This window comes from Cydia pomonella, chromosome 22 (genome assembly GCF_033807575.1).
Source record: "Cydia pomonella isolate Wapato2018A chromosome 22, ilCydPomo1, whole genome shotgun sequence".
NCBI lineage: Eukaryota > Metazoa > Arthropoda > Insecta > Lepidoptera > Tortricidae > Cydia > Cydia pomonella.
The window spans coordinates 12,074,174-12,196,069 of record NC_084724.1 but is presented as its reverse complement, the minus strand read 5'-3'; the positions used below and the strand labels follow the sequence as shown (position 1 = coordinate 12,196,069).

Here is a 121,896-nt window from a genome sequence, read left to right as displayed (position 1 = left end):
ATAGGCAGATTGCTGCAAACCAGCGGTTATTGTTACCTGATTACCACTTGTAATCCGCGCCTTATTAAATTATTGAGTTTAGCTTACGTTGTAAGCGGTTAATGTGGGAGAATTAGAAAATGTTGATAGAAATGATGAGCTTAGTTAACTTCTCGTCGTACGTAATATAATATACGCATTTAGGTAATATCCGCAGAATTAAAAAGCAGTAAAATTTCAATCATGCTCTACTTTTTTTACAGTCCTTAAGTTGTGCTAAACAGCGTAACGTAACGGAATCTTTTAAGTCGATTTAAGTTCACTTCCGGCTGTGAGATTGACTTGAATGTCAGTGAGCTTAAGTGGATACGATAAAGAAAGTACCGTTAGCCAAGCTTGTATCTTGTATTGAAACAATGTTCGTGCCTTATTAACATCTTTTACATGGAGCAATGAGCCACATCAGCACATCGCTCAGGGATTCTAAAAGAATAGTTTAGTTTAGCGCCATCTGTTGGCCAATAGAAACAATATTTTTGTGAACATTCCGCTACACGATTTTTTCAACGTATTTGAATTACTGCTCTGCGTGTTTATTTAGTAGTAGTATACGTATTTATTTAATCCTGTAGTAAGTCTTTAAGTCCTTTCAATAATAAAAATAACACTGTGCGCATTTCAAAGCTATGATTATAAGGATATTTGATTAATAATGTGGTTGCTTTTGTATGTAATTTATGTAACGAAACGCGTTTGACATTGACAGTTGACAGTTTGGTTAATTTGTAGTTATATGTAGTTGCATTTATTTATTTACTTCTGAATTCTGATGCTTCTGAATTAGTTCTGCAACGATACAACATATAATATGTCCGAAAAAGACACTAAAAGTGAAAATGATGACTCTAAAAATACACAGACGGTCGAGAAACCTTTGGACGAAGCGCAAATCAAAGTTAACAACATGCTAAAAGATCGCTTACGGAAGTACATTAAAAAGTTGGACGGTGAGAGCTTATGGTTTATTAGTCCGTACCGTAGAAATGTTACTTAATAGTACACGTTTTATTAAATCAAACTGAAACCCTGCATCACTATATCTATGTAACTGCTTCAATGGCAACTTCAGTCCTAAAATAACCAGAATAAACTAAAAGTAAAGCTAAACACAGGCCTTTCATTTCAGTGTTTTTACTATAAACAATAATGATTAAATTTTATGAGTTTTATAGTCTTTTATACATACTTTCCTAGCATAAGTTTTTATGCACCCTAAACCGACGAGCGTGTATGAGGAATGTCATGAAAGTGAAGGAAGCAAAAGAGGTATGTCAGGATCGTACCAAGTGGAAATCCATGGTCTCTGCCTAGCCCTTCGGGAAATAAGCGTGATTATATGTATGTATGTAAGTTTATTATGCTGATGACCATTTTCCATAACTTTCCCTTACTGTATGTCCTACTGCTTATTTCATTGACTGCTATAATTAGTTCACAGTCAAATTACTTACAATCATAAAGCTTGAAAGTTGCTCATTTTATTGATAAAAGGTATCTGTGCCTCTCGTTTCACAAATATTTGCAAGATGCAAATATTTGTGTGTGTGGGCATGAACTCTATATTTGTAAATGTAAGTCGCACAGACACAGTCAGAAAGGAAGAGCTCCACACACTCTGCTCTACCAACCTTCTGTCAGAGGATGTCTAAAAATGCAAAAGAGTTAAAAGTGAGGAAAGAGCTTGTAGATGGTCTTCCCTTTATTACCTATATACAGTTCCCCCCCCCCCCCTGACCTTATAATAACATATGACAACTCATAAGTATGGTGTTTTGTTTTTGATTGAAGATATAAGAAATCATTTAGGTGTTTTAACATGGGTGTAGTACTACTATTACAGACACAAACACTAGCATCACTAAGGAGGAAAGTAGAAAAATAGAAATAGAAACTTTCAAACAGCTATACAAGCCGAAAATAGAAGGAGATGAAGAATCTTACAAGAAAATACCTAAGTTTTACTACAAACTCCCTCGTCCTGATGAGGTGTTGGCTCAAAAGCTAAGAGAGGAGACTCGGGCGCAGTTCCTACAGAAGAAAAGTAAGGAGTTGTTGGACAACAGTGAGCTGAAGCACCTCTGGAGTCTGTTGGAGAAGTCTAATGGAAGCTACAGCACTTCTAACAATGACGAGCTGATGATAGACTACTTCCAGTTTAAAAAGATCAGGGATGAGGCTGGGCCGAAGTACAGGTATGACAACAAAAGTGCCTATCTTAACCTCTAGTGTCCAACGACTAATACTAGTACAAATTACTCCAGTAAAATTTAAATAATTATTAAACAGAACTAGAGTTGCTTTTGTTCTGTATTGTTCGATTTTAAAAGAAACAAATTCTCAATTATTCTTGCGTCATCTGCATTTAGCTAGCTAAATGAAAACCAGAGAGAATAATATATCGGGAACTTGATGGTATGTAACAGAGGTCTTTGTTGGGGATTAATTACTAGTGTAAGTTCTTCTTCTACATTTATAATAAAGAAATACTTGATTTTGCAGGCCATACTTCACAGCAGAAGTATTCGGTCGGCTGCAGGCGGCGGAGGGCGGCGCGGGGCGGGTGCGGGGCGTGTCGCTCTTCAACTACGTGATGCGGCGCGTGTGGCTGCAGCAGACACGTATTGGTCTCTCGCTCTACGACGTCACCGGCCAGGGCTACCTTACCGAGCATGTTCGTAATATATACTTTACTTCACTGTGGAACACTTCAAGCTGCCACATCTCTTCTCAGCATATATGCGTCCACTGCTGAACATATGCCTCTTTCATGGATTTCTTTCTCTTCGTTGTTCTGTATGCGGCGGTTCTATGCCAGGTCGGCCCTGCCGTCTTCCTGATATTGTCCGACCATCTGGCTCTTGGTTTTCCGTCACCTCGGCTTCCCAGTCGAGTCCAGAACAGTACTCAGACATATATGGCCGGCCCATTCCCACTTCAGCTGCGCAATTCTTTTGGCGATGTCGGTAACTTTTGTGTGTTGGCGAATGTGCACATTCCGAATTCTGTCTCGCAGGGATATCCCGAGCATCGCGCGCTCGATAACTCTCTGTGGCTGCCACATAGGAACCCAAAGTCTTTCAAACGAACCTCATTGAATAATTCAAACTTATTTCCTCCTCCTCCTTACCTCCGTTTTGTAGTCCAAAGTGCTGTTAAGCCCAATTTTTATGACATTTAATTCTGTCGTAGGATCTGGAGAGCTACATTGCCGAGCTAGTGCCGTCCCTGGCAGCACTAGATGGTCTAGACTCCTCATTCAGCTCGTTCTACGTGTGCACGGCGGCGCGCAAGTTCCTGTTCTTCCTGGACCCGCTACGTGTCGGCCGCGTGAGGATACGGGACGTGCTGTCCTGCTCCTTTTTAGATGATTTGCTCGAGGTAAGACAAGGACAATTCACGTTTTATTTCTGATTTATTATTTATAGTTGGTATTTTAAAAATAGTTCTCCTCCTTTTTGCACAATATTCGCCCGTTTTTACTCTATAGAAAGGTATTTTTTCCTAACAATAGCAGAAGTTTTAGTCCACAATGACTTGACAGATTTTAATGACAAATCATTTTTTGATTCCATTCAATAGTAGGAGTGCAATAGATTTTACCGAAAGTATTACTGTTGAACAGGTTTTACTATTTCCTTTTGAGTATGTTAGATTGTGTTTTTCTCCGCCATACCTATGAACAAACTTATCTCTCACATTTTCGCCCCAACGCGTCCATCACAATTCAAGTAGTTACCGATTCACCATAATAACATTGCAGCTGCGCGAGGAAGACCTGCCGATGGAGCTGCAAGAGCAGAACTGGTTCAGCGCGGCGTCGGCCCTGCGCGTGTACGGCCAGTACCTCAACCTGGACCGCGACCACAACGGCATGCTGTCCATCTCCGAGCTGGCCGGGTAAGGCACTTAATATTAATTATCAATTATCATACACTGAAATAAATATCACATACGACAGATAAAGTTAGGTACCGCGGCATCCAGTGCCCAGGGCTTCGAAGTCTTACGATCTTTAAGATTCTTCGGACATTCTTACAGAAATTGACTAAGCCCCAGAGTAAAGTCAAGAAGACTTGTGCTGTGGGTACTCAGACAACGATAAAATATATAAATACTGAAATACATAGAAAATGTCCATGACTCAGGAACAAATGTCTGTACTCATCACACTTCATTATAGATAGGGTCACATATCAACCTAACTTTTTTGTCTCCTCTAGCTACGGCTCCGGCACGCTGACGCGCGCGTTCCTCCAGCGCGTGTTCCAGCAGTGCCTCACGTACGACGGCGAGATGGACTACAAGACCTACCTCGAGCTAGTGCTGGCCCTGGAGAACAGGAGGCAGCCCGCCGCGCTCGCCTACCTGTTCCGCCTGCTCGACATCAACTCGCAGGGCTACCTGGACAAGTTCACGCTCAACTACTTCTTCAAGGTGAGACAGATGACTTTATGAGCGAGGAAAGTATAAATTATAAAAAGATCCAACTATTCACATTTGACAATTCAGTCAGTAATGTCATTTATCTGCCTTAATTGAGAAACGGGGTAAAATAAGAGAATAATTGTTTGCACAGGCCATCCAGGAGCAGATGGTGGCGCACGGCGCGGAGCCGGTCAACTTCGAGGACGTGAAGGACGAGATCTTCGACATGATCCGCCCCGAGCACCCCTCGCGCATCACCCTGCAGGACCTCATCCGCAGGTAACCCTCACTCCTAATGCGGGAGACGTGTCCAGGAGCCGCTTACTTCGAGGACGTGAATTTTAGGCAACTAGTGGGTCATAATTCATAAATAATATCTTAAAACAACAATAATACATTGTGGCTGCCATGGACTGCCCCCCCCCCTTGGTCGCTAAAATAAAAATAAAGGACAATGGGCACTTTTGTATGGGGAGTGTCCCATGGATGTATACTGTTGAGACATATGTTGTTTTAAAGCTCTTAATCGTAGTATTATTTTATTGTATGGCACCAACCTTGGACAACTTGCAGGGACCGAGCTATATAAAAAAAGAAGTTGCGCATATAAGCAGTTATATTTCCTTATACGCGAGATATAAAAAGTTTTAGCGTATTTTATTCGAAAGAATATAAAAAATGCTTTATGTTTTTTGTATCAACACCAATGATAAAGTATTTAAAGGGACACAATGTACAGTTTTAAAAAATCGCCATTCTAAAAATTACTTGATACACAGCGAAATAAGAGTGTATACAAATGCCATGTATATCATGTGAAAAGTATTTTTATAAGCTATTTTTTGTATAATATAGCTGGGGTCAAATCGTTGCAGGGATCAAAATAAAACCATTTAATGAGTTAATTAATTGTAGTTAATTACGCCGTAACTTTTCTACTCAACGCCAGATGTCGCTCTAAAGCAAAATTCTACTTGACGTAAAGCATTTATACATAGCGGTAATCTCGTCAGTCTTACTCCATCATTTTAAAAAGTATAGACTAGTTTATGGATTTCTAAAGTTATGTCAAGATGACTCTGAATATAATAATGTCAACAATAATTGTCAAAACACGCAATTTAAAATATTCAACATTGTAATTACAAAATAGTATATTTTAATGCGCTATAATTTTCTCCAATCGAAAGACACTCCATTCCATTGATCTCGGAGAGTATGCTCCTTGATGATCTTCACTATTCATGGGGTAGGTAAGATAAAAGTATTATTTTTTCTCGTATAGCTACTATATAGCGTTCGACTCCATGGAAAATAAAGGCTCCAAATTATATAAAAAATGTAGCATATATATAAAGTGCAATTTAGATAGTATTCCAGAAAAAAATGCGCCAATGTAAATGCTGAAAAGTTTCCTATCGTATTGTTGAACATTCATATCTACTTCTGATCTACGCGACCTTAGAAGTTTGGATTGTCCTACCTAATCATTTTACATTTTAATGTTTTCAGAACAAGAATTATTTTACTTCCCACTGTCTATGTAAGGAGACTTAGAGCGGATTCATACTTTACTATACGTGTCGTGTCGAATGATAGTCCCTATGTCAGTTTCTCCAATTCTATTTTGCATAGGATAAGTTAAAAAAAATTATTAACAATATGTGTTACCGTATTTTTATTCGTGAAATGTTACCTATATTTCTAAGTTAATGATTGTACTATACTTCCAAAAATATGTCTGACAAACATTTTACATGAAAGCCATTTTTCCACGTAAAAATGAACTGTTATAGGGACCACCTTTTGAATTTATGATAATTTATTCATATTTTAATGTAGGTACTCTGGTAATATTGCAGGCATTATATCAGCACCAAATAAATGCTGTGAACCAGATATCTAAAGTCTTTTAAGCGGCGAATAACGTTTCCAAATCGCATTTTCTTTTGACATATCTTATTTTTTTCTTTTTTTTTTGCTCTTTTTTTCACGACCGGTTTGGCCAAGTAAGTCGATGATCCTGGGTTTGAATGCCGGTAAGGGCATTTATTTGTGTGATGAGCACAGATATTTGTTCCTGAGTCATGGATGTTTTCTATGTATTTAAGTATTTGTATATTATATATTATTATGTCGTTGTATGAGTACCCACAAAACAAGCCTTCTCGGCTTGCCGTGGGACTCAGTCAATTTGTGTAAGAATGTCCCTATAATATTTATTTATTGTTATTATTATCGTATGTCCTATCATGGAACAATAAGGTTACGGACCGTGCGCGGAGCCGAAGCAACACGTAGAGCCCTTTGGCCACCTTAATGAAATGTAAGGGGTACTCCGATCGGATGCTGCCCTTGCCCGTATTATGGGTCGCACGCAGAGGCAGCACCCGCCAGGGTGTAAAGATTATTTGAGAGTTTATAGAATCTAAAATGAACCGGGCTATTGGGTAAAAGCGATGGAATAAATACTGGGCTATGAAATAAAAAAACCGGACGCCTACCTAATAAAACGGTATTCAATTTTATTTCCGGCAGACGGCGACTCGCCCCCACAAAAAGCGACATCTAGGATGGCTCTTGAGCCGGTAACACCGGTGTGAGCGGCTCAGGGGTGTTGAGAGGTGTACGCCGCTTTCTACCCAAGCAGCTACTGTGCCAAATCGCGTCTTATGCATGGTTCACTTCCACCCCTGGAGCTTATAGCTCTAACGAATCCACTGTGGCCGGCCGTCTAAGGCAAGCCAGAGGCAGAGAATCCTGTCCCACCCACCCTCCTTGCAGGTAACAGAACTCCCCAGGAGCACTCGGGTGTGTAAGGTCGCTACTCCCCAACTTATTATAATTGTTATTACTTTCAGCATTTTTAAGTTGTTCATCGGACACTGAGGCCATTGAAGTTTCAAGCTGGCGGCATCAAAAATGGAGTACCTAGGTACTGTTTCAAATAAATGGGTGGTAAGTAAGTACATTTGGTGAAGTGGAACTGCTGATGTTGATCAGAAACAGAACTCTTCCACGCGCGTGATTTGTCTTCTTTGCTGTTTGTAGCGAGTAAGTTTCAAGTACCAAGGTTTTTAGGAACCTTTGTGTCAAGGTAAAGGTCTGACCATGGGTTCCATGACGAAGCGAGGGAACACCTCAAATCTTATAGGCATATAGTCATTTTGGATTTTCATCAATACCTTAAGCTTTTTCATTCCCACTAGTGGCATTTAATGAAGTGGAACTACTGATGTTGACCAAAACGGAACTCTTGAACGCGCGAGAGTTTTCTTCTTTGTTTTTTTTATGATATAAGAGGCAAACGAGCAGACGTCACACCTGATGGTAAGCGATTACCGCCGCCCATGGACACCTGCTTAACCATAGGGGTTGTAAGTTCGGTGCTGGCCTTTAAGATTGGAATACGCTGTTTTCTTAAAGTTTTAAATGTCGTATTGGTCCGGAAATACCGCAGGCGACAGATCATTTCATAGTTTAGCTGTATGAGGCAGGAAGTTTCTAGAGAAATGCACAGTTGAGGACTGCCAACCATCTAAGTGGTGATAATAAAAATGTTGTAGCGTAGAGCGCTGACGAAAAGAAGCGGCAAGGATTAATCCGAGCAATTCGATGGAACACTCGCCGTAATAGATTTGTCCTGATAAGTTTGTAGAAAGTAAGGTTGTTAAGAAACATCTGTGTCTAGATCCAGGTCTGATAGATACCTCAAACCTTATAGAAATACATAAAATTTTTTTTTGGATTTACATCAATATCTTTAGGCGTTTTATTAAAAAAAAAGCTACATTTGATCAAGTGGAACTGCTGATGTGTTCCAGAACGGAACTTTTTAACGCACACGTTTTGTATTCTTTATTAAGCTTGTAGTGAGTAAGGTTCTTAAGGTGTACTTAATACATCAATGTCCAGTTCTGATGATGGGTTTCATGAAGAATCGAGGGAATTCCTAAAATCTTTTAGGCATACATGTAATAATTTCTGGGATTTTATTTACATATCAAGCATTATTATTAAAAAAGTGTAATTTGACTAAAAGTAACAGCTGATGTTGACCAGAATGGAACTCGCCAACTTGCGCGCGATTTGTTTTATTAGTTAAGTTTGTAGCAAGTAAGTTTTAAGTATTAAGGTTTTTAGGAACATATGTGTCAAGGTAAAGGTCTGATGATAAGTCCCATGAAGAATCGAGGGAATTTCTTAAATGCTATAGGCATATATGTAGTACTTATTGGATTTTCATCAACATATTATCAACTTTTATTCACAAAAGTGACATTTGATGATGTGGAACTACTGATGTTGACCAGAACGGAACTCCAACGCGTGCAATTTTTCTTCGTTAAGTTTGTAGCAAGTAAGGTTCTTAAAAAACATTTTTGTCAAAGTACAGTTCTGATGATGGGTTTCATGAAGAATCGAGGGAATTCCTAAAATCTTATAGGCATACATGTAATAATTTCTGGGATTTTATTTACATATCAAGCATTTTTATTAGTAAATTGTCATTTGACTAAGTGTAACAGCTGATGTTGACCAGAATGGAACTCGCCAACTCGCGCGCGATTTGTTTTATTAGTTAAGTTTGTACCAAGTAAGTTTTAAGTACTAAGGTTTTTAGGAACATTTGTGCCAAGGTAAAGGTCTGATGATGGGTCCCATGAAGAATCGAGGGAATTTCTTAAATGTTATAGGTATATATATAGTACTTATTGGATTTTCATCAACATATTATCAAGTTTTATTCACAAAAGTGACATTTGATGATGTGGAACTACTGATGTTAACCAAAACGGAACTCCAACGTGCGCAATTTTTCTTCGTTGTTAAGTTTGTAGCGAGTAAGGTTCTCAAGAAACATTTTTGTCGAAGTACAGTTCTGATGATGTGTTTCATGAGAAAGCGAGGGAACTCCTCATTCTCCTCAATTCTTATAGGCATATAGTCATTTTGGATTTTCATCAATATCTTTAGCTTTTTTTATTCACATTAGTGGCATTTGATGAAGTGGAACTAGTGATGTTGACTAAAACGGAACTCTTCAACGCGCGAGATTTCTTTCTTCTTTTGTTTGTTGTGATATAAGAGGCAAACTAGCAGACGAATCAACTGATGGTAAGCGATTACCGCTGGCCATGGACACCTGTTACACCATAGGGATTGTAAGTGCGGTGCCGGTATTTAAGATAGGAATACGCTCTTTCCTTAAAGTTTTAAAGATCGTATTAGGCCGGAAATACCGCATGCGACAGATCATTTCATAGTTTAGCTGTATGAGGCAGGAAGTTTCTAGAGAAATGCACAGTTGAGAATCGCCAACCATCTAAGTGGTGAAGATATAAATGATGTAGCGTAAAGCGGTGACGGAAAGAGGCGGCAGAGATTAATCCGAACAATTCCTCGGAACTTTTAAATTTGTAGAAAGTAAGGTTCTTAAGAAATATCTGTGCTAGACACCAGTGTCTAGTGTCTAGGTCTGATGATGGACACCTCAAACCTTATAGAAATACATATAGTTTTTTTTTTTCATCAATATCTCTAGGTGTTTTATTTAAAAAAAGTTATATTTGATCAATTTGGTCTGATGATGGACACCTCAAACCTTATAGAAATACATATAGTTTTTTTTTTCATCAATATCTCTAGGTATTTTATTTAAAAAAAAGTTATATTTGATCAAGTGGAACTGCTGATGTTGTCCAGAACGGAACTCTTCAACGCGCGCGATTCTTATTCTTTGTTAAGTTTGTAGCAAGCTAGGTTTTTAGGAAAAATTTGTGTCAAGGTCCAGTTATGATGATGGATTCAACGAGGAATTGAGGATTTTAAATCGATTTGAATTCTCAATTGGGAGGAATTGAGGATTTTCGTCAACATATCAAGTTTTTTTTATTTGAACAAGTGACATTTGATGAAGTGAAAACTGCTGATATTGAGCAAAATGGAACTCTTCAACGACAAGTATTTTACCTTAGGCGTTTTTTTATTTTATTTCGTTTATAGGATGTAAGGCTTTTAAGGAACATTTGTGTCAAGCTCCAGTTCTGACGACAGGTTCTACGAGAAACCGAAGGAGCTTCTCATATTGTATATGCATACATATAGTCAATTTAGGATTTTCATCAATATTACAAGCATTTTTACTCAATAAAGTGACATTTGATGAAGTAGAATTGCTGATGAAGAACGGAACACCTCAACGACTTCCAGATTCTTTATTTTTATTACTCTTCTTTCTTTTTCATTATTCTTAGAACAGGTATTTCTACTAAGTGAACCGAACTGCTACTATTAAAAGTAGGTAGGTAGGTTAAATAGGTTAGAACGGTAAGGATTATTATGTATAGGTAAGTAGTCTTTCTTTTAATTAAACATAGGTAAGTAATTCTATTTAAGTATAAGTATCTTTAAAAAAAAACATCAATCGACTCTTATCTGTTACTAGTTCCAGTTTCAGAGTATAAAAGCCGGGTACACAGCTAGCCAGGTTACGTTAGGTAATAAATAAATAAATATGTAGGGACAATCTTACACAGATTGGCCCCAAACTAATCAAAGCTTGTACTATGGGTACTAGGCGACGTTAAACATACTTATTTAGATAAATATATATTTACGTATATACAAAGAAAACACGCATGCCTTAGGAACAAATATCTGTGTTCATCACACAAAGAAATGCCCTTACGCGATTCAAACTCGGGACCATCGGCTTCATAGGCAGGGTCACTACCCACTAGGCCAAACCGGTCGGCAAAAGGTAAAGATAATTAGGTAAAGACAATGAATAATTAAACGTATTATAAATTGACACCAATATCCATCAAATAAGTAGTATAACTAGGTATGCTAAGAGCGGGCTTCAGGCCATTACGTCGCACCTTTAGAATGAAACTAATTTGACTCAAAAAGTACGACTACTTTATATATGTAGTTTGGTAGAACAGTAAGAACTCACTATATGTGTCTCTTTTTCATGCGGTGAAATCCCCCCACCCGGAAAGGGTAGCGACGCCCATTTTATCGACTCTCGAGTCGACTCCAATCTGATACTAATAGTAAGTAAGCCCTTATTTAGTAAGCAAATTGTAGTAGTCATCCCTCTTAGTAAAAGAACGGAAGTATTGTAAAGATACTACTTTTTAACCGACTTCAAAAACTTTTTTTTGTATATATGTTAAGTAAGATCTTCGTCATTTCTGAACCAATGTTGAAAATTAGTTATCGTTTGAAAGTGGGTATATAGTTCCAAGATGGTCCTATTTTTGACAAAACCACGAGGAATTGAAGGAACTCCCCAAATCTTATAGGCGTTTTTTAGTTTCATCAACAGACCAAGCATTGCCATTCAAAAAAGTGCTATTTGAAGAAGTGGAACTTCTGATCAGGACCAGAAAAGAACTCTTTAACGATGCGTATTTCACGCTAGACGATTTGTCTTCTTTGTTATGTTTGTAAAGAAGCTACTTGCTTAACGAGGTTTAAGGAATATTTGTGTAAAGGTCTAGCTTACATCATGGGTTCCATGAGGAAATTGAGGCAACCTCTCAATTCTTGATGGAACTTAAAACTGTTTATTGACATAATTGTCGATAGGTATCCCATCTGCTCTAATTTACCCCACTTGACGGTACTTACATGAAAAAAAAACTTCTCTTAAAAATAGGAAACCGACTTCAAACATAGGTATTAGAAAACAATACAAAAACTGTTATTGTATTTTCAGAAACCATACGGCAATAATGAGGATGCATCGACATAAGAAGAATCGATCATGGGCAAGATAAAGTTCAAGAAAAAAGCAAATATAATGTGTACTTGTGTGTAGTCAAAGAAAGTTGAAAAATAAAGCATAATTAATGGCCATAGAATACAGAACCGATACACGAACATTAAGACTATTAAAAATAGACATATAGGTTGATCGTACTACTCGTACTAATGTATTTCTTTTGTTCAATTATATTGCATTAAAGTTAGATTCTCTAGGTATATATTATTCATAGGTTCTGTATTCTATATGAATTGTTTTAGTGTAATTATTGTACTAAATACCGTTGACCGCCTGTCAACAGTATTTATTTCTACATTACTATCACAGATTTTAGGCCCTACAGTAGTTTTTGAATTAGTATTTACTATGGACAAATATAGCGAAATGTGAGTTTTTACCTAAAATATCAATCCAGGAGAACATATTGGAGAGACTAGAGATAATACACCGCTTTAAGGGCGGTCGCACACGGGATTGACATCTGGCGTCTAGATGGTGGGTGGACCTCAGCGAATTTCAAAGAAATATTTATAAACATCCAATGACGTTCGGCTCGGATACCAGATCTTCAATCTCCTGATTCCTGTGGAGTCTCCAGGTTCCATCCTCTCCACGTGTGGGTCCTAGGATTTTTTGCGCTGCCAGACTCCGATGACTCGGACACGTAGTCCAGATGGGTGAGGATCGTGCAGCCTGGAGGGCGTACTCTGAAGTTCCAAATGGCCAAAGACCGTCTAGACATCCTAGGTAGGTCCCGCTGGAGAGACGAAATGCAAAAAGACCTTAGCGAACTCGGCGCCGTCGACTAGATGGAAACGGTTTTGGACAGAGAAGCATGGCGGTCTTTGGTGTCGGAGGCCAAGATCCACTTCGGGTCGCTGCGCCACAGCAGTAAATAAGTATTTATAAACATATTGTACCTTCTGTGTACCTAACCCAAAACGAGATATTTAAGAAAAAGTCCACCCGCCATTCTGACGTCAGGATTGCGGTTGGACATATGAAATCTTGCATTATACCGCACTAAAAGTATGCAGTTATATGGTACAGTCGCCATCAGATATATCGGAGTGGCCGAGGTGCTCAAACATATCTAAACACGCACTCTAACCCCTTGACAGTAGAGGCATGTTCAGATATTCGTGGGTACCTTGGCCGCTCCGATATATATGATGGTGACTGTACCTTCAGTGTACCTCTGTAAATAGAAATAGAAACCGGTGTACCTCTCCCCAAAACAAGCTAGGCTAAGCTCATGCACAATATAACTGCATACTTTTAGTGCGGTATAATGCAAGATTTCATAGGTCCACCCGCCATGCTGACGTCAGGTTGGCGGGTTGACCGTTTTGTAAAATATCTCGTTTTGGGGAAAGGTACACTGGTTTCTATTAAAGGTACACTGAGGTACACAGGAAGGTACAATATGTTTATAAATATTTCTTTGAAATTCGCTGAGGTCCACCGCCATCCTGACGCTTACCATATATCTAAGGACCGACCTTAGGGGCAATAACGATAGTGCTAGTTCAGTTGTTTCATTCACAAATTCGAGCCAATCGTGCTGTCTAACGCAACTAGATGCGATCAATCGCGTGCGTAATGCGAACTCATCAACCAATCACGTTGTGGTACTTGTGGCGTTAGACTGCACGATTGGCTCAATCAAACTCGTGTGCGTAACACCGCTGTACTGGTCTCATTCTTATTGCCCGTAAGGCCCGTCCTCAGATATATTATGTCAATGACACAGTCGCGATTTTAAAAAATCCACATCGCTTCTGCTACCAAATTGTTGAGCATAACGTTTTCCTATCCATAGGTTCCATCTGTCCAGTAGGATCCACCATCTCGATCCACCAGATTGAAGAGATTGTTACTTAACTGATGGATCGAGATGATGAAACCTACTGAATAGGGCGGGTCGATTGGCTGAATTGGATATAACAAAGTACGCTTATATGAAACACTGCTCCGGTGTGCGAGTGAGACAGTCAGGCCAATTTGAACTTGCATTTGACAGAAAACTGATTGTCTCCATCGAACGCTACCAGTTCCATTGCCGGCCTCTTCGCTGCCTTCTATAGTGGTTCAATCCTACCTTGCTTGTGAATAAAAAAGGGGCGTGCACACCGATATTAGAGTAATATTGGAATCATATCAGTTAGTTGCGGGCGTCTCGCTCGCACAAATACATGCATATAAGTGCGAAATGAACGCACGAATGACAGCTAACTGGTATCATTCCAATATTATTCTAAAATTGGTTTAACCCTTTACCAGGCCAAGGGATATATTCCACCCACATCTTATATCGTTTACCGTAGTCAGGTTTTAACTCCAAACCACCTACAAAATATTTTGTCAATCCCTGAAAATATTATTTTATGATCTTCATTCAGAACACGCTTCTAAATTGCGTAATATATCTTCGGCAGCCGTTTAAATTAACTTGAACGCTAATTTCAGTAAACTACGGAGAAATTCGAACACTTTCCATAATTTCTATGAAACAGAAGTACATAGGTCGAACAATTTTTTGATATTTTGTAGATTTTGAGTGTTGAAAGCTAATGTAATCGTAAACATTGCTAAATATTCATGCATTATTGTGTATGACCAGAATTAGGATGTGGGTTGACATTATCCCATGGCCTTATTAGAGTTTAACTGTGTGGGAGCTATTTTTCCCATGGCCCGGTAAATTGTCTTGTCATGTCATAAAAACTCACGTAAGTAAGTAGTGATTGATATAATGTTTCGTAGGAGATTTGGAGTTAAACCTTGACTATTATAACCGATATAAGATGTGGGTGGAATATATCCCTTGGCCTGATCAAGAATATAATAAGACAAAATCTAGTATGACAGTTCATTACTTAGACAGGCGATGGGATAACCGTAACCCACATTTTTATTTCTGGTTTAAAGGAAGATCTCCGACTTTCATAAATACATTTTTTACAAGGCGTTCAATACGGTTGCAACAGCATATAAAGTACGTATTAAGACACGCTGGTTCTTCGGGGCCTGGTAAAGGGTTAATGTCAGTTGCACTTTCGAATTGGCCTACATAGCGATTTCCTTAGCCTGCACACCGGATCGGCGTGTGGGCCAGCATCTACCTAATGTAAAGCTACCTCATTAGGTGCTTTTAGCCTTTTGAACGGCAAGAACACCTAAAGATGTGGTGAGAGAAAGCCGCGCGTCCCTCATGCACTAGCTTTACAGCTTGCATTGCGACCAATGTATGCCGCTCACCGCCCCGCCGGTCGCGTGGGTCCAACCCGCGGCCGGCCCTAGAATACGTACTTTACATATAAACAAGAGCACGCGAGCATTTTGCGAGTTGTGTATGTGTACTTGTGTTATCTAGGCGCACAAACGGTTACAATAACAAGAAGTGTACACCGCGTGTGCAGTCCAACACGGGAGCACGGGTGCGATTCGAAAATAACGCGCTAGCGACGCATTACGACATTGATACTTTACCCGTAGAACGCCATAAACAAAAACGTTACTCACACGCCAAGGTCACGGGCGCAAGTGAGCTTGAAAATGCATGAGTATTACATTAGGGACTTTAACAGCGATTATAACAGCTAGAATCATTAATGTGTTCCTGGCCCTTAAATCATGTCTAGTGACGGCGCCTTTAGGTGTTCTTGACGTTCAAAAGGTTAAGGGCAAACGCTAGCAAACGCTAGCTGGCGCTAGTGCACGGAGCGGGCAAACACGCGCAGGTGCCTTTGTAAGTAAAATCAGTCGCACGCGTCCGCGCCAGTTAGCGTTGCTCATACTGTAAGCCCGGACGGACGCCCTATGCCCTAAACCTTACTTGAAAGTGTGAAGGTTACTCTGACAGCGGCTATATCAGCTATAATGTATTTATGACGCTTTGAGCATAGCTAGTTACGACGCCTTAAGGTATTCTTGGCGTTCAAAAGGTTAAGGGCGTTTGCTAGCTGGCGCGAGTGCACGGAGCGGGTGCTCGGGTTGTAGGTAAAATTCGTCGCACGCGTCCGCGCCAGTTAGCGTCGCCAGTTACTGTTTTTCGTTAACCCGCTCCAGCTAGCAAACTAATCGCAAATGGTCCGAGATTGGCGCAATAACCATGCATTCCCTTATCTGGATCTGGATGCACCTATTCACCAATGCTTGCTTTAAAGTAACTTGTCGACTCGTCCTGATAATATTTGTGCGACCGTGAAGAAAATGTATGCCGTCAGTTATTTTTCAATTTATATGAAATAAAGGTGTTAAATGTATTCAAAAGTTTTTATTTCATATGTATATATAATGGAACGAAATACAGCTACTATCTTAGCTTGGCAAGCAGTTAAGAGTCGCTGATGCTTGTAATGTATTCACTGCGTTAATTTAAGCATTAAGATTCTTTATTTTCACTAAGCATTTGACAATTCACTTACATGAGAACTTAAAACTACACAATTTAATCCTGCTTCATATGGCAAATGAAGGGAACGTTGCTTTGAACCGCGACGCAATCTCAAATGTTTCACTTTTACACAATTTTCCTGCAGAGAGACAAAACAAGTATGTACATAGTACCTTTTTACGATTTATTTTATCGTAACATATAAACTTAGATTTATTTTCTTGCTGCTAATTATGGTACTCCATAAATACATTTACTTACCTACTTATTGCTTAGGAATCTTATTTCATGTTTAATAATAAGTTTATATAACGTTTCTAGCGGGACATAACGCGAACTTTAAAAAATGTAATGCTTTTTCTACCTTTATCACTCGAATATGTAAGAGCAAGAGAGATAAATAGACGAAACTTACTAGTTCAAGGTAACCACTCGTTTTATTGTCAAAGTTCCGAATTAAACAAACTTATTCTTCGGTGACATTTTTTAGCGTTTATAAGCGACTATACGGATCCAGCATTTGCCGCTCAATCGGTTCTCCTATTGCACGCAAGATGTCAGTACTAGAGAGGATTTGAAAAATCATAATTAAGTAGTTTAGTGCCATTTATTGAGCGGTAATAATTTTAAAAAATATATAAATTACTTTTTCATTATATTTCAGGCACGCAAAGTGATGTAAATGGTTACAAAAGTAACTCTATATGAATGACATTTTTTAGTTCCAGTTTACGCCGCAGCGCATGATCAAAATTATTAATATCATCTTCCCTGGACACTTTCGGTCTTTGGTGTCATATAAGTAATTAATGCTTAATTGAAGACCTTCCAAATAGGATATGACTCAATTGTATATACCAATAGTAAAAATTACCCAAACTGCTACCGAGGCTCCATCTAGTGCCAGGTAGAACAAACAAAGCGGCATTTACCACAATTAATTAACGAAAAAACTAGTTTTATTACCGCCCCTGCAAGCATTTGAGTGCAAGTATATATATATTAAAATACCTTATAAAAATGTCTTTTAAATGATATATATGGCTTGAGTATACACGCAAGTTTCAGTGTTTAATAGCAGTATTTTTAATTCAAGCATATGTTATATCAACTAATTCCAGCCCTGTACGTACTTAAACGTAAGTAGTGGTAAACAGAAATCTAGAATTTCTCATATTCTTTCATACAAAACACCTAACAACCGGCTACATAACAAGTACTTTGTAAAACAACAGTTTATATTCGCCACTCTTTTTTTTAAATTGCTCAGTCCCTGCACGTTATCCAAAGTTGGTGTCATACAATAAAATAATGCTAAGAGTAAACCCTTTCAAACGAGATATGTCTCAACAGTATACATCCATGGGACAAATTGCCCATTCTCCTTTTAGATTATCAAATCGATAATTATCAGGCAGTAAAATCACGATAATTATCAAGATAACTATCATTGGTGATCATCCTTTCGAATCGAACCCAGTCTTGGCTTACCGTGGAACTTAGTAAATTTGTGTAAGAATGTCCGTATAACATAAATAAATGAGATGTAATGTTTGCAGCGGGCACGGGCACACGGCGGTGTCGATCCTGCTGGAGCTGCACGGGTTCTGGGCCTACGAGAACCGCGAGGCGCTGGCCGCCGCGCCCGAGCCCTCCTGACGGCCCGTCGTCGACGAGAAGAGGTTCTACGTCATCTAGGGTGGTTCTACACCTCAAAGTCTCGACACTGGCTCTTCTAAAGAAGTTCTACATATTTGAGGGATCTAAATCATTTAGAAAGTTTTATATCAGAAAGTTTCTACATCGTCTAATAAGTTGTATACAACATCTAAAGCGTTTCTATTTTGACATAGTCAGAAAAGATTTATGTGTAATTTAAGGTACTACGTAATCCAAACTATGGAGTTTTAAACCATGAGCTAGATGCTATACAAGTTGAAAAACCCCGAACCCCTATTCGACAAAAGAGGGTCTATTTCATCATATCATACGGCCCGCCTGATGGTAAGCAGTCACCGTAGCCTATGGACGCCTGCAATTCCAGAGGTGTTACATGCGCGTTGCCGACCCTTTAAAAATCTGTACACTCCTTTTTTGAAGAACCTCATACTGTATCTGTAACCTCAATCTCATATTGGATCTGTAAACAACAACTGGTTTTAAGACTTTTAAGAAACTTATTAAAATAACACCAAAACTCTACTTTAATATAATTTGTTTATTGACTGTAAACATATAACATTAACAAGACTTGTATAAAATTGAATAACAACATAGAAATAAAACTTTATTCAAACTGATAACATGTAAATAAAAACTTGGATTACTCCTAAATATATTTTTTAAATATTTATATTAAATGCATATTTAGATTATATTGTACTTTCTTCTTTATTATTGTAAAATATCCCACGATTAGTATTACATAAGCATTATACCTATTTCTAAAGTAACAAATACAAACTCGTAGGAAATAACACGGATTTGATTTCCATACATAACTAGTTAAAAAAGCCAATTAAGTTATATAAAAATATTTGCGTAATGTTTGAATTCCGTAATTACAAACCCTACGGACGGACCTTTCCTTCCGTCAGTGTGTCCGTATGTCAACGTTACCTTTGTTTTAATTAATATAATATATCTGTGTGGTATTGAACCAAAACTGCTAATTTTCAACACGTAAGGCATCTTCAATTCATTCAAATTAACACATAAAGAAAGGGAGTGGAAGCTAACCATTGACTAAAAGATCGACGTTTAACTCCTTGTGTGGCTTGTTTTTTTTTTTTAATTGAGTCCTCGTACGCGAAAAATTCCAAAAGATTGAAAATATTCTCGAAACTTCATGAGAAATAAGATAAATTAACATTTTGGAAAGGGGAATTTCTTTCCCAATAGGATATTGAAAGAACTTTTTCAGATCTTAACAATATCAGCGAAAATTTCCCAATTCGGAAACTTTAAACAGATTCCTGTGCGCTCCTGTACTCGTAGACGCTGCCGCGCTCGAGAAAGTCGCTGCGTTGTTCGGCGCGGGAGTCGGCGGGAGGCGATTCCGAAGGCGGCCCGTAGCCGCCCCCGGCAGGGGAGTTCATTATGTACTTATCCTGAAATGTGGGTAAAGATCAGAAATGTGCGGAACTTTTAGTCTGCGATCACCAATGTCTAGGCTATACCGAACAACTAAAAAAAACGGGTTTTGATTTTGTGAAGAGGGAGAAAGAAAACTCTGTTTTTGTCACATTAGTTTGAGGCTTTATCGGGTAGACTTATGTGGATGAACTACTGATGAAGTGGTACTTCCTGCTTGAAAATGGCTCATATAACAAAGCTAAGTGAACATTTACCCCCGGGAACGCTTCGACGGAGGCTTTCCCTCCGAGGTTGATGACCCGTCCGTCCACTCGCTGCAGCAAATTCAAGCCTCTCTCACCCGGCTCGCCGCCTGCAATTATATACAAAACAGAATACAGTATGTATGTGTTTCATATAGAAAGTACGCCCGTTACAGGGCCTGCAATATTGTAGCCTAATAACTGGAATTAATATCTTAACGCTTCACGGTAATAAACAGGGCATTACGGCGTTGCCCCCTACAGGTCACGCAATCTCACATATTCCCTATCAACGTAGAAAAAATAAAGAGTTATTTGGGAATGCTGAATACAATATTATTATTATTTTATTTATTCCTTAAATTAACACTTACAGTCAAGCTACACATGTTAAAAGGAGTGTCATTATATAAGCATTGAGACTAACAATATACTTTACAGTACATATGGGGCTACTTTATAGCACTAGTGCGAGAAGTAGCATATTACGTTACTGTGTCGAACATTTAAAGGGCCATATGTACTGTAAAACGTTGTACGATACATGTGCGAATAGGTAATTCGCAACTCGTGTCGATTTAAAACACTCCCTTCGGTCGTGTTTTAATTTATCGCCACTCGTTTCGAATTTCCTATTTTTCGCACTTGTATCGTAATGTACTATAGTGCTAACTATACATTGATTGAGCTTGGCGTCGTTATTGACTCTAGGTATCGACTACTAACTGCCAAAAAACTAGCTTCAGTGCATAGAGTTACATATATGTGTGTAGATGGATGGAAAGTATGAGGTGTATGAAATGTAGTTATAAGAGATGTACCGTTCATGCCGTAGGGCTGGAAGGCGCGGCGCTCGGTGAGCACGGACAGGCGCACCGGCCGCCGGAACACAAGCGCGCGCCGAGTGCCGTCGCCGCCGCGCCAGCGTCCTGCACATACACACTTATCAAACATGCACACGATATAAGACAGATCCGAGAAGAAGCGTTGCATGTAACAGTACAGTTTGTTTCTTTGATAACTAAAAACATACACTTATTTCTATATTTATGGTGCCTGCTATCAATGCACCAGTCCCTCATTAGTGAAAATAAAACAGCCGAAACTACGGATTGTCGTGACCGATAGAAGCCGCCCTCTGCAGTAAGGAATTTGTAGATTTCTAACTTTAAGTTTAGAAATAAATTAAAAGTGAAAAATGAACCCACTAACACTGGATCGCTAGCCCCGTGCTCTGCCATCTGAGCTACCAAGACCTTACCCAATACAGTGAATATTTCCACCATATATGAGCCTTAGGCCCTAGCGACATCTACCGTAAGACTGTTATACTTCTTAAACGGCAACTGGAGTTCCAAGTCATATTGGAAATTCACCATAACGATGCGCTATTTCATACTAAATTAATTAGGTATCAAGTAGAAACTCTATAGCATCGTATACGTTTCTGGTGATGCCAAATTAATTTATAACTTTATTCGATATTTTGTTCAGAATTTAAATATGGGTCTTAGAACATATCATCCTCACAATCATATTTGTGATCCCAACTTTAACGCCAAGTGTGGAGTCGTACCTCGGCCGCCCGACCGGGCCCGCAGCGAGAACTCGGCCACGAGCACGGGGTAGCGGCGCTCCACGATCTCCACGTCCGTGATGCGCGTGTTGGTCATGTGCGTGTGCACGCCGCCCGACCCGTGCCAGCCTGGGCCCTGGGAAGTGACACCTCAACTCAATTGTAATATCCTCAAGTATATTAGGCAAGAAATTTAAAAGAATACTAAAGAAAATGCATACCTAGTCGACAACTACGACAGAGCGCACACACATCTTATAGAATTTTCACGAACACATCTGTAGTATAGGTCAAAAACTTAAGTAAGTCGAATAGACAATACATGTTTAAAAGACACACACAAACAAAACAAATGTCTATTTGAACACGTCACAACTACATACAACAGGTGACTTACTTAAGTTTTTTACCTATAATTAGTAGCATGTTCGCAAATACGAGCTGCATATCCTGGTATCGGGCACCAAATTGTAAAGTACTGACGTCGTCACAAACCATACTTTGCGCACTACCATTGCGTACTGTTATCCTCCCTGTACCCTAAACGGCTGACTAAGCCTAACATCAGCACATCACCTCCCTTCCCTCGCATTTATATAACATCCTTAAGACCTGAACTCGGTCAGTTCCCTACCGACTTCCAACCACACCACGCCTTACCATTTCCATGCCGTAGCCCTGGTTTCAAAGGCCTTTCAAGGCCAATATGTTAACTTAATTGAGTCTTAGAGAAATACGTAAACGAAGAGTGCTCATTGCATACATTAGTTTTCTTACCAAAATGCTTATTATTTTCGTAGTCGACATCTAGCGTCAAGTAGCGGATTTACCAGTACCGCTACTTGACTTGCGAAGAAAAAACTAAATTTTAAGCGAAATAATTCTTAAATACGGTGACATATCAAACATTCGTCCGCCATTTTGTAATTTCTTGGCAGGTGAGGCATGCAAGGCACAGACCTATTCAGCATTCAGCCACGATTGAAAATTATGTAAAAATATTTTAATCGGCTGTTAAATTAATCAAATAAAATAATTTTAAACATAAACAAAAATATTAAATTATAAACGTTAAAAGTAAAACTCATTTATGCTACTTGGTTTATATGAATAAGCGATATAATTTAAAAAAAAAGCTATAACTCCCTAGGGAGTAGCTTTTTTTTCACAATCCATAACTCCCGCGGGAACAAAATAGGTATTTGTCCTTCAGCACACCTGCATGAAATAAGATATTTTTCGAGCAAGTGTGATGAAAATAAATTAATGAATGTCTACCGCATCAGAGTAATGAGATGCAGGCATGTAACTTACGGCGCCGCTGCCGCCCGCCACGGTCTCGTAGTAGCCCCAGTCGTCCTCCCCCAGCGTCAGGTTGTTCATGCAGCCCTGAGACGCGGCGCACACCTGAAACATGCAAGTTGGTTACTACTAATAACTGTTGCGTTTACTTGGGATTCTTCTTCCTGTCTTCACTCACTATAAATACGCATATTGGGACCGTGCGAAGTGCGTGGTGGCGGTAAGTAAAGCGATCCCAGCGCACAAGGTGGCAAAAATTAGAACTAACTGCGGATAGCGTCTTTAACATTTCGTACAAGTTATATGACTCGAAATGAAACTTTGATTTACGATTTCTCCTGAAGTATTCATTTAAATTGTATGGTGTAAGGGACCATTGTAATCTGTATGAAATGCTTAATATAACTAACGTATTTAATTTGATAATTGTTAATAATGTATCCATGTAAACACCTTTGCAAATGCCACATATTACGTGATCTTTTTCTAAAAGTTAATATAACGGGTATAGTAAATTATCCTTAAAAGATAGACATTTAACATCGCAGACTTTTTTGTAGACCTATGAATGAGAAACAACCCCACCATACATTGTGTTGTTATAGCTCAAACGGATTAGGCAACGTTTTCGATTAAAGCTCCTAGCCAGCGTGATTTTTTCCGACAACATCGTTGTATTTCAACCAATTTACGCAAAACCTTAACAAGTTATATACCTAAGCCTTCCTCAAGAATCACTCTATTGATAGATGAAAGTCGTATGAAAATCCGTTCAGTAGTTTTTGAGTAGTTTTATAAGATGTAGTGAATTGACGTTTTCCCCTAGACTCGCGGACGCTAGGTTGCGTGACAGTCGTGCACATAGCGAATATAAGACAAAAAACTGTCAGTGTCATTTTTCATTTCGAATCCATATCACCTCTCTCCAAATTTCGAAACATATACATAAAGTATGATTCCATTCCCTTCGGGTATGAAACTCTATAGAAGTTGTTTGTCGTCAGTTTACCTGGAAAGCCTTAAGCACGACGTCGACGATGCGCTGCGAGGTGAGCACGTTGCCGCCCACCACCGCCGCGCCCTCCGACGGGTCCAGGACGGAGCCCGGGGGGATTATCACCCGCACCGGGTTCAGGCAACCCTGGGAACAACGTTAGGCTTCATTTCACTGTTCCATGATAGTTTAAAATCGACAAGAAATAGTTACACGATAGTTCTCAGTACTGACATAAGCGGTCCGTAATACTTTTAAGACCCCTCAAGGCAATACACGCAGTGGAAAACCACTCACGCTGGGACGAGGACATCATAAAAATAGCTGGACCAAACCGCACTAGACCGATCAAAATGGCAAACTTTGGAAAAGGCCTTCACCTGAGAGGGGTTCCTGTTACATATCTATAAATTATTTAGAAAATAACTAAGAATTCCAAAACTAGTATGTAAGCAAAAAACAAAAAAATATTTACTAACCATCATAAAGTAACAAACAAATAATTGTACTAATTTAGCGGGAAATAAAAGGCTTTTAATTTTTTTTATTTATAATACTTTTATACCTCTTAGCAAAATGGAATATTTCAGTATACTAATCAGGGTTTTTGTACCTGGTTGAGCGGCACGTCGTGTCCCACCATACAGCGCAGACAGTAAATGAGCGCTGACAACGTGATGGCGCGCGGCGAGTTCAGGTTGCCCCACACTTCCACGCCCGTGCCCCTGCAAAATGCAACCAGATCACACTACACGGACACTTATGGGGCATATCAGGATATAGTGTGTTACTATTTTATTTACAGCACATATGGCGCTACTATACCGCACTAGTGCGATAATTAGCACATAACGTAACTATGTCGAAAATTTAAAAGGCCATATGGTCTGTAAAATGTTGTACGATACATATGCGAATAGGTAATCCGCAACTCGTGTCGATTTAAAACACTCCCTTCTGTCGTGTTTTAATTTATCGCCACTCGTTTCGAATTTCCTATTTTTCTATACTATACTACGCTATACTATTATCGTATGGCATATCTTTACATGTCACTGCATTATAAAATTTAAATTTAAAACTAGAATTCTTAAAATAATCCACGGCTTTCCCAGTGAAGGTCTTAAGCTCTTCAGTGTTGCCACTGAATTTGGTGTTGGGGCATTCTAGCACCATGTGACGGATTGTTTGTTCCGGTTTTCCTCATCCGCATGCCGGCGATTCACACCATCCCCATTTATTCCAGTGGTATGCGGAGTTGCCCAAGTCAGTTCTGAAGCGGTTCAGTAGACACCAGACACGTTGGGTAGTGAAGCCTTTAGGTCTTGTACGGGCGCTTAGTTCGAAGAAGTCGGTTGGCGCCTTATTGGATTGCCACTCGTTAAGCCAAGCATTCTCTACCTTCCTCAGGAATCCATGGCGCTTAACCATAGCTAGGGTGTTACTAACGATTCACGTCATTCTGTCATCGATTTAATTTTATTTCCTTTCCGTTAGTTTGTACTCACGTGAAATCGCAGAGTGCCGTGCCCGAGTCCTTGTCAATAGTGACACTGAGGGCTATAGGTGTCCCGTTGTCCAGATACTCGACCGCCTTTAACACGGTTGATCCCGTGCTCGCGTACGTCTTGTGCGCTATTTCCTGAAACAACATTTAAGGTGGTTCGATTAGGTTACCCAAAGCTTAAACCTCACTAGATGGCGCCACAATTGCAAATTTTGAGTTTTAATTTTTTTGTGGAGTAGTCTTGGTATTTCTATACTGTAAATTATGTATAGCGCACTCTTTAAATAAATATTGAACTATTACAACAAACATTGACCACTTCATTGTACAAAAACTACCCCTTAATGTCGACAGAATGTTTCTTGACTCTATTTCTAAGTATCACTCACACATTCAAACAGTCTTACTGGGATCCTTGTAGTAGACAATTTGGCACAGCGTGAGTAGGCTTCAATAGCGTTGCGGTATGTACGTGGAAATACATGCAAGAGGATGTGGGTTCGAGACTCATTATTTTATTTTTTTTTGTTATCAGTATTATCAAGTACCTATTATTAATAAATTATTTTATGAGAAATATGAGCGTTTTCCATAAAAATATAAAAAAATCTGATTCTCACACATCATGATATTTTTGGGTTCTTCCAACTCAGAATCACTAGCATAATCAATCCTCGTGCTAAAAAAACCCGAAAATTTGTAATGAAATTTTAGTTTTACATTGAAATTTCTTTCACACTAAAATGTGACGTAATGGTATGGATATTTTAGGATATCTTTTTTTAATGCTAGGGTGGAGAAGATTCTAAGTAGAATGAACCTAAGAAAGTCCAAATTTGTAAGCCAGATTTTCCGGTATTTTTTAAAAAAAAAACGCTGTTTTGTTCTAAAATTAAAGCAATCCCTTACTGCCCAGCCTTTTAAAAAAGCGGCCAAGTGCGAGTCGGACTCGCCCATGAAGGGTCCCGTACCATTTATGACGTATTAAAAAAAACTACTTACTAGATCTCGTTCAAACTAATTTTCGGTGGAAGTTTGCATGGTAATGTATATCATATATTTTTTTTTAGATTTTTCATTCTGTTATTTTAGAAGTTACAGGGGGGGGGGGGGGGGGCCCACACATTTTTTCACTTTGGAAGTGTCTCTCGCGCAAACTATTCAGTTAAGAAAAAAATGATATTAGAAACCTAAATATCATTTTTGAAGACCTATCCCTAGATACCCCACACGTATGGGTTTGATGAAAAAAGATTTTTTGAGTTTCAGTTCTAAGTATGGGGAACCCCCAAAATTTATTGTTTTTTTTTCTATTTTTGTGTAAACATCCTAATGCGGTTCATAGAATACATCTACTTACCAAGTTTGAACAGTATAGCTCTTATAGTTTCGGAAAAAAGTGGCGGTGACATAATCGGACAGACAGACGGACATGACGAATCTATAAGGGTTCCGTTTTTTGCCATTTGGCTACGGATCCCTAAAAAGTAGGTACTATTTTACAGTAGAATTAAAACATTTTTTTTACGATACATTTAATTAAATTACAGTGAGTTACAAAATTGCATGGCCTTCTATTTATAACCATTATAAAAAGAAATGAGATATTTACCATATTTGTTTATATTATTGATTTCCCGATATTTTGACACAACTAGAAGTTTCACACAATGCCTAGAGATAGAAAATTATTTATTTATTTTATTTATTGTCAATTTCACTCAACGGATCACATCATATCCAATTTATGTGTTTATGTATTTCATTGTTTTCTACCTAGTTGGTTATTAAATTCTGTTACTGCAATAATCTTTATCTACATAAAATATACCAACGAAAGTTTAATAAAGTATATATTAAAATGAAGTACACAAAATCAGGAATTACATATGACAATATCATTCAAAATCGCCTCCTCTGGCTTTACCACAGGCCCTCAAACGACGAGGCCAGTCATCAATAGCGGCACGCACGATTGTCATGTCTAATTCCGTCACTGTCTTAACTATGGCCCGCTTGAGGGAGTTAAGAGTTGTGTGGGGTTTAGCACAGGCTTTCTCCTCAATAACCTGCTATATGGCATAATCCAACATGAAAGGAGGTCCGGGTTGGAGGACGGCCAGTCTTCGTGGGCAATAAAGTCAATTTTGTTCCTTCGAAACCAGGCTTGAGTTGTTTTTGCCTTAGGTATGTGCAGGAGCTGAGTCCTGTTCAAAGATCCATGGCTGGTTTTGAAATAGGGTGTGGCTTAAGGGCTTCACTATTGGTTCGAGAACGGTTTCCAGTTTCCGGTTTTCACACCTTTTTCACAGAAATGAATCTGTGTTAGCCCTGAGTATGACACACCCAAAATCATGTTTGGCGGGTGCCCACATTTGTGCAACGCAATAGGGTTGTTTCCATCTACAAATCTTAGGGCATAATTGTATCCCAAAAAATTCTTTTGGATTATAAGAACATGTTAAACTACTTTTAGGGGACCTGTAATGACCATATTTTTGTAAATATTGAATTTAAAATATCTTTTGGCACACGTCACGTGACCAAACTCGAAACGTCATTGAAGATTCTGATGACGTCACAACTCTCGGATTGACACTGTTGACAGTTAGGCGATTAACAACAAATGACAAATATCAGTTGACAGTTCGTATCTTCTACGTGTGTATGTAGTTATGTGTCAAACCATAAACTGTGACGTCACACAATTTTCAAAGAGCGTTTTGGGCGCGAAAGCATCTGTCAAAATATATTTTGTTAATTTAACATATTTAAAGCCGTTTTAGTATAAAAGCTGAATTTTAAGGCAACTTTTAGTTAATATAGAAAGTAATACAAGCGTTTCAAAAAATTGGAATACGATTCTCTTTTAGGCCCCAATTCATTATAGATACGACGAGATAAGCATTATGTGTGGTATATAATTATAGCTCACAAATCCACCACATTATGTCATTTTTTATTTTTTCGGTAGCATTTGTTTTAACGGAAATAAAGAGGTTGCAAATCGAGTAACAGAACTTCAGAACAGATATCATTTGATATTTACCAGTCGCTTTTCAGTGAAGGAAAACATCGTGAGGAAATTGGACTAATCCCAACAAGGCTTAGTTTTACCCTCTGGGTTGGAAGGTCAGATGGCAGTGGCTTTCGTAAAAACTAGTGCCTACGCCAAATCTTGGGATTAGTTGTCAAAGCGGACCCCAAGCTCCATTGAGCCGTGGCAATATGCTGGGACAACGCTAGAAAGAAAGAAAGAAATCGAGTAACAGAACTTAGTAACCAACTAGGTATAATAGTTATGATGTAAATGTCCATATCATGTTGGAGTCATATATGTATTAGCCAACTAATTATTCAAGATCAATACACTTAGCCATTACAACCAATACACTTATTCACCTAAGTACAATCTCGGGCAAAATTGAGTTTTATAAAAGTGAACTAGTTAGTTATAGACTCCAATTACAGTTACACTTTTCCTGGTTTTTCGCGGACCAGAATATCGATGATTTTTGTAACTTGATTTAGACGTTGCTATCATTTTTAATCCAAAAACACATAAAATCACAATTCAGAACATGCGGCAGCGTTGTTTTCTATCAAGTACCTCAAGCACCAGGGCGGCTACCGGGAAAATCGAAATTCGTCAATTTCGGCCATTTTTCTCTGTCACTCTAATTACGTCTTAGTGAGAGTAAAAGAGAAAGATCCCCGCAATTTGCGAATTTAGGTTTTCACGGTAGCCCCCAGGTCCTGTCAAGTTTCAGCAGTGTGCAGTGTTGCCAGGTGAGCGGAAGAGAATTATCGTACTTGAGGGTCAATATTATTGTACCGTTGAAAAAAATATCGTTCGCCAATCAAAACGGCAGCCCCTAAAAATGTCTAGCAAAATAAGCTTAAATTTCCAATTAATAATAAAAAAAGACAATTTTCGTCTAAATTGCGCAAAAAATCTGTTTATGTTTGTGTATTTTTGGGATAGACTCAAACGGTATACAGGAAATTGTGACATTTTAAACTTTAAACTTACACCAAGGAGCCGAACACCCAAAAGATACTAATTTTAACCTATTTCTGAGAGAAAGTGTCATATTTTTCTTCAAATTACTAGACTTTTAAGGTGGCATCATCCAAGGGCTGAAATTATAGTACTTTAGTGTACGATAATGCTCTTTGGAACATTACGTCATACCGGGGCCCAAATTATCGTACATGTACGACAATTATCGTACGCCTGGTCACACTGAGTGTCAGTGTCGACAGAGTCAGCTAAAAACGCGTCAAACATCGCAACGTCGCGCCGATGGCCGCCCGAGGCATGGAGTGGCAACGCCGCAATGTATTTGTACACGACATTTGTCACACACACATGAGTAAAATTTATAAAAATATAACGTTGATTATTGCATGATTTCTGTATGAAACAAAGTTTTTCTATTAATTTAGCGCAAATGAATATTCGAAAGTAGATAAATGCGCAACTAGTTATGTAATAATATTGTGTAATTAATTAATAAATAGCGATTGTTTTTTGTATGAAAATCGAACCACCTTAAGGATTACATTTCTAGTTTTAACCCGACCTCCAAATTGGACTCAGCTCCCGAATCCTTAGTTTGTGTGGACGGTGGACATTTATTATTCCTTGTTTACTCATACTCATACTCATACTCATTTATTGGTAAAATATACAATTTTACATGTCAGCAATAAAATACACAGTTGAAATTAAACCCTGATAGTAAACGTAACGCTTATTGAGATAGTGAAATCTTTTGGCTATAGGGACCGGGCGCGTTTGAGGATCTGCCATCTTGTGGCCTGAATCGGAACCATAGACATGTACATTTACACGTCACGTGTTTTCTTGTGCATAATAGGTTCTGCCATCTTTTGGGCTAAATCGGAACAATAAACATCACATTTACGCCTCGCGCCAAAAATCTGACGGCTCCTGTGCTGCCTCCTACAGTTCATGCACGCTCCCTATTAAAAGTTCTCTAGATAGTCTTCGGCTCATGCAAAAAGTAACAATAAGGATTATCGACACAAACCTGTTTATCAATATTATAGTATAACTTTCATTTATGAGCGACATGACCAAGGTTTTACGTCACAATGACGAGGCATTTGCGAATTTTCGACATTAAAAGGATTATGCGATGTTTATGCCATTATTGTTTCCACCTAGTCGCGATTCTACACAATATTTATTCCACGCATCTGCAGTTTATCACGTGCGTTATTCTTCACACAAATATATTACTATACAATCGTCGCAACTCTTATTAATGTTCGACATCGGACACATTTCTGGTAAAAAGGCACTATCTCTTTCTTACTTACTTATAAGTACGTTAGCAGTGGCGGATTTGCAGTGTTGGCCGCCCTAGGCCCCAGGCCTCGTAGTAACTACTAGCCGCCCCTTTCTCAGCATCCATCATATAGACTGTCGCCTTGCTGCCGCCCCTAATGTCTTGCCGCCCTAGGCCCGGGCCTACTTGGCCTTAGGGCAAATCCGCCACTACGTTAGTGAGAATAGATCGAAAGTATAAAAACGTTCAACTTAGTAGAGCTGAACTGCTTTTTACTGATATTCGTGGATAGGTAATATTGTCCGTATTGCCTCCATCTAATACTTCTCACCCAGCAAATGCAAAAAATAAATGGAGTTGTGTAGAACCACATTAATAAGAGTTGCGACGATTGTATAGTAATATATTTGTGTGAAGAATAACGCACGTGATAAACTTCAGCTGCGTGGAATTCATATTGTGTAGAATCGCGACTAGGTGGAAACAATAATGGCATAAACATCGCATAATCCCATTAAAAAGTTGTAGTAGTCAAGTTCCAACCCTACACCTGTAAAGATAAAGTCCAAATTACCTTGAGCATGTCCCGGACGGCGATCTCGGCGTTCTTCTGTATGTGCGCCATGTACGCCTGCACCACGTCCAGGCCGTAGTGGCTTATCAGCTCGCCTACTAGTTGGATTCCCTGGGTATGCAATATTCATTGGTACACTTGCAAAAAGTCACTGCTGCGGTAAAGTTTAACCCTTTGAACGCTTTACGTCATAAACTAAAACGTCACTCACACGCCAATGTCATGGGCGCAAACGAGCTAATGTAAATCTTACTTGAAAGTGTGAAGGTTAGTTTGACAGCGTACGCCATACGCTACGGCGCAGAGGACTAGTTACAGCGCCTTTAGGTGTTCATGGCGTTCAAAGGGTAAATTTTCTGTAATCGGGTAAAAACGTTAACAACAACACATCTGTACACAAATACTTTTTCGTAGAATCCAGATTTTGTGGCCATAGAACAAAGCCAAAGATGTAACTAGAGTCAGACCAAGACAAGTCTGCAACGATTCTGATAGCACACGCAGTGCAAGTATTATTTATACGTCATAATTTCGTAGGATTTAGACGTTTAAAATAACACTCGCACTACGTGTGCAATCAAAATCGTTGCAGACTTATCTTGGTCTGACTCGAACTGTTTCAGTACCAGTAGCTGCAACGGCTTTAAAGAGATCAACAAAAAAGTTGTGGTTACCCGCTGGTTGGCGGCGACCTGCGCCTTCAGGTCGGACAGGTTGTCGGGCAGGTTCCGCGTGCCCGAGCAGCCCGCCTCCTCGCCCGGCCTCATCAGCTCTGGAACAGTAACAATTCAGCCTATATACGTCCCACTGCTGGGCACAGGCCTACTCTTACGCTGGCCCAGTACTCTTCTAGGGTAAGGTAATAGGTTCAGACCTGTACTCTTATTAAATCTTTGATAGTTATCTACATGCGGCAAGAATCATTATTGATTGTTATCTTGCGCGAATCCTGAATGAATTAAGACTTTCCCACATATCTCTCATTTATCATGGAACAAATATGATTTGAAAGTCCCACCTGAGTCCTTCGAAATGTATAAGATGTTAAATTTTAATTTTACAGTAATATTTTCTAACCTACTGTGAACTTCTCGTTGGACATTCCTCCATGCACCAGTAGAAAAGACTTGAAGGAAGCCCCCTCTTGTTTAAGAAGCGCAAACATGGAGATGCCACGACGATAAACAGGTACAGTCAGCGTCAAATACTTCGTAGCAGTCAAAGTAGCCAAATAGTTCGGTACACCATATATTTAGTATGGTGTACCGAACTATTTGGCTACTTTGACTGCTACGAAGTATTTGACGCTGACTGTACAGTCATACCGAAACTCTAACTTTGCAATTAGAAACTCTACGGAACCCCGCTGTTAGGAACATAATAAAGAAAGAACGAAATTGGGCTCGAAAAATAAGAAGGAGTGTAAAGTCAGTGAGATTAAATTACTTGTAATTCCCTCATAGAGCGGGCGCGCTGGATTTTCTATAATCTTCTACACTTCTTTCTAACGAATTAAGTCTGTCACTGTCCAGTTACGACAAAATAGAAGGCAGAAAGTCGGAAAGGACTGATATTTTAACTTTAAAAGAAATTAAAGAGAAGGTACGTTGCATCGGCAAGGATTAGTCATTGTCTAAAATAACTGATTGTAGTTTCGAATTGTGGGTATCCGGAAGAATGAAATAAAGTAAATTTGATGTACAATGTTGCTAGATGAAATAATATATTCCTAAATACCCGCATTGAGCGGCTCTTGTTCCCGCGCATGCCCCGAATCGCGAGGCTTATATCTAAACACTCGAGGTTTAGTCCTCGTTGCGAGTCTGATTTTTCTGTGTTATTGTGCCTGTCGAACATTAAAATGTGTGTCTAACCTGCCGTAAACTCTTTCACGTTGAATTTCCTTCCATCAACTAGCATAAAGACTTGAAAGCAGCCCCCTCTTGTACAGAGTGTGGCGGCATGGAGGCCGGGGCGAGTCCTCTGATGCACAGAATATTAGGCTCTAATGTTACAGAAATGAAGCCTAACCTGCTGTGAGCTCCTTCTCATTGAATGTTCCTCCATCCACCAGCAGGAATGACTTGAAGGCAGCCCCCTCTTGGGTGAGAGTCACGGAGTGCGGCGGCATGGAGCCCGGGGTGAGCCCGCCGATGTCGGCGTGGTGGCCGCGGGACGCCACGAAGAATATCGGACGGCCACGACCGCTGCAAAAGATAGATGACTGAGAAATGGTTTCTTTGTTAGATCTTGTCTATTTTTAATATCTAAAAAGGTACAAAAGGAACCCTTATGGTGCGACTCTGTCCGTCCGGATGTCTCTTTGTCACATTGCTAAATATCTTAAGAAGTACTCAAGCTATCGATTAGAAATTTGGAATAGTAATGACCAACGCTAATAGAAGTCCCCAGACATATTAGAAGTGTATTTTTTTTATTAATTATGGAAATTGCCCCATATAAAGAGGGGGCAAAATTTCAAAGTCTAGACTAGGTCAAGTGGGGTATCATTTGAAAAAGCTCAAATTGAACACTACATTGTTTTTCCATAGATTTACAAAAAAACATTTCATAATTTAATTGGCAATTTAATCTTATTTGCGAGTCTTTCCTATAATATAACACTAAAGACACATTCTTTCAAATAAAACAAAAAAAGATTAAATCGGTTCACACTATAAAGAATTATCCCTGAAAATCCAACATACATACAGATCGCGCAAATTGGTCAGCCAATTTGCCCATAGATAGCGCTGTACTGTGTTATAAGTCTTTCGTGATTATAGTTACACGAGAAAATTGAAAGTTTGTACGGAACCCTCGGTGCGCGAGGTAAACAAACTCGCACTTGACCGGGTTTTTTTTACATTAAAGATCCCCTAAAATACTATTTTTTCTGTTAAGCTTTGAAATAATACGACAGACAAAAACGATGGAGTTTAGAGGCTAGTAAGTTAGTTGTATACCTAATTACATTCCAAACTATAATCACTTTATGACGAACACAATTACTAATTTGTAGAAGACCAAAGATTGAAGGTATCTACGAAAACGTTATCCGGCATGAAGGGTCGGCCGATCTGCTCAGAAGAATTTTACGCAACAAAGTGTATGGCAAAAATGCAACGCATACGACTCGTCATTGCGTATACGATGCGTCAAATTCCGATGTCTGACTTCTATCACTCACTGCATCACCCACTCACATTGTTTTGTCACTTGTTTTTTTTTACCTTGTCTCCACTACCCTAAGGTTGTCTGGAAGAGATCGCTCTTTAGCGATAAGACCGCCCGTTGTCTACTATATTCTAAGTTGTACGTTTAATTTGTATGTCATTATGTTCTTTCATATTGGTGAGCAATAAACAATATTTGTATTGTATTGTATTGTCCGATCCTGTCATTTACTTGTGGAAAACCGGAGTAATGACTGTGAGGTCCGGTAGATGGGAACCCCCCGCCTTGGGATGGTTGGCGAGCAGCACGTCGCCCGGCTTCAAAGAATCACCGCGAACCTTCATCTGGAGAAACCGAAACATACGTTAACCGAAATTATTTTCGATATAGCCCACATTACAAATTTGAAATATTGTCAATATGGTTCTAAACTGGATTATCGAAAACCACATAGAAAACCGCTAAAAACAGTGTGTGGAACAAAACGAAAATAAAACAGTTTTACTTTAGATTCAAACCAAGATAACTTGGCGGCGATTTTGATAGGGTTATTTTAAACAAATACAAATAATTTCTTGAAAACAGTATAGTAGTGGTAGCACTTAAAGACTAAGGATTAAGGATAAGGAAATGTTTAAAACAAAACGTCAAACTTCTATGAAATTATCACGTTTACTTGACACTTGCACTGCGTGCGCTATTAAAATCGTTGCAGACTTGTCTTGGTCTGACTCTAATTACACTGTAAATATACGTTTAAAAATGTAATCGGTATCAAGGCTCGCCTTGGTTGGTGATATGGTCTCCAATGTGTACTATTTGTTGAATCGCCTTAAGAATAAAATACTCGTAAATATGAGGTTTCGAAAGACTCGCGCGGTGCACACGAGGCCGTACCTGGTACTGCACGGTCTCCTGCATGGCGCCCAGGTGCACGGGGATGTGCGGCGCGTTGGCCACCAGCCCGCCGGCCGGCCCGAACAGCGCGCACGAGAAGTCCAGCCGCTCCTTGATGTTCACGGAGATCGACGTTCTTTGCAATACTCTGCAAAAAAGATTCAACTCAAATCATTACAATATATATATATAGTCCTCCACATCGATTTCGATGACGGCGACCTTAGAAATCAAGGTTTTCCTCTTATGAGCTCTTATGTGGCTGGCCAGGCCAAACTTGCTCTTAAACACCCTTTCACATTCACAACAGTAAAGTTGACCGGCCGCGTTGTATGTAGGGAGGGCTTAGGTCTATCCTTGCGTAGTTGGCGTTTTACGTAGGCGGTTTTCCTCAAACGACTTGGTAGATTCGAAGACGGTAGACCGTCAAGATGACCGTTTCGCAGCGAGCTCCTCCCAACGTGCAGGATCGATTACAACGTGCAGGTCGAGGAAATGATTAGAATAACCCTACTGCAAAGACTAATTCTAAGGATATCACACGATTTTTAGAAACGGTGTGTAAAAGGAAATAAAACAATATTTTTAGGGCTCTAAGGTGGCCTTACCTGTTCGTGGTAAACCGTGGTGCGACCCGCACCGAACCTAAGTTACAAACTTTTTCACGAAATATACAACTCCTCGCGACATCCGCATATTTCCAGAATCATGGGAGTTAATAATTCCTGCACTGAGACGATTCTAGAATCTTTCGATCGAAAAATATCCTACTCCCTTAAAAAACCTTATCATCATTTTACTCCCAGAGTATCATACACTTTGTATTGACTGTAATAAATAAATAAATATTATAGGACATTCTTACACAGATTGACTCAATGCTAGATTTCAAAGTCTGGAGCATCGTCGCAAGGTTGCCAGCCTAACGATCTTTTACAGGATACATTTCGGAGAGTGTGCCGAGGAACTGCACAACCTTATTCCCCCGTCCCCATTTCACCATCGGACTACCAGACAATCGGCACTTCGGCATCGCTTCATGGTAGGTATTCCACAAATACACACGAAGCGTTTCGCTTCAATATTCCTTATGCGAAGTGCCAAAGAGTGGAATGCCCAGCCTACTGGGATTCGAACCCAGGACCATCGGCTTCAAAGGCAGGGTCACTACTCACTAGGCCAGACCGGTCGTCAAATAAATAAATATTAGGTTTAACTACCTGCCCATCTGCTCGGCGATAGACATGAAGCGGTGCGAGAAGATGCTGAGCTGTATGGGCTCGAGCGCGGTGGTGATCCGCTTGGGCTGGCCGGACCCGATGGTTATCTTGATGTCACCGAGCTTAGTTATTTCCGCGCGGCAGTCTGCAACAGCCAAAATATACTACACGTAAGAAAATGTTTCTGCTTATTTCAATTTGTTACTCAGTAGTTTTCTACGTACAGGATTATCGAGCGCAAAACGAGAAAACAAACTTATTCCAGCCAAGTCATTAGAGATTAGCTAAATAGGAGAAGGCCACGAGAGTACAGGCCTACATCTAGAGAAGACAGTACTTTGGTTAAGGGTAATGGTTATTACAAGCTTTTATTTAACTTGCCCTGTTAGTATGTATGGGACAAATCTTACAAGTTAAATTTGACCCACTTCCCGATTTCCGATGCTGTAGCTGAAAATTTGTATACATATGTAAGTCGGTTGACAATGCAATATTATGGTACCATCAAGCTGATCTGATGATAGAAACAGGAGGTAGCCATAGGAACTCTGTGATAAAACAACGCAATCTAATTGTGTTTGGGGTTTTTAGAATTGTCTCGATGAGTATTAGTTGCCTGTGGAAAAAAAAGTAAAGTCAGCGATAAAAGCTTGTACCAAAAATGAAATTTTTGCCAAAAACTTATTCATATAGAACATCTGAGACCTCAGTCAGATTAGAATCGCACCACGCTTAGTTTTGATGGCAAGTGTTAAATCAAGTATGGGGTGGGCGCTGACTTAGCGTGGTTGGTGTCCATCTAAATTAACACGAATCTCTAAATTAGATAACACATTCCTCACCAGGTTCAACAAGCACGGTGGACAGGCTGTCCATGATGATCGCAGGCCCGGGCACCTCCTGCTCCGGCCGCAGCTTGTCCAAGAGGTACACAGCCGTGTCTTGGTACCCACCCTCGAAGTACACCTTCACTGTCTAAAGCAGAAGAAGTAGCTAAACGGGCAAGGCATTCAAAATTACCAGACCGAATAATTGGTCTCATGAGGGCCCTCAATCTTTCCTTGAAACCACAACAAGTATCACCTTAAATGTAGGACAAAATCCATCGCTCGAAACGATGTTGGCCTTTGGCCTATGCTCTATTAGATGGCACCAATTTTTGATATTTAACAATTTTAACCCATAATAAGGATCAAAGTCAAATGGTGTTCTAAAAGTTTTAATCGTGTGTCGAAAGATGGCAGTAAATTTACTGTGGGTACAAAGTTTTCTTTACCAATCCACCTCTATTTGAAATTCTGTTTGACTTTACTAATTACACATTTTCTTTACTTTTTACTAACCTTTTCAGGTACCGGTGTAGTCCCCTTTCCGCTAGGTGGCGCTGTTTCTTCTGCCACCTGTGAATGAAAAACTGCTTCATAAGTAGGTACAAAAAACACGTTCTAAAATCTGGCCAGCGAAAATCTGGGACACAAACTACACTAGTGTACGATTTTTCGGTCACGAAAACCCATCACGATCCTTTTTTAACTTAGTTCCAACGATTGAGAATGAAAATGAGAAAGATTAAGAATGAGGATGAGGATGTTGGGACGAACTTCCTTATCCCACGGTATTGACTTGGCGGATGTGGGCTTACCTTACTCAAACCAATGCCTCTAACTCTGATGTCATCCACTATGACGTCTCTGTCGGCTAGTGTGAACCCAAACTCAGTCTGGTACCTGTATATCACAAAAGTCACATACAATAACTTTAAACACAAATATCTCCCAAGTCACGATATTTCGAGTAGTAGTTCTCATGATATCTACTATAATTTGACAGTATCAATACAAATTATCTCCAAAGCTATCTTCTACTACAGAACATCTCGCAGCTGGCAAGGTCGCCATGTGATGAGGCCGATGAGGGGCTTTAAACCATAAAACCTACTGGTATGGAGTATGTTTATATTCATGTACATAATGAGGCAATTGTTAAGTATTTTTGTGTAATAATATCTAGCATTTTATAGCAGAAGGACCTAGGGACAATCGAGGAGCAAAAAGTCGCCATGTTGTGTGGCAGGCTTGCTGGTGACCGGTACAGGGGCCACCTCGAGGGAAATATGTAAGTTAACACATTCACTGCCGGGAACCCACCTGGTGGGCGCTCGTGAACTTTGTTCAGATGCCGGACAACCCGCTGGGCGGGTAGTTTTGTACGCAGCTATAGACCACTGGTTTTTGGGGTAGTGCGCCGTTTTTTGTCCGGCAGTGAATGTGTTAACATGTTCACCTAGTGACGAACGCGGCGTAGAAGTCGCCATGTTATGTGGCAGACTTGCTCGTGGCAGGAACAGGGGACACTATGAGCAGTCCGTGCCCATTTTGGACGGGCAGATATCACCGCTTGTAAGTAAAGTAAACATGTTCACCTAGTGATGAACGCGGCGTAGAAGTCGCCAGGTTGGGTGGCAGGCTTGCTCGTGGCAGGAACAGGGGATACTATGAGCAGTCCGTGCCCACAGTGGGCGGGCAGATATTACCGTTTGTAAGTAAAGTAAACATGTTCACCTAGTGATGAACGCGGCGTAGAAGTCGCCATGTTGGGTGGCAGGCTTGCTCGTGGCAGGAACAGGGGACACTATGAGCAGTCCGTACCCATATTGGACGGGCAGATATCACCGCTTGTAAGTAAAGTAAACATGTTCACCTAGTGATGAACGCGGCGTAGAAGTCGCCATGTTGGGTGGCAGGCTTGCTCGTGGCAGGAACAGGGGACACTATGAGCAGTCCGTACCCATATTGGACGGGCAGATATCACCGCTTGTAAGTAAAGTAAACATGTTCACCTAGTGATGAACGCGGCGTAGAAGTCGCCATGTTGGGTGGCAGGCTTGCTCGTGGCAGGAACAGGGGACACTATGAGCAGTCCGTACCCATATTGGACGGGCAGATATCACCGCTTGTAAGTAAAGTAAACATGTTCACCTAGTGATGAACGCGGCGTAGAAGTCGCCATGTTGGGTGGCAGGCTTGCTCGTGGCAGGAACAGGGGACACTATGAGCAGTCCGTGCCCACAGTGGGCGGGCAAATATTACCGTTTGTGAGTAAAGTAAACATGTTTACCTAGTGACGAACCCCGCGTTGAAGTCGCCATGTTGGGTGGCAGGCTTGCTCGTGGCAGGAACAGGGGCACTATGAGCAGTCCGTGCCCACAGTGGGCGGGGATATGGTCACACAGTGAGCGGGCAGATATTACCGTTTGTAAGTAAAGTAAACATGTTCACCTAGTCACGAACGCGGTATAGAAGTCACCATGTTGCGTGGCAGCCGTGGCAGGCTTGCTGGTGGGCGGCGCAGGGGACACCATGAGCGCGCAGTCTGTCCCGGCGTAGCGGAGGTGCAGGTAGGGCTCCGTTTGGATGCGGGCGTCTGAGAAACCCTGACAAAAAACATTGCATCAGTTTTCAGTAATGGTATATGTATTTATTATGTTTATCACTCACGGGTGTTTACGTTTCTTGCTTCGTTCGAAACAGATTAGTTTAAACAGTTTTCTAATGGTTTTTGTAGCTTATCATATTAACAGCAACGGCTGTAATCAATATAGTATCCCATATTTACTTCTAAATTCACTGTCTTCGAGATATTTGGCTTCAAAGTTGAACAATTTTAGGCCAAAAAACTGGTTTACTGGCCATAACTTTTGTGTTAATTAGTTTAAAATTAAAATCTCTGACCAGTTTTTAGAGTATTCAAAGACAAACTCAAATGTGTAGATTTCGTACATGTAAAATCCTTGACAGCAATCGACTAACGAAAAAAGTATTTTTTTAGACAATATTTAAACAAATTATAATAAAATAAGTGGTCATTTGTTTCAAAACCCGGCAGACCAGAATGGAGACAAAAGATTGAAGAACTTTGTCTTATAATTCTATCTATAGTGCAAATATAGGAGTAACGACTCAAAACTTGTCAAAAATCGATGAAAATTGCGAGGAGCCCCTTAGTTATTAATTACGTAATTTTCGAGACGCCGGTGTGTGCAACTGTGCATCCATTCAGACAGAACCAGATGATTTGTGATCTTCAGTGCTTATTTCTACACTCATTTGTTTAGTAAGTCCTACCTACTCTGTGCTTATTTGTGAGTGTAAAATACTACACCCACCTGATTCCTCAGCTTGTCTCTACACACAGCTGCCAGCACGTCCAGCTGCCGGTCGAGGTCCTGGAAGTTGCTCGGCGCGTACACACAGCCGCTCGGCTGCTGCGCCTCGTGCACCACGTGCGCTAGCGCCATGCCGTAAGCCGATAGGATTCCTGCAGTTCACAATATAATTTGAAACTTGAGGCAAGTAACACTACACCAGCTTCGCAGACCCAGAAATGGGATTACTGGCGTGTCATCGCATCATAACGTCACTTTGGCAGTTTTTCAGGCAGTAAAGGTATAGAATTCGATCATGTCCGGTCACCTAATCATTCTAAATTAAATCCAACGCCGCCCCAAGGTGCCAGACGTGGGTTACATCATTACCAAGCTAAAATGGAATTGGGCGGGACATGTTGCCAGGCAGAGTGATCGCAGGTGGACCAAAATGTTGACAGATTGGTGGCCGCTTTCGGATGAAAGAAGTGCCTGGCGTCCGTTGGCTCGTTGGGTGGATGACTTTCGAAAAACTACGGGACACTTCTGGATGCGATTAGCCCAGGACCGGGATAAGTGGCGTACACGAAGAGAGGCCTATGCTCAGCAGTGGGCGACTGGAGGCTAAAAATGATGACTCGATTGCACGACGTAAAGCAGTGTTTATTAATCTATGTAGTATGTATGTCTGTTCCTTTGTGAAATTTTAACGATTTTTATGTCAATCAAGGAAAAGTAAAATGTTTTCACTTCTCATGCTCGTAAAATTGACGTTCAAGTCGCGTGTAAGCGGCATACAATTGCTTATTATGTTCTAGAGCATAATAAGCCATTTTAAAAGCAGAGAGTTAACTCAGGCATATCCATTTTTATCCTCGACTATATTGGTGCGAGGGCGTTGGTATTTACCAATGCACAACTGAGGGCCAGTGGCACCAGTCACAATTAACAGACTGATCAGCGTCAAGTAGCAGAGATCGACTAACCTGCGTACTTGTGCAGCAGCACAGTGGTGACGCCGAGCGTGCGCGCCACGGCGCAGGCGTGCTGGCCGCCCGCGCCGCCGAAGCACGCCAGCGCGTGCCGCGCCGCGTCGTGCCCGCGGGCCGTCGTCAGCGCGCTGACAACCACAAACACTCAATAACTAGTTCAGTTCACTTCAGATATACTTTATTCATGTACGCCTAGCAACAAGCACTTATGAATAGTAAGACAGTATTACATAATAGTATTTTATGCAACAGTTGTATAAGAAGGGTCAAAAAAGGCGAGTGGCGTGAGTTACAATGTGAGCCGGAGCCGAAGGCGTAGGCGAACATTGTAAAGGATTACGCCACGAGCATTTTTTGACCTACTTATACAACGTTGCATACAATATTTTTCCTACGAGTCAACAAAAATAAATCTTAATTTAGGTAAACAAAGCAAAAGTATATAGCCAAGACGCGCGAGCATACCTTGTACGCGCCCAGCCCGCCCCGGGCCGCCGGCGGCCGGTCAGCGACACCTCGTAACTCATGAGGCCCTGGTACTTGCTACTTGCTAAATTAAATTTTTGGACAGTTTTTTCTCAATTTTGGCCACCGTAGCCTACGGAGACTAACAAGCAACGCTAAGCGGTCTTCGTAGTCTATGGGTGTTGCTATATTACGGGTGTCACATGCGTGTTTCTGACTTATGAAGTAATTATTTTTACTATGCAACCAAATGAATATTCTTGTAAGTTGGCAGCAATGCACTTAATTTAAAACTGTATTCGTTTTGGTTTTGTTAGGTTGTTAGCCATTAATCGCAGTAACGTTATAGCGATTAAAAGCACAAGAGCTTTTATGAGGAATAGACAATATAGACTTGTCTTGAAACCTTTTATGTATGTTATTATATTCGTGTTAATGAATGCATAAATGACAGATAACAGTAGAGAAGTAGGAAAATTATCTTAAGTTAATTATCAGAGCAATTTATTGATGTAAATATTATTCCATTATTGAAATATTAATATTAATATACATAATCAAATTTAATACTAAGAATTTCACAAAATAATGTCAAACATAAAAAAAAATTGTATAAAAAAATACTAGTCTAAAATGTTTCTAGAATAAATTCAAACAAAAAAGAACAAAGTACATACATTGGAATATCCATTTCATTATCATTATTCAAATATAATAAATAATTAATAATTTCGAATCACAATTAATCCCATGTTGTTTGGTATAATAATCTTTAGAAATAAGTTTACGCTTTACATGATTCTTAAATTTATCAATTGATAATTCAGAAATATGGTTTGGAAGTTTATTATAAAATCTTAGACAATTACCCATGAATGTTTTTTTTTTAATTTTATGGAACCGAGTGAGCGCGATTCCACAGGGCCGCATCGCACGCATCAGACCTTTACCTTGACTCATTTATCTTACACCCTGCTACAAGTGCGCATACTGCATAGCAATTTTTTCTTTCGCAAACGTTTCGGCTGTTGATTGATCTCATTATCTTGTGAACGTCAATGGACTACAGTATAAGATCAATGAAGTACAGTATTCGAGGAAGGTTATAAAGGTCGACAACGTATGTAGGTATTAGTATATAATATACATTATGATTGTTGCTACGCGATGGACTATATACCGTCATTAATGATTGCAGATGATAGTCTTAATAAATTTGAAATTTCAAACAAGATTTAAGTTTTAAAAAGCAACTGCAGCGATATTAATATTCATTAAGTAATTTCTTCTGAGAAACGTGGATATACGAATAATAGATAGTATATACCACTAAAAATGGAAAAATGACTGTTGGAGAGTAGACTTACTTTATAGGCCTGCACATAGCTTCATTGGCAACATTCAGGAATCCCATAGCCACTTCTTCCATGGTCATCTAAAAATTAGAAACTTTATTAATAACAAATTTAAGTTAAAATTAACAGTTTCTACAGTAAATCACTTACCTCTTTTCCGCCATCGGCTTTCAGGAAACTGTTTATTTTGTTTGTCATCTTTTTGAAAGCCATAATAGTTGCTTCCTTGTCTAAAGGCTCGTTCTCATTCGGACCAAAGATTTTCGGGAAATATTCCGGTAGAAGACGACCTGCGAAAAATAGGTGTAGGCATGTCAAAATCCTAAAGAAATAATACGAGAATTTGTGAGTTTTAAATTCTCTTAGGGGGCTCTCTGGAATCTTCGGTCTGAATCCCTTAGTTTTCTAATGTTTTTTGTAACTTATCATATTAACAGCAACGGCTTTGACCAATATAGTATCCCATATTTACTTCAAAGTTCTTCGAGATATTTGCCACCCAAGTTGAACTATTTTAGGCCAAAAACTGGTTTTCTGGCCTTAAATTTTGTATTAATTAGTTTAACATTAAAATCTCTGACCAGTTTTTAGATAGGTCAAAGAGAAACCCAAATATGTACTTTTCGTATATGTAAGATTATTCACAGCAATAGAGTAACAAAAAATGTGTTTTTTAGGCATTATTAAAAAAAAGACAAAAAAAAGTATTCATTAATTTCAAAATCCGGCAGACCAGAATAGAGATAAAAGATGGAAGAGCCTACAACCGTCTTATAATTCTATCTGTAGTGCAAATGTAGGAGTAACGACTCAAAACTTGTCATAAATCAATGAAAACCGCGGAGAGCTCCTTAAGAGATTTTGAAAGGTCCTGCTGAGTTTTAGAGGTAGTTGAGATGAAACGGTAAGCTTATTCCCCCAGTAGAAGTCAAGTCCTTGACAAAATGGTACCTACCTGCCAGCCACCAGTATAAGTGGGTCTGACGAAGATGGCGTGCTGAAGAGACCTGTACCCAACAGGGAATGACAAAGGTTTGTTACCCAGAAGTAGGTTGGCGTCGGTGACGGTGAGCGGGCCGCCCTTCCTGTAGCAGGCGGGGCCGGGGTGGGCGGCCGCGGACCGCGGGCCGGCCGCGAGCAGCCCCGAGCGGAACGCGAGCATGGACCCGCCGCCGGCCGCCACCGTGTTTATGTCTGCTCAACAGATGAAAACGGTTTTATTAGTACATTATTGCAGAGGCCAGGATAACTTGAGTTCAAGCAGATATAACAAAACACGTGCTCATTATTTTTTCCTGCCCTCAAACATATACTCAAACAAGTTAATTTGTAAGTTGCTTGAGCATCACTTTCTATAGAAGTTAGAAGATTTAGTAATTTTTAAATACTTTGGGGGGCAATTTCTCTCAATAGGTTGAGTTTGGGCAGCTAAAAAAAATACGTGTCCGTTATTTTAGACTACTCTATAACATATATAAATATAAATCAAATCGGAACCGGACAGTTGGGTACCTTTCCTTGTAAGTCCCACAGTAAGCTCAAGATGGCTTGGGCACTCAGACAACAATATATATTATATACAAATACATAAATACATAGATAACACCCATGACTCGGGAACAAATATCTGTCCTCGTCACACAAACAAATGCCCATGCCGGTATTCGAGCACAGGACCATCGGCTTCATAGGCAGGGTCACTATCCACTAGGCTAGACCGGTCGTTAATTAGCAACCAACATACAGCAACAACACATAGCATACCGACTTTACCTTGCTACTTAGTATGTCTACTAGTTCAACTTGCCTAGTTGAGGTGCTTGGATGGTAACGCCAGCAGTGGTGGCCTCGTGCACGTGTTCCAACGCGCCCGCGTAGCGCGACACGTCCGTCGACGTCCCGCCCATGTCGAAACCTGCAGTATATCGACATTAGGGACCAACGTCAGCACCGTCATATGTATACGGCTCATTTTGTTTTAAGTTGTAGGTACAACTTTAAATAAAATAGCCCATAGACTCGTTTACAAATTTTATATATTTTAGTTGAATTTTCTGAGGTGATTTCTTGAGCTTGATCAGTTCAACGAAAGATATTGTTTCTTTTATGTAATGGTTACTACTAATACTGCTGAAGAAGGGAACAAGCCCGTTCAAAAAGCAATGTTACCATCCTATTTATAAGGTGCAAATTCATGAAGAGAGGTATGGGCATTGTGAATGTCATCTCGCTTTGTGTGGTAGGGCACAGCCAGTGGATGCCATTCCAGATCTAGAGCAGAGCCCAACTGGAGAAGTACCTCCACCTTACAGAAAACAGCAGCCAAATAACAGTAGACCCTACTCATAGTGTTGTGTTCCTGCCGGTGAGTAAGGTTGCCAGAGCTCAATGAGGGGCCCGCCCGTTTAGGGTCGGCAACGCGCATGTAACTCCTCTGGAGTTGCAGGCGTACATAGGCTACGGAGACTGCTTACCATCAGGCGGGCCGTATGCTTGCTTGCCACCGACGTAGTATAAAAAAAAATGAAACAGGATAAAATCGGAGATAAGGCGGCTGATTGCTCTCCGAATGAGCTGTTACATAAATTTGAACCTTAATACTATCACGATACTTGCTTTTTAAACGACAATGTTGCTTTGGCACATGCACAAAGGTTTTTGTTTAAAAGATTAGTGTTTGAGCCGAAAAAATCATCTCAGAAAATTTCGACTGATAATGACAGTTGGATTGGACAATTCACTACCAAAATATTTGATTCCTGGTCTAACACAACAAAAACAATAGGTAAGTGCCAAAAACGTTACCTATAACTGGGAGGCCTGTCTCCTTCTGGTATGACGTCATAGCGTACCCCACCACGCCGCCCGCTGGCCCCGACAGGATCGCGCGCGATCCGTTGAATCTACAACGAACATTTTATATGGGTAAGTCAAAGTAGTCAGAGGTAATATGTATTGAAAAGTGACAATGAATCAGTGTTTTAAGAGTGCATTCCTCTCCTCAAATTCTACTGGGGTTCATATTATTCTTGGGAAAATATACTTTTGCAAAACGCAAACACTACCTAAAACCGCGATAATAACCATACCATAACAATCTATGTTCTTCAATAAATATAGTTTGAATACCTACACAATACATTCAAACAATAAAATATCTATATACAATCCAAATAGAGTAACAACTGTAATCTAAAAGATTTCATAATGTAAACGAAAAGTTGTGATACATATTAACATACATTATGACGTACTTATTTTAGATTGCCTAAACAACAAAGAGTTTAGACATATTTTTCGAGATCTTCAGATACATAGGTACTTCATATACATTATACGCACAGATCCATTGGCGTGAGTCCGCCATCGCTCTGCATGAAGAGCACGTTGGTGCCCCTCAGTTCGTGGGTGAAGCCGCGAGCGAAGCCGCGCAGGTAGCTTTGTATGTGCGGCGTGAGGTAGGCGTCGGCCGCGGCCGTGTAACCACGCGGAGCGAGACGCACCATAGCTGTCACCGCGTGCGAGAGAGAGACGAGAGGGAAGCCTGTGGACGATAAGCTTCTTAGTATTTATGACCACCTGGTAACTGTAACAACCGCGCATATCACCACGAACAAAGGAAGTCGTTTTGGAAGTTTTAATCAAATTAGTTACTCTTTGCTACCAGGGAAACTACATAATTAATATAAATTTATATCTGAAATATAGGAATACCTCAGCATCGACAGATCGGCACTAACATTAAGTGATACAATAGTCTAACAACATGAATAGGTATATATACACATATATATACTTATTTCAGAATTAAAGGATTTTTTTTAAATAAATGCAAGTGATGAAGGGACTTGCATAACGTCTGTAAAATATTCTTAAATTACATATTATCGATATTACCTTAGCGTTATAGATATTTTAAACATTGTATCAAAAGATAGCTACCGCGAAATACACAACACGTTCGATATGTTCTTTGACACACCCATTGGTACTTTCTTATTTTTTGACACTGTATTCTACAGTTTAATTTTTTTTTTGTATATGTATTCTTGATACTTAATATATGTATTCTTGAAATTTCCCGGTAAATCACAACAAGTAGAATTTACATCTTTTAATTATTAATCTATGACTGACCATCAATGTTATTATTTGTCGATGTTTCATTTTCTCAAGCACCCGTTTTTACCACAAAAACTTCTATGTCTGGTCATAAACTTACCAATTTCCTCAGCAATCTTCCCAATTCTAATCTCATGCTCATGATACGTGTAACTATGCGCCAACACCACAGCCACGCTCTCTAACCCCTTCTCCCTCAGCCTCATCAGATCCCGCCTGACTGCATCCTCGTCTAACTCTTTCATGATGAGCATCTTCTCTCCCGTGATGCCGGTAGCTGGGCGCCATTGGCTCTTGAGGTCGCCGAGCTGGCACCGGTCCTCTAAAGCAGGGATGACACGGCAGTCCACTTCGATGACGTCGGAGTAGAGGACGTCGGGACGTTTTATGTCCTGGTGGAATTGTTTGGCTTTAATTTAGATATATAATGTTAAGAGGAAATATGTAATCGATAATTTACTGTTAGCCAAATAAAATTAACGAGCAAAATGAAACAAAAAATAATTCTATTTTTGTTTGGCGACTTCGACGATATTAGTTATTGCCATAACTATGGGAAAATCGACAGAAAGGGTCAGGAATTTAAAAATATTTTGTTACGTGTTTTTCTTCGTAGTGTCGCAATAATTGAGTACAATCAATCTGCCCTGCTCATCGCAAATGCAATAATCACATGGGAAATGCCATGCAATTATTTATTTTGTTCTCGTTTAATAAGGTCTATATTTAAACGATTATTTTTTCATGCAAATACTGCATCTGCGATCAGCAGGGCAGCAATTAGGTTGAACTTTTTAATTTTTTTGTCCAATTTTGCGATTTTTACCACTCTGGCAAAGACGTCTACTGACGCGCGCAGCTATAACCCAATCCAACCTTCGTGCATTCCATCAAGGTTCACAATGAGGCGCCGCACAAGATAGGGCTATCAACAGGGTAAAATTCAGAGCCGGATTTAGGGGAGGGCAACCGGGGCTACAGCCCCGGGGCCTCCACAAAAGAGGGGCCCCCACAATAGAGACTTCGGAAAATTTACCATTTTATTTGGAAAATAACTTAGGGCCAGGGGGCCGCCACTCCTTTATTGCCCGAGGCCTCCAGACCTTTAAATCCGGCATTGGAAAATTGAAAAACTTACCAATTGAAAAATGTTAGGCCTGGCCTGATTGCCAATGAGCAGCAGGTCCTTAAAGCCCTTGTTGATGACCAGCGCCATCTTGGCGCCCTTGCGCTCCAGCAACGCGTTGGTGGCCACCGTAGTACCCATCCGGATGGACTCTATGAGAGATGTGTTCACTTTGCCATCTTTGTCTAGTGCATTACCAGTTTCCTATAGAAGAGAAAAATGTTAAAACGATAAAAAGATAGAATAGAACTTATGTGACTATCAACGCATATGTTTGCTTATGTAACTATTTTTTTTAGTCTCAAAGATTTAGGAAATCTACAAATTAATAACAACTTACATAATGAAGCAAGCAAAAATAACACACACTCTCATAGCTCCATAAATAAGCTTGAATTTTTCCTCATATTGTCATTCGGGTCCACACAGAGCAAGCATACGTGCAAGCAATTTCTTCACGCACAATACAGCCAGTGTAGACATGCCTCGGCTGAGGCAGCACTGAAAAATTATTTACGCACCTCCTGAAGAATTCTTCTAATAGCCTCCCTCGGGGCATCATCATAGTTTTGTGGGTCCACAGACAGAAGTTTCATAACCCGCACTTTGCCATTGGGGCATCGGGCAAACACGTCTGTAAATGTTCCACCTCTGTCAATGGCAAACTGAAAGCCCGGGGGACTCATTATGTATAATCTGAAAGCAAAATTAAAACAATTCTACTTAGTCATTGCTAAATTTAGTACATATGTAGAAAAGTATACATTTTAGTAAAGTAGCTATAAAATAATAAATCTAATAAGCTATAACATACATAAGAGAAAACACGACAAAGCAGTTAAAACACCTTCAAGAAAAACTATTTACCTAGTAACAAGTTGGAGATAATGAAACAATTGATAAATACCTATTCACCTTCTAAGAAATACTTATTTGTACTTTAATATCTAAGTTTAATACGGCAATTATTTATCTTTATTCACCGCCGAGATACGAGATGAAAACCAATATTGTCTGGGCCTCAAATAATTATCTTATTAATTCTTATGATACACGAATCACAACTTTAATATATTTTATAGAGAGTTGAATATTAAACATACTAGATATACAAATGAGAAAGGAAAAATAAACTACAAGTTCTTAAAAGACGAGTCGAATCATTATTTTATATACTTATTCTTTGGACTGGAACAATGAATTATTGTATAGAGAAAAGGAGTTACTTACGTACAGACTTCTTCACTTTAGGCTTAAAACTAATTAAATGCTATGTTATGTTTACTTTTGATAAACTTCGAGGTTGTTTTGCTGACTGACAGTGACATTACTGATAATGATAAAACTAGGGCTGTGTTCAGATTTAATAAAAAAACTGTATATTTTTATCTAAATTGTTCTTTAATTACTTATTTAATAAGTATGATAAGGTCTATATAATGCATATTTACGAGCGTTTTATGTATTTTATAGAATAATAAATGCAATCCTAAACTACTTATTGTGAACAGACACTGAACATCATGAACGCTCTCATAACAGTAACCATACCTAACCTAACTTTTTAACTGTCAACGTCACGTCTACTTAGTGTGTTTGTTGAATGTTTAATTTCTCATATTTATCACACAAAACCTATACAACACTCGGTACCCTCCTTAGAAGAATGGGAAATAGAAAACGCAACCGTAATGTCAATAAATTCGCACAGCGAAAACGAGACAAGAAGGAGCAGGTAATTAAATAACAACATTCTGTGTTCACCTGTGCCGAATTTCATGTTAACTTTAATTATGCTTTCAACTCGCAGGAGAAAAACCCTCAAGCAAAGCCAGAAGGTGATACACGTAAGCACTATGAAGACATAGTACGAGAAAACGCTACTTTTGAAGAATATTACAAGGTTTGTTTTTCAACTTTTTTTATCATGAAGCAAATACTTTCACTTATACGGCCTAAAACTTATAAGAATATATTTTTCAGGGACAAAAAGTATGTCCAGAAGAAGAATGGCCAGCATTCATGAAGGCTCTCAAGGAAAACCTACCCACGGCATTCCGGATAACAGGCTCCAAATGTGAGGCAGATGCATTGATGAACATTGTGAAGAGTGAATACTTCTCGGAGCTGCTCAATGTTAAGCTAAAGACTGAGGGAGAGGAGGAAGAGGAAATCAAACCAATGAACTTGCCTTGGTAATGACAAATTTAGAATTTTTATTATTATTATATGTTCATTTAACTAATGTTCAAGACAGGTTATTCTATCAAACTCAAAATTGAATTATTTTATTACTATTGTCTGCCTGAAACTTTGTCTGCAAAGAACTCAGTAATAACCATACCCTGGGGTTTTGGGTGTTTTAAATGGTAAAATAATATAAGTATTAAAAAAAATTTTTTTGGGTACCTCGCATACTAAAAGTTTTTTTTTTCGCATTAACCTATAACTACCCACTATTGCCTTTGTGAATGTTGTTATTGTGATATTTGTTAATAATTTAAGTATAAAATCACAGCTCACGGGCGCAATTGCATGGCATGTATGTAAATAGTTTTTAAGTCTCATGAAGTGAAATGTTAATTTCTTTTGAGAATAATAAATATCTTTAACCCGAACCTAAGCATGGGATATTGTTGGATAGGCCTTTCAAAACAAATACTGGTCTCCAAAAACCATTTTTTGATAAAGTTAATATTTTCGGAAATTCTTTTATTGATCAGTGTGGATTTTCATTATTAATGTGCAAAACTCCTGTTAATTCCTTTAACGTTTTTACATGACTGAGTAAATAACATCTAAACATACAAGTTTGTAATATAAATGTTGGTTCTATATGTTGTTGGGTGTTGTGTGGTTCAACTATTTCTTCCCCTCAGCCAGGGGCCAACAATAGCATCGTTTGTTAGAAGAACGTGAACACCACATTTTACTAACACACTTGGTAGAAGGCCCTTTATTACGGGAAGGATTTTTAAGTACAGTTACATCTAAAAATATTGAATACGAAAAATGTGCCAAAAATACACTACCTTAATATATGGGCAATAAGTTGTGTATACATATTTTTAGCACTTTTTCGTATCGATATTTTCAGTCGTGACCGTACCAGAAAAGTATATTTTATTTATTTAAATGTCTTAAAATCTAGATTTAAAGAGTGATCCACGAAGCCGTAACCATAGCAACAAGTGACAAAATATAAGATGATTTTCCCAGTTATGAATCTACTCTTTACAGGTTTATAATTTATTATTTTGTTATGTACCAGGTACCCAAATGGCTTGGCATGGCAGCTACGCCTGTCCAGAACAGACATCCGTCGCAGCGAGCCCCTCTACAAGCTGCATAATTTCCTGGTAGCGGAGACAGCCGCAGGCGGCGTGTCCCGTCAGGAAGCTGTTTCCATGATACCACCTGTTGTGCTGGATGTACAGCCACATCACAAAGTAAGCAGTAAATATATAAGCAAGTCATTTTAAAAACCTTACTACGATCTAATTACTTATCTATCTAATTATATTTGTTTCAAGGTACTGGATATGTGTGCAGCCCCTGGTTCTAAGACAGCTCAGTTGATTGAGTTCCTACATGCAGATGAGGATAAAATGCCGACAGGTAATAGCAGTATTATGTGGGTCTAATTTACCTGCCTCTGTCTCTGGGTCAGTCAATTAGTTTGTGTATAGTTTTAATCTTACTAAGCGAATAATGCATTCAGGCTTTGTAATGGCGAACGACGTGGACAATAGCCGTTGCTACATGCTGGTGCACCAGGCCAAGAGGCTAAACTCTCCCTGCATCGTCATCACGAACCACGACTCTGCCGTCATGCCCAACATACAAGTTACAGACCCCAAGGTGAGTCATCATCATCTTCAGATCTTTGTTACAACATAGCTGGATAAGAGATCCGCTCGAGAATAATCTCAATGGGCGAACTTTGACGAAATTTGACACAGACCAACTATTAAATGAAATTCAACAGTTGTTAATATTCATCTGTAGAACCCAGAATCCACTGTCCCGCTGAAATTCGACCGGATCCTGTGTGACGTGCCGTGCTCCGGCGATGCGACGCTACGGAAGAATCCTGACATCTGGCTCAAATGGTCCACGGGCAACGGGAATAACCTACACGGGTCGGTTAAATCAAATTCCGCAATGATTTGTTCTTTTTTTTTATCTTGCAATGTTAATATGTGAAAATTAATCTATCTTTAAAATCTGCAAGATTTCCTGGTGCAGGTTGATCTGACACGCCCTACGCAACTGCGATGTCTGAAGATAGTGACTTTGGAAACTCTAATAAAGAAACCCTGCTTCATTAAGTTTGGACTTGTTTCAACTCAAAGAATTTAATTTAAGAATATAATAGTCAGGAAAGTACCTACCAAAATTGTAATTGACTAGTATTGATGTGCTTAACACTCGTATTTGTTGTCGGTAATTGACCCCAAATAAAATCTACACAGCATCCAATACCGCGTGCTAAAGCGCGGCTGCGAGCTGCTCGCCGCGGGCGGCCGCCTCGTGTACTCCACCTGCTCCTTCAACCCCGTCGAGAACGAGGCCGTCATACACAGGATGCTGGCCGAGGCCGGCGGCAGCATCGCCCTCGTGGACGTCCGGCCCTCGCTCACTGGACTGAAGTCTCACCCAGGTAATATACCTAGATAAATTATTATTATTTATGAATGCACAGGCAGCTTATAGCTGATATGTGCACATCAATGTCCTGCACTTGTGTTTTGTCCATTAATAAAATGTTTGTCGAGTCTATTTTTAAAATAATTCACTGAGGGTGCACTGATTATGGATTCGGGCAAACTGTTCCACACTTTCACTACGCGGTTAGACAGGAAGTGTCGTCTTGGGTTGCTACTACTCTGCGTCCGTGTCAGCTTCAGAGAATGTCCTCTCAGTCTGTGACACATATTCCGAGTGAAAATATCACTCAATGCGGGTACGTTGTAGTGTCCTGTAAGTATTTTGTATGTTTCTATTAAGTCACCCGTTGCCTTCGTTGTTCTTTTTTTGTTAAATATATAATAAATAAATATTTGAGGACAATTTTACACAGATCGCATTAACCTTACGCAAGTACATTCGCATTTCGGCCCCGTCGGAATCTTCAACATGAAGAAACGCTCACTTGGGTCAAGCCTTTTCTAAACTAGTACCACTCGACGACAGTTAATTAATTATTACCTAACTTTACGAGTCTTGCGACGAGATTAGGACTTACAATTGTTAGTCTAGTGTGTTATTGTTAGTACTTTTAACATGCATAATACACAATTTGCTTGGTATTCCAAAAATTGAATTCTTTCAATGACGTAGGTATGACGCACTGGCGGCCGGCGTCCAAAGACATGGTGTTCTACGACAAGTACGAGGACGTGCCGGAGAAGTGGCAGACCGTGGTGCGCCCGCAGATGTTCCCGCCGCAGCCCGAGGACCTGGACAAGTTCCATCTGGACAGATGGTAAAATGCTATATTTACCTCATCAATCTCATTAAAAAATCACATTCCACATCATGAATTGCTACGTGGTGCAGAAATTACTGCGAACTTTGTTGTGTCGTTTTTAGTTGTTACGTATGGTCGCGAAAACTCAGGAGGATAACTTTGTTACAACTAGAGATATTATTCCGAACTGTAAACACAAGAAATCCTTATCATCTGCTTGCGTCCGAAGCTGCGCCCCTCAATAGAGAACTTGGCTGTAACTGCTGTAAGTAATAAATCATCCCTACGCTAGCCCAATGCGGATAGGGATCGTTCGTCGTCGTCATACTCACCTTTAAAACACCTCCTCAAATGTATCCAAGTTTCCTGACAATGATTTCGTCGACAATTGTGGTCCTGAAGACATTTGACGTTTTTCGGCATACGTAACAATACGCAATTAATTATCTAAGTATTAAATCTCATCAAACAACGACTGAATAGTAAATTTTCCTAAATAACCCAAGTCAAAACCTTTCAGCATACGAATCTTACCCCACCACCAAGACACGGGCGGTTTCTTCGTGGCCGTGCTCGAGAAGTCCGCGCCCCTGCCGTGGGAGAAGGAGCGCGAGACAGAACAGCCCCAGGAGAGAAAAGAAGAGAAGCCGCCGGCCAAGAGGCGGCGCATGGGCGGCTACAGGGAGGACCCGTTCGTGTTCTTCAAGGGAGACGACGAGGACGTGTTCCCGTCGATTAAGGAGTTCTATGATCTGAGCGCGGAATTTGATTCCAAGTGTTTGCTGACCAGGTAAAGTACAACAGGATTTTTCAAATCTTATGCTAGTTAAGTTCATGTTTATGATATGTTTTAAACTGAAATATATATCATACACTAAAGGAAAACTGACCAAATCCACCGGTGGGCGAGGCGGGAATCGAGGCCGCGTCTTCAGCTAACGTCCTGACCACTAGACCACCCGGCTACGGCGGTACCCGTTGCAAATTCTCCGGTGTATCTTTGAAAGGCTAGGCTAGGCTTGCTCCCTAGTTTGCCTTAGCAATAGAGTTCGCTTCGCAACCAAAATTCACCACGCAGCAGTTGTTTTATACTTTTATACAAACTATTATTTGTCGAATTGCATGATTTATTTATTTATTTATTTATTTAATCTTTATTGCACAAAAGAAAACAATCTTATAGTACAAAAGGCGGACTTAATGCCACGAGGCATTCTCTACCAGTCAACCTTAAGGCTAAGCAGAGAGATTGAGAGCGGTGCTACAATTACAATAGCAAAACAAATCAAGCAAAAATACATAAAATAACATATACATTCAAACATAATACACACATACATATATAAATAAATATGTATATATATATATACATATATATATATGATTCTAGCATAAAGGTCTTCTTAGGAACTGGTGGGGATAAAAGTTGCCCTCGAAATCCTTAACCATTTACCGGGGCTAGCTCCCAGTCTCTTACTACAAGTCAATTTTATCGATTTATGTATGATTGAAGTGTATAATTTATCACGTATTTCACACAGATGTCACGTGGGCAAGAAGAAGAACATCTACCTGGTGTCGCCAGTGGTCCGCGACGTGGTGCGCCGCAACGAGGGCAGCATCAAGATCATCAACACCGGCGTCAAGACCTTCGTGCGCTGCGACAACAAGAACATGACCTGCGCCTTCAGGTACACATTGACCATCGGTATATCTTATGTTGTGGTAATAAGTTTCATTAATGATTGTGGTAATACTCATACCTGTTAACTCCAGAACTTTTGGGATTTAAATTTATCGATGGAAAAACTACTTTGAAATTAATTATGAATTGTACCTCGATTCTCTTTGCTGTCTCGTCATAGCGTCGGTGGGAAGCGAGGGATCCAATTGAGCAAAGAAATTTAACCCTTTCCAGGTAAAGTATGATTTATCGACCACCCACGCGCCAGTAGAATTTCAACCTTTGCAATCGGATTTAAGGATCAAAGTTGATTGTACTTTCGAGAAAATGTGATTTGTCTGAAAAGAATCTTGTGTGAATAAATTTGGATTTTTTGGAAAAGCTTTGTTGATTGGTGCGGCCTGCAAAAGGGTTAAGATTAACCCCCTTATTTATAAACGTCTACAAAAGTTGACAAGCCGCTAATAATCGTTTGTCCTTTTCCATCATACCAATACGTCGGAAAGGGACAAACGATTATTAGCGGCTTGTCAACTTTTGTAGACGTTTATGAATAAGGGGGTAAGAATACCTAACTGCAGGCGTGGGTTTGAAATGCGCTAAGCTCGAATGAAACTATTGATGTACTGTCCCAGGCTGTCCCAGGAAGGGCTGGCCAGCGTGTCGCCGTTCATCGGGGCGCGGCGCCGCGTGCGCGTGCTGCAGGAGGACCTGGTGCGGGTGCTGCAGAGCGACAACCCCAGCAGCCCTCCCGACGTCACGCTCTTCAGCGACCACACGCAGGCGCAGGTCAAGGATCTCGGTGAGTCTTAAACGTGTCAACATGGACAAGTTATCGTGATTTAAGAACAAAGAAATGTGCTGTCTCGAGCAAAAGGTGACTTGTTTGTCGATAGTGTGGCTGAAAATGATGATGTGTTGACATTGAACTTATTATATGTGACACTGTTATGAAATTTGTAATTTAAACAATAAAGGAGGATGAATATCAAAGTAAGAACGACATTAAAGATCGGCTTATTGAAAACAAACTTTTATTTTAAATTCATAACTTTTAATTTAAAAGTTTGAAATCCTCCATCAAACATTATTAGAACGTGTTGGAACGGGAGCGGATGTCAGAGGATTTTGACGAAGTCGGAAACAAACAAGCATGTGCTTTGTATCGAGTATATTTGAAAAGTGAATTTAGTTATCCTAAATCACTAACTAAAGCTAACATTGATAACAGCGCCACCTATGGGCTGAACAGTATTGAATACGTATTGACTATTGATTTATTATTCACAAGTCATCTAGGTTTCGATTTCGAGTAAATGCATATGATATATAGATAGCGCTGTTAAATTGGATTTGCACAACGGCTTCTTGTGAGTTAATATCTAAGAACTACCTATCTCCAAAGAGAATTTAAAAATAGAGGTGTATTGTCAAAGAAAACTTTGTAGCCACGTAAATTTACTACCATCTTTCGACACATGATATGATAAATATCAAAAAGTGCCGCCATCTTCCCGGGCATAACCTAAAGGTTCGCTCGAAACGATGTCGTCATACCTTTGGACTTTGATCTATTAGATGGCGCCACTTTTTGATATTTAACTTAACACATCAGTGAAATAATGAGGATCAAAGTCAAATAGCGTTCTAAAAGCTTTCATCAAGTTTCGAAAGATGGCAGTAAATTTACTGTGGCTACAAAGTTTTCTTTGACAATCCACCTCTATTTCAAAATCTTTGCTATCGCTAATCAATCATCAATCTTTTATAGAAATCTGCAACTATATCTATCCATTCATTTAGAATGTGGGATTCTGCTCAGTACTACTGCAAAAGTTTTTTTTTTTTATATCACGACGGTGGCAAACAGGCATACGGCCTGCCTGATGGTAAGCAGTCTCCGCAGCGTATGGACGCCTGCAACTCCAGAGGTGTTTTAACCGATTTAGACACATTTAATAATAAACCTATTTAGCTGAAGTGATTTAGTGCAGTAACAAAACGCTAAAAACCCAACTATGTATGTCCAGCAACCGGCAGCTGCATCCTGCAGTACCGGGAGCAGGAGTCGGGCCTGCGCCTCACGCTGGTGGGCTGGCGCGGCGTGCGCTCGCTGCGCGCCTACACCGCCGCGCCCGACACCGTGCACTGCCTGCGCCTGCTCGGCGCCGACTACAGCAAATATGGTACGCGAGGGATTCAACTTCTAGTTATACTAATCTAAATTTGTATTTTATTTTTCTTATTTAATGCATGTTAATTATAAGATGTTATGTTTTGAAAAGATGTGTCCCGCCGAGTTTCTTGCCGGTCCATATTGGGATACCCTCCTCCAATTCAGGGGGGATTTAAATATTCTCAGAGGTGTAGAGTTAGAGCCGGTGTAGCTTTATTTGACGTTCATAAGCGCATTGTAATATGCCTACTTGAATAATAAACTATCTTTATCTCTAACTTTATTGATCCAGAGTATGGAAGGTAGAGGATTGAGTTGAAGGGCCCAAGCTGGTAATATATATATAATTCTTGTCTCGTATTGTAGCAAATTTAGTGTAATTTTCAAACGCTTTGAGAAGGTACGGTCACGTCTGAAAATATCGATACGAATATGTATACACGAGTTTATTCCTCATATATTAAGGTAGTGTATAAATATTTTTGGCACTTTTTTCGTATAGATATTTTCAGACGTGACTGTACTATCAAAAAATATAGAGTTAAGATATTGACAGAGAGAATATGACTTCTGACAAACTGTGACAATGGCGGATATATGGAAGGAACATAAACTCCATATACCAAAAATTGTCCAACAAAAAACCTTAAATAGATGGCGCTACAATACCTAGAATACATGAGAAAAAAGTCTAATCATAGACAGCGCCCTTCACTCCGTCAATAACGCTTAGGTTTTTAGCTACTCTAGCGCTACTCTGGAGAGACTTGGGACTATTATTTATAGCTGACAGCTGGACACTTGCAACAATTCTGCCTAAGGAGATTTTGTTCCTTGCCTCTACCTTCCATAATCCAGAGACTACTGGCCCTTCTTTACAACTAAATATGTCCTATAGGTAGGACCTTGGGCCTTACGAGGGTATGGCAGTACTATTATTTATTCTGTGGTTAAGGTTCAAATTCTATGGACGCAGTGTCCATTCAGTAGTTCAGATCATCGTTCACGAATCTAGCTTCATGGTATGGTATCTCCTAACGTAAATAGCGTTTCCCTGGCAGCTATTAACTTTGATGTAAACTGATTGGTTTATGAAACGTAAAGTTGTGACAACGTCTTGGCCTCCAACCATCAACTAGCTTCAGTTAGCTTGGTACGGTGATTTGTTGTGCATATTCGTTGCTAAGCAACGGCGGTGGCGCATCGCGCAGGCGCGCGGACTTACGCGCGTAAGGCTGTACACCGCTGATATAGTGGTGAGCCGAGTATGTCGCCACAAAACAAATTGACTACAATTTTTTGTAATTGCAAGTTTAAGAAAAGCACTATACATATCTCGGCGAGAAACTGGGTTGCCGGCCGCGTATCTCTATCCGGCTTCGCTACGCTGAGCCGTATATATCTACTTGGCCTGCAACCCTACGTTTCCCGGCCTCTATAGTAATGTAATATTAATTTAATTTTCTATTGCAGATGTAAATAAGTTTAAGAAGCCGTCAGACGTCCCAGAGGGCGCCGCCGACGCGACGGAGACATCAGAAGCGATGGAAGTGACGGCGACGGACGAGGCACCATCGGAGACGGCCGAAGCTAACGGCTCCGAAAAGTTATAGCATTAAGTATGTATTATGTTATTATTCTTTAATAAATGACATTTGTAAACATTACTTCGGATTTTATATGCAGTCATGATTAGATCGTTTATTGTGACTGTGCTTAACCTCTTATGTCCCAGAGATCTAAATTTGCCAGCGAAAAAACGACCTAGATTTTTCGATTTAGAATCGAATATTGTTTGTCATTGCGGAGGCGATATCGCGCCCGTGCTACTTAAGGAATTAGTCGTACACGTATTATAACTAGGCTTAGGACTTTTGGTAGCATGGAGTCGAAAAACATTTTTTTTACAAAGTAAATATTACATGTATATTTATATGTAAAAATTAAGTTAAGGCTGGTCGGTTTTGGGACAGAACATTTTTGATGAAACATTTTTTTTTCACTCTTACCATCGTAAAGAATGTGTTTAAATAAGTGTGTTATGTTCACTTATGTTCTCAGATCAATATTTACCGAGATATACTGAAGAACTGTCAGTTGTCCAGCGGACCCCAGGCTCCCATGAGCCGAGGCAAAATACCGGGACAACGCGAGGAAGAAGAGATACTGAAGAACCCCAATATCTTATTAAATATTGATCGGAGAAAAAAGTGTATCCAACAAAACACACTTATTTAAACACATTCTTTAAGATGGTAAAAGAAAAAAATCATCAAATGTTTGTTGCAAAGACGACCCCCTACCATACCCCAATCATTTATTCTGTTTACAAGCATTTACGTAATTTTTACGTATAAAACAACATGTAATATTTACTTTAACTTTGACTGGGTAAAAAATGCGACTCCATGTATTTTAGAACCACGGTATGCTACTAAAAGTCCTAAGCCTACTTATAACATAATTACAAGATTTTTTGTAATATTGAATCGCTTTCTGGTATGAACCCTAAACCACAAATGAGTCGCTTAACTTTAAACTACGATAAATCCAACTGTCAGATTTTGGATTTTGGTGTGAAAAGGTAATATAATAAGGTAGATATTTCCTAAAAGAGTAGATTGGATTTATCCGACTTTGAAGTTAAGCGACTCAAATTTCCCCGTATGTCATGGAAATGAAACACAGATGTATAGTCAGAAACCCTTTATTCACTTCGTCTTCGTCCACAATTCGCGTTCGCGATAACAACCCTTACGCCTGCCGTTAAGGTTATAGTGCTACATCAACAAAACTGTGCTACAATAGTTTGCGAATAAAATAAACATAAGCACAAACAAATGTATGCTCCCATATGGTATGTCCGTGAAATATGTGTTAATTTCTGAGTCGATGTATGTGATATCAGGACTTAAGAAAATGACCAATAATGTCCACCAAAAATAACAATTCTCTTCATATGATCATCAATAGCTGTTAGGCATTAAGTCCGCCACTTGTAGGGTCAAGGCGGGAACAGTGGCTCAGCTCGACTGACTGGATGTCGTTCGATACCCCCTGTCAGGGGGGTATGAGGGGCCGCTTCCGCCTTTCGGCTGCGGCGGCTGTCGCGGGTCGCTCGAACAATGGCTCACTACTTATACAGTACTTTCATATTGGAGAGAAAAAGTAGAACTTACCCATTAGTAGAACAGGTACATGTTCAGATATTTATGAGGTTACTGTATATCAGGTACTAATATTGATAGCCAAAGTAACGAACTCAATACCCACGATATGAGAGCACAAAATATAAACTAAAAGAATGCAAAGACCTGGGGCCCATTTCTCGAACGGTATTAGGCTAATATTATGAGTCCACAAACTGTCAAATCGTACGAGTTTCCATGACAACACACTAATATTTTTATCCTAATATGGTTCAAGAAATGTGTCCCTGCACGCGGTTACATTTAATTACTTTCGTTAAATTCGCAAATTCCCTAATTTATTTTCAGCTTAAAACTATTAGAAACAACGGCTAAGACTTCTGTAGTATACTATTTCTGATGTGTTTAAAAAAAATGCTACCCACTTACCCAGGCACCTTTCCCGGATGTTCTCTTTTAATGCGGCATAGGCTTCGTCATTGGACATCATTTAAGGAAAACTGTTACAAAACCACGGGAAAACGAATATAATTTAGGTAGGCATGTGATATTTTTATATTTTAGCATCAACAAGATTTTAAATACAAAAACATTTTAGCTTATTGTATTTCAGACTGTGCCTGGGCATGGATAGACTGGTCAACTTGACTGACAATCGTTAAAGTGTGTGTAGCTAATATAGTGGCAAGAAATTGTAAAATTTTGCGGCACGCTCGATTCAGTCCATTTTTTACATTAATACTCTCTTAAATACAATTTTAAATACTGGCCAAATCGATACCCCACCTCAACTTTAAGATAAAGGTTAAAAACCACTGATACCCCATCCCTCGGTATTTAAGCATATTAGTACTCATGACAAAAAGCGTTATAATCGAAGCTTTATTTTAAATAATAAATATGCTCATGAGCCAGTCCATAGTTTGCTTGGTCCGATACTAAGTCATTACCACAGCACTTGTTCAAAAAGTTGAAGTCGGGTATAAATAGAGTAAAATATAAATATTCGTTTTATTGTTGTTGTGCGAGAACTTGCAGTTAAGCTCAATTTTGCTTAAACAGAAGAATAGAGAAGAGTACAAAATTTAAATGCATAGTTTAATTATTACTTCAAAATAACATCATTTTACAATAGGTAAACACTATCAAAAGGGTCATCAGTTAAACGCTTATAAAATATGTTGGTATATTTTTTACAAATACCCTGTAGGATGGGATTATTATAAATAATAAATCATTAATATCAAGTAATACGCCTTACAATTTTAAATTAAGCCCCATGTGCGTCAGGATTAACAGTACAACTATTGTAGATGGTATAAAATCATCTTGAAGTACTCAGTTCATGTAAAAAGGTTTTTAGTCTATAAGAACACTCGTCGGAAATCGTCACAATTTAACTAAATTTTAGTGCTTATTTATCTCGTTTATACCTTTCACACCAAGGCATCTAGTACCCATGGCTGGAATCTTAGGTAGGCTGGCAGCATGTGTGGTATTTTCCAAGTATATGTAGTATTTCCTGAGGACTTATGGCGCCCCCTGTTTATACCTATAAAATTGTATCAACTAATTGTAGCGTTAGTTTATATTTACATAACGCACCTTAAGACCTACCTATTATGTATCTGCGGAAGTGCAACCCGTTTGACGCGCTAGTCAATTCCTAAAACTAGGATCTAATACTATTTCCTGGTAACTCTCCACCAAAATCACACCTACATATAGATTGTGTGTTCACCAGACCCACTTCGGTCTGTTCAATGTCACATTCATCACACGCACACGTCTGTATGTCTACTCTAGTAAATGTCACGGCGAAAATCTTAAATAGTTTTTGTACAGACATAGGAACAAACCAGATATGGGAAAGAGTGACCTAATATATAGTAATCAAATTACATTTAGAAGAAACTAAGGTCTTCTTACGTACCGTAGAACAACAAAAAATATTTAGATATTTCTTGATTCTATTATCGTTGAGGTTCATGTGTATTTTGTTTTAATCGATTAACTTATCGCATATCAAGACAGATAACGCCCATATTTCATTTATATTGTTTACCTATTGAACTTTCTTACTCAGTGGCCTCAAGGTCCGTCGACCTTGGTATTTGTATAAGTATTTATATTTAAGATCAGCCACCGTAATTCAAAAGCGCAAGTCAAAAGGTACAATTTAATAATACGAGATATTGTGTATTAATAGAACACATGCTTTAGACAGTAACTTTTGAATTAGGTAGGTAGTGAGCTTGACCGTCTCGGAGCCACTTCGGATCGGACTCAAGCTGCTGAAACATATAGGTACCTATACTTACTAAGTATTGGGAACATATTATTACATACAACTATTTGACTACCTATTCATTTACGGCGCTTTTGACCATTTTCTTGATGATTATATATTTACTTAAGGTTGCTATAAATACTAAGTTATAATCCTAAAATACTGAATTTGAGTAAAAACCAAAAAGTAACTTCTTAGTACAAGATAGGTAACTATACACATCTTATACTAAGAAGGTACATAAACTTTCTAATATGGATCAATCAAATGTAATTCAAATAATGAACACGGAAGTACACTCAAGTCCAATAAAACCGGGGAATAAAGGATTAAATAAATAACCAAATTATAGAAAATGTATTTAAGCTGGAAAACTTGTGAGTATGAATTTTAAGAAATGATTTTTTCGGTCTCGGACACTAATCTGTTAAACAAAAAGTATAGTTTTCTTTATGCGGCGAATACTTCTGCTACTGCTATGCTGCTACCGCATCCAATCAACCAACCAATTTTACCAACTTATTTATATGGTTCAAATTCGGAGACTACAAATTTTGTTACTCCAAAATTAATGCTCCGTTGTTTTTGCCACCCGCGTGACTGGGTTTCGAATAAGCTGTTACATAAATTTGAACCTTAATACTATTGCCGCTCACAATAAAAGAAACAAAGGCTTGTTTCTTTAACAGATTAGGATCCGAGCCATAAATCATTTCATAAAATTCGTACTATAACTAAATATTATAGGGTGGGACTCAGACAACGATATATATAATATACAAATACTTAAATACATAGAAAATATCCATGACTCAGGAACAAATATCTGTGCTCATCACACAAATAAATGCCGTTACCGGGATTCGAACCCAGGACCATCGGCTTCATAGTCACTACCCATTAGGCCAGACCGGTCGTCAAATATGTAATTGTTAGCTATGAATATAATAACGTAAATATCCAGTACCGATACCTATTTCACTTAATAAATACACTATGGCACTGTTCTACTAAGGAAGAGCATTCGTAGTGAACTTTTGTTGTTTTACTAAACTATCCTTACATGTTATGAAGCCATACACTATTAAATCAAGAACAAACTACCTATATTGTGTGTTCACAGTGTTGACAACATGGTTATTACATTATTTCTAATTTCTACGAATTATTTTAAAAACCTACCAAGCAAAAGTTGTCTGATGAATGAAACTTCAAAAATAATGGTTATAAACGAGAAGTATGGAATATAGATAAATAAATTATAAATAATGTTGGAGGGGGTAGATCTTCCTCTCCGCTACCAGTAGCGCGCGCTCTTCCTTTTGTGTCCAAGCTTTGCAACCTTACATAAGAATTGGCCGAAAAATCCTAGGACCCACACGTGGAGAGGATAGAACCTGGAGACTCCGCAGGAACCAGGAGATGAAAGATCTGTTGTCCGAGCCGAACATCATTGGAGAAACGAAAGCCGCCAGACTCCGATGGCTCGGGCACGTAGTCCGGATGGGTGAGGATCGTGCAGTCTGGAGGGCGTACTCTGGAGTTCCAAATGGCCGACCGCCGTCTGGACGCCCTAGGTACCGCTGGAGAGATGAAGTGCAAAAAGACTTTAGCGAGCTCGGCGCCGTCGACTCGACAGAAACTGGCTTTGGACAGAGAAGCATGGCGGTCTTTGGTGTCGGAGGCCAAGATCCACTTCGGGTCGCTGCGCCACAGCAGTAAGTAAGTACGTTGTAGGGGGTAGAAGATTTGAAGAGTTGCATTACGTATTCGGCTCAAATTGTATACCTAGTTAGAGGTTTTTTAAAACAAATTTAATGAGGAATAAAGTTTTAGAAGAGTCACCAACTTATGCGAGATAGAAGCGGATACACGAGGAGAGTGCAGGAGAGAGGAAAAGCTTTGGACCTTCGAGTGAAACATAGATGAACCTATTGAGATGAAATGAATATTTGCGAGGGATTTTTTTTTTAATTGCAAAACAGAATGAATGGAGTTTACTTCAAGTTAACATTATCCTTTACTAGTCGCGTATATGTACACGTCTATTTAGTTTAATCTTAACTATAATCCTATAGATCTTTTCACATTACTCGCCGTAGTGACATCGTACGTGAGTACGTTCATTTGTACAGCTTATGTAGTTAACTTATACTATGACTAACTATACATAGGTGAGTATAATTGTATATACAGGCTGGCCCAAAAACTCGCTGACAAAGAATTTTAGGAATATTTATCTTTCATACACGTCTTTTAGATAATGTCATTAAAAATTATGAAAAATTAAAACCATAATCAATTAATTAAAACCAAACGTACTGTCTTCAAAATATTCTCCTTCTTAAACTTTTCAACAATATACCGTAATAAAAAAATCGTCAACGTATTTTCGAGCCTCCATGTACTTATCAAGTTACGATTGGTATACATCGCACATTCGACCTAACGGTGCCAACAGCTTCGGCCGTGAGACGTTCTACAGTCCAAGAGACCAACGGATTCAACGTGTGCAGTTATATTTTAACCTGCCTTTGGTTAGTGTGCCTACTGCGCACGAAAGTCCTGTAATATGACATATCTAATACATGCATTATTGCATATGCAAGGTTGTTTATATAGGAAGGCTTTTAGAGAATAATTAACATTCTTATAAAATCACAACTAAGGTGTCTTATTCCCAACACCCTACCCCTGCTCTAGACAACATATAACAAATTATACTTGTTATTGTAAAACAGCGGTGCCAGCTCTTCAAAACCAGGATATAGTATAAGTATTGTCACTTAGAGCCAATCATAGATCGTCTATAAAGTGCACTCTGAAAAGTCTTCTCATTTCTTTGTGTATCTTTGCGGCCCCAGCACCCATAACATGAGTTCTGAATTTGCCAGTAACAATGTGCTAACCCACACTAAACTTCTTTATATCAAACATATACGTTTGCAAGCGATACTACAATATTTTCGATAGCTCAGTTTTTTAAAAGCGATTAGCCCGATGTTCCAAACAGGTCGCAAGTTCGTATCATGCCCAAAGCGGTACCTAATCTATTCCATTTTTCGCTTGCTTAGTAAGAACTGAGTAAATATTGTGACCGCAACAATAAGACGCCTACTAAGCACAGTAGGGCATTTCCATTTCTAAGATGTATGAAATATTTAGAACATACAGAATCCAGTGATTGGATGGCCTGTGTATACATGCTGAGATACTGGAAAATTCAAATTCTGACAGTTCGAAATGTGCGACAATATACAAGAAAACAAGTGAAGTGTTTAATAGTTATATGAATCTTAAATTTAAGTTAAAATCTAAACCGTCAACGAAGTCCCGCGCTTTATTCCTGATTTAACGAAAACTCGACCCTATCACAGTGGGTGATGTGGCTACGCTAGTTAACTTTAGCTACGGCTACATTAAATCTATATTATGAGTATTACGCGCAGTTTGGTAGCTATTGTTTATGATCTACAATATTGTAGGCATTTCGTGCCCTTATATGACATATAACGTATTTTCGAATATCCTCCTTTATCCAAAAATAAATAAATAAATCGCTACTCTAAACCAGGAACGACTAATTTCTACGAGATTTTATCAGGTTTACTGCTGGTTAATGAAATAAAATGGAGTACAGTATACGTTTAACTAATGACTCTTTGTGACATCTAATGAAAAATACTAACTTCCAATAAATTAACAAATTAATCTCTACCATACATTGCTAGTAACACCTTACATAATGAAAACAAATGGTCATAAAATTAATAACAACAATGTATAACTAAGTTTCAAAAACTTTATCAACAATATATTAACGTTTAACTAAAATGTGCATATAGTTACGGCCAAGTTCTAAACTTAAATAGTGCATTTGTTTTCGTAAGTAAAATATAGATAGCGTTTGTTTAACTGAGCATTTGTAAGACGGATTCTAGAATTTTGGACGGTAGCAGTGGAGGAAAGCTGTGCCTTAGATTTCATATATTCCCCAATATAAATAATTTTGAGATTTAACATATTTAAAACTGTTCGATATATGCGTGCTATTAACCCTGAAAAAAAATACTATTTATTATTTACCCTTTAATCACATATTTAATTAAAAAAAAAGTTTAATTATGAATTTCTACCGAGAATTTGTAAGTTTTCCGTTATGTTTGTTGTAACTTGTAGTCTAATTACCTATACCTTTAAATTCATATTTTATTAATTTCAAAGTGGACTTTACGTATTAGAAGTTAAAGTTCAAATTTGGCCGGTCAACTAGTCGCATATCATTTCATGATTTTAAGAGAAATTATCTAATTAAATTAGTTATAACTATCTGATATCTACTGAGATCTTGTTAAAGTCTAAATGAGTATCTATTCCAAACGTTGTGAAACACAATACATGGACAGTCAATGGACAGCCTTAAATTCGTACAAAGATGTAACACCCAGTCATAGGCGTTATTTGCCTGTACCAAACGCATTTTGAATGTGTGCGTTACTCTCAATAAGGCCTTCTATGCATTATCATTATGAAAATTGACTTTTCTGAAAATAAAACATGTCAGTTTAGATCTATTCCTTACGTTACGAGGTTTTGTTGAGCCGTGGGTTTCTGGGGCACTGCATGAGATGACGTTGCCAAGGCAAGTCGCGTGCCAGCACGTTCGTCAGGCAGTACGGACACTTCCACTCGTCCATGCCTAATGCTGTTAAACAAGAAATTGTTTGTTAGGAAAGTAAAGAATGCTCTTCTATCTGTCTATGTGCCTGTGTTTGTTGGCCAGTGAATGTGGATGTAATTTACTTACGTATGCAGTTGTGGTATTCCGGATCGCCCACATACAGCGCCGCGCCGCATTTAGCGCACGCCTTCCACGAACCCTCGCCCATTGAGCACTCTTCTGCAAATTAGAACAACAAATACTTTAAGGAAAGTTCTTTAAAAGCAAGTTCCATTTCACATTCTCATAAAAATGGACAGTGACCAATACTTGACTTCTGTCAAGATTTCATGTGTTAGTTGAGACCTGGAGAGAGTGGGGAGACTAATTGGAATAGTGTATAACTTAACGAACTTAGTAATCAGAAATAAACAAGAGAGAGAATCTGTAAGGTGGCTATAGTATCACCAAATCAGTTCAGCGTCGTGGCTTAAAACTTTCAAGGAATTTGATCAGGTCTGAGACCGACCGCTATTGTTTATGCGTTTGCATTTGTTAACATGTATGTAAAACACCGCGCCGCAACGCCACGGTAATCGCTCCGCTCCAGCATCCGTAATTTAGCATAGGTACAGTCACGCAATTTGGAGGTTTGTCACTTTTCGATTCTATGTAATGGCATTAAGGTTCAAAGTAACAAACCTTTAAATTCCGTGACTGTACATACCCAGCAGGTGCAGGTGCAGCACCCGCGCCTCCAAGGCCACGCGGCAGCTGGGGCAGCGCGCCAGCAGCACGCAGCGCCGCCAGTAGTGCGCTTCCAGCCCGTCGGCGCGCACGCGTCGCCCGCACCAAGTGCAGGTCGTACTGAAATAGTACAGATTGAAGTTACACGATTATGGTCCATCTAATGTGTGTAACCGTCTTCGTCTATGGCTCTTCTTTTATTTGACAACTAAAAGAGAACCAAACTCAAAAGATCTGAAATAGTATTTTATGCAACAGTTGTATAAGAAGGGTCAAAAAAGGCGAGTGGCGTGAGTTGTAAAGGAATACGCCACGAGAATTTTTTGACCTACTTATACAACGTTGCATACAATATTTTTCCTACGAGTCAACAAAAATAAATCTTAATTTAGGCAAACAAAGCAAAAGTATATAGACAAGACGCGCGAGCATACCTTGTTACGCGCCCGGCCCGCCCCGGGCCGCGGCCGGCCGGTCGGCGACACCTCCTCGTAACTCATGAGGCCCTGGTACTTGCTACTTGCTAAATTAATTTTTTGGACAGTTTTTTCTCAATTTTGGCCACCGTAGCCTACGGAGACTAACAAGCAACGCTAAGCGGTCTTCGTAATCTATGGGTGTTGCTATATTACGGGTGTCACATGCGTGTTTCTGACTTATGAAGTAATTATTTTTACTATGCAACCAAATGAATATTTTGTAAGTTGGCATCAATGCACTTAGTTTAAAACCGTATTCGTTTTGGTTTTGTTAGGTTGGTAGCCATTAATCGCAGTAACGTTATTGCGTATAAAAGCACAAGAGCTTTTATGAGGAATAGACAATATAGACTTTTCTTGAAATCTTTTATGTATGTTCTTATATTCGTGTTAATGAATGCATAAATGACAGATAACAGTAGAGGAGTAGGAAAATGGCTTTAAGTACGATGGCTGGAATATATATTGGTCTGACAAATTCGACTCGAAAAAAACGTTTATTTGAAGCCTAACATGGGTCGTTACTGTGTGGGCTGAATTATATTCAGCAGTATCCAAGAAGGCAAGGAAGTATCTACTGATCGCTTGGCATATTCAGAGTACCTACCTAGTTGTAAAGTTATGAAAATACAGATAAGACAGAAATATTTAACAATAGTCTCACAATATTAGGAACTTACTTGCAGACCGGCTCGGGCGTGGTGTCGCTGCTTACGTCCCCCGCGCCGCGCTCGAACGACTCGAAGTGCGTCTCGCTCACAGCCTGCTGCCGCCGCCCTGCCACATCATTATCCTCAAAAAAATATTTGTCCCTCCGTCAAACTCATATCCGAGGCGATTCCGTGTGACGAAATAAACAACAAGGTCAAAGAAGTTGTTACCATGGTCCATACTGGCCCCGATATTTAATGGGACCTAAATCGTATTTTTGATGGACTGCAGATGACGGGAGCAAATTCTAATAGCAGTGGTATACTTGGAATAGTTGGAATTGGAAGTTGAACTTTTCGGCGTAATTTTAGACACAACATTAGACAGAAAACATTTTAGAGCCGGAATGAAGGAAATGCCTTAATCCAAAACTAGATAAGTGCTATAGTTAAATACTTACCAGGGCTGTAGTAACCGCTCTCATCCATCTGACTGTCATCCAGTTGCAAGTTCCTTAACCCAGCCACCAGCTTAGGAGATTCCAGCACCGCCTCCCTATAATACTCCGCTTTTACTTTAGGAGAATCCAAGCTCCTGCTATCAGAGTCACATCTCAAATCTATTCTGGACATTTGCGGTGAATCCATAGGCAGAGAGTCCATGCTTCGAACGTCTATTCTGGAGTTTTTAGGTGAACCTAAAGACGGAGAGTCTCTGTATTCCAAGTGTAGAGGTTCGTACACGGTGATGGGTCGTTCTTTGAGTTGTGGCTTGGAGTTGTCATGATCGTAGTGGATCATGGAATGGCGGTTTTCTGCGTTGCGGTTTGTGCGCCGGTACACCACTGGTGGCTCCTCTTCCTTGTCCTGGAAATGAACCTGGGAGAAAATATACCATTGCTAATTAAGAACTACTCAGCCATTAGTTTCAGCAGGTTATTTTAAGAAGCGCTATTTTATTTCGAAATTACCTTCTCAGCAGCACTGGATCTTGGAGAATGTTTCGGACTCACAGCACTATCCAGCCTCAGCTTATTGTAACAAGGATAGTTTGCGAAATCCTTAACAGCCCTGCTCGGAGTATACCTCTTCGTAGGAGATTTTTTAAGGCTACTCTTCGACTTGGATGTTGTGTAACTTCCACTTAAGCTAGATGGTGCTAGTGTAGCCCCACTGATACTCGATGTCATGGACTTGAGGCTGTAGGAGGAAGTGGCTCCGATGGATGACGTCATCCCGAACGACGAGGTCATGCCGCTGGTGGTCCCGCTGCGCGTGGATTGGGCGACGCTCGCGGTTTCTGCGGCGGAGTGAGACGCTGATTGGTCGCCATTAAGGAGCTGTTCTTCTGATGGCGCTTGGTTCAAGATTTTCTGCAACAATAATGTTTCCTTAATGACTAACACACATTGCTCAATTGGGTTCTAAACGGGGATATCGTTTTGAAAATCTGACTGCTGAATTACGTAGTGCTCACATCAAGAAGTCGTTATAAAGTTGAATCCATATAATGGCGAATGCGCCGCGAGCATATACACATGTTTGATCCAGATTTTACGTCTAGTTAGCGCAACTTATACAAGGCTTGCGTACAGCGTGGATCCTACAGACGAATGATACGGAAGCACCGTTACAGTGAATGGATGCCATTTTTCCTTTTACTTAGGTACTGACAAGGTCGCTGTGCCAGAGCATAAGTAAATGTGTATAACTTTAAATTGCTGTGCCCTTACAGGGTCAGGGTAATATGAGAGCAATGAAGATGTTTTGAGTTTGACTTAAATGCGGTATGTGATGACATCACTAAGGGAAAGTTGTGCCTTGACTATTACGCTTCAACAGGAATTTTAGTAGACCGTAACGTAAATGCAACCTAACGTGTCCTAACCCTTAAGCAGTTCTCCGTTACTGACCTGCATATCAATCCTGTCGAACTGCTGGAACAAATGTCGGTAGATAAGGTTGCGGCGCGTCACAGCGTCGTCGGGCGGCAGCTGGGCGCGCACGACGCGCGGCGAGCGCGCGTAGGCGGCCAGCAGGATGCGCTCGGCCGCCGCGCGCACCGAGCCCGCCGCGTGCTGCGCGCCCGCCGCGCCGCACTCGGCCAGGCGCCGCACCGTCAGCCCGCTGCCACAGACATAGACATCACAACTGCAAGTTTTAAATAGCCAGCAGCAAAAGATTAAGATGAACAAAGGTGAAACTATTGTATTTACACTAAGACATGTACACTACCCTTTTCTGCAAATAAACTTTTTTTTTTTTTTTTTATAACACCTTACCCCTGAATTACTTAACCACATGATTGTTTTGCGAGCGAGCGAAAACGTTTTTTCCGCTTCTAAATATTTCCTATTTTCCATAATTTTTTGGTACAATGAAAAATTAGGTTTAAAAGTTTTCCTTTTATTCAAAATTTGCAATACAAATTTTTTTTTTTTTTTTTTGGAAAAAGCGAAACTAAATATCGGGTATAATATTGTAGTAATGAACTCCGCCGTTAAATACCTACTCTTAAATTTATGATGATGAAAAAGTCTAAAAACAAAACACTGCTAATATAATATAGGTATAAAACACGTACTAATTGATAACAGCTGACGTAAGTTTACTTAGCTAGGTTTATTAGTCATTGTTTTAATTACTATCCATTTCACAACTAGAGTGCTTGATAAGTACGAGTATGTATTCGTCATTTTCAACGAGTCAATAGACGGGGATATAGCTCAGTGGTAGAGCAATCGACTGCAGATCGATAGGTCCCCGGTTCAAATCCGGGTGTCCCCTAAGATTTTTTTAGATTCTGTATAAATAAGTAATGCAGTTTTATTTCTTCCTTTTTTTTTCAATTTTTTTTGGGTCAATCATAAGTCTTCGACGGTTTAAAAATATCTACTTAAAATTATATCTACGTATAGTAATTATTAATTATATTGCTCGTTAAATTTTTTACAACAAATATATATAGGAATGTATATGTAAAACACTTCACACTCTGCCGTTAGCAGTCTAACTAAGGTAAAAATGGTAACTAGGTTACCATTTTATTAAACTTGTTTTTTGTCAATCCATGGCTGACTGACTGACATGAGTAAGAGACATATGACCTTACCTATTCTTATCAGTAGAGATGCCGTGGCTGAGTATGAGCTGCTCCAGCATCTGCAGGCGGGACAGCGCCAGGCGCGGGTGCATGGAGGCGGGCACCGCGCGCACCAGCTGCTGGGGGATTATGTGCAGCGCCCTGCAACGACCGGACTGATTATTACAATTGCCAATACCCTTAAAGATCAATTGTATGAATGGTCTGGGTTTAAGGGATGCTGTCCAGATAGCTGGTACACAGTTTCAGCATTATAAGTACTAGAGTCCGATACATTCCACGACTCTTCTATTTCCGCCCAGACTCTACTTAGTAAAATGGTCTTCAATGTATTTCTAAGTGTTTCTTTTCTTTATAAACCACTCGAACTGGATGTCCCATCATACTTATTTTATTCCGACGCAAAATTATGATCTTTAATGCTGTCTTTTTCGGTATAGTGAGCCGCTTGAACGTATTATACCAGCTGTTGAGTTTATTTCAAGAGAACCACCCCTCAGAAAGAGATTCAAAATGAGTGTGATGTCATACATGGTCAATATTTAGCTCCTCGACAAAATCACTCAGGCGGCACATTAAAGACCTGGCTATAAATTACCAACCTTCCTGTCCGTGCTATCAGTTACCAATTATTGGGATTCACATAAGCATGACAAAAGGATAGCCAGTATAAATTATAAATTCAGATTGTAGACGATGTTGCCCATATTAGCGATTATTTTATTTGCGAGTTCATATATTATATAAAAAATTAATATTATCTAAAAAGTTTAATGTATTTATTATAACTGTTGGAATTCCTTGTATAAATAAATAAATAAATAAATGAGTAACTCACCTGACTTGCGGGCAGTCCGCGACAGTGAGCACGGTGTGCTGCGCGGTGGAGTGGACCCTGGGCGCCGGGTCCCCGCAGGCGCGGAGCAGCTCGGGGAGCAGCTTCTCCAGGCATCGGCCTACTTCAGCTGCGCAAACCCTGAACCATTTTATTAATATATGTTGTAATTTTGGAGATGTCAATTACAAATCTAACTGTCGTGATCTCGATAAATATGAACAAGGTGAGATTTACTCCACCATGCCGGATGAGAAAAAATTAAATTGTCGAGTGTGTTAATATAGACCTACTAATCTATTTCTGTGCGCGTTCTGTATCATAGTTGTTTATGTTTGTATATCTCATCCAATTGCGAATAACTGTGATGAATCCAGGGTTCATGAATCTCCGATCAGCTCTGACTGAGTAGTATATTGCTGTAAACGATTTTCACCTGCCCGGCACGAACTCCTGGAACAGCGTCTTGAGCACCTCGTTGGCCTGGCTGTACACGGAGAACACCTTGTCCCTGAGGGCCCGCTGCAGCAGCAGCGCCGCCGCTCGCGCCGTCTTATTGGGTGAGGTCTTTGTGCTGCCGTTAGATGGAGATGTCAGTTCGGCGCGTAACCTTGCCAGGCCTTCCTCCTTATCCAGGAAATTTTTGGAATAGAACTTCTCCACCTGCAAAAATATGTTGGTTATATCAGTGTTTTTGCAGGTTTGGTAGAGTCAGGACAAGCTATAAGATGGCAGCGATTTTGATGGCCAACCTGTGCAAGTGTTTAGTAAAAGTCATTATTTTATAGAAGTTTGACGTTTAAAATAACACCTGCACTATCTAGGTTGTCAAAATCGCTGCCAAGTTATCATGGTCTGACTCTAAACTAAATTGACGATATTGTAGCAAGTCAAAGAATAAATACCTACACATAGTTTAAATTCTAAATGGTAAAAATATCCAGTAATTTTATTAAAGGCTTTGGCTACGTACGACAAGAATGATTAGCACAAGACTCCATTTAACTGGGTTTGGCAGAACTCCCCTCCCCAAATTTCCCTTAGAAATAAACAGAAATATATAAAAAAAAAAATAAAAAAAAAAATTATTTCGTGAAAAAAAACACGTATACAATTTTTACAAGTGTTGAGCCCTCCTAGTAGGTATGAAGACACCTGTGTCAGGAGAACTCGCTCCTCATGGTAAGTACATTTTGTTTTTTTTTTTTTTTTTTTATCCACTAGTTTTATATAAAATGAACCCACTTATTGTATAAGATTACCTTACTAACTACTTACGTATGCTACTAAGTGTGTGTGTGTGTGTGTGTGTGTGCGTGTGTGTGTGTGTGTGTGTATGTGTGGATGTGTGTGTCCGTATATATTATATCATTTAGCGTTAAGTAAATAATTAGTTAATTAGGACTACACGTATGCTAGGATTTCACAAATAAAAGATCTTCTACAACATCATAACTCAGTCCAGTTAACCAACCATTGACAGTATGTTTGCATTCGTAGTACTTTAATGCGTATATATTGACCTTTTTATTAATTAGATTATACAAGTGTGCAGCTTGTACTTCGAACTGTCTAGCTGCCATTGCAGACTTGATAAGAGGCATAGGTGCGACTGTTCGGGCTCTTCTGTGTTTTACATTGACAGTTGTAAAAGGTAGATTTTTATGGAGTCTTAAAACTACGGCTGAGTTTGCGCATACTAAAGAGTTGACAGTCGTTGTAAAGCTCAGAAGTAGGATATCGATATGGCTTAAATAGCATCGTTTTAAGCAGGCACCTCTGCCCCCTCTCTACTTCAAGATATTTGACTTTAGACGCTCCTCCCCATACTGTTATGCAGTATGTCATGATGGATTGTGCTAAAGCTAAGTAAATCTGCTTAATTAAAGATGTGCTTGTGATGTGTCTAAGTATTTTAAAAATCCAAGTAAGTTTACGTACTCTATTGTTTATGTGTTCAATGTGTTGGTGCCAAGATAGTCTCTAATATTTTATTTTTAAACTGTTATGTGTATCCTCACATCCTCAAGTAATCTGCCAGGAGAAAGAAGAGCTGGTCATACTTACAATAGGATAGCCGAAGATGAGTATGGGCAACGCAGCCTGCTTGCGTTCTCGCTCGTTAAGTTTGTGCGGCGGTCTTGGATGCGAGGAGGCGCTGCCGCCGCCGCTGCACTCCTCCTCGCGCGCCTCGCGGAGGTACTCGTTCGTGTGAGAACTGAAATAAATCCATATTGATAAGTCTAGTAATCTAAATTGTATTTTTTTTCTTATTTAATGCATGTTGATTATAAGATGTAATGTTTTGAAAAGATGTGTCCCGCCGAGTTTCTTGCCGGTCCATATTGGGATACCCTCCTCCAATTGAGGGGGGATTTAAATCTTCTCACCCGAGATCCTTCTCTTCAGAGATGTAGGGTTAGAGCCGGTGTAGCTTTATTTGACGTTCATAAGCGCATTGTAAAATATATGCCTCCTTGAATAATAAACTATCATTATCTTTATTGCAAAAAACAGATAGTATGGGAATTTCCTATAATATTTAACGATTAACCACAAAGTTTTATACGGCATTCTACCATTCTATACTGTCGATATCTAAATGGAAGTAATGGAACTTTACTTACTGTCTCAGCGCTGGAAGCAGTCTTTCCTCATACGCTTCAAAGGTAGATCTGGGCCCCGCGCTTTTATTCCTCCGCCGCACCAAAGTGCCATTAGCAGCGTTAGGCGTGATACTCCTCCTAGGACTATCAGTCTCTTTCCTCAACTCTTCTTCTTCCCTCCTTTGGATCTCTTCTCTCCGTAGAACCTCATCTCTCCTCTGAGTCTCTTCTCTCCGCTGTGTCTCTTCTCTCCTCTGGGTCTCTTCTCTCCTCTGAAAATCTTCTCTCCTCAGGACTTCATCTCGCCTCTGGACTTCTTCTCTCCTCTGAACCTGTTCTCGTCTCTGAAGCTCTTCCATTCTTTGCATTTCTTCTTTCTGTTCAAATTCATCCCTTCTTTGTGCTTCTTCTTTCATTTTCTCATGTTGGGTAGTTTGTAGTAATGGTTGCTGGTTTTGTTGTTGCGTTGGTTGTTCATTTTGAAAGAGCTGGGGTTCTGGTTGAGCTTTTTCGTGCAATTGTTGGATTGGGGACTAAAACACAAAACTATGTTTGAGTATTCAAAGCAAGATACTTACATACTGTTGTATGTCCTGACGACGATATTATGTCTACTACAACAGAGAAAGTAGACTTTCGGATATAACCATTTATTTGACAGCCTCCCATCGATTCTTATCGATTTAGATGTCAAGTGACAAATGTAAAGTTGGTAAAATAGTTGCCTACAATAAATATGACAATCAATACTTACGTGAGGCACATCGTGTTCACCATCTTCCTGCTCCTGTTGTTCCTGGCAGTCGGGCTCGTCGAGGGGCGGCACGGGCGAGGGGATGTCGAGGCTCAGCGCGCCGGCGGCCACGGACGGAGACAGGTGATGGGAGAAATCGTACTCTTGCGCCATTGACGAGTCGTTGCGGGTGTCAGGCTGAAACATGTGTTTGTTTTTCTCTCAACCTTCCGTGAACTTGTATTTCTAATGCTCTTATAGTCAGACTATTACGTACGTATGTAATGTATGCGAAAAAAAACTATATAGCCGATTTATGTAAATGAAGTGCTAACTTTATGATGCACATGTTTCATTAAGTCTTCAAGTGAGCTTCTTACCCCTTCCTCCTCAAACAGCCTCATGAGTACCGGATCGTCCTTTATTCCCGCGAGTGCGTCCGCGATGCGGTCTCGCATGCGGCGCGCAAGCTCGAAGTCGTCGCGCGCCGCCGCCGTGCGCTTGCGCAGCCGCCACCGCCCGATCCTGATGCCCGCCGCCGCCAGCGCTGTACCTGCTGACTTCAGGCGCCGAGCGTATTCGAATCGCTCTTCTGTACGAGAAAAAACATACTAACGTGAATAAAATAACCTAAAAGAATGACATTGCTGAAAACTACCGCATAAGATTCAATTGTAAAAATTAGTCGTGTGAGTTGATTTAGTAAAACGATAAATGAAACTACTGATGATACTCCTTAATTCCTTATTTAGTCCTGACTATAGTTGGCTTATAGCAAAGAGCTTATAGGTACTGCATCAAATGCTGATGAAACTCCTTAATTCCTTATTTAGTCCTGACTACAGTTGGCTTATAGCAAAGAGCTTATAGGTACTGCATCAAATGCTGATGATACTCCTTAATTCCTTATTTAGTCCTGACTATAGTTGGCTTATAGCAAAGAGCTTATAGGTACTGCATCAAATATCGCTCTCAAAGAGTAGGTACTAGTATTATGTGATCTGTGCCAAGAGCAAACAGAAATCTACATTAGGCTTACCACACACTGCAACCCGCTTCTTCTCATCCAAGTTCCTGACCAGGTCGGCGATCTCCGTGTCAACATACATGACGAAGGCCAGGTCGTCGTAGGGCGAGTAGCACAACTCCTTGTTGGACACGGGCGACTTCTCAAGGTCTTCCACCTCTTCACCCAATACGTTCACTGCCATTAGTGCTACCTGTATACCAATAGGTATTAATTAAAAGGCTACATCTTCAGGTACAAGACAAGACAAAGCATTTATTGCAATCATATTAGGTACATAAAATTAAATAATATGTACCCTGCAAGGGCGCAGCAATCTTATAACTAAATAACAACGAGTACAAAGATTTACACAGAATCATTTAAGGTCACAGGCAGTAGTTAAGAGCTAAGTTACCTACTCTTAGCATAGGTATTAATTTAACGTTCTATCATCAAAAAACTCTGCAGCGTATAGAAAGATTTGTTTTTTAGATGCTTTATTGAATAATTTTGCATTTCCTATTTCTTTTATTGACTGCGGAAGTTTATTAAAGATTTTTATGCACATCATGTGTGGTCCAGAGTGAATTATTTTTAAGGTATAAGTGGGCCAGGTAAGGTAGAGTAAGGTATTTTGGGTGAGATTTAATGGTTTTGCATGTCGGTTTTTTGCTTGTAGGAAGAAAAAGCTGTGTAATTTAACGAAAGTGCAATCTTCTAAAATATATAAGGAGGTAAGTGTTAATAATATCTTATAAACTCATAAACTATATAAACTATAACTTCATAAACTCACTAGACAAAATTTTACAATCTTATAAACAAAGAAGTAATTTAATAGTCGCAGGCGACATCAATATTGATATTTCCGGACCAGACTCTATGACATACTTGTGCCTGAATGCAGAACACGGCCTTGAACCGGCTATCATTAAGCCCACGCGTTTGAAGGCCTGTCTGGACCATATTTTTGTAAAGTCAAAACTTCCGGCGGTTGCAGTGGTATGTAATTCGGACATCACCGACCACAAAATAGCCATTATGGGCCTCTCCATCGACCAAAAGCCGTATAGACCGATTAGCAGAACTCGTAAAGTTATTGACTATGAAGGGATAGAAGCTGACCTAACTACGTTTGACTGGAACGAAGTCACTTCGCTGCGCGACATAGATGACTCGGTGGAGCTGTTTATGGGCGTTATAGAAAGAACTATCAAGGCAAATGAGAGCACCTTAAAATTAAGCAGATCAAACCGCACGATACAACCGTGGATGACGCCAGGTCTGCTGAGATGTGCCCGCCACCGTGACAGATTACATGCAAAATCAAGACAAAACCCGAACGATGACCTGTCTAAACTTATCTACATTCGGTACAGGAACTTCTATAACGATCTCTTACGGAAATTAAAAATCCAGTATGAGAGCGATCAGATCCAGACGCACTGTAAAAATTCCAAAGAGTTATGGAAAATACTCAAAAAAAATTGTAATATCAAAACGAAGGGCACCTCAGCCGCTGAACTGTTGACTATAGCAGATAACACAAGAAATTCCCTTAGCATAACAAATAACTATTTCTCCACGGTTGGCCAAAATCTTGCTAACGATATCCTACATCGCTTGAATGAATCGGAGGAAAGCCTAGCGTCGAACGTAAAACTAAAGAACGGTCCATCGCATTCCCTCTTTCTGGAACCGACAGACCGTCAAGAAATCCTTAAATTCATAACACAACTGAAACCAAGCTGTGCCCCTGGTCTGGACGGTGTGAGTCCTAGTTTAATTCAGCGTTTTAAGCACATATTATGTGGTCCGTTAACATACATCTTTAATCTTAGTTTAACCACTGGCTGCTTTCCTAAACTCTGGAAAGTGGCTTCAGTCACGCCAATCTATAAGGACGGCCTTAAAGATGTTCCAGCAAACTATAGACCTATTTCGCTTCTAAGCACTTTCTCAAAACTACTCGAAAAGGTAGTTAATGTACGTTTGTCAAAATTTATCGAAACGCACGACATACTATCGCCCAGACAGTTTGGTTTTAGGTCCAATCGATCCACCGAAGACGCAGTTGCAATTTTAACAGAGTTGATTTCCGACAGTCTAGATAAGAATCAATATTGCATTGGAGTCTTTATAGATTTAGCCAAAGCGTTCGATACGGTGTCGTCTGAAATACTTTTGAACAAGCTGGAACGAATTGGGGTAAGAGGTATTTCTCTAGACTGGTTCAAAAGTTACCTCGGAAATCGTAGCCAGCTAGTTAAGGTTGGTTCTGATATAAGTGACCCCTTACCAGTGCACTTCGGCGTCCCCCAGGGCAGCTTGTTGGGGCCGACTCTTTTCAACATTTACATAAATGGCATACACGATATGGGACTCCAAGATGCAGAGGTGATATGTTACGCCGACGACACGGCTGTCCTGTTCACGGGTGATACGTGGAAGGAGACGTCCCGTGCGGCTGAGCTGGGAATGATGTCTATCTACACCTGGCTGGAGAGAAACTTACTGACTCTTAACCATAAAAAAACGAATTTTGTCTGCTTCCATAAAACTGCTACATCTAGACCCCCTGAAGATCTACAAGTTAAAATACATAAATGTAGGTCCCCTCTCTCTGAATCACAGGTATGTAACTGTGTCCCAATCCCTATCGCGCGGTGCAACGTCATCAAATACCTTGGAATTATGTTGGATGAAAATCTCAACTTTAAACTACATATTGATGCCCTGTCCAAACGTTTAAGGAAAACAATCGCAATAATAAAACGAGTTAGGGACTCAGCAGACCGGAGAGTCCTAAAAATGGTTTACACAGCTATTTGTCAATCCGTAGCTAGTTATTGTGTTAGTATCTGGGGCAACGCAGCAAAAACCACGCTCCTAGGTGCGGAACGGGCCCAAAGATCGGTGTTAAAAGTTATGCTTAGAAAACCTTTTCTCTTCCCCACGTCTCAATTATATAAAGAAGCCCGGGTCTTGAACATTCGACAGCTCTTTATACTCCGAGCCTGTATACTTACCCATAAAAATTTGATTGGCACGGTATTGCACAATGATATGCTAAAAAAGCGCAATTTTATACTAAAAAAACCCTCAACAAAAACTAAGTTTGCTAGGAGATTCGGCAGCTATGGGAAAGCATCAGTGTACAATTCAATTGTAAAATACTGCAACATTAAGGAGCTCCCTGTTAAACAGGCAAAGCGAGTTATATGTGACTGGTTGCTAACTATCGATTATAATAAGACTGAGGAGATAGTGCAGTAATGATACGGTGATACACGCTTGTATCGAGAAATAAACATTAAATATTAGGTTAACAAGTCTCGATTTTGCCCATATGTTGTAGTAATTTATGTTGCTTAACTAATACACTGATCCTTCCACTTAGCCCTAGGGGACTTGACTGACAGACTGAATAACGAAAATCCCTAGTAGCTAAGGTTTAATAGTAGTATCTATATTTTTAGGCATAATTCTCTAGTTTTTAATTCATTAACTGGTTGCCCAAGATACAGGCTATGCCTAGTTTGGGGACCCCTGTTCAAACGGTTTATTATAAAAGTATCGCTGTATGCACGCAACCTCAACTTAGTGTATATTTCCCACTATTGAACCCATGCTTGTGTGTGCAATAATAAATTAATTTTTCATTTTTCATTTTTCATTTTTCAATATTCCCAGGTTTTTAAAAATATATATATAATTAGTGTTTAGGTAATCACACTTCGTATTCTACCTGATCATTATCGGCTGCTGGTGGATGCGGGCCAGATAGTTTCAACTTCACGAATCGAGCGATGGTAGGTTCGGGAAGAGCTGCCGACCTACAAACATACATGGAGTTATAAACCACATTAAATATTCAGTTAAATGCCATCGTAAAGGAGTAGAAGCGTTCCATAGGTAAAGCCACAATTGTTGTCACATGACCGTATAGCTATAGCACAAATACCCATAGTTGATGCGGTGCATTTTAATGTCAACCGTACCTGAGCTCTCTGGTTCTGGCCTGCGGCGCGGGCCTGGCGAGAGTGACGCGGCCCACGCTGGTGTAGGTGGCTCCACAGGGCGTAGCAGCGCCCTCGGACACCAAGCCGCCAGATACAAGGACCTCCACGCTTGATGCTGGAAAATATCACTAATTTTAAGTAATCGTCTCTGAAAGATTGTCCATCACTTACAGGTGTTGCCACATTTTGACATGTAACCTAACAGGCTAGCTACTAACAATTAATCTGTGTAGACATATACTTACCTGAAAAGCCTAGTGACTGGAATAAAGGAATAACAATTAATCTAGATTTGTAACAATTAATAAATTAATAAGTATACGCAGAAGAAGAAGAAGTGTGAAAGGAATAAGACTGAGTTGGTCACACCAAATCGTAAAAAAGTTTTGTATGGGAAATTTCATAGTTCTCTGCTGAGTGATCCGTCCGTCGATCGTGATCGATGCAACTAGCTCTTAGGGAAGCTGGAGCATAGAGAAATAAAATATAGAGTTCCTGATGATAACTCACGGATGAGCTGATGGTGGGCCAGGAGCTGCAGCTTGTGCACGCTGGCGACGCTGGTGAGCCGCAGCAGCAGCTCGTGCGGCGGGCCGCCTGCGGAGCGCCACCCGCGCGCCGCCGGGCCTTGCGAGTTCAGCTCGCATGCTGGGTACGAGCTATCCTCACCTGGAATGATGGTTTTCAGTCTGTTCAGACATAGATGTAAGGTCAAGTAGCGGATAAGTTCTGCAGTTGTTAAGGAAAGTGGCGAGCTTGTGTTACGCAATGTGTGCTTGTCTCATTGTTACTGCTCTTACCATCCTTACGGTGCCAAATTATTAATTTACTTCCGATCCAAGCATAACATATCTTTAGCCGCGGCGGGGCCCGTCGATTTTACACCTGCGGTCCTGATATTAGTGTCAGGTTAGGCGTACCTAACCTCTTCTTTAAGGTAAGTTAGAAGATTTGGTGCCTAAGGTGCTTTAACGACGCCAATTCTGGATGAAATGACTAATTTCATCCAGATTTGACGACCGGTCTGGCCTAGTGGGTAGTGACACTGCCTATGAAGTAATAATAATAAAGTGAAATAGGTCGCGCGACTAGCAAGTCATTTTTCCGCATGACGGCGTACAGTTCAACTTGTCAATCTTGTTAGGCCTAGGTGTCATGAAAAATGTCTAAGATAGTAGGTACGGCTCAAAAGTTTACACGTGATAAGTACGTGACTATAATTAATTTAACAAAGCAACAAGAAATCAATGTATGTATAGCGAGCTGCAAAATCGCATTGAAATAGTAGATTGTTTACCATGGGATGAAAAGCACTCATTTCAGTCGAGGTAGTTTAACTAATAGTGTGAGGCTGAAATGATGTCTTCGCCCGAGTTAAACACTCTTCTTTTCATTTCGAATACGAAGAAAGTAAAATGCACGTGTTTTAAATAACATGACTAAGTATAAACTTACAATATTATATGTATTAACGATGAATATAGTATATTTATATATTATATATATCGTTTTCTAAGTACCCTCAACACAAGCCTTACTGAGCTTACTGTGGGACTTTAGTCAATTTGTGTAATAATGTCCTATAATATTTATTTATTTATTTTATTATAGTATATCTTGAGGGTACTTCCAATTAACAATTTCGGTAAAAGCTACATTATTTAAGTAATGGTGAGTAAAATATCAGATTGGAAAATGTATAGGTAACAAATCTAAAAATTCAATTGCTTACCGTAAAAAAATAGTACTTTAAAAGTAAAATGCTCTAGTGCAGAAACGTATTAGTATCAAAATATAAAAATAATCAATGGAATTCATTCCTAAAACAAACCATACACTTTCTGTCACCTGTTTCTAATTGGGGTTAAAAAATAGCGGTATAAGCAAACGGTTGTCCGGTCGATATGTCACATAGCCCTAAGCATAGTATTGATTCGAGCAGTCACTTAAATATTGAAAGCATTAATGATGTAGCTCGCCACTCGTTCGTGCTGTTCGACACGTCTGTACAGCCACTCGAATTTAGACCTTATCACAATAACATATGGTTTGTTTACACTGGTAACTTTTATATAATATATCAGCCACCGCGCTTTGCCGTACCATAATTCAATAATTGGTTCAAATTCAAAGGGGTGAGACAGTGTTGAAGTGATGGAACTTATGTTCTAAACTTCGCTGCGTTCGTTCTATTCCGGTCAAGGTCTACTATCTACTTATCTACTACACACTACTAAAACTCTATCCTATATTATATGCTTACGTTTTCACCGCGTATAACGCAATTAACTAGCAGCAAAAAGTTGTTAAGAGATACTCCTGCCTATGGAGGTAACTTTGTCCATACATTTGCTTGTAGCAAGGTTCAACGTAGCACTACGAACAGAGGCCCACAGCGGAAGGGTTAAAATGACACCCTTTTGATGATAATTCGTACACGGCAGTGTAATAAATGCTGTAGTAAATTTGAAGGTCGTCTATTTAATTCCCGTGCGCACACAAAAGGAAATAAAAAGGCTTATTACGAACATTTTTACTAGTTTGTAGTTTCTTAGTAACTAGTTGGGTCTTAGTGTTTTGAGTCCTTGGAGTCATGCAATAGACTGGAATAGAACATAGTTGAATGCATAGATGTTAATGAAATCACTTTACGACGAAATATGTATACTTATCTACACATATATCATAAACCTTCTATGATGCCTTAAAAATCCCTAAATAATGTATACAACTACGATAAACTGTTTTGTTACAAAAAAAATATTATCTGTAAAATGTAAAATTTTGTAATTGCATCATTACTACATCAAAATCGATTTGTAATGACATTCAAATTTCGAACATCTCTGAAAAAAAAGCAATTCGATTCTACCTCTATTCAAATATCAGTTGAGATGTCTTTTTGACAAATCTCGTATGTTAGATTGTATTGGACGATACAGAAATAGGCCCCCGACTCTAGTTTGTCTCTAAATTAAAGAAAAAAACTGCGTGACATGCGTGAAAAAAGTTTTCATTTACCGCCATTAGATGTACAGTTTCTAATTAGTTTTAAATACGTACCTATAAAATGAGTTTGTTTAGTTGTTTTTAAAGTAACTGTAGCAAAAGTTTGTTTTAATATGAGCGATAAACATATTTCGCGACGCCGCCACATATCCGCGAGTTCCGCCAAAAGAGCAACGATGCCCCGATGTTGGCTGTAATTTTGGTTAGTGAATATATCGTAGAAAGTTTATAATATGTATGAAGATAAAATAGTGTATGTAACTCTACTATTACGCGATCAAATCCCGTTTCACAGATAGTTGTAGTTATCCTTCACAACTCTACGCACCATCGTAGCGTCGTCTACGAGAGTTCGTAGCGGCCTACCGCTTGATACCTACTTAACCCATTCAGTGCTAATGACGACATAAAATATCGTCGCAAGGCGTAAACGAAGCATTTTTTCTACCTATTTAGAAAAGTATGTAGCGAAGTAAGTTATAGCCTGTTAAGCTACGACTTAGCACTACGAGAGCTATGAAATGAATGAGTAAATAGTACAATACCAACTGAATTGTTCCAATTTCAATATTCTGAATCTCTTTAATGATGTAGAGATGCATACCATACCTAATGTATGTGCTGAACGATACATCAATTTTAAGTTCATTTAATTTTTAGGGTTCCGTAGCCAAATGGCAAAAAACGGAACCCGCCGCCGAAACGAAAAACGGATAGTCATGTCCGTCTGTCCGTCCGTATGTCACAGCCACTTTTTTTCCGAAACTATAAGAACTATACTGTTGAAACTTGGTAAGTAGATGTATTCTGTGAACCGTATTAAGATTTTCACACAAAAATAGAAAAAAAAAACGAGAAATATAGGGGGTTCCCCATACTTAGAACTGAAACTCAATTTTTTTTTATCAAACCCATACGTGTGAGGTATCTATGAATAGGTCTTCAAAAATGATATTGAGGTTTCTAATATCATTTTTTTCTAAACTGAATACTTTGCGCGATAGACACTTCCAAAGTGGTAAAATGTGTCCCCCCCCCCACCCTGTAACTTCTAAAATAAGAAAATGAAAAAACTAAAAAAATATGATGTACATTACCATGCAAACTTCCACCGAAAATTGGTTTGAACGAGATCTAGTAAGTAGTTTTTTTTAATACGTCATAAATCGTAAACCTGCTACGCTGCTACGGAACCCTTCATGGGCGAGTCCGACTCGCACTTGGCCGCTTTTTTATTATTTGTAGTACCTATGGAGTTGATTGATTAGGTAGTTTATGATAGAGCCCGCTGATAGACTGACGGATCGACAGCGTAAGCTTAGTAGCAGGGTTCCGGTATAGCTACCCTTCGGGTGCGATATTTTTAACATTTGTTGATAGTACAGAACTCTCAGGCCGCGAGTCCTACTCGCACTTGATTGTTTTTTGCCGTATGTTTTTAAATGCTACATCCATATTTGAATGCTATTTTTGTATAATTCTAGCTTTTCGGTGAAGGAAAACATCGTAAGGAAACCTGCGTACATCTGCGAAGAAATTCAAAGGTGTATGTGAAGTCCCCAATCCGTATTGGGCTAGCGTGGGGACTATAGCCCGAGTCCTCTCGCATGAGAGGAGGCCTGTGCCCAGCAGTGGGACGTATATAGGCTGAATTTGACAACCGGTTTGGCCTAGTGGGTAGTGATCCTGCCTACGAAGCTAATGGTCCCGGGTTCAAATCCTAGTAAGGGCATTGTATTTGTGTGATGAGCATGGATATTTCTGTGATGAGCATGGATATTTGTTCCTGAGTCATGAGTGTTTTCTATGTATTTAAGTATCGTTGTCTAAGTACCCTCAACACAAGCCTTATTGAGCTTACTGTGGGACTTAGTCAATTTATGTAAAATTTGTTTTATAATATATATAATGCACTTACTTGTTGCGTATACGACGTGGAACGGGATGCGTTTCGGCATATCCCTTTATCTGGCCACCATCACCACTGCTCCCCAATCTTCCATCACTAACATAACAAAATTCCCACTAACAAAAAAACCACTAAATAAAAGGACACTTCATTCGTCAAAACATAACTAAGGAAATGATTACAGTTACTTTTAACTACATTTACTGGGATATTTAGTGTAAAGTTATACCGGAGAGCTTGCGAGGAAATGAAAGAAGAATGCGAAGTCAGTAGGGAGAGGAAAATCAATAAGTTCGACACGAACTTCGCTCCTAAAGGTTTTAATTTTTGACAACAGCGCCATCTATGCACTGCATGTGAAACTATTTTCCGGGCTTTCCCCGAGCAATCCGGAGGGTTCGCTTGGACCTTGGACTGCCCTATAATCTTATTATATACCTTTAAACGAGCAATTCTTGTATATTTATATATATATATATATATATATATATATATATATATATATATATATTTCGGGGATCTCGGAAACGGCTCTAACGATTTCGATGAAATTTTCTATATGGAGGTTTTCGGGGGCGAAATCGATCTAGCTAGGTCTTATCTCAGGGAAAACGCGCATTTCTGAGTTTTTATATGTTTTCCGAGCGAAGCTCAGTTTCCCAGATATTTATTATTATTATATGCAGCGTTATGATTTGATATTTGTGGGTTGATGGCCGGGAATTAATAACAATTGAAAGAAAACATTTTATCATGGGATTATTTTTGTTTCAGAAATGTTAACAATGGTGCAGTCACAGAATCAAATCAGAATTGCTGATGCTGATCAGAATAGAACTCTTCAACGACGCATAGTTCACGATTGGTGATTTGTCCTCTTCGCTGTATTTGTTAAGTAAATTAGATTTTGAAGACTTTTTTAGGGTTCCATAGTCAACTAGGAACCCTTATAGTTTCGCCATGTCCGTCTGTCTGTCTGTCTGTCCGAGGTAGGGATTGCAAACCGGATTGATTTTGAATCCGGCCGGATCCGGCCGGATTTGTACCATAACCCGGCCGGATCCGGCCGGACCGGATCCGGTTTGGTATAGGGATATCAAAGTTAATTAAATGACATGTTTTTCTAGTTTTTTGCGTAATATGTATTCCTAAATCTATAATTTGAAGTTAATAAATAACTTCTTCACAATAAAATAACCCTTAGTAGTAAAAAGTGTGACATTGTCCATATCACTTAAAAACCAAAATATGAAATTGGTCATTTATTATATATAATCATTCACAAGTGCTCAAATTTTCGTTTACAATTATAAATTTGATTAGTTTCCAAAGCCCGGTAATGGGATGTGAGGTGGGAATTGGAACTCCTTGAAAAGACAAGTTTTCGTAACTGTTCCTTGGTTGAATTCTTTGTAACGTTGTCATCCATTCTAGTAAGAAAATAAGATATTTTACTATTAACCAAAATGATATTAAATTTTCCCTCATTTTTTGCCCATGAAAGTAGTAGACTGTATGATTTAAAAAAAATAACTTTTTTTTAATTTACATAAAATTATATTGGTCAAATTATAGGGAATGGAACACGACACGACGATCTCATGCGAAAAATAATAGTGTAGGTTTGAAATCCATCGCGGAAAGGGACTCCCTAAGAAAACTTACATGGATCAAATAAAGAATTGGCTAGACGTAGAGTAGCATGTACCATGAAGGAGATTGCATAAGATTGGATGAAATTGTAAATACAAAAGATTCTCTCTCAAATTTGAATAGAAAATAAACAATATTTTATCATATATATATAAAATCGAAGTAAACTAAAGATTATCAATGCTATCATTTCATTTCATACATTCATTTACAATACAAACTTACAATCATATATTCATTCACACATGTAACACATATTGATTAGCCCAACTCTAGTCGGTTGAGTACCGCCAACTTAATCCTGCTCATTTGTTTACTTTTAACGTCCTATCACAACATTATGACAATCTTTTCTTCTCTTTAGCATAAATTACAAATGCCTTCCATGGCATCTCCATCGTTTAATTTTTCCTTCTATTACAGTATTTATGTAATCGTCATATCGTGCCACCAACATGAAAGGCAACTTTTGTTCCCAGTCATCGTCATAATAAATATATTTTTATTTAACTAAATTTAAACTTTTTCATTCGTTTTATGCTCTGTTCAACTTCATACCTCTCATCCGTCGCCTGTTCCTCATCTAAACCGCACAATGCATGCTGTATTTAGGCGTTTTTTTTATTTGACCGGATCCGGTCCGGATCCGGTGATTTTTACCGGATCCGGTAGCTCCTGAAAAGTGCCGGATCCGGCCGGATTACCGGATCCGCCGGACCGGATTGCAATCCCTAGTCCGAGGCTTTGCTCCGTGGTCGTTAGTGCTAGAAAGCTGAAATTCGGCATGGATATATAAATCAATACAGCCGACAAAGTCGTACAATAAAATCTAAAAATTTAATTTTTTTGAGGGTACCTCCCCTACACGTAAAGTGGGACTGAATTTTTTTTTTGCTTCAACCCTACAGTGTGGGATATCGTTGGAAAGGTCTTTCAAAACTAATAGGGGTCTTCAAGAAACATTTTTGATAAAGTGAATATATTCAGAGATAATCGCTCCGAAAGAAAAAAAAATTGTGTCCCACTTTGGGGGGGGCCCTCTAACTTTTGAACCATAGGTCCAAAAATTATGAAAAAAATCGTGGAAGTAGAGCTTAAGAAAGACATTAAATGAAAACTATAGCCGACATGATCAGTTTAGTTGTTTTGAGTCATCGCATAAAGTTCCCCCTTCATAGTAAAAAGACTTACTTTACCTAATTAGGTACTGATTATGCAAATTTGCCTATTTGTTTAACTCGCGTGAAAGGTACCGTTTCATCCCTTGGTTAACAATTTACTATACTTTAAGCTCTAGTTTAGCTTATTGTGACGGAAGAGTAACTACGGAACCCTACACTGAGCGTGGCCCGACATGCTCTTGGCCGGTTTTTTAATATAATATAATAATCTTTCTTTCACCGGTCTCCCGAATTGAAATCGGTTTTTTTTTCCTAAAAATTATTAGTTTTGGAGTAGTTTTATAAGATGTACTTAGTGAATTGATGTTTTCCCCTAGACTTGCGGACGCTAGGTTGCGTGACAGTCGTGCACATAGCGAATATTGTACTTACTCGATAGCGAGTGTTTCGGACATTTTCCACTTTTTACTTGACTTAGAGCGGGATGCACCAAACCGTCTGTCACCGTTAAATTTTATTGTATGGCACCTTTCATAGTTCACTGGTAAGTGACGATGAGTCCGGTTATAGTTTTTTCATCACAGTTTCTAATAAATTTCGCACAAGTTTTGTGAGAGAGATATCGCTTAAAGTAGCATATGCCATTATTGAGTTGTTGAATTTTGATTTTATTTCAATTAATCAAATTTATATTTTAAATGACGTAATCGGTCGGGAGCCGGTCTACCACTTCAAGGGTTAAGGCCTACAACTCAAAATTTGCAACATATTGCTTTGATTAGGTACTCATCATGTGGATAAAATAGAACTTTCTCATCAGTTTCAACTAAAGAGAATTTTAAATAGAGGTGGATTGTCGAAGAAAACTTTGTAGCAACGTAAATTTACGGCCATATTTCGACACATGATTAAAACTTTTAGAACGTCATTTGACTTTGATCGTTATTCTTTCACTGATAATTAAATTGGTTAAATATCAAAAAGTGGCGTCATGTTTCAAACCGGGCATAGGCCAAAGGTTGTGGCGCCATCGCTCGACACGATGCCTTTAATCTATTAGTGGCGCCACTTTTTGATATTTAAAAAATTTAACACATCAGTAAAATAATAAGGATCAAAGTCAAAAACTCGTAGCGTTCCAAAAGTTTTAAACATATGTCGAAAGATGGCAGTAAATTTACTATGGCTAAAAAGTTTTCTTTGACATTCCACCTCTATTTCAAATTCTCTTTGGTTTCAACAATAAAGAGAGCGTTTACCAGCTGGTGTGATAAATAAATAAAAAATGTTGAACTAAGTTCACATAATAAAGAATTATCCCTGAAAAACCTACATACAGGTCGTGTAAATTAGTTTTCAACACACTTGCTCAAAACGGCGTTTTTATTCTATTTTTGGCTCATAATCCTAGATATTAAACACGCGTGCTTTTTCAGTATATTATAACACTCGTGCTTTTTCATTATATAATCCGTCCGAGTTAAAAAGGTAACTGATTGCTAATAATATGCACGGAAACGGAGCCTTCTTAAGTTGGTCGAGTAATACATTTTTTTTTAACCAACTATTAGGTTTCAAATGTTAGTTCAAAGAGATTTTATCACACCAAACATAATTTATAGATTAAATTATCTCGTAAATTACATTAATGAATAAACATAACATTTTATCGATTTGAACGCCATCCGTCGAATAGAAATGCGAAAATATTAGCTTTTTTACATTTTTTTAATTGGCTGTTTGTCGATTTCGTTCGCGCCTTTGCCTTGCGCGCGCATTGGAATCGTGCATAAAAAAAATAAACGCGCCAGCCATTTTCAGTATTTTTCATAAAATTGGAATAGTTTTGCATGTTTTTAGTTTATATATTGACGAAAATGGCATGTTCAAGCATTGAAAATGAAGAACACATAAAATTGACGCTGCCAGTAATACTAATAGAGGCAAGCGCCGAGAACGATAGCCTTTTACCATCAAAATCAAATCAAATTTCAAATTTGTTTTTCGGTTACATAATTTATGAATATCTTCTGCACCAACATATATGTCTCTGTTTGACCCAATGGTTGACTGGTAGAGAATGTCTTTTGGCATTAAGTCCGCCATTTGTACATTTTTCTTTGTTTGTGCAATAAAGTTTAAATAAATAAATAAAATCGGGTGAAATATAATTGGCGGCATATGAAACTTTTATTCAATGGTAAATCAGCAAAAACGTCCAGTCTTTCTTGGAAAACGTGTTGGTAGGTTACTTCAATGAACTGGCGAATAAGTGCCTACAAGCCCAGCACGCTTTGGTGTAATTAAAATTGGATGTTAAAACTGTAAGCCACCACTTATACATTTTAGACGAAAATAATCTAATTTATAAGTTTTGTTTTTTCCTCACAAGTGTGTCGAAAAACGTCGTATGAAACGCTCGCTAACAGTTCGCGAGCACAATATCGCCTCGTATGTAATGACCAACTTAGCACAGGTTGTATCATAATGTACTATAACCGATATTCCGATAGATTTATATACGCGCCAGGCGTGTTGTTCTGTATCCAAGTGAGCAGCGCGGTGAGGTCGCTAGCAACTAATGCTGAAGAACGTGTATGATAGGTATATTAAACACAGTACTTATATTCATCACAACCGTTTATTTCCTGCAATACGTGGCCTCGGGCGTGTTGCTGATTATCCAGGAGAGCAGGGCAGTGACCCTGGTGTTGATCCCGGGCTGGCCGTCCTGCGCGCACAGGCGGCCGTAGCTGCTGATGCCGCCCAGGAACAGCAGGTTCGTCGCCGGGTCCGTGTACAGCGCCGGCCCGCCGGAGTCATCCTGCGTACGATACGATCATTTCATGGTCGTCTACAATCCTACATTTGAGGAAGTGGTGATCATGTAATCTTTTGAAATTAAAAATCGATTACGTATGTTAAATGTTAGGAAGTTGCAACAGATAGTTGGTCAAAAGTTAGTTTATTATGACCCGTTTAGATGGATTTAGAACTTTCATTCGATTTTCGTTACATTGCGGTATTAAGTAAGTAAACATTTTTAGTACGAGAAAAATAAATATTACATCAGATGGAAAATAATTGGGTGGTACAAAGGCGAACTTATCCCTAAGAGGGATCTCTTCCAGTTAACCCATACCTAAAAGAGTGATTAAAAACTATATCTAAATTTGGTATTAGGTCGATCGAATGATTTAATTGGAGGTACTATATAAATAGTTAGCATTGTATCGAATATTGCATGCAAATTCTCACGCCGTGTAAATAGGGCTTCAGAATGCATTATTACATTATGCTAGGGACCAAAAGTACACTTGCAGTATATATTGTATGAATCTTTCCCATTTCCATACCATTATGGATCGTAGTAGACTAGAAGTCACGTAAAGCTTGACCAGAAATATATGATCACGCGCCATATTGCGGAATTTCTTTGTAATTTTTTTCATATAAAACTGAACTGTCACCCTATACATGAGAATAACAACATACAATTATTGACCATTTACAGATGTCACCCTTCGACACTTTCGTGGCCTCTCTACGTTGTGATACCTACCTACGAGTATGTTTGTATGTATACCTGGCAGGCGTCTTTCCCGGCTGTGTAGTGGCAGACCTGGCGCGGCGTGAGCGAGGGCACGAGCCTACCAACGAGTATGTTTGTATGTATACCTGGCAGGCATCTTTCCCGGCTGTGTAGTGGCAGACCTGGCGCGGCGAGAGCGAGGGCACGACCCTACCAACGAGTATGTTTGTATGTATACCTGGCAGGCGTCTTTCCCGGCTGTGTAGTGGCAGACCTGGCGCGGCGAGAGCGAGGGCACGACCCTACCAACGAGTATGTTTGTATGTATACCTGGCAGGCGTCTTTCCCGGCTGTGTAGTGGCAGACCTGGCGCGGCGAGAGCGAGGGCACGACCCTACCAACGAGTATGTTTGTATGTATACCTGGCAGGCGTCTTTCCCGGCTGTGTAGTGGCAGACCTGGCGCGGCGTGAGCGAGGGCACGAGCCTACCAACGAGCATGTTTGTATGCATACCTGGCAGGCGTCTTTCCCGGCTGTGTAGTGGCAGACCTGGCGCGGCGTGAGCGAGGGCACGAGCCTACCAACGAGTATGTTTGTATGTATACCTGGCAGGCGTCTTCCCCGGCTGTGTAGTGGCAGACCTGGCGCGGCGTGAGCGAGGGCACGAGCCTACCAACGAGTATGTTTGTATGTATACCTGGCAGGCGTCTTTCCCGGCTGTGTAGTGGCAGACCTGGCGCGGCGAGAGCGAGGGCACGAGGCGCTGGCACGCGGCCTGGCTCAGCACGTCCACGTCCACCTTCCGCAGCGTGTCGGACACCGGCCCGCCGATGAACAGGGAGCCCCAGCCTGCAAATTATTCATGAAATCCATGGCTTCATTTGAGAAGTATTCCTAAATTAATAACTATTTTTACGTTCTGCATAAAAAGTTAGGTACCTATATTAAGTAACAAAAATACTTGATTTTAAATAGGTCTATAGAACGACTTCGCTAAAGATTCTTCATGAGAAATAACGATAAATTGTTATTTGTCCTTATTTCTCATGAAGAATCATATTGATGTTTCATCATCACTATACACCGTGTTTTTATCGATTTCCGTTAACTCCGGGGTATGGGTAGGTACGTTTAGGTAAGGAAACTAAATGGCATAATTAATTTAAAAAAAAAATGTTTTTTATAAAAATTAATGAATAGTTGCATATAGTGTTGTTGTAACACGGTCATTACATTTAATTCAACCAAACAATTGAAAACTGTGACATATCAAAGTCATTTAGAAACATCAATCGTCCGATATAGTACTTACGTTTAGCCACTCACATGCTATTGGTAACTACTTATCAGCTGTCGCCCTTATTTTATCATAATAATAAAAATCACTGAAAAATATCAAGCACGTGAGTGGTTAGTAGCAAATGTATACACTCGTACCAAACACTAAGCATAATGTAAACAGGTCCTAAGGCAAGTGTATACGCTCGTAAGGGCCTTATAAGATATAAACAAATTAATAATTATCTCCGAAATGGAGTTAATTAGAATACCGGTGTCTTTAAGAAAGTTACTTAATTTAAGCTCAGGAATGCACCCTTGAAATTAACGGAAAAAAAAACACGGTGTATAGAAACACTTTCACGCCCAGGCAAAAAGTTTTCATTATAGATCTACTGACCTTGAGTAAGTAAGAAAGAATGATGGCATCAGTAGATAGGGAAGTACCGTCAAACTATCCAAAAGCCAAATCCTCCCCGTCGGACACCTTATAAGGTTTCTATTCAGAATACTTACCTAACAAGGTGAACCGACTGCCAGCAAAGTCTGTATTTACGAACTTGAACGGGAGGCAAACGGGGCCCACGCGGTCGCTATACACGATGTTCCCGGCCAGCCGCAAGATGGCGATATCGTAATCGTAGTTAGAACTGAAATCCAATGTTTTTAAAATTTAATACATTTTTAAAGATTTCAACTGATTAAGCGCTTAGAAGACATGTTTTAACTTACGATGTGTATTGAGGGTGAACTGTTACGCGCTCTACATTAAATCCTTGTGTTGCCGACGAGTCTCCTGAAAAAATATAATTAATTAATTCCCTACACAACCAATTGTCCGTACGCACAAGACGCTTTCACTCAGAAAACCGCAGCCAAATAACACGACCGTACTCTCATAGTGTTGTTCCTGCCGGTGAGTAAGGTTCAACGAGGGTGCGGAATACTTCCTCTCCTACGCCGCGGCGGCGGTCTACTGGCTTCAATGACATTGTAACAGTTTTTCGATCAGGTCACGTGTCCGTCTTACGAATTTTCAATCTGACGAACCTGTCGGTCACCTGACCTGTCGCGAGTTTAACATTTTTTCCCCATCACAGCGCCGCTAAAGAAGTTTTAACTTCAATAAAAAAGATCACGACGTATTGTAAGTTAATAGCGTCCATCGGGATTTTCCCGAAGTAAACTCACCACCAGTCGTCTTATCGTGCTCGCCGACGACGACGGCCAGTGAGCTAGCGGCCCTGTCCTTCACGCAGTGGGCAGCGGTCACCACGTACCGCGGGGATATGATGGTGGCTCCACAACGAATTTGTTCCTGGTCCAAGTATATGACGCCGGCCATCATTGGGAACTCGTTTACGCCTGTCTCCTGGCCGCCGACAATGCGGTTCTGCAACGAATGTTGATTATTCATTGGTCGTTATAGTCTACAAAAAGCAGGCTTTGACTACCGGTTATTGACTGAGCGAACATGAAGCATGATCGAAACGCCTTCGTTTCAGCTCGGCAAACATGCTTTTCATACGTCAGGCTGTCCCATTGTTCTCCTCTACGTCTATAATCGTATTTCTCAACCGATTACCGTAAAATTTGGTAAGCAGTTTCGATTATTATAAGGATTCTTCTTGCCGCTTAGGTTTTTTTCATGTTTTTCCAAAATGGAGGAGCCCTGGGGGTTTGCGAGGATAGCTCACCGAGCCACTATTTATAAAATTAAGTTTAAAAAAACTGATACATGAGAGCGTTTGTCTTCAGGTTTAAGTAAAAACCAGATTCATAGAACTAGTAAATTCTTGTTAACGTTTCTTTCTCATCATACCTTAAACATATATGTAAAACTCATCAACTAATCTCTAATAACAAATACAGCCATCACAATCTACGCAAGGATCTTCTGATCCAGGTAGAGCTTTTTGGTGTTTTAGTACAAGTATAGGTACAATACACCTACCCTCTTCCTATAGCCGCAGTTGCACGGTGTTGGAGTTGGCGTTGCTGCCTCCGCCCGCAGTTCGCAGTAGAATCTGCCTCCTGTGGTCCTGGCTGATGTGATTAATCCTGGAATAAAAAGATAGTTAATTTGTTTAACCTAATTGCCTGCTTAATAGAAAGACGAAGAAATATTCTAGGTAGACATATGATTACCCCGTTTAGACATGATCAAAATGTTTCTGCAAACAATGCCCCAGCATAATCAAGGGATAGAAGTGTGTACATTATGCAATTATGACACCTAGGCATTCGAAGGACCAGCATATCGGCATATGTGGTGAAATTTGTTAACTAGGCATGGCATACACGGTTAACTTTAAGTGGTTTCGCTCACCGACGCTGATCCGCTGGCCGGTGGACACGACGGAGGTGGAGCCTCGCCCGCAGTATACGTCGCCGCCACTGAGTTGCGGGTCCCCGCTCCTTGAGATCAGCAGCCGGTCCACGGAGCATCCGGAACTCTGTTCAAATACGAGTAACATAGCGTCAGAGGTAAGTGTAAGTTCTTTATGATACTTTAATTAATACCATGAGTCTTTAAACGGGACTTACATGTGGTAAGGACGGCACACAAGCGCCAAGGTATATTTGTCTGAGGTCTGTGCCTTTATCCAGCAGTGAAAAAAGTATGACATACAACGGGTAGGCTAATCTCCGGGCCCTGCAGCCGGCAGCGGTAACCGGACGAGCAGATGAACCAGCGCCATTGTAGGAATATTCAGGGCTGTATTTATAACACGTCTTGGAGTGTGGGACATACCGCGGGTAGGAGGATCTCCGGGCAGTCCAGTCGGCAGCGGTAGCCCGAGGGGCAGATGCCGATCCAGCGACACTGCCGCGCGCCGGTGTAGTTGGTGGGGTAGCCAGGGCTGTACATATAGTACATTTGGCCTATTTGAACCTAAAAACAAACTGACATTACTGATGTTGACAAGTAAAGCCAACGACATAGACAATTAGACACAAGGCTGTTGTTACCTAAAGTGGCTAATTGTTATATTCGTTGATCTAATTAATAGATTTCAAGTATCAAATCACAGATATTATCATCTCAATGAAATCTAAGATATGTATCATCTTTTTAAAAAATATGAAGAAAACAACATTTGTTTTATGAATCATTCGATAGGAAATCTGTTAAAATCCCCGAGTTGTAATGTAGCCTACCTACCTACATATTTACGAGTAGATATCAAAATATATGAAAAGAAAATTGTCGGCTATAAGTACCAACATCTCATCACTTCTCATGTCTCCATGAGGACGTTTTCATACAAATATACATTAGGTACGTATCATTTCTACTCACGTTTTGCGTGAAATCGCAGTTGGCATCCTGTCCCGCGGCGAGTTGCATCAGGAGCATTAACACCACGACTTCGAAGACCGCCATCTCTGAACACAAGCCCGGCTAAACTTGGTCAAATTTAAAAAGCTTCTTATATGAATATTATATTACTATTGTTACTTACATAGCCTAGCCTACAACTGTTGAGGGATCTAGCGACTCCTCATATCGTAAAGTCAGTAAAATTGCAAAGCGTACTTATGTCAGACATACCCGCATTGATAGGTACACAGTGACATTTAGATGTCCTAAGCATTTCTAGTCCACAGTGCTCCCTCTGCCCTCTCTCCAAAGTCATTCATCAGATTCGATTGATTCTTGAGATTTTGGTGCTCTCCCTAGGCGTGGTGCCCTAAGCAACTGCTTAATTAGTGGTAACCTACACTCTACAAAACATTTATTCGGCAGTCAGGTAAAAACTGGTGGCTAACAGTAACAGTGCTACACTTTACATATTAAATTTTGAGCACTATTCTCATAAAATTGATTATTATCCAATCTTGATTTATAAGAACTTATCACATGCTCTGAATGTGATAAAAAGAGTAGGCTACTGTCAGTAGCTAAATCAACAAACATTTAATTTATAGGAAAGAAAAATACCTATACACAGAGAAACATAGGTACCTTAACTATGTACGAAATGATGCTAAAAGATAGTTAAGATCTGAGATAATTGTAGCAGTTAAATGTGATGCGTTTACGAGCTTATGAAGGTATTTATTTCGTGATTTTCCTTCACACTTTGCCCATAGCATATTGCCCTTATACCTACTAAGCAGAAATTTCCAGAGACAAGAATAAGAACTTACTTTCAATCGTCCCACCACGCGGCCACAACCACACAGCTCAACTAAATTTCAACATTTTATTAATTAATTGATAGCAAATAAACTGTTTACTTTACTGAGCATATTAACTGAATAACACCTGTACATACGTGGAACATTTAGCATTATTAGCCACCTTCGAGAGGACTACAAGTGCATATAAGGCTCTAGGAAATAGGTTCGAAGATACGTTGGAAGTTGTGATCGCTGAAATTGTTTTCGCATTGGTTAAAACACGTAATACTTAACTTTATTATTACAGGTATACCTATCAATAATACAATATCGCACTATCGTAAAATCAACCATAATTCGTAGTCTATACGTTTGGTTTTTAAGTGTTGTAATAAATGTTGGAAGGGCATATTTAAATATGAAAGAATACAATTGATATCTTTGTTTAGTGAAGGTGTCTGACATTCATATGGTTCCGTTAGTCTTATTCTGAAGAGCTCGGATAGATCCCTAGCAAAGAAACGTTATTATTACAAATGACTTACTATACTTGCCGCAAAACTAACTGGCCACTGAGATCATAATGCTATCTCATTTACCCTTGTTAAGACCAACCAAGAGTGAAAGAGATGGCATTATGGCCTGACCGGTCAGATAGTTTTGCGGCAAGTATAGTACATTGCAGTCAGCGTCAATAGTATGTAACAACGTGCCAAAAGTATCTGATAATCCGGATAACTTTTCGAAATAAAGATAAATTTCTAAAATTCATGTCCAAAAGTATATCTTTCACAGTCTTGATTGTTCTAAAAACAGAACAATCACTTTTTGTTAAGCTGTTACAGAATCCGCTACTTTAGATGCCGACTGTACACACCACTTATCCAAAAAAAAAACCTCCTAAATGTTTACTTCATATAGTTGATTCTTTTTCTTTCTCTTATGCGTATGGTAGAAAACGATTTATCAAAACTCACCCGAAAAAAAATTTGACTAATCAAAATTAACCGGGGTTCTCTCTTTCCAATTTTATTTGACACCAAATATCCCTTAATCACTTAAGGCAACATCACCTTAGTTTTTTAAGAAGCATTAAGGATAGTTAAACGACGCGTCCACTGAAGGCGCCGTAGGACACGACTCTCCTAGAAACGATTAATTGTTTCAAACTAATTAACACATCAACTGATAACGAAGCAGAGCGGCACTAATCGCCTCTATACCTTTGATAACAAACACATTTTCCGTTCGACGAAACATCAGGAAAAGATAGCTAATCCATCCAAGTTGACGTCTTCAACTCTTTATTAGCGCTAATCTTAGGTTTGGACATCGCCATCTACAGCTACACCGGTACTATGTATAAAGATCTCATCTGATTGATAACTGCAACTATGTGCTTTGAGAACCTAACCTTTAGGTGTCATTTCTGAGAAAAAATTATTCGGCAAGGAGATTCGCTACGAGGTGAAATAGATACTACATATATAAACGCTGCTTATGATTATAATTATTACTAACAATATTATTTACTAATAAAAGATACTTACCACATACTATTGCAGTCCTTTGGATCTCCTCAGCTTGAGTATGCCTTTCGTTTCACTAGTTTTTCATTATATTTTCCAGTCGATTGCTCATAGTTTAAAACTAGGAGCTTGAATATAACTTTAAATTATCATAGATTCTAATATATTTTAGAATTTTTGATCACATTGTTCAATTTTTACGAAAACTTTAGTACAACTACGTTAATATTTAGGTACAAATATTTTTTTAAACTGTAACTGAAAAGGGCGAAACCTCCGTTTGAAAATGTGCCTCGCAACTAAGTACTAACTGTGACCTTTCTCAATAAGGAGTGAATACGTTTTAATAACTCGTATCTTACTTTTTCCAAAACGAATTAATACCCTGTGCGCCTGTCAAACGATTTAATTTCCAGCATCATGTCAACATAAGAGCTTTCTAAAGTAAACTCTCTCGATGAATAATTTCAGCGGCACATGCTGGTGCAAGGAAACAGCCGACGTCACAAAATAAAATAAATCAGCCTTTGTGATAATTTAACACATATGCAGGTATGACATCACAATGTCATGTGTCGTCTTTTGCTGATCGCATTTGCCTTTTTGCCGTAAAAATCTAGCCTGTACGTGGGTCACACAGAGATGCAAATAGGTACTCAGTCTAGTTTGTATTAAAATTACGCTGAGTCTAGTTTTAGCCCATATGAATCACCATTTAGATTTTTGCTTCCGTTTATCTTTCAGGGCAAAAGTGGCAACTTGTGTTTAGCATGTGTATAACCAAAATTGGTTGTTGCACTTTTCCAACGCCACGGTGCAAACGCAAAAGCGGGTACTGTTGTCAATGTAAAGTAAAACTAAATGGTAATTTATCTACATTCCTATATTGCTCCAGTCTACATAAAAGCACATCTTGTTCCATCTCCATCCATAACTCTATATCTTTTAAAAAGCTCTTTTCTAAATTTCTAAATATGTACATATTTTGAAAAGCTTATAAACTCTGATCTCCGCTGAAACCTAAAACTCTATATCTATGACTAGTATGAATTAATTGACTTACGTTTGGTGTCCAAATTTCTTGTAATATTTTTGACAAGACATCAACGTACAGAAATATCAAATTAATCAAACTTTAGATACTTAAATACGATTATGGACTGATATAACAGCTGTAAATCGACATCATAACAAGTTTACAGACTTGGGAACCATTACACTAACACATTTATGCTAAACACTACTTTCACGTAATGAGCAAAACATTTTCAAGCGTAGATAAATATGTACAGTAGGTAAAAGTATGTTAGAATTTACGACATTTACGTCCCTCGAGTTATTGGAATTCTTTTTTAATATGCAGAAGGCTATCAACAGCTATAACCTGTCAACTTTACTAAACATTAACAGACCTTATCTCGTTTGCAATATGATTTATAACAGCCCAGTTACCTGTGACAACGATGATCTACATATAACCTGAAGGATTCTTTAATAGCTGGATATTTTGCGTCTTATGGGTTCCTATGTAATGTTCTAATGTATTAGTATTTTAATACCTATCCTTAGAAGAGTCCCGATCATTTATCTGTCCTTATCCTTTGCCCTTCTTTTTCCCCCGATCCTCTTGAAAGTATCCGCCAGGGCCGGGCACGAGCTTAACGCCGGTCCGGTCCGGTCGGTCGGACGCGCTCCGCTCCGGCGACGAGTCCGACACGATACCCTGCAGTCGGTGCGCGTTGGTTTGACTTAGCCTGTTGATATGTGAAAAACTATTGCTCAAACTGTTAGTCAATTCAAAAGAACTGGCATGAAATATGTACTCTCAATATTCTCAAACAAAATCCGCGCCAGCTTTTGTGAATCAACCTAATACATTGATAGCAATAGGGACGCCGACGTAAACGTAAACAACTTTGCTCATAAACTTTAGGGAGTGATTCGACAGGACGATCACTCGATCTCTGCTGAGAACCGTAGATAAAGTAGATACGCATTATAATGGTGATCGCTAGCCCCCAGTAGGAGAGGGCACCGCAAGAAGAAGTGGTTGGTATGTAACCAATGAATAATAATAATAAACTCGCTACTCGAGGTAGGTAGTGAGAGCACCGACGAGATTAGCCCGCACCAGCTCGCTCCACTATACTCGAGGGAGCCAGTGAAAGCGCTGACCTGATTTCCTCCACGTCGGCCACTTTGTCTATGAGGCTCCGGATGATGTCCTCCTTGTGCTCCAGCGCGAGATTAGCCCGCTCCAGCTCGCTCCACTATACTCGAGGGAGGCAATGAGAGCAATGACCAGACCTCCTCCACGTCGGCCACCTTGTCTATGAGGCTCCTGATGATGCCCTCCTTGTGCTCCAGCGCGAGATTAGCCCGCTCCAGCTCGCTCCACTATACTCGAGGGAGGCAATGAGAGCACCGACCTGACCTCCTCCACGTCGGCCACCTTGTCTATGAGGCTCCTAATGATGCCCTCCTTGTGCTCCAGCGCGAGATTAGCCCGCTCCAGCTCGCTCCACTATACTCGAGGGAGGCAATGAGAGCACCGACCTGACCTCCTCCACGTCGGCCACCTTGTCTATGAGGCTCCTGATGATGCCCTCCTTGTGCTCCAGCGCGAGATTAGGCCGCTCCAGCTCGCTCCACTATATTCGAGCGAGGCAATGAGAGCACCGACCTGACCTCCTCCACGTCGGCCACCTTGTCTATGAGGCTCCTGATGATGCCCTCCTTGTGCTCCAGCGCGAGATTAGCCCGCTCCAGCTCGCTCCACTATACTCGAGGGAGGCAATGAGAGCACCGACCTGACCTCCTCCACGTCGGCCCCTTGTCTATGAGGCTCCTGATGATGCCCTCCTTGTGCTCCAGCGCGAGATTAGCCCGCTCCAGCTCGCTCCACTATACTCGAGGGAGGCAATGAGAGCACCGATCTGACCTCCTCCACGTCGGCCACCTTGTCTATGAGGCTCCTGATGATGCCCTCCTTGTGCTCCAGCGCGAGATTAGCCCGCTCCAGCTCGCTCCACTATACTCGAGGGAGGCAATGAGAGCACCGACCTGACCTCCTCCACGTCGGCCACCTTGTCTATGAGGCTCCTGATGATGCCCTCCTTGTGCTCCAGCGCGAGATTAGCCCGCTCCAGCTCGCTCCACTATACTCGAGGGAGGCAATGAGAGCACCGACCTGACCTCCTCCACGTCGGCCACCTTGTCTATGAGGCTCCTGATGATGCCCTCCTTGTGCTCCAGCGCGAGATTAGCCCGCTCCAGCTCGCTCCACTATACTCGAGGGAGGCAATGAGAGCACCGACCTGACCTCCTCCACGTCGGCCACCTTGTCTATGAGGCTCCTGATGATGCCCTCCTTGTGCTCCAGCGCGAGATTAGCCCGCTCCAGCTCGCGCCGGTACTCGATCTGGGCGGAGCTCGCGCGCCGCTCCTGATCCACTATGCGACGCTCTAGCTCCTCGAGAGATGAGTGAGCGCGGGATTTCACTTCCTAAAACAAATAGATAACTAAACTTGTACCAGAGTCCCACTTTGTCAGTAAAAAAGACGCGTAATTCAAATATTCTAGGGGGTGCAATGTTCAATCCTGCGCGCCCATCTTTTTTATGTGCCGCCTAAAGTTGATAACAATGATGACATTTTCAGGAAAAGAGTACCACCTTGTCGACAAAGTCGACTTAGTACTAGCAGAGTTTGCGATAGTTATGAATTATGTCATAGATTATTGCATTGTATCTATAAGGTACACCCACCGTAGCAGATAAGACACACACTTTTATCAATTTCATGACGTGTCCAACGTGTCCAGAGTTCTTAGGGTGCAAAGTTAGTAAACGCTTAGCCTTGATGGCGCGCTACAGGGTACACACACCGTCGCATATAAAGTACAGAATACAAACCTTGGTATCCGTCTTGATCCATTCCAGCATCTTCTGAGCGTCTGGGCGTGTTGCAAACTGACTGAGCGCTTGCCTTGGTGCCGCACTATAGACAAATCGTAGCAGATAAGGTATACATATTGATTTCTGACTTGATCCGTTCCAGCCTAGACACGCTGGATCCCACTCTCCGTAGCGGTTCGACGTACTGCAAACAGACGGAGCTCTTGGCCTTGGTGGCGCGCTATAAGGTACACAAACCATAGCAGATAAGGTACACACCTTTATCTCTCTTTTGATCCGTTCCAGCGTGTCGAGAGCTCTCCTGAGCGGCTCGGCGTGTTGCGAACTGACGGAGCGCTTGGCCTTGGTGGCGCACGCCGCCGCGCTGCGCATACGATGACGGAATATCACCGCCGCTTTGCGATATAGCCTGTAAAAAAAATTGGCTAAGGGACCAATACCACTTTTAACAACGTTATACTCCACTAAGCAAGTATATTTTCGATTAGAACCTCCTTATTTCGGAATTCCGTAAAATGCAGCTTATGTCACTCTGTATAAAAAAAAAACAATTAACAATCATTCATCAAAACCGGTTCTGAGCACCGTTCCAGCACCAAAATCAAGTAACTCAGCCGAGTTCAACAGCTGTTAAACCCCCGTTGCAAGGAAATAAACTTTCAAGTACTGTTAAAATCATAACCCCTCACCTAATGAAATCGACCGTGTTTATAAGTTTAACAGAAGTCAGTTAAAATTCTCCTAACCTAACATTCTTAAGCGCCGCAGTCAACTCCTCCTTGGCAGTGAGCAGCTCTTTCTCCGCGTTGCCGCAACGCTCCTCGGCGGCGCGCAACTGTTGCTGCAACTTGGCCACTTGCTCGGTTTTGCGGTCGTTCTCCATGCTGTACTGGTGTTTCAGCTCTTCTAACAACCTGTTGTAATGAAAGACCCTTGAAGTCCGTATACTTTGTAAGGAGAAAAAATTAACAGGGGTCATTTCCAGTTATTTGAATAAGAAAGTTAATATGTATTTTAAAACACTGGCTATAAAATCTTTGTTTCATTCTAAAGCACACATATGTATACCTACGTTGAGTGTTCTCTCCTCTCTCAAGATATCGTCCGTTGTATAACTACGATTGATAATCCAAGTGCTAAAGCGCAATATACGCGGTCAGCCTCACGCTACGTTACCGCTTGCAGTGGTCGAGGCGGCGCTCGTGCAGGTCGGCGGGCACGGTGCGCGCGCGCAGCGCGTCCAGCGCCGCCATCTTGCTGTCCGACGCTTCCAGGGCGTGCTTGAGAGTGAAGTACTCGCGATGGACAGTCTCGTAGTCACGCATCATGGCTGCCACTGATCAAACAAACAGCCTGAATGAGCCCGCCGATCTAATATGCAAATAGACATTAGCCTATAATTCGCTTCCTGGGCAAAGTTGTATGCTTCGTGTGAAGGCAAGGCAGTAAAATGGAAAAAGACGTACAAGTTTATCTTAGAATTATCAAATAGTTGTCACGAACATGTCGTAAATGATCCCTTTATGGATTCTGTTCTTGGCACGCTACACAGGCAAGCTATATGGGCTAAGACATATTTAATAATTCTGTGGGAAAATAATCCAAAACAAAAAAAACACTTACTCTTATCTTCATACAACTCGTAAACTTCTTTCAACTTGGATTCCGCCCTCTCAGCTCTCTCCAACAACGTAGCTCTTTCGATATCGCCCGTCTCTTTCTCCACGCCCAGTTTCTTGTAGCTCTGTCTCACTTGAGCCAGCTCCGATTCTAGGGTTGTCACCTTTTTGAGTAAGTTTTTGTTCTCGGACACGATCTGTTTGGATTTCTTGTTGATGTTTTCGAATTGTTTCTCGTAGTCTAGAATGAGGGTGTCTTTCTCTTGTAGGTTTTCTTGATATGCGTCGAAAAGAGGTGCTGTAAACACAAAACCTTTAAAATTGACTAATCCTTTCGTTTCATTCTCACTTTACTCTTACTCTCACACTAACCCCTTCCTTTAAGTTCTTACCTAAAGCCTGAGCACTCAATAGCCCAGAAAGATCGACAACCCTGGAGGTTTGCGGTTGATCTTCCGTCCCGCTCTTCGAATGAGCATCGTCAGTGTTGCCAACTTCTAAAATAAATAAATAATCTTATTTACATAATTTCGTGTGTGACCAATAAAATGCTTAAAAAATAGGAATCTTAAAATGACTGTTTCAGGGTTACGCAAATCAAATTCGCATTATAATAACTTTTTTTTTCAATTTCCTTTCATGTCTGCAACCTTTTTCACAACTATAAAGGTCGATGGCACTAAAAACTCGTCATATTTATTCATGAGGTCATGACCGCTTCTTAAGGTGTATTAGGCGTTCCTGTGTTACCAACCTGGTCTCTTGTACCGAACGCTGGTGGTGATGAGCGAGTCCAGATCGAACTTGTCTGCCTTGTTGTCAGCCGCCAGGTTTTGTATGTTCACGCGGAGCTTCTAGTTTCTCGATTGTTGGACATTTATTCTGAAATATCCGTGTTAACCAACCTGCTCCTTTGTACCCAAGACTGGTGGTGATGAGCGAGTCCAGATCGAACTTGTCTGCCTTGTTGTCAGCCGCCAGGTTTTGTATTTTAACGCGGACCTTCTAGTTTCTCGATGGTTGGACATTTATTCTGAAATGTCCTATGTTACTGACCTGCTCCTTTGTACCCAAGACTGGTGGTGATGAGCGAGTCCAGATCGAACTTGTCTGCCTTGTTGTCTGTCGCCAGGTTTTGTATATTGGCGCGGAGCTTCTCCTGGTATCTCGACAGTTGCACATTTAATCTGAAAATTTTAATCTTGAAACATTCATCGGAAGAAACAAGACAGTAGTAAATGTAAGGGTGCTTCGTTGAGGCCAATCACGTGTGGAGTTCTATATTATTGGCGATGCGTTGATGACCGAGCGAAGATGAGCGGTTCCATTTCAGCTTGGGCAAAAATGTTTTCGTCCGTCCGGCTGTTCGCCTCCACTCACAGATCACTTTTTTCAACTGACTTCTCGTTTATTTTTTGTCGATATAATTTACAAATTGGCGATGCCATAGACTAACTCAATTTCAAGCTAAGCTAGGACAAACTCGTTGTACCTGTAAAGCACATCTTTGAGCGCTTGCATGTCTCTCTGCATCCTGTGTGTGTGCTCCCGCGCCTGCGTCAGCAGGATTTGACGACTGCTGCAGCTCATGCATACTTCCACTAGTGGGATCGCTGTTTCCACGCGATCTAGAATGTATGAAGGTCGTTAGAAGGAATATCATGTTTCGAGACCTAGAAGAGATAGTAGTATTATTAAATTATAATGGAAAAAAGCACCGTCTCGAGCGTTACTCAAGTTTTTGGAAGTCTGGTCATATCCATCAAACCAACACGAAGCTTGCTCGACCCCAGTGATCCCTTCCAGCACTTCCTTCTTTGTTTACACGCCTTGGCGCGTAGCAATAAGAGTTGTGCCATTCTCGAGAACGTTCTCCGGTTTGTATGGAGTATGTTCTCGCTCAAGAATATTTTCCATAGTAAACGGAGAACATTCTGGAGAACGTCACAACTCTAATAGCGATATGTAGATATTTACACTTCTTAGCGAAACTAAAGACCCAAATCATATTGAGTATCATTGGTAGCGAAGCGAAGTAAAGCTCCACTGAACATACCTTTGTCAGGTACATCCAACTGCTTGACCCTATCGCCGAGCTCCTTACACCTAGCCTCCAGCTCGCTATTCCTCTCTCTCTCCCCCTTGAGCGCCGTCTTGCACTCCTCCACATATTGCACGAGGGTCGAGTATTGTTTCTTCAGCTGGTCGTTCTCTTCTGCGAATAGTTTGTTGTACTCGAGGACTGCCTTCAGCTTGTCTTTTAGCTTTAAGATGTAGGCGTCTTTTTCGGATATCTGCACAAAAATTAGAATTAAGCGCCTCTTTTTAGGGTTCCGTAGTCAACTAAGTACTCTTATAGTTTCGCCATGTCCGTCTGTCTGTACGTCCGCGGCTTTGCTCTGTGATCGTTAGTGCTAGAAAGCTGCAATTTGGCATAGATACATATTTAAATCAATCATAGCAACTCCCATACAAAATGTGTTTTTTTTTTTCGCTCCAACTTTATGGTGTGGGGTTGGATATAGGTCTTTTGAAACGAATACGGTCTGTAAACCCCATTTTCTAATAAAGTGCATATTTTCGGAAATAATCGCTCTGAAAGAAAAAAATGTGTATTTATATTTTGTCAGTAAAAAGTTGGCTTGCCAGAATACACATACATCTAAAATTTATATTTTTCACGTAGTAAACGGTAAAAACTATTCATAAACCCAATCAATACAACGCGTAGGTCTAACCACATTTTCTGTTTTTATAAAAAGTTATGTTTGAAGACTAAGGGCCTGTTTCACAATGTCCAAGTAAAATCCTGATTAAGCTACTTGCCACTTATCTGACGGATAAAGTCATCGTAGGCATTTCACAATCTACAAACAAGCTTAACTGGTAGATAAAGTGCTAATTTTTGTTGGAAGTTTTATCTGGCAGTTAATTTATTTGTTAATGACACTTGGACATTGTGAAACAGTCCCTGTGTGGCCAAAACAATCTTTGGTCAATATACTTCACAGGTAGAAATTAGGTTACAGTAACTGGGGTTTCTCACCTACAACACAGTGACAAAGTCTTGCCATGATAACGTTCTCCTCACACCTAAGTACTAATAAGAGTGGTGATGAGCCTCTCGCACTTCTTGGATAGATTCTTGTTCTTTTCTTTGAGTAGCGATTTACTCCCCTTTCTCCGTCACGGAGAGGTTATTGCTACGGCTTATATGTTGCGCTTCCGTGGAGTCTTGGGAGGCTTCTCACCTATATACACAAGTGGTAAAGTCTTACCGTGATGACGCTCTCCTCACACCTACTAATAAGAGTGGTGATGAGCCCCTCGTACTTCTTGGATAGCTTCTTCTTCTGTTCTTTGAGGAGCGACTTACTCTCCCGACTCGGCCGGGGCGAGGTTATTGCTACGGCTTGTATGTTGCGCTTCCGTGGAGGCTTGGGAGGCTTCTCGCCTGCATGGAAAATATTTAATATTGTATTTTACTACAAATTATATACATGCACTTGATTTAAGGTAGAGTTATCAAAGAAAATAATGCTTTTCACAATTTTTTGCTACTATTAATTAACTATTACAACTTATTTTTAACCGACTTCAAAAAAGGAGGAGGTTCTGAATTCGACTGATTTTTTTTTATTATATTTTTTTTGTATGTATGGTACGCGATATCTCCGAGAATCGTGAACCGATTTTCAAAATTTTTTTTTTCACCCCAAGATGGTCCCGTTGGCACCAAGTCGGGGTCTGATGATGGGATCTTGGAGAAATCGAGGGAACTCTTCAAATGTTATAGGTACATGTATGGCGCTTTTGGTAATATTTGAAGTCGGTTTTATTTTTTGTTAAAAAGTTTTTTATTTCATACATATTCTTTTTCAATTTTGTGTAAATGAATCATCAGAATTTTTTTAAACAGTAATTTGTGATAATAACATCTGTCTCAGTCAGATTAGTCTGTTTCAGAAACGAAAATACTTTAAACGTCCAAAAACTTGGCTTTCATAAATTATAAGAATAAACAAGTACAAAACCAATTAATCTTCTGATAAAGCTACGTACCTTTTTTTATTTTATTTTATTTTTATTAATAAAACTTAAATCTATTATGAGAAATGTTCAGATCTAAATATGACAGCTAATTTCGATGTCTATTGTAACTGTATACCCAATGAATAATATTTACTTCGATATTTTACGTCATGCAAAGTTTGTTGATTACATACAATATTTATTAATGCATTCTCTACCAACTGCAAATTAATCTAAATGTATTTTTATATGATAGTAATATTGTTATTAGTTAAATCATACCAGCAATAACATCCCGAGGATCCTCATACAAAGGGTTCTCATCAACCAGCTTACAGGGAACTTCATCAGTGCCCTCCAGTAGCTTCGACTCTGTTCTCTTAATAACAGTGTTGAGTATATCTCGTCTCATACTGGCTCGTTTTGGTGTACCCTGAATGTCAAACAGTCTGTGGTCTAATGTGAAGTTGCCGGAAAATGTTAGCTTCTCCGGACTTATGTGAGCTAAACATTTCTTGGACTTTCTTTGTATTGACGATGTCTGTAAAGATGTGAAATGAGAGCTAACAGCAATGTTGACTAAGAGCATTGATGATTTTAGAATAATACATGTAATAACTTTAATATACACCATGTTTTTTTAAACTCTGTTAACTTTGGATACGGCTAAGTACATTTAAGGAAACAAAATGTCATAATTATTGTTAAGTATTATTTTTTATTTTCATAAAAAGTAATTAAATGCTGCATATAAAGTTATAATACTGACATTATGTTTAACTCTACCAAACAATTGCAAACATATCAATAAAACTTCAAACATGATCATCCAAGATCATTTGAGATGAAACACTAATCAATATATATAAACATGCCATAAGGCAAGTGCACACATTCGTAGGGGCCTTATCGGATATACATTTATTAATTTTATGATGATGATGTAATTCTGTTATCCCTCATTAGGGACATAGGACTCGCAGAAGAATTTTCCATTTGGCGCAATCCTGGGTGGCTACTTCCAGCTCTTCCCAGCCGAGTCCAGTTGAGCCAGCCTCCTTCTTAAATTCTAATTAATTTTATAACAAGCAGATACGTCTACGACCTATACTCCAAATATGAAACCTGGTTAAGAGCAAATGCACGGATTGCGGAGGTTGCGGGTTCAAGTCCTGCCGGAAGCATAACTTTTTCCATTTCTTCCTTTAATATAAAATTTATAAATAAATTAATGAGCATTTCAAAATGGAGTTCATTAGAATACCTTTGAGAAATAATTTAAGCTCAGGAATGCACCTTTTAAATTAAAAGAGTTTAAAAAAATATGGTCTATAGACACATATGTGACAGACAAAATTATATAATTTATAATAATGTACCTATACAAAACATCTTGTGTATTTTATCAGTTGGTCAACCAATGATACCATTCTAAAGATACAAAGTTTGACCCAGACATTGATTCACATGATTTTAGTTTGTGAATAGTATGTATAAAGTCTCCATTATGAAATGGGCTAATGTTTAGCAAACAGCTCAGAACTTCAAGTCAGAGAAAGCTGCTGATGCTAGCAATTTTGTAGAAGTGTTCATAGGCTAGTCACCATACTGATTAAAATTATGGGAAATGGTGTCAGGGAATAATGATAACAAGTATAACCACTGTAAACATCCAACTAGTACATTAATATGTACTTATCGAGGTCAAATAAAGTAACTCATTAACTGCTCTATGTAATTTAAAGACACAAATTTGCTTATAACCATAATAAAGAGTAACAAAAAACATGATTTCAATAGACATGCAAACATAATGATCTTTTTGTTCAATTAATTCAAGTATGTTATATGTAAACATTATAGCTTGGAACCAGTCATACAGAACTTCGTAATAAAAAAGGAATTTACCTTTGGACTTTGATAAAAACCATCTTCCATCGTCACCTAGTTTCGAGAAGCGAAATCTTAGCACCCATATTGAATATTAACACAACAAAGGAAAGAGTTCTGGTATTTGTTCCGGCGAAGACAATGCTGAAAAGATTTGCGTGTTCCGGATAATTTGTAGGTCACGTATTTATGTAAAATAAGTAGGTCACAAAAGTTCAATACTTACACGCGAACAATGTATTGACAAAACTTTTCACTGTATAATAACTGGTTTGTACTATTAAATCATAGGCACTATTCAGATTCAGTCTTTTTTTTTAAACTCATGAAAGAGGTGATTCTTTTTGTATATAGCATATTCATTATTTCCATTTGAGTTAGCTTTGATTTTCTACCCTTGTAGTAATAGTAAACATCGGTATTTTGACATTCGGTTGCCATAGTTACCGAGTCCGAACTATTTAAGACACCGTTTTACACGCGTGGATAATGTACATTTTGCCTTTTATTATAGATGCATTTTCATTTTTGGCCAGTTACATGATAGAAGCGGGAAAAATTTAATCGTTTCGTTTTCGTCATTTGTTTTTATTTTATCTAACTTTTGCGTATCTTGTAATTATTTTTACTACGTTTTACCTATTTTAAGGCATATTCCAAAAATGAAAAGTGTTTCTCTGTGCTATCATGGTGTTAAAATTCTAGGATTTCCTGCATATTACGTGAGTTTCAAATTTTTTTAAAATGAATTTTCAAATTGAAATGTTTAGTTTGAAGATGTTCCAAAACCATTTTATATATTTTGTTATGTATATTTTGTTCACTTTAGAATTTTTTGAGCAGATTATTTTCACTATTTCATATTCATACCTAGCTACAAGTCACGACTTACACAAAAATATATAAATGTCTACCAGAGTTAAAGAAAAAAACGGCCAAGTGCGAGTCGGACTCGCCCATGAAGGGTTCCGTACACTTTATGACGTATTAAAAAACACGACTTACTAGATCTCGTTCAAACCAATTTTCGGTGGAAGTTTGCATGGTAATGTATATCATATATTTTTTTAATTTTTCATTCTGTTATTTTAGAAGTTACAGGGGGGGGACATTTTTTCACTTTGGAAGTGTCTCTCGCACAAACTATTCAGTTTAGAAAAAAAATATATTAGAAACCTCAATATCATTTTTAAAGACCTATCCATAGATACCCCACACGTATGGGTTTGATGAAAAAAGATTTTTTGAGTTTCATTTCTAAGTTTGGGGTTCCCCCAAAATTTATTGTTATTTTTCTATTTTTGTGTAAAAATCTTAATGCGGTTCATTACATCTACTTACCAAGTTTGAATAGTATAGCTCTTATAGTTTCGGAAAAAAGTGGCTGTGACATAATCGGACAGACAGACGGACATGACGAATCTATAAGGGTTCCGTTTTTTGCCATTTGGCTACGGAACCCTAAAAAAACAACGAACGTGGGAATAGTTAGGATAGGAACCACAAATTAGTATCACAAAAGGTAGTAATGTATTACTACCCTTCCGGGGAATTTATTGAATTTATTATGAAACACAAGTACGTAAAACATAATACTTAAAAAAATCTTAATTATTTCTCATTACTTTCCGTTCGGTGACCCCGCATCTTCTCAATAATATTATTATCTTATCACCTTATCAGTTCTTAGGCACCTGTTTCAATGTTTGCCATTCGCGAATAGATGTCGTTACTGGTCTCAAAAATACAGTAAAACATTATAATCGGGTAAATGCAATATGCTTTGTAACTGGGCAGTAAACCTGTGATAATAACGACTTTTGAATTTAGTCGGGTTATACTCACTAATGCGGCTGCGCTGGAACAGCTGAGCGACAGCAGCGACGCGGCGTGATGTGTTTGAACTTAGAACTAAACAGTCGCATCATGTCTGCCCGCCGGTTCGGTGTATAACGCTCGGCATTTAGAATAACCTAAAAGCATTTGTCTTACTCCGTCCTCGCAAATTGAGGTTCCTTTTAGTTAATCATATTTATAAACTTTAGTTACTTGTAGCAAGTGTCATTTTAATGTGTTTGTAGAAGTCACGGCAGTGTTCATCAAGATACGCACTTACTGCCTTCTCGCTTGCGTTTATCGATTTTCATTTTACAATGAACATATTGTTTTGTTTACTTTATAATAGTGTGTAACGTTAATAAATCGATGAAAAATGTGGTGTATTCGTTGAGTGTTGTGGTGTAAGATTGATTCAAGTATGTGCGAAGGTGCGCGCGAGACTTCGTGTTTTGGATGACAAAAACATGGAATTTGAGAACGACTTCAGTCTGAAAGAATGGGCGAAGGACAAGCCTTTGTCCATTCTCCAGCTGGATCCGGCGGATAGAGCTGTGCTCAGGATAGCAGGTTAGTTAAAAAGCTCGTTATACAAAAACAACACCCCCCGGTTTATCAGTACTCTGTAGCATATGGGTGTCATTTCCCCATAATTGTCTACATTAATCAGGCCACGTTATCACGCTTTTGATAACGTCACCATTCAAGATTAATAATGTCAGCAGGGTAAACTTGATAAAAAAAGTATAAAACAAAATGCAGCGTGTTATTTTTGTACCGTGTTTGTTTTTTTCGTGCAATTGGCCTCGCGTAGGTTTTCACTTTCGTCCAGTCTCGTAAATTGGTCTAGAACGATACATGCAACTTGAATAACTTCGTTATTTTCTGTTTTCGAATTAAAACTCAAGGTTGAGCACACCGGTTAATTAAGTAGGTAGGTATCTACGTACGTATTTGCAGTTTGTTTACATCCTGTAGTAATTGTACTGTAGTAAGTTGATTGCCCTAGTCCCCTATGGACCGGTGGGTAAGTCTGTAGCCAATAGGATGGTTGTATTTTGCACGGATGTTTTCAAGGCCGTTCAATTTCCTCTTATAAAAACTAACAGTATAATTTTTAATAGTTTCTGTTATTTGATGATGATTTTTAATTACGTAGGTATTTAATTTACCTAAATACCTACACCTATTTGAAGCTTATCTGCCTGGGTACATAGTCTACAGTACATGCCTATACTGCCTATCAAATATGTGAGTAATGTAGGTATTTGGTTTGAATGTTAATATTCTGCAATCTAGGTACCTACTACTCCATCGTCTATCACCTATTCCACCTATAAGGTCTTAGTATTCTACATACGACCTAACTATCGATCTTGTATTGGGATATTTCCTAAATCTACAGAGCCAATCTTATGATAGACACTAATTCTAAGTATTCTAACAAGCGTTCCTAAGATGTAATATTATTACGTAGATTGATTCAATCCGCAATCTCCCATACTTATCTACATGCTCTAATGAAGACAGATGTACGTAACATATTAGGATCTAGACACTTTAGAACTATACCACAGGAATCTCAAAAAAAAAAGTTTTCTTCACAATTACCTATGTCTTGTGTGAATTTCGTCATTACTCATTAGAATAGCATCGCAACTTTTTTACCTACCTACTTATAATAAATTGACTAACATATTCATCTGAACATTATGTGTTTTACCCGCGTGAATGATGTATCCAAAAATAAGCTACCACATAAGTTGAGCAATACGACTTTTTAAACAGTCACATTTAATTTACGGTCATTATGACGGAGTTAAACGTACCGACAGAAGCGTAATCACAAAAGCATTGAAACAGTAAGGCGTGACGTCACAAAAAGCATCACAACACCTTTTCTTTTCTAATCAACAGTTCATTAACCCATGGTATCGTGATCTTTTTGTCATTTCCATGGCTTTCACCGATCCATTCGCATTAGAATGGAAACTCAATGGAGGTTGAACTATAGCGTGATTAGGAATTTAAGTAGCCTAGCTAGACTTAGAAACTAGCCTTTGTAATCTAGGTATAGACCTTCAGGACTTTCCTCATTGATTTCACTTACGAGAACTCTTAAGGCCAGTCCAGGCGAGACAATTTTTCGCCCAATGTAATTAAATTATCTGATCAAATCGAGGCACGAACACAAGAATGCCAATTTTACGCTAGTTAGGGGCATTTTTTTTTATTTGGAGCACATTTGATCATACCGACTGGACTCTGGACGAGTAGGCATCGTCTTGGTTAAAAGAGGAACAAATTAGGTAAGTACCTATTTACAATTCTACAAGGTTGCATGAACCATCACATCCTTTTTTTGTTTATTTTATTATAATTAATAGCTAAAAACTTGTAAACCTTTTACGCCTCCCGTAAAAATATATATACTTTCCTCTAAATACGTAGCATGCGTAAATTCGGTAAAAATTTCAAATATATTTTGTAAAAAAAAATTTATGAAATGCGCTATATCTACTGTAATATATACTAAATACATATGCAATTATAGATAATCAAATCCAACTCTCTTAACGAATTAGCGACGGAAATGTTGCAATAATTATAAACGAAACGAACTAAAGTTTGATGACACTAAACCACATGAAACATTAGTTACTAATGATATTCGAAATGAATGTCATCGACCGTTTATTACTAAGACATATTAAATAACTACCTACTTAGCCGCACACTAGAGCCGATCTTTTATCGCCATTCGAAACTGCACTAAAAATACCTGAACTGGATATTAAAGCGTGGGTAGATACCTACTTTTCCACATATTTCAAACATTTATACATCTTAACGGCCAATCCTAAGTTTATTTATATGTAAATTCAGAACTATATCAATAAATTCCCATAATCTACATTTCATAATCCTGCTTAAAAATACGTAGTTAAAACGAGTTCCGTAATAAATGTGAGAATCATGTCCCCATCACGAGAAACAACGAAGACGTAAACCAGTTTGCGAATTAGCTGCAACAGCTAAATATCAACAAACCTAAACTTTACATTGTTATTGAAATTAATTTATCAAAAAAACTCCTTGTGTGGTCAATCTTTCAAGAGAATATTAAGCGTGACTAAAGTTAATTGTGAATGCAAGTTGATCTCTTTTGCTTTTAAAATCTTTGTTTATAAATAATAATATATATGTACAGAAAGCTTCAGAATTACTGGATACGTTCGTTATGAATGGATTTCATTCATAAAGTGGCCATGAATTTTCCAACTGCGTGTACATTCGTGAATAAATTCGTTAAAACGGTTCTACCGATTTCTAAAGTCTCTAATATGGCCATTTGCTGACTAGGGAAAGGAAAGACCTTTAATTTCAAGACTTTAATCTATGTTTTATTCACATTGATATGCCGTAAGGATTTTCGGTTTCACATAAGGTATTAAAATCGTCAGTGCGGCAATGCTACGCGCATTATTAAAAGTGCCATGTGTTTTTATTAGTAAAAGTGCCATGTTGTGTAGACGTTCTGTTTATACCTTCCTTTCCCATAACTTAAACAGTGCTGTGGTATAACAACCAACAAATTATACCAAAACAACCATTACAATAATTATTATCCAAGTCGCCACTTTCCTAGGCGTTGTTTCGTTTTACGGCGTCGGGCAAGGCACCGGAATCAACACGCTCCGCCGGCTAAGGGCTCTAATTACAAGGTAATTTAAACTCATATGAGATCTTTGGCTTACGCCTTTCACATGATATACTCTTGTATAGTACAAATTGGAACCTGTCAAAGATTCACTTAATATAAATAATACGAAGCCTAGGAAATCAGTATCATCTACTGCTGTCCTTCAATTTCCGTTTCAATTATTAATTTGATCGCATGTTACTTTACATTACGCTGGCAATTTCTTACACATTACAACAAATACACATGCCGTGATTTAATTAGAAATTAACTAGGAACTAGTTGCACTTACACAGTAAATATTTGAATGACTACAAAATAAAACAGATGCATTGTTAAATAAAATAATAAACTACGGTAGGTTTCTTTGTGAATGTCCTAACACTCACATATATGTCTGCAAAGGGCATCGCATCACGATTTCAAAACCGTAATTCCAACTTGGGACCAGGAAGTCGCAATTCCTGTCGTAAACGCAACTTCACAGCGTCGTGCCTCGCCACTAATCAACGCTGGCTACAGCTGTCATCGTAAAACAACACTCAATTTGTGGACTTCAAGTTTTACGACCCTAGAAGAAGTCAGCTAATTCAGGTTTGTTGACCTCTTGCTGTGGAAAACAGATCAAGACGCCTAAGAGTCCCCAGCAAGCTCGGCCGAATTTCACCTTCCCATACCAACGGAGTTACGTAGTGGATTGTAATGAAACTTTGCACATACAATGACATGAGGTATATCTAGGGCTGAAATTAGTTCATATTTCTCCACCTTATTAAACAAACAAAATAGAGCAAAAACAAGTTTTGTATGAAAATCTTAAATTCGCTGTAATTTTTTCACTGTGGTATCTGACTAATTCCATAAACCAATTACAGCCCTAGATATACCTTATCGTATTGTAAGTATAAAGTTTCAGAGCAATCTAGCTAGTCGTTTTAAAATGAGAGCGTTTACTAGTAACTACGTTTGTATGGAGAACCGCGCTTGCTGGGAACACTACATACCAACATTTTCTGGCTCCAAGCCATACCTGGCTGAACGGTAACTTGTTTTGACTGCAACTTAAAGATGCTTTGTTGTCAATTTTTAAGAAAAGAATTTCTTAGCTCGGAACATGGAAATGTGTCGCAGAGTTAACTACGAGTATAACGGTCAATGCCAAGTGACAACAGGGTGGGGGTCAAGATATTTTTAGGAACACGGTAGTCGTAAAGTTTGCATCGTGCAACGGCAAATATTAGCGAAAGGTTAATTTTTATTAGACTAATGAAAGAAAATACATAAAACAACATGTACGGGGTTGTTTGAAAGTTTGAATGCTTAGCTTTCATGAAATATACCGTTTATAAGAATTCTGAAACTTTCCAACACTTTGCTTCGATAGATATTGAAGACGAGTAACGGCATTTGTGGGATTATACATGGTGGTGTATGGACGGCGGCCGCGTACCTGCAATAAATCTCGCCATATCAGCTCAATCAGTGTAACAAAGGCGAGGTTTTAATTGCCGGCTAAACTAGGGTTTAATCACACCTCGTTTTAATTTAGATTTGTTTTCGTAACTTTACTATGAATATCTTATGTAGGCTGACTAGATCTGCTCAAACAGATGATTCCTTTTACCGACAATGAAATTTGGCTTATAGCTTATATATTTGTTTGATTACAGAATCCAGATTAAATGCCATTATCTTAATTTCCTCGAGGGTTTAATCCTTTGTCAGGGTCTCTAATCCCTAAATAAATGGTCCAATAAGAAAGGGATAAAATTACAATTTATCACGGAGGTCACTGAACGCGGAACATAGATTCCACCTTTGTCAGTTACCATTAGTCATCAGTTGAATCAGGATCCGCTGCGTATTACCTTTGTCCCACATCTGCAAATTGAGGACAAAGATGTCATTGTCAACATCGTTTTTCACTTTAGTTACGAGTAAATAAAATACAAACGCCTAAACTGAAGGTCCGGTACTTTACACGCATTATAGCGCGTGGTACTAGCAGTATAACACTCTTAACTGACCATTGATGGAACTTACTACGAATTGTCTGTTAAGGCTGGTAAGGGCATTTATCCGTGCGATGAGCATGGATATTTGTTCCTGAGTCATGGGTGTATTTTGTATTTATATAAATATTTATATATTATATATATCGTTGTCTAAGTACCCTCAACACAAGCCTTATTGAGCTTACTGTGGGACTTGGTCAATTTGTGTTATAATGTCCTATAATAAAAAAAGGGCTGCGTTTCTACCAGAGATATGCGAGGATGCGCAGCGAGGAATGTCTTCACGCGGCTGATCGCGCTGAGAATCACTTCACGCTGAGCGAAGATAGGGAAATGAAGTGATTCTATTGGTTTTTAAAAAACACTTTTCTCGCTACGTATCCTCCCACATCTCTGGTGGAAACGCAGCCTAATAGCGTAGAGAATAAAGACACTACTCTACAATCGATGTAGCTGAAAGCATTGGAGCGTAATGTCAATAATTGAATTTTTCGAGTCTCGTATCGTATCTATTGTCTACTGACATATTTATGACGCAAGAAACCTCCTCTAACCAGTTTATTCTAAAACTCGCACGTTTTTAGCGTGTAACGTATGTCTATAACTAATTGCCATTGTTCTTCCTAAGACTGAACATGACGAGTTTAAAAACTACGTATATTAACAGCGACTACCTACTCTATAATAGAGCGAATTAGCGAATTTAAGCACGCGTCATATTTGGTTACTGAAACAAGTGAGTCAGCGAAGTCAGCATCAAATAAAATAAACAAAAGATGAAACGCAGGTTCAAGGTCAACACGTCTTCATTGTACAGATTTAACACGGTTAGAATTAGTATACAAATGTATTCAAGTTAATAAGATAAGATAAGAGTCGTGGCAGAGGCAGACCGAGAAAGAGATGGCGGGACGACTTGGATGCGTTTCAGCGGGACTGGCGGGACCTTGCTCAGCACAGGGAGGATTGGAAAGCTAGAGGGGAGGCCTTTGCCCAGCAGTGGGACACACAAATAGGCTAATAAAAAAAAATTAAAGATAGGATCAGTAGATATTCGTCATAAAGGTCTATAGAATAAGGCTTGGTTGAATTGTAAAACCACAAAATAAGTAATAGTACAGTCAGCATCAAAAGTAGCGGATGAAACAACGCGCCAAAAGTATCTGATATTCCGGATAACTTTTCCAAATATAGATAAATTGTTAAAATTCGCCCTCAAGAATATATCTTTTACAGTCTTAGTTATTCTATATTAAAGACATCACTTTTTGGAAAGCTGTTATAAAATATAATACTTATCAAACGTTATTTGATCCGCTACTTTTGATGCTGACTGTACTACCGTACAGAAAAGAAACTTCCTACAAAACCGAAGTTTGACAGCGAATCAGGGACGAATCATGTCTGTCCCTTTCTTATGTTCTATTTATTGTTGTCAAAATTCATATTTGTGGTCGTACACGCAAAGGGAGGTCTACTTGTGCCAACCCTAGTTAATTTCTCGGAGCAATGTTGAGCCGAACGGAGCCGAGAATGACGGAAAGGAACAGTTTTGCCCCCCTGGTAAGACATAATTAAAAAAGTTTGCTATTTCAGTAGCAAAACGTGCGATCGCTTACCTTTAGAACTGATTTGTGACACCAAAACGTAAAGAAAATATTCCAGTCAGAAAAAAGTCCAATCCAAGCATTTCACACAGCCAGGGCCCCAGGCGAATGTTTGCTTTGAAGAAATAAACTACATATTTACTCTGTTGGTTATAACAGGAATAGTTTTCATTACACATGGCATTTCTGAGGTAATCCTGGCTAGACGGTAGCTTGAATAAAACAAGTCAGTAGCAAACAAAGGCACAGGTCTCGGGTTCAAGGTCAATGCCGCCATCTTTCTCATATTGTTCGTACTTGCGTCCGCGCAGGTCTCTTATTCACATCTCATACAAAGGCATTATTCTCGGGTAAACCAATATAGTTGAGACTTCAAGATTCATATAACTTTATGTTATAGGATAACACTTTTATTTTGGACTTTGAGGCTAGCATTCACTAGCTAAAGGAATAAATAGTCCTGGAATGGAGTTACATGGACGGTATTAAAACTATTTATAGAGCCACGTTGCAATTTTACCGTGGATAAATTTTAATAACCGGAGTTAATGGTTCCAAGGGCTAGCGGTTATTATCTTGTCATTGTAAATTGTATAGAAGAAACGTATAGCTGAGATCGCAGAACTTATTCCCACAGTATTTTATTCAATTAAAATGTCCTGTGAGATGTCTCCGGGGAAGTTGAACCCTAAGGTTGAACTGTATAATGAACCGTCACATAATGTTACTACAATGGAAAAAGACTTGTGTTTAA

At 39.4% G+C, this 121,896-nt stretch overlaps 6 protein-coding genes, 1 long non-coding RNA gene and 1 other non-coding gene across 12 annotated transcripts; 4 read left to right on the top strand and 4 right to left on the bottom strand.

Moving 5' to 3' along the window:
- The first annotated feature begins 581 nt into the window (after positions 1–581).
- LOC133530244 (serine/threonine-protein phosphatase 2A regulatory subunit B'' subunit gamma-like) lies at positions 582–19,022 on the top strand. Its single transcript, XM_061868122.1, has 8 exons — positions 582–986; positions 1,880–2,231; positions 2,539–2,710; positions 3,229–3,417; positions 3,800–3,936; positions 4,260–4,473; positions 4,616–4,743; positions 18,200–19,022. Exons 1-8 carry the CDS (start codon positions 848–850, stop codon positions 18,297–18,299), a joined length of 1,431 nt encoding a protein of 476 aa, XP_061724106.1. The 5' UTR covers positions 582–847; the 3' UTR covers positions 18,300–19,022.
- On the top strand, positions 10,822–15,150 carry LOC133530256 (uncharacterized). The gene is made up of 2 exons (XR_009801279.1): positions 10,822–11,525; positions 12,194–15,150. It is a non-coding gene; the product is annotated as an uncharacterized LOC133530256 (long non-coding RNA).
- On the bottom strand, positions 18,839–50,093 carry LOC133530239 (5-oxoprolinase). Its single transcript, XM_061868112.1, has 30 exons — positions 49,978–50,093; positions 49,269–49,443; positions 48,760–48,951; positions 47,722–48,013; positions 46,842–47,043; positions 46,305–46,402; positions 45,307–45,414; positions 44,541–44,693; positions 43,650–43,789; positions 43,512–43,579; positions 41,674–41,807; positions 40,709–40,860; positions 39,822–39,976; positions 38,186–38,270; positions 37,887–37,943; positions 37,386–37,518; positions 36,544–36,688; positions 35,324–35,471; positions 34,658–34,770; positions 33,281–33,456; positions 31,924–32,021; positions 31,250–31,360; positions 25,359–25,492; positions 24,464–24,575; positions 23,866–23,997; positions 22,869–22,961; positions 21,555–21,690; positions 20,800–20,907; positions 19,991–20,088; positions 18,839–19,750 (listed from the first exon to the last, which is right to left on the bottom strand). The coding sequence occupies exons 2-30, from the start codon at positions 49,431–49,433 to the stop codon at positions 19,604–19,606; spliced, it is 3,885 nt and encodes a 1,294-aa protein (XP_061724096.1). The 5' UTR covers positions 49,434–49,443; positions 49,978–50,093; the 3' UTR covers positions 18,839–19,603.
- Positions 50,094–50,297: 204 nt separating this feature from the next.
- Positions 50,298–60,602, top strand: LOC133530362 (tRNA (cytosine(34)-C(5))-methyltransferase). 2 transcript variants are annotated; one of them, XM_061868273.1, is made up of 15 exons: positions 50,298–50,482; positions 50,558–50,650; positions 50,731–50,942; positions 52,019–52,196; positions 52,281–52,365; positions 52,469–52,608; positions 52,756–52,889; positions 53,223–53,410; positions 54,091–54,235; positions 54,741–55,010; positions 55,762–55,911; positions 56,540–56,706; positions 57,935–58,090; positions 59,554–59,699; positions 60,142–60,602. In XM_061868273.1, exons 1-14 carry the CDS (start codon positions 50,351–50,353, stop codon positions 59,691–59,693), a joined length of 2,190 nt encoding a protein of 729 aa, XP_061724257.1. In that variant the 5' UTR covers positions 50,298–50,350; the 3' UTR covers positions 59,694–59,699; positions 60,142–60,602. The 2 variants fall into 2 exon arrangements, with proteins under 2 accessions (XP_061724257.1, XP_061724256.1); XM_061868272.1 differs by lacking the exon at positions 60,142–60,602 and having other exon boundaries at positions 59,554–59,747.
- Positions 60,603–66,372: 5,770 nt separating this feature from the next.
- LOC133530361 (centrosomal protein of 104 kDa) lies at positions 66,373–87,547 on the bottom strand. 2 transcript variants are annotated; one of them, XM_061868271.1, is made up of 19 exons: positions 87,291–87,547; positions 82,874–83,032; positions 82,343–82,478; positions 82,090–82,177; positions 78,372–78,552; positions 77,713–77,924; positions 77,354–77,530; positions 76,621–77,132; positions 76,061–76,211; positions 74,430–74,656; positions 73,997–74,134; positions 73,168–73,299; positions 71,969–72,182; positions 71,027–71,428; positions 70,517–70,922; positions 70,086–70,182; positions 68,907–69,046; positions 68,327–68,419; positions 66,373–68,224 (listed from the first exon to the last, which is right to left on the bottom strand). In XM_061868271.1, the coding sequence occupies exons 1-19, from the start codon at positions 87,328–87,330 to the stop codon at positions 68,103–68,105; spliced, it is 3,627 nt and encodes a 1,208-aa protein (XP_061724255.1). In that variant the 5' UTR covers positions 87,331–87,547; the 3' UTR covers positions 66,373–68,102. The 2 variants fall into 2 exon arrangements, with proteins under 2 accessions (XP_061724255.1, XP_061724254.1); XM_061868270.1 differs by having other exon boundaries at positions 70,517–70,934; positions 87,291–87,544.
- Trnac-gca (transfer RNA cysteine (anticodon GCA)) lies at positions 72,771–72,842 on the top strand. The gene has a single exon. It is a non-coding gene; the product is annotated as a tRNA-Cys (tRNA).
- A 5,130-nt stretch (positions 87,548–92,677) lies between the features above and the next one.
- Positions 92,678–100,350, bottom strand: LOC133530218 (venom serine protease 34-like). Of its 3 annotated transcripts, none has more exons than XM_061868087.1 (10): positions 99,972–100,350; positions 98,171–98,256; positions 97,622–97,762; positions 97,196–97,322; positions 96,821–96,927; positions 96,058–96,259; positions 95,599–95,662; positions 95,383–95,516; positions 94,286–94,437; positions 92,678–92,879 (listed from the first exon to the last, which is right to left on the bottom strand). In XM_061868087.1, the coding sequence occupies exons 2-10, from the start codon at positions 98,252–98,254 to the stop codon at positions 92,697–92,699; spliced, it is 1,194 nt and encodes a 397-aa protein (XP_061724071.1). In that variant the 5' UTR covers positions 98,255–98,256; positions 99,972–100,350; the 3' UTR covers positions 92,678–92,696. The 3 variants fall into 3 exon arrangements, with proteins under 3 accessions (XP_061724071.1, XP_061724069.1, XP_061724070.1); XM_061868085.1 differs by lacking the exon at positions 99,972–100,350 and adding an exon at positions 99,022–99,487 and having other exon boundaries at positions 98,171–98,272; XM_061868086.1 differs by lacking the exon at positions 99,972–100,350 and adding an exon at positions 99,022–99,424 and having other exon boundaries at positions 98,171–98,277.
- A 1,417-nt stretch (positions 100,351–101,767) lies between these two features.
- LOC133530097 (protein Cep89 homolog) lies at positions 101,768–112,772 on the bottom strand. Its single transcript, XM_061867929.1, has 14 exons — positions 112,208–112,772; positions 112,000–112,125; positions 110,374–110,632; positions 109,338–109,513; positions 108,116–108,353; positions 107,552–107,687; positions 107,116–107,246; positions 106,452–106,553; positions 106,064–106,357; positions 105,617–105,776; positions 105,187–105,354; positions 104,699–104,849; positions 103,841–104,028; positions 101,768–102,277 (listed from the first exon to the last, which is right to left on the bottom strand). Exons 2-14 carry the CDS (start codon positions 112,027–112,029, stop codon positions 102,118–102,120), a joined length of 2,193 nt encoding a protein of 730 aa, XP_061723913.1. The 5' UTR covers positions 112,030–112,125; positions 112,208–112,772; the 3' UTR covers positions 101,768–102,117.
- Between the last annotated feature and the right edge of the window lie 9,124 nt (positions 112,773–121,896).

Excerpts from the sequence above, each read along its gene's own strand:
- LOC133530361 (XM_061868270.1), bottom strand. The coding sequence starts at position 87,330 with ATGCCGAAACGCATCCCGTTCCACGTCGTATACGCAACAA. Across the intron at positions 82,479-82,873 it reads GGCCCACCATCAGCTCATCC|CATCAAGCGTGGAGGTCCTT; the intron begins GTGAGTTATCAT and ends GATATTTTCCAG. Across the intron at positions 68,225-68,326 it reads GGAATACCACAACTGCATAC|CATTAGGCATGGACGAGTGG; the intron begins GTAAGTAAATTA and ends CTTGTTTAACAG.
- LOC133530362 (XM_061868273.1), top strand. The coding sequence starts at position 50,351 with ATGTTTAATTTCTCATATTTATCACACAAAACCTATACAACACTCGGT. Across the intron at positions 50,651-50,730 it reads CTTTTGAAGAATATTACAAG|GGACAAAAAGTATGTCCAGA; the intron begins GTTTGTTTTTCA and ends TATATTTTTCAG. Across the intron at positions 52,197-52,280 it reads ATGTACAGCCACATCACAAA|GTACTGGATATGTGTGCAGC; the intron begins GTAAGCAGTAAA and ends ATTTGTTTCAAG.
- LOC133530244 (XM_061868122.1), top strand. The coding sequence starts at position 848 with ATGTCCGAAAAAGACACTAAAAGTGAAAATGATGACTCTAAAAATACA. Across the intron at positions 2,232-2,538 it reads GAGGCTGGGCCGAAGTACAG|GCCATACTTCACAGCAGAAG; the intron begins GTATGACAACAA and ends TTGATTTTGCAG. Across the intron at positions 4,474-4,615 it reads CGCTCAACTACTTCTTCAAG|GCCATCCAGGAGCAGATGGT; the intron begins GTGAGACAGATG and ends TTGTTTGCACAG.
- LOC133530218 (XM_061868087.1), bottom strand. The coding sequence starts at position 98,254 with ATGGCGGTCTTCGAAGTCGTGGTGTTAATGCTCCTGATGCAACTCGCC. Across the intron at positions 97,763-98,170 it reads ACTGCGATTTCACGCAAAAC|GTTCAAATAGGCCAAATGTA; the intron begins GTGAGTAGAAAT and ends GTTTGTTTTTAG. Across the intron at positions 96,928-97,195 it reads CGGCCAGCGGATCAGCGTCG|GATTAATCACATCAGCCAGG; the intron begins GTGAGCGAAACC and ends TTTTTATTCCAG.
- LOC133530097 (XM_061867929.1), bottom strand. The coding sequence starts at position 112,029 with ATGGAAGATGGTTTTTATCAAAGTCCAAAG. Across the intron at positions 106,358-106,451 it reads ATTGAGTGCTCAGGCTTTAG|CACCTCTTTTCGACGCATAT; the intron begins GTAAGAACTTAA and ends TTGTGTTTACAG. Across the intron at positions 104,850-105,186 it reads GCGGCGCTTAAGAATGTTAG|GCTATATCGCAAAGCGGCGG; the intron begins GTTAGGAGAATT and ends TTTTTTTTACAG.
- LOC133530239 (XM_061868112.1), bottom strand. The coding sequence starts at position 49,433 with ATGAGTCCCCCGGGCTTTCAGTTTGCCATTGACAGAGGTGGAACATTT. Across the intron at positions 45,415-46,304 it reads GACAGGCCTCCCAGTTATAG|GTTTCGACATGGGCGGGACG; the intron begins GTAACGTTTTTG and ends GATATACTGCAG. Across the intron at positions 37,944-38,185 it reads GAGGCATTGGTTTGAGTAAG|GTGGCAGAAGAAACAGCGCC; the intron begins GTAAGCCCACAT and ends TTTCATTCACAG.